A 114029-nucleotide genomic window follows, 5' to 3' on the forward strand; every position below is an offset into this window, starting at 1 on the left:
AGCATGTCGAGTGTTGTGGCTGTGTATGTCACTCCGCTTGAGTAGTTTGATTTTTCTTGACATACAACAGCGAGCTCAGTATGTATTGGCTGTAGATGGTGAGAACACCAAAACTCCTGAACATGGGACGACAATGATCTCTGTTACCTGAAAACGACATCAACCTCAATGCTCTCTTATATTATAGGATATTCTGTACAGCTGGAGCATGACCCCACAGCAGCACCCCATACATCAGGTGACTCTGAAACAGTGCATGGTATGCCATCACCAAGCATCTCCGGTCAACCACATGTCTCAACCTTCTCAGGAGGTAGATCACTCTAGACAGCTTCTCACACACCCGGTTCACACGGTAATTTCAGCTAAGTCTTCCATCTATCCAGAAGCCCAGCAGTTTGACTGGCTCCACTTCAGCTGCTTGCCTCTTCAACCATCAAATCTAAAAGCGAAAACGGAGTAAAATTCAGTACCTATGAGTTCAACTGCTTTGTTGAACTCATACAAGATTTCAAAAAGTGTTGTGTTTGTTCAACACAACAAGGTTTGTTTATTATTTTTCTATCAGTTGACAAGGCAACATACAGCTTTCTCCTCCTAGAAGCCTTCCAAAACGGTTTGGCTGGTAGGTTCCTAGCTGCTACTGGTAGCTTGTTGTAGATAACGACAAAATGGACCAAGCCTGATCAAGTGCTGTTTAGCCGCTGGTAAGACTTGTACAGTCTTAATCTTCCTTCTGGTCTTATATGTGGGTGGATGTTTTTTTTCCTTATAGCCTACCTATGATCAAGACCTCGCTCTCTGGCCTTGCCTGTTACAAGCTCCCCCACATTTGCCTGTTATGCAAAATAATAGAGAGAGAAAACTGTAAGGATTTTTCCAACAATAAAGAGGGCAACAGTGGGCACCACAAAGGGTCCTTGGGAATTAGCAGGACTCGTGTCAAATGCTGTGGTGGCTTAATTCTAGTGCGTGAGACCATAAACAAATTCTACTCTGAAAATCGAATTTGAATAGTTTATAATATATATCTTATCTGTATTTTATTCATCCAAATAAAATGATAGTATCTTATTGCAGAATACTTATTCAATTCTAGAAGCATAAACTAATTCCATTTCATAAACCATTTTGTAAACACGTTCACATCAAAGCAGAATCAGCTGACTTCAAGGTTATTTTACAGCCCTAGGGCCGTAAAACTTTTACCGGCCTGGTCAGAAAACAATCATTTTCGGCCTCCATATGATGCACGAAAACCAGCTCATTACATCCAAGTGGGGCGAAAAATACTTTGTTTTCCCCGTTTCCCTAGCAACGAATTCGAATATGATAAAACCTATTCATGTTGAGGGGGCGTTCGGTGCTATGCGGTTGCTATTTGATACCGAATTCAAACCAAATCATCGTTTCACACTTATCGGAATTTGCCGAAAACGAAACGAACCGAACCGAAAGTGTGTTTTCGCCCCACTTGGATGTAATGAGCTGGTTTACGTGCCTCATATGGAGGCCGAAGTGATTGTTTTCTGACCAGGCCGTAAAATTTTTACGGCCCTAGGGCTGTAAAATAGCCTTGAAGTCAGCTGATCTGATTTGATGTGAACGTGTTTACAAAATAGTTTATGAAACGGAATCAGTTTATGCTTCTAGAATTGAATAAAGTTTTTGCAATAAGATACTATCATTTTATTTGGATGAATGAAATACAAATGAGATATTATAAACTATTCAAATTCATTTTCAGAGTATAATAGAATCTAACCTCAAACCTCCTAGTACAGCGTTTATCACGGAACATGGTGGATAAATGGAATCATTTTATGCTTCTAGAATTCAATAAAGTATTCTGTAATAATATACTATCAATTTATTTGGATGAATAAAATACAGATAAGATATATATTATAAACTATTCAAATAATTCGATTTTCAGAGTAGGATAGAACTTCTAACCTAAACTTCCGTTGACATTCAGATTGGCCAAATTTCAAGTGTGCTAAAACAGCTGATCAAAAACTTTTCATTATTTGTGTTTATCATTCAATAATTAAAACATTGATAATAATATTATCTTATTGTCATTTGGAAGAATAAAAAGTATAAACTCAACCTCTTACATAATTTAACATAATCTTTTAGACAAATCAGAATGAAAAATAAAAATACTTGGACAATTTCTTGATATTCAGATTACCTCAGATTTGCTAGAGCTATGATATTCCACTTTTGCTTTCGGAAGTGCTTATAATAGACAAATATTCTCATATATATATTGTTTATTTTCCTGTGTGGCGAAAAATAACGTTCTCACCATGGGCAAAAATGTTTTTCCGGCTCTCAATCTTTTCTAGTCCTCGGCCTACGGCCTCGGACTTGAAAACCGATTTCTAGCCAGAAAAGTCTCATTTTCGGCCCTAGGTGTGAAATATACTATTTCGCCCCACTTGGATGTAATGAGCTGGTTTACATGCGTCATATGGAGGCCGAAAGTGATTGTTTTCTGGCCAGGCTGGTAAAATTTTTACAGCCCTAGGGCTGTAAAATAACCTTGAAGTCAGCTGATTCTGATTTGATGTGAACGTGTTTACAAAATAGTTTATGAAACGGAATAAGTTTATGCTTCTAGAATTTAATAAAGTATTTTGCAATAAGATACTATCATTTTATTTGGATGAATGAAATACAAATGAGATATTAAAAACTATTCAAATTCAATTTTCAGAGTATAATAGAATCTAACCTCAAACCTCCTAGTACTGCGTTTATCACGGAACATAGTGGATAAACGGAATCATTTTATGCTTCTAGAATTCAATAAAGTATTCTGCAATAATATACTATCATTCTATTTGGATGAATAAAATACAGATAAGATATGGTATATATTATTATAAACTATTCAAATAATTCGATTTTCAGAGTAGGATAGAACTTCTAACCTAAACTTCCATTGACATTCAGATTGGCCAAATTTCAAGTGTGCTAAAACAGCTGATCAAAAACTTTTCATTATTTGTGTTTATCATCCAATAATTAAAACATTAATAATAATATCATCTTATTGTCATTTGGAAGAATAAAAAGTTTAAACTCAACCTCTTACATAATTGAACATAATCTTTTAGGTTATTTAGACAAATCAGAATAAAAAATAAAAATACTTGGACAATTTCCTGATATTCAGATTACCTCAGATTTGCTAGAGCTATGACCTTCCTCAAGTGCTTATAATAGACAATAAATTATTTTCATACCGTATATATATATTGTTTATTTTTCTGTGTGGCGAAAAATAACGTTCTCACCATTGGCAAAAATGTTTTTCCGGCTCTCAATCTTTTCTAGTCCTCGGCCTACGGCCTCGGACTTGAAAACCGGTTTCGAGCCAGAAAAGTCTCATTTTCGGCCCTAGGTGCGAAATATACTATTTTCTCAGGAAATCGATTTTTTGATAGTCATCACTTACATGTTGGAAAATGTTTATAATCCAATGTATAAAGTGTGTATTTTGAATTCCATACAATAATTTTGCATATTTTTAAGTAATTTCTGTGTAATAGGTTAATTTTCTTGCTTTTTTTCCAAAATGTCACTAAGTCCATGGACTTGGTGACATTTTGGAAAGAAACTTGGACTCGGACCTTCTTCATGTCACTAATGTGATAAGTTTCTTCAAGTGCTGTATTGCTGAGTTGAATATATTTTGCCAATTTTTTTGAATAAATTTTCTTGATCACTTGATATTCTTGGTAATCCCCAGTGTATGTATTCTTGACTTTCACTGTTCTCTTCCCTTGAAAACACGCTGATCTCGAAGTAAAAATGGTAGTTAGGCTTCAATCTGTAGCCAGACCGACAGAAAAAGATGCTCTGCGCATGCGCAAAGGACTAAGGTTGGAATGGAAAGGAACAGCAATGGACTTAGATACACTTTGGAAAAAAACGTGATATTGTGATATCTATTTTGTAGTGACTAAGGATAGTTTGGAGGGTATAGCGCCAAACTGGGTCGACGACAAAGTGGGTCGACGACAAAGTGGGTCATTTTTTCGACCGCATTTGTCGCCTCATGACACGACAAATGCGGTCACCTCAGGAATGTGACCCACTCTGTCGCTGACCGCATTTGTCGGGAGGTGCAGAAATAAAAATCGACCGCATTTGTCACCTCTTGACACGACAAATGCGGTCACCTCAGGAATGTGACCCACTCTGTCGCTGACCGCATTTGTCGGGAGTTGCAAAAATGAAAATCGACCGCATTTGTCGCCTCTTGACAAGACAGATGCGGTCACCTCAGGAATGTGACCCACTCTGTCGCTGACCGCATTTGTCGGGAGGTGAGAAAATGAAAATCGACCGCATTTGTCGCCTCATGACACGACAAATGCGGTCACCTCAGAATGTGACAATATATATCGAGATTCTGTTATCGATACATTGTACTTTATCGATATCGTATAGCCTTTGATAATGCAGAAAATTGGTTGTACAAACTGATTAACTGACCTGTGCCTCGTAATTTGAATTTGAATCTTTAATTTGTGTTTATGATGTTGAATTCTATTTTACAATTTGATTTGAATTACAAGAATCAACAAAATGAACTTGAGATTCAGTGTTAATAATGTGGTTTAAAGTAACAGGCTATTATCAACAATAACCTAACTTTTATGGAAATTGTTGAGTTTTAGAATTCTAGTATTGATGTCTAAGTTCTACTCATTGTTTCAGTATATTAATTTAAAATGCCGTTTTCATAGATGACCTAGATAGGCTAGCTAAACTAAGATATCAAATCAAATCAAATCAAATCAAATTCTTTTATTTGCCATAATACAATACAATTTGATCGAGTTTTTAGATAGATTGAGTTGATCGAGTTTGAGTGAACAGAATTAAAACTTGAATCGGTTCCTAATGTAATTCTTCAGGGAATTAGTTATTTTTTGTTTACAATAAACCCAGCAGTTCATTGGTTATTTTAATAACTCATTCGTCGTTTGTGTGTTTAGAGCTGTAGCCTACTCTGATAGGTACAGTACTGTAATAGGAGAGGAAAAGCGATTGAGAAATTTCTCAAAAAATGATAAGATTTATAATTAATTACTTTTACATTTAGTTGCACTGTGCAATAGTAAAAGAGTATAGATGAAAAATAGTAGGTACTTAGTACAAAAAACCAGATTTGATTCCAGCTTTAGATTTACTAATATTAAGCTGCTGGGCGGTTCACACCAAAGTTAAATAGGCCTACTGTACGAAGTTTTAAAAATTTAATCCCTATTTTATTAGATTGAACGGAACTTGACAAACACATATGTTCATCATGTGTATGATAAGTTATTATGTTCAATCTATGAGGATTAAGTTATTAACATTTTGTTAATAACTTTGGTGTAAACGCAGCTTTAATGTAGGATACTATGCAAACGGCCCTTAAAAACGCTCACCTACCAACCTACCTTCAATCTTTAATGCACTGCCAAGCTTACTAAACAATTGCACGCACAACTGTAGTTAACAGTCACATCATATTATGTGCGCTGGATTAATATAAAAGTAAAAGCACTCATTCTCGATAAAACAAGTCTGTGCAATTTAGTAGATACTCATAACAGCAAGTCCACAACTAAAATAAACATAAAAATATGGTAATATATCTACCCTATATACTAGCACTTCTGTTAATATGTTTAGATGCTCATATGTTTGTATTTCACCGGATCTCGAAAACAGCTCTAACGATTCTCACGAAATTCAGAACATAGTAAGGTTTATAATATAAAGATTAGATTGCACTAGGTGTCATCCCTGGGAAAACTCGTTGAAGGAAATAAAAAGGATAATTATTATTCATCCTTGGAAAAACAGCTGATAATAATTATTTCGTCGTCTGTTGGTGATGAAAGTGAGTGAGTGGGACTGTGTCAAAATTATGACTCAGCTGTTGAACTTTTGTAATCATTCAATCAGGTACTTAGTGCTAGCGGTTGCAAAAAAGCCGGGTTATTTTCAATCCTGATTAATTCCAGTGGATCCATCTTTTTGAAATGGTCTTCTCTGATTTGGTTCACGTGAAGTTAATCAGGATTGAAATTTAACCGGCTTTTGTGCAACTGGGCCTTTGTGAGGGAAATTTTTGCATTCCTCTGGGAATAATCGTAATTTACTGTGATTAGATAAAACATTTCTGTATAAATGTTATTATAGCCTAATTTCTTCTTTCGTAATTTTTTTATGCTTTTGTACTCCAGAACGAAGCTCGTTCCCCGATATTATACAGGGTGTTTCAGAAGTAGTGTCGAGAATTTTAGGGTATTGTACCTGGATGCTAGGAGACTACAAATGTCATATTTGAAGTGTCCAAAACTCAGCGGTTATCCTTATAGCTGCCATTTTGTTTTTTTCACTTAAAAATTTTTATCTCAAGAACGAAATGTTGTATTGATCTGAAATTTGGCATGAATATTTATGCTATAAAGACTCAACTAAAAAAATAAAAAAAAATTTTTCGTTGAAATTTTTCAAAATGGCGGCCATTTTAATTTTTGATGGCGAATATCTCGAAAACCGTCCATTTTACAGAAAATTTACAAGAGACAAAAAAGTTAGCAAATTTTTTCACGATTCCAATGATACCTAATTTATTAAGATTGGTCGAAGAATAACAGAGAAATTAATTTTTTTCGTACTGCATGCATGACCACTTTTCACCATTTAAAGATCAATATTAATTTTTTTTATAATTTCATGAAAACCGTTCTTATTACAGAAATATACAAGAATAACTTTCCTCCAAATTTTATTTTACATTGAAAAATATTAATTTCACTCAAATCGGTTCACTGATACTAATGCAGCAATTGCTCAAAATGCCATCCTTCAACTTGATTACACAGTCTGCACCTTTCAATCATGGACCGTCGAACTGCTATAAAAGCATTTTCATCATCTTGAATGGCACCTGCTGCAGCAACCACTCTTGCCACAAGGTCTTCTTCGTTTTCTACTGGCGTGCTGTAAACAAGTCTTTCATATGGCCCCAGAAAAAAAAATCTAAAGGTTGAGGTCAGGTGAACGTGCGGGCCACGGTACTGGTCCACCCCGCCCAATCCACCGCTGACGATAGGTCATGTTCAGAAAGTCCGTAACAACATTTCCGAAATGAGCAGGGGCACCATCATGTTGAAACCAAATATTATATCTGTTTGCAAGAGGCACATCTTCCAAAAGTTCTGGTAGTATGTCTCTTAAAAAGTAATGTACGTGGGAGAATTCAGACGATTAGGAAGAATGTATGGTCCAATCACGCGATTACCTAAGATACCCGTCCAAACATTCAGCGAAAATCTATGCTGATAACCACGCACTTTGACCTCATGAGGATTGTCTAAGGCCCAGACGTGACTGTTGCGAGAGTTGAAGATTCCTTCTCTTATAAAGCTGGACTCATCGGTAAATAACACATTTTCTAGAAAATTTGGTTGGATAATGTCTTGCTGAAGAAACCAACGGGCACAGTTTACTCTTGGTTCATAGTCGCGTTCAACCAATGAGTGAACTTTTTGAAAGCGGAAGGGGTGAAGTCTTTCCTTGTTTAGTACACGCCACACAGAAGAAGCACTTGAATTGATTTGCTTTGCAACTGCTCTCGTACTCGTTCTAGGATTGAAATCGAATTTCTGCAATACTTCCTCTTCAAAAGCAACATTTCGAACTGCTCGAGGCCTACCAGCAATTACCCTGTTCCCTTCAAATGAACCAACTTCTCTCAGCCGATTGTGAGTTCTTGTGAACACCTTGTCGGAAGGGAGACGGCGGTTTGGAAATGCAGCTGCATACATTCTTCTTGCTTCGGTCGCATTGCCAAGAGCTGCTCCATACATGAAGTGAATATCGGTGTACTCCAGCGAACTAAATTCCATTACAATAATTAAATATTTGTGTAGAAGCAACGTAAGAAATATTGAAACTGGAAATTTAAGATAGAAATAAGACCTAGGAAACGTGAGACTAAGAAATAGGAAGCACTACATCTGGTTCTTTACTTTTAATGAAACAACAATACTTTTACAAGACAAACATTATCATCTGAAAACCATTGTAAAATCATCTGTTTGCCCATATGGAGCCATACCGAGTTTCAAAGCTTCATCTTAAATACATCTGGAATTAAAAAATTAATATTGATCTTTAAATGGTGAAAAGTGGTCATGCATGCAGTACGAAAAAAATTAATTTCTCTGTTATTCTTCGACCAATCTTAATAAATTAGGTATCATTGGAATCGTGAAAAAATTTGCTAACTTTTTTGTCTCTTGTAAATTTTCTGTAAAATGGACGGTTTTCGAGATATTCGCCATCAAAAATTTAAAATGGCCGCCATTTTGAAAAATTTCAACGAAAATTTTTTTTTTTTTTATAGTTGAGTCTTTATAGCATAAATATTCATGCCAAATTTCAGATCAATACAACATTTCGTTCTTGAGATAAAAATTTTTAAGTGAAAAAACAAAATGGCAGCTATAAGGATAACCGCTGAGTTTTGGACACTTCAAATATGACATTTGTAGTCTCCTAGCATCCAGGTACAATACCCTAAAATTCTCGACACTACTTCTGAAACACCCTGTATATAAAAACGAAATGGCACTCACTGACTGGCTGACTGACTCACGCACTCGCAGAACTAAAAATCTACCTTTAATCTAATATAATCTAGCTTTATCGAGAACAAATGAACAGGAAATGTTCAAATTTAGTACAGAAGCTAAGCTAGGGTGTAATAATGTTGTGTTAGAAGGAATTTAAAATAACGCCAAAGATACGCCCAAAATCTGCATTTTCCAGCGGTTTTTTTCGCTTTATCGAGAACAAATGCACAGAAAATGTTCAAATTTACTACAGAAGCTCAGCTGGGGGGAATAATGTTAAGCTCAGCTGGGGGGAATAATGTTGTGTTAGAAGGAATTTGAAATAACGCCAAAGATACGCCCAAAATTAGCGTTTTTTTTCGTTTCTCTGTTCTTTCATCAAGTAATAGACAGAAAATGTTCAAATTTGATACAGAGGTTTAGGTAGGGTCTAAAAATTTTGGGACTTTATTATTTCATCAAAGATACGTCCAAAATCAACGTTTTTCTCAGCTTTTCTGCATTTTCTCAGTACTTTGACTTTCTGATGGAATGCTCAAATGAAAAATGCAGGCAAGAAAATCTCATTTTTTGACGATCCAGTCGGTGGTCCAGGGGGCGGAGCCTCCTTGCTATGTCGAGCGAAGCGAGCCCGACGGCTAGTCATAATATAATATTATGATGTAAATTACGGTACTAGTGAGTTTATTCTATTTGCGGGACCTGATGTTATAACTAGGTATAGCCTACTATATTTATTTGCACAGCCACAAACTTCTTTGAATTAACGCAGTTAGCACCTATTATTGTAGTCCTGCCACTAAATGTTATTATTTTTATTCTGGTAACCTTTGTTATCATCAAAGTAAGGGTGGTATAGGAAGAGGAATAAAACAAGGAAAATCGTTACTCAAAAAATTACCAAAAATCTATGATAAAATCTATGATTAAATCATAATTTAATAACAGCATCATTTTTATAATTTCATGAATCTAGATTAAATATTTACAAATTTTAAACATTAATATATAAGTTGGCAATTACCGTGGGTACCTAGTAAAGTGAAAATACATCTTTTGGAAATGGTTTGTGAAGCTAATGCAATTGAACTTCCAAATTAAAAAAATAATTGTTTTGTCATTGTACAGACCTAATACATATAATAATGATGTTAGCTATTTTAACAAACTTTAATCATATTTTAATGATATATTGTGAGGAATAGATCCGCATCTAGAAAATAATTGATATCAATAATAAATTAAAGTAGGTAATATTTTCCTTCAACATTGTTCTTGACTTTGGAAATGATGAATAAGAAGTACACTTTAGGACTTTGATGATCATGATATATTTTCAAGAACAACAACACTACTCCTAATTTGGCTGTTGTAATCAATACATGTTTTAAACATTTTTTATTATGTTGATGCTCTTCTTGGTTCCTAATGTATTATGATAAACAATTTTATACAAACAATAATCTGATTTGCCCTTGAGGTATTCAAAATTGCTCTCTGGTCGGGAACATAGTAAGGTTTGAAAAAAAATTGAAACAGAGTGGTTCTTTTGATACAGAGTGTGAATTTTTTGAGAGTTTGATCTTTACTGGAATTTGGGCAAAGTTTTCGCCAACACAGACCAACGCAGTTCGGTTTAATTGAAATAAATTGCTATTAAAAAGAACGACTAGCATTCATAAATTTTTACAATAAATGAATTAATCACTCACTGTGACAACGAGATCTTTCGGCAGGTCAGCCATCTCAAGCCAAAAGAATTCGTTGTCACAGTAAGTGAATAATTAATTTATTGTAAAACATTCTGACTGCTAGTCGTTCTTTTTAATAGCAAAAAGTGATTTAATATTAAGCAGTTCGTGATGTAAAATAACATTGAAGAAATAAATTGTGTTGACGGTAATTTTGGTCTTTACAAAGAAAAAGGTCTTGCTCTCAAAAAGGTATTAGTAATGGGGTGCAACCTAGCATGCAAAACCTCAAAGGACACGTCAGAATAAGTAAAACACCATAGTTATTTGTTATGCTTTAAGCGAATAGCTCAAATTTTTATTTCAATTATTTTTAAAAGTATTTAATAGTACCTACATTTATAAAATTATATTATTATAAGAGTTTTCCAATTTTGTAATAATTAGGCTATTGAATCTGATTTTTAAAATATTTCTAACCATTAAAATCAATTCTGGTAAGCATAAGAAATATTAGCTCATTTTTCAAGGACCCTTTATATAATTTGGTGAAGGCTATTCAAAACTTATCACCTACCGTACATAATTTGGTTGAGGAGCTTTAGCTATTCCATTTTTATATTACAATATGATGTGCTATATAAAAATGTAATTATAATTTAATATGCACTGATGTCAATGTTATGTTAATGATACATTCAAAATAGATCTTTGCAATTCAAAGGTTTTGGTATCCATATCTCTACAAATGAAATCACTAAACCAGTTACATCGATAATGATAATGCAGTGATATATTGTAACTGATATTTATAAGAGCAGATGTGTGACCCAAGTTATCGATACACATAATGTCAAATCATCATTAGCATAGATAAACAATAGCGTTAGTAGATATCCCATGGTATAGGGCGTTCATGTCGCAACTTTATCTCGAACCGATTATTATCAATTACTGTTGGTTTTTACTGTCTTGTTGGGGTGAGAGTGTATAAACGGCACAGTATGAGAGACTACCAGCGTCACACAGCTTCACGGGAAAGAACTACGTGGACTGTCGGCTTGAGATAACAGTAAAAGTTGCGACATAAACGACCTATACCATGGGATATCTACTCATGCTATTGTTTCTCTAAGTCATTAGCCAAATCTTTAATAGCCTACATGTGGAAAAGGACTCTCGAAGTGTTTCTCTATTGTAAACAAAAAGCTATAGTTATGTTAGTTAATGAACAGAACACTTATTTGTTTGTTCGCTTAATTTGTAACATAAATTCGAGTGAGTGTATTTGCTTGATGATGCTAATGATAAGTTTAAGAAGTTATTTGATTGGTATATGTTGGCTGTTGATGCTGCATATCCTCTTAAACGTATCAAAGTTAGTAGCTTAATCCAAAGCTAGATGATGGATGGTATACTGCTGATTAAATAAAACTCGAAAATAGTTTTAATAGCTATTATGGCTTACTAAAAAAATTCAGTAAGACTAAACAATTTATGGCTTACTTAACATTTTAGTAAGACTATCCAATTTAAACATAAATATATAATAAGCTGTAAGGAAGAGTATAGAATTGCTATTAAGAAAGCAAATATAAATTATTTCAACAACAAAATAGAACATTTATAAAATAAAAATTGAGCTGCATGGAACGTCGTTAAATTTTTTACTAATGTTAACAATAGAGGTGTTGATTCACATGATGTTGACAATGCTAATTCATTTAATAACTTCTTTAAGGAACATCGAGGAAATTGATGAAATGTGAAGAACAGTGATTACCTCAGCTCTTACTACATCAATAAGTTCACTAGACCTCATGTAAAATTTTGTTTTTTGTTAGTGCAGATTATCTGTAAGTTACCAGAAAATACTTTTTGTGTAGTTGAGAAGTTGATATTGTGGTAATTATTCATATTGAATGAAAAAGACTAAGAAATTGTCAAAAACCACAGATTTATTGATACTTAGAAAGACTGGATTAAAAGATTCCTTTGGACCTTTCTAAGATGTAAGTACTAAAGACTTGTTTAACAATGAACAGTAAAATAATTTTATTATGGACATTTTTGAAAATTTAGATGAATTCGATGAAGTTGAGACATTATGTTTGAATAACTCTAATGATTATTACAATATTATTTCTAATCAACCCAGTGTAAATTTTGATATAATTCATAGTAATATCAGATTCATTGGGAAGAATTTAGACGAGTTCTGTTTAGAATTTGCTAATGTATTGCCATTTATAGACATGATTGTATTATCTGAGACGGGTCACCAAGGTGTTAGGCCCATAGGGTGTGATATACCTGGTTTTAATCAGTACTATTCAATGAATCACACAAATAGAAATGGGGGTTTAGTAGTTTACTTGAAAAAAGATTATAATCATGTTCATGTGCGGGAATGCACAATAGTTGGGGCTAGTTGTCTCGTGATAGAGCTGAAAATTTTGAGGAGGAGTGGGTTATTGTTTGTGCTTACAGATCGCCTAATGATAATTGCCAGGACTTTGTTAACTCTTTAGCTGAGCTGCTTTCGAATTTAAATTTAGGAAAAAATATTATATTTGTAGGAGATATAAATATTGATATCTTGAATTCTGAGTAAATTTTTGCCCACACCCTTCTCTATCAGAGTTCCCAGTGTCGCTCTGGGCCGGCTAAACTCAGTCGGCGACTGGGGTGGGCCGCAGCAGGGGACGGGAGTCTTGGTGGGGCGTCCGTCAACCACCCTCGTTCGAGTCGGGGTTGAAACAGGGTCTTGAGTGTTTTGGAGAAATGTTTCCCTCTTTTAGGAAAGAGGGGCCGTGCTTTCGCACTGCCAAACAGGGTTGGTCGCGGAATGAAGGGAATAGGAACTTTGTGGTGTCAGTCGTGAAAAAGGGCTTCGTGTCGGGACTAAGTCTTAGTCCTTGGGCACCGGGTGTCTTCCCGGGGTCCGGGTTGGTCGCGGAGCTCTGGTAAAGGCCTTCCCTAGCCTTCCCAGAGGTCCTCTTTCGGTTCCGCACTGGATTAGTGCGCTGCGGCGGCTCGCGCTCTGGACTTTCCTAAGTCCTACTTGCCGGGCACCAGCTGTCCTCCTGGGGTCCGGATCGGTCGCGGAGTCGCGGGAAAGGTTTTTCCACACCTTCCTTGAGGTCCTTTCTCGATCCGCATGGATTAGTGCGCTGCGGCGGCTCGCGCTCTGACTTCCTAAGTCCTACTTGCCGGACACCAGCTGTCCTCCTGGGGTCCGGATCGGTCGCGGAGTCGCGGGAAGGTTTTTCCACACCTTCCTTGAGGTCCTTTCTCGATCCCGCACTGGATTAGTGGCTGCGGCGGCTCGCGCTCTGGACTTTCCTAAGTCTACTTGCCGGGCACAAGCTGTCATCTGGGGTCCGGATCGGTCGCGGAGTCGCGGGAAAGGTTTTTCCACACCTTCCTTGAGGTCCTTTCTCGATCCCGCACTGGATTAGTGCGCTGCGGCGGCTCGCGCTCTGGACTTTCCTAAGTCCTACTTGCCGGACACCAGCTGTCCTCCTGGGGTCCGGATCGGTCGCGGAGTCGCGGGAAAGGTTTTTCCACACCTTCCTTGAGGTCCTCTTGCGCCTCGATGTTCCACTGGTGGTCTACCAATGGGGAGTCAGGTTTCGACCAAACCTGACGTGTCGCCGTTGGTCGAAACTGGTAGCCCGTCGTCTAAACGGGTTAAATGTCGTTCAGCACTCGCCCAAACGGGTGTTGAGCAATGGAGTTCACCGTGTTTGAGGCTGATCGTCTTTAGCCTCAACAAAAATCCCGGTCGCTGAAGAATCGGAGTTCACTTTAGTACAAGACGTACTGTGACGTTGCTAGCTGCTCGCTGCTTCCTTCTCACCTCTCTCGACCTCGCCCTGGCCTCGAAATGTAGGCCTCCTGATAGCCTTTCTCGAGCCTCCCTCAGTGAACCGAGAGGGCGGGGAGAGGGATGGGCAGCATCCGCGGAGCGGGGTGGTATTGTAGGCCAGTGGCTATGGCTTGAACGTGCCCCTAGATTCTACAAGTAGTCAAGCGACTCTTTAAATGAGCCCTCGAATTCAATTCATTTATATAGTTACGATATACATCGTGACAGAATAATAGAAATAACATCCACACTGAATCTTATTTGAATTATTGAACGAAAATGGGCTTATATCTTATGTGAATTGTTTTACAAGGGTTCCATTTCAGGGAACACCTTCGTGTTTAGATCATTATTTCGGTAATGTTCACACTAATAAGCACATTGAACCCATGGTATTGAAGACTTGTATTACTGATCACTATGTTACTTCTCTTAGGGTTCGTTGTGAAATAGACTTGACTAACAATGCTGCTCAGTTGCCACTTGTTGCCACCAGGCTCGATTATGATAGGCTTTTGTCTCTTATCCAGTCTGAGGGCTGGCAGTCTGTATTTTCTAGTAGGGATGTTAATGTTTCAACAGATAACTTTGTAGCAACTCTACAAAGCTATATTGAAAAATCCACTACAAATGTAGCCAAATCTAGTTCGAGGTTTAAAAAAATCAAGCCATGGATTACTCAAGGTTTAGTATTTTCTATTAGAAGAAAGCAAGCTCTATTTAACAAATGTAAAAAGGAACCATTCAATTTAAATCTGAGAAATTATTTTAGAAGTTATCGAAATAGATTGACAGTCCTTATTAGAGAAGCTAAACGATTGTATTATAGCAGAAAAATTGAGGAGGCTGGAAATGATGTAAAACGGACTTGGAATGTAGTTAGGGAGGTAGCTGGTTGTAAAATAAGGAAGGAGTGTTTGGAAGAAATTGAAATTGATGGTAATGTCTATAGTGCTAGGGATAATCCCAATATATGTGCTAATGCTTTTAACGATTTTTTCATCTCTATAGGAGAGAAAATGGTACAAAATATTCCTAGTGAGCCTGGTGATGATTTGCAACCAGACAATCCCCACAATCCGCAAGATTATTTTACTTTTCAATATGTATCAGAGACTGAGGTTGTGGAGGCGATCGAGAGTCTTAGAGGTGCATCTGGGCCTGGTCATGATGGCATTACTGTATCTGTTTTAAAATCTGTTAAAAGTATTGTTGCCTCTCCACTCAAACACATTATTAATGTAAGTTTTGAACAAGGTATTTTTCCAGATTCTTTTAAAACAACTGTAGTAAAACCAATATTCAAATCACAAGACAAAAGGAAAATTACCAACTATAGACCTATAAGTTTACTTTCGAATTTGGCTAAAATAATTGAAAAATGTGTAAAGAGACAGCTACATAAATTTTTGGAAGTGAATAATATTCTGTCAAAAAATCAATTTGGTTTTAGAGAGGGGATGGGAACACAGGAAGCAATTGCTGCTTTTGTTCAAGAAACAATCTTAAACTTGGATGTAGGTAGGAGACAAATAGCTATTTTTCTTGATCTTGCAAAAGCCTTTGATACAGTTTGCCATGATCGTCTACTTGATTGTCTCCGTAGCCTTGGTCTTGAGGATGTGGCACTGGGATGGTTTTGCAGTTATTTAAAGAATAGGCAACAATGTGTTAGAGTCAATAACACTGTTAGTGAATATAAATCTGTTAAAATGGGAATCCCGCAGGGAACAGTGATTGGACCTTGCCTCTTCCTGATCTATATTAATGACTTTTGTAACCTTAATTTAATCAATGGGAAAATATTGTCATTTGCAGACGATGCAGTTTTAATTTTTCATGAAGAAAACTGGGCTAGCACATATGACTCAGCTGCTAGGGGACTGGGAGAAGTAAAAAAATGGCTTGATAGAAGAAAACTGACTCTGAATTTGTCCAAAACAAAATACATCTCTTTTTCCTTGAATATACAGAATCAGCCAGTTAATATGTCACTTGTTTTGCATTCTCCAAATTGTCTTAGTCATGTAGATTTAGGGTGTTCAGTTAATTGTAATAAAATAAAGAAGGTTAGCAGTATCAGATATCTTGGAGTAATGGTTGATCAGCATTTAAAGTGGGATGTACATTTGTCGCAGCTTACTACACGATCTAGAAAACTTATTTATTTATTTGTGAAATTACGTTCTGTTTTGCCTATGAAAGTCATGAAGATAGTGTATTATGCACTGGCACAGTCATTGCTCCAATATGGTATTGTGGGTTGGGGTGGTGCATATACAAATGTTCTAAAACCAGTAAAAACAATACAAAATTTAATATTAAAAATTATTCTGAAAAAGAATAGAATGTATTCAACAAGATTGGCTTTTTTGGAATTTTCAGTTCTACCGATTAGACAGATATACCTGAAACACATCATATTATATTATAAGAAGCTATCACTTTTTCATTTCATTAATAGAACGGATTGTGCTATTACAAGACGGGAGGAGTCAGGTCTGGTTACTGTTCCTAGATTATTGACTACTGCTGGTCAGCGTAGCTTCATATATTTATCTCCATTATTTTTTAATATTCTTCCAAGTAATTTGAGAGGTTTACTCGCCCAAAAAAACTTTGGACTACATTTGAAAAAGTATCTGGTTAGCTCTCATGGCTGGGATAGTGCCGAGAATTTCTGGATTACATTAGTATAGTAATTATTCCAATTGAATAGATTTCATTTTGTACCACATCTTATATCATGTTATACACTGGGCTAGGCAATATCAGGTCATTATTATAATTTACAAATTTTGTTGCATCTAACACATATTGTATGTAAATATATTGATCTATTATAGCATCACTGATTTATCTTGTTTATTGAAAGGATTTGATTTTAGTTGTTAATGTATATACTGTAATGTTAATTAATAATAAGTAAGTAGTCAAAGTACGGCTGCTCCTTCCCCAAGCTCGAGCTTGCTCTTTTGGGGAAGTAGTTCCTTATGTTTATTTGTATTTCCTATTGATTCATTTTGTTGTTATATTTCTAAATTGTGAATTATTGTAATGCTTTTTCAAGGAATAAATAAATAAATAATAAAATAATAATAAATAATCCTTCAACCCTGAAACTTTTTTTAGTAGATGCATTCAACTGCTGGGGAACTCTTAGCCTTTGTATGTTTAGTATTTTGTTAATGAATTGATGAGACATAGTATCAGCAATGACCATTTTCAGTGTTCATAGTGTATGAATAACAGTCCTTTTTTGCTTAGTAGAATTGCAAGTAATTCTCAAGTGAAAACTTCATATACAGTTGTGTATGTTGGGCTGCATGTTTACTCTAAAAACTCCAAAATAGTAACTTGCTGCTATTAGTGTAGAATGGTACATAGTATATTAACAAATATTGTAGCAATCGTAGTATATCATTCTAGATATACAGAGTGATTCATAATTATGGTAAAATATATTTTAATACGTGATAGTAGAGGTAAAAATAAGAAAAAAAGTTCATATAAACATATATCCATAAACGCTTCATTAGCGAGCTATACAGAGTAAAGGATTTTGCCCGGAATTCAGTTCCTCTGGTGAAATACACAGATGCTGAATTGTTTAGGGACTGGTTTTTGAAAAACTTATGCTGGATTCATATGGGAAAATATCTGAAAAATTGAAAAAAACTAGTCTGAAAGCTGTAGTGTGAGTAGTTTTTGAGAAAAAAGTTAAAATATGCAAAAAATCCAAGTAGAGAAACACAGACTTCTACGTTTGATGCCCAATAACTTTCTTTAATGACTTGTAAACAAATAATTTTTCGCACTAAAAATTGTAGAGAATTTAATTCTGAAAAGAATTATGTAAGCTGTGTTAACTAAATTCAAATAAAAGTTTAATGAAATGTATTCTTATGTAGTACATTACACCACAAAAATTTGCTGTTTTACGAGGAGAGAACTAATAACTCAGAGGTTGTAGCTGATTGCAAATAAAACATGGATTTTGATAACAGCTGTTCAAAAACAGCTGATTCTTTATGTTTTAAATAAGAAAATATTTGAAAGAAATTATCAGCTGAAAATTATTTTCAGAGATATTTTAGCTCACTGTTGAACAGAAAAAGACAAACTGTAAGTTAGGCCTACTGTAACTGCGCTGTGTTTTTTTTTTTAATTTATCAACCAGTTATTAGTAACCATTCCTCTTTGCTTTTTTGTTGAGTGTTAACTTTTGAAAAAAGGCAGGTAATCTTAGACATTATTCATACTCCGAATTAGCTGACATGCATTAAATGTATGGAATGGGACACAACTGTAATAGTACTGAAGCAAGACGTTTGTATCAAGAGAACTTTCCTAACCGAGTATGTCCAAGTTCAAGGTTTTTTGCCACTATTCATCAAACAGATCCTTTGATATCCAAAGAGCACATTTATGCAGGCAGACCTCGATCTACTATAACTGTTGAGTTAGAAGAACAAGTTCTTAATGAAATTTATGAACAACCAGAGAAAAGCACAAGAGAATTGTCAGTGCAGTTTAATGTGAATCAATCCATTATTTGAAGGATACTAAAATAGCAGCAATATCATCCATACCACCTCCAGAAAGTTCATACTCTATTGCCACGAGACTGTGCTGGTATTTGCCGATGGTTTTTAGTAAAACTTGTTTACCCAAACTTTTTAACAACCGTTTTATTTACCGACGAGGCACTCTCTACAAGAACAGCTATCGTTAACGTCCACAACCAACATATTTGGGCAGCTGAGAATCCTCATGCCATCAATCCTAATCTTCCACAACATCAGTTTTCAGTAAACATTTGGGCAGGAATCATAGGAGATCATCTACTTCTGTTTGAGCTTCCTTCCAGGCTTAATGGCATAATCAACTAGTCTTTTGGTATGAGTTTAATGTCATTTAGATATGCTACTTTCATATAAAAAAACTTTACATAAAAAACCGAATATTTTATTTTCAATCAGCTACAACTTATGAGTTATCAGTTCTCTCCTCATAAAACAGCAAATTTTTGTGGTGTAATGTACTACATAAGAATAAATTTTATTCAACTTTTATTTGAATTTAGTTTACACAGCTTACATTATTCTTTTTCAGAATTAAATTCTCTACAATTTTTAGTGCGAAAAATTATTTGTTTACTGGTCATTAAAGAAAGTTATTGGGCATCAAACATAGAAGTCTATGTTTTTCTACTTAGATTTTTTGCATATTTCAACTTTTTTCTCAAAAACTACTCATACTACAGCTTCCAGACTAGTTTTATTCAATTTTTCAGATATTTTTCCATATGAATCCAGCATAAGTTTTTCAAAAACCAGTCCCTAAACAATTCAGCATCTGTGTATTTCACCAGAGGAACTGAATTCCGGGCAAAATCTTCCACCCTGTATAGCTCGCTAATGAAGCGTTTATGGATATATGTTTATATGAACTTTTTTTCTTATTTTTACCTCTACTATCACGTATTAAAATATTTTACCATAATTATGAATCACCTGTATTATAATTTCCTCTTTTGTTATAAATTGTCTATGCTATTGTACTTCAGAGCGAAGCTCGATACCCCGAAATTTTTTTATGGTGCTCAATAATATTAAGATATGATTATCGACTTATTTCAACATGTTCTATATTCTTCACTCTTCAAAACATGCGTCTTATTTGTTAACTATCAGCTGTTATTGTAGCTCCCCAAGACAACTCATTGACAGGTTCAAAACAAGCAACCCTAACACTTTCACTGACTCCTATTCTATCGCACACTACTGACTCAATGACTCTGGAATGTTGTCTTGCTATCTCACATGAATGGTAGGCTATGGATTGTAGGCACCTATTGAGAATACCCATAATGGCCGGGACACTCATATCCGCACCGAGCCCGCGCCGCGATACGGCCGAGTGTCGGATGTACTACGGAAAGTGAGAAAACAAATGCTTTCAAACGTGTAGGAACACATACTACTGCACCACGTCAGCACCGTCACCGTGTTTGAGCCGTGCCCGCGCCGTCACCAACTAGTTCAGTTTACTTTTTGACGGTGACGGTGCGGGCTCGTTTAACATAGAGTGAAAAACTATTTCAGAGTATTTCTGGGTATTCAGTTATTGGAGAGATTTTTCTCTATTGGAATTTTCCAGTTTTGTACGATTAAAGAGATGATAAATATGATTGAAAAATAAGTTAAACCAAAATTAAAAGTATAACCAAATAATAAGTTAAGCCAAAGGTATAATAAACATAATATAGACTAGTAAATAATAAAATGGACAACAAAAAGTATAAATGAAGGAACACGTGACTGTGTCTTAAATTTCAAATTTGAAACTAATAACGTTTAGATAAGGCAGAAGATAACAATTTTATTGCTGATATATATTTATGATACATTACTGATTGTGGTATTCTTATGCACCGAAATATATACCAGCACTATGATTCTCATCTTCTGTGTCTACAGGTAATTAGTTTAAAATTGAAAATCTAATTTATTGTATTATTGTGATGGTGAATTAAGATAAGAGTTCAATGAATATAATCTAGAGCTAGAGATTTTCAAAAAAAATTTTTCAAGATGAAAAAATATCCAAATATCTAACTTACACTTGTATAATTCTACCCTCATTATACAACTTGGAGTATTGATGAGAACTCACTTATTCACAATAATTAATTCTGAACATGATTTCTCAGTAATTGTTAAATTTATTAAAGGGAGGAGGGGGAATACTAGCAAAAATAGAAAACCATGTCCTTCAGCCAAAATACATATTTGTCATTGTAAAAGTGTACAGTAATTCTTTAGCGATGACTCGAGCCGCCACGGCTAGATCACATAAATTTTCAATATAGGAGGTTCTTGATATAAAAATCTATTGCACAGGGTCTCATTCCTGGGAAAACTAGCTGAAGGACATGAAAAAGAGAAATCTATCCTTCTAGGAACAGCTGATATGAGACTGTTTCATAATCAGTTGTACCACTATAAAAGTGAGGTGTTATTATTCCAGCTGTATGACCCAGTAAATACAATCTATTTCAATCTGCAGATTTCGTGTAAGGCCAGTTACAGAGCTCGACCGGCCGTCAGTGCACCATCCTGACCGTAAGCATCGATGAATCAGTTTTACACATTCAGAGCTCGACCGACCGTCAGTGCGTACCTATGCACCATCCTGACCATACGCATCCATACATCATCAGTTTTTCTGACTCACAAAATGGACGCCTTTACAGATTGTTCAATTGCAGCTTATTATCTTCGTAAACGAAAGATTAAAAGACGTAGATATCAAGTTCACCCGATGGTTGCCCAAAGAGCATTTCAAAGGGAATTCAGTACCATTATTTACATTATTGCTTGGGGTGAAGATAAATTTTTCAACTACCTCAGAATGTTCATCAGAAATTTTGATGAGTTATTTCGAGCTTGTATCACCATTGGGAATACTTGCAGTCACTTTAAGCTACGGATCAAATAAATATTAATATAATATTAATAATATATGATTTTTTCAATAAAAAATTTAGAAATGATTGAAGAAATGTATAGAAAAACTCTGAATTCAAATAATGACACTATTAATTGAATTCATTCATTATGCTATTCAATTCAATATCAGCTGATTGTCGGGCAGAGGTGTCAGCACATTGGTTATGTTGCGATCGGGCTACTGATCAGTACAGCTCTGAAAGCTTCTATTCGTTTCAATAGCACGTCAGTCGACCGATGGAACGGATGCGCACGAGCAGCTCTACCGATGGTTTTCGTATGCAGTATAAAACGCACGGTCCTGACCGTGCGCATGCGTGCCGTCAGTCCTGCTCTGTACGGATACATTGAGATTGAATATCTATGGAAAAGACAAGCGCGACTGACTTACGCACTGACGGTCGGTCGAGCTCTGTAACCGGCCTAAGGCCGCACGAGCGCACATAGTACGCCCCTTGCAACTGACTTTTTGCGGCCGTCGCCAGTGACACCACACGAGCGTTGAGTGTGGTGCGTCAACGTAAGTTGGCTTTACGCAATTGAACCAGATGAAGCAATAACTTTTGCATGTCTCGACGAGCATTGTAGCATTTCTGCGCAGTTCAAAAATCACTGTCCGTTACGACTTCCGTTACTTGGTACGCACGTACCTCGTGTGTTGTCACCAATTCACTTCTATTTATTTCTACAATGGACGTAAAACAGTAAGTTGCAACGGACGCACTTTGTGCGCTCGTATGACCCTAGCCTAAAGGTGTATTTTCGTTTGTGCGTAAACTTCCGCAGTCGACGACGACAAGCATTGTTCACATCCATATTGTCCAAATTTCAAGTGTGCTAAAACAGCTGACCAAATAACTTTTCATCATTTATGTTTATTATTCAAGAATAAAAACATTTCTAATAGTATCAACATAATATTGCCATTTGAAAGTATAAACTCAACCACACCTATTAAAACATAATTCAACAAAATCTTTTAGGTTATTTAGACAAATTGAAATCTACCCAATCTGAGATTCTCACCCTGTTAGGCTAGCTTCACATGCTTTCGGTTTCAATCGGTTCAGTTCGGCTCATTACCGAAAACGAATGAGGCTTTCAAACATGTCAGGTTTTAATTCCTACGGTTCTAATTAGGTATTTTCTTCTCAAGCACTGCTGTGTTTAGATTTTCACAGTTCATGCTGGTATATTTAAATATAACAGTTGGTGTTAAATTGTAAGATGTTATTTCTTGAACAACAAAATTTTAAAGTTAATTAAAAATTCTGAATTATTTGAATAGTTTCTTTTTGATTATGTTAATTTTGGAAGTTCAGAGAGATTATTTTTTTAATTGAAAATTTGTTCCTTGTTTTGACACATGGTATAAAAAACTTCATCTCTTCTCTCCATTGATGCAATCATGTAATATTCATGGAAAAATAAAAATTCTCCTTAAGTTTTAATTTATATCTTTCATATTTTTCTATCATTGAGAAAAAATGTTTCTGTGAATTAACAGAAATGAATTGACCATATGATTTTGACTTGGAAAATTTTGAAACAGATAATCACGATATCAGTTTAAAATAAAAACAAAAAAGGCAAGCTTGTTTAAAAGACTTTGTTTTTTCCTGTTTCCCTAGCAACAAATTCGAATTTAATGAAACCTATAATTTGTGTCGAGGGGGCGTTCGGTGCTATGCGGTAGCTATTCGGTACCGAATTCAAACCGAATCATCGTTTACACTTATTGGAATTTGCTGAAAACAAAACGAACCGAACCGAAAGTGTGTGAAAGTAGCCTCTCGCTAGCAACGAATTGAAACCTGATGGAATTTATTAGAGTCAAGTGGGCGTTCAGTTCTATGCGGTTTCTATTCGGTACCGAATTCAAACCGAATTACCGTTTCACACTTATCGGAATTTGCCGAAAACGAAACAAACCGAATGAGTGTGAAACTAGCCTTATGGTCGACGGTCCGACGACGGCATTTACACACAAACGAAAACCAAGCTTCAAACGTAACAATATTCTCAGCTTGAAAGGAGAAGAAGAAGAAGAGAAAGATGGAGAAGAAACCTCATTTCAATCATCTTCATCATCTATTCCTCTATCCATTCGCAATCGCAAAAATGAATGTAATGAGGGAATAGGACAAAACTGAACATAAGAACTCCTATTCCCCAATTACATTAATTTTTATTGTTTATTCCTTAATTCTCTATCCATTCGCAATGGCAAAAATGAATGTAATGAGGGAATAGGACATTCTAAACATAATAATTCCTATTCCCCAATTACATTCATTTGTATTTTTTATTCCTCAATTTGTACAAAGGTTTGTACAAAAATGTGAGCAAATATGAAGGTTATAGATTCATCGATATCAATTGAGTACAAATACCATAATATTTATTGTTAATTAATATAAATTTGGTGTTTTGTATTGAACGACCTAATCAAAGCACTTAACACTGTCTCACAAAATTGACAGTCTCTTTAGGGAAATTAGCCATAAATTGAATCAAATACTAAATTGCTGCCCATTTTAAACTAACTCTGCTCATACACATGACAAAACAAGATTCTCCAAAAGATTAGCTTCAAGATTTACCTTTAAGGGAACACTAGTTCAAAGTTTGAATAAATCTCTCTATAGATAGCCTAGCTATCTAAAACATATAATATCATATTGAAGATTACAATTTAATTAACAACTCTGATTGATAACATGAAACAAACACAAGATGATTTGATAGCCACAGTAAAATAATATTTAAGCTTTACTTTCTTGTAGGAACCCTGTAGAGAAGCTTTTTTTACTTAAATTATGCAGTTCTAAATTTGTTAATCATGATACGAATTATATACTCCATGCATGTTTCTATTTAAATATTTGACAATCCACATATCCTACAAAATTACAAAAATCCTACAATTTACAATTAGTTATTGGATCACAATTTGATTTGTCATTCATTAACCTAATTCATTTGAATTAGGTTATGACGCCTTCAATGTTTACGTTTTTCCTCACCCGTATGGCAAAATCTCGTCCACACGTACATTCAATGGTCGCCCGAGGCGCCTTTGAGCACGCCAAAATACCGACAGGGTTCCGGTTCGCCCACATGCCTCAGCGAACAGTGTCCAGACGTGCGAATGCAAGCCCATACACGTAGAGTGGAGTTATCACTCTAGAGATTTCACTCAACGGATCAGATCGATGGTCAGTCATCGATAAAGCTTAAATCGACTCTGAGTTCGATATCCTTATCAAAATTTGAACAAGAGGGTCGTCAAGTGGCGTTTATTTTTGAATGCACCTTTAAACCTAACCTTTTTATTAGGCATTAAAATAATGTATTCAGTTTTCTTTTTTAGATATCGACTTCTAGTTTTACCCTTTATAAATAAACTTTACTGTAATTATTGGTAACATTTCAGCGCTTTAATCGAGATCAACATTTTCACGCTAGGTATTTGACGGTACAGTAACTAATTTCAGATTTTAGGTGGTTGTGGACTTTCTAAATGGATTTAAAAAGATTGACATTTTCAAATAGAGAACGGGAATTTTTGAAGAAACTTTTTGCAAAATAAATATGCTGACGTGATCGAATCACTAAAAACTGATGGTCAAACCTTACTTGATAATTGAGGTCGTTGCCCAGGACTGGGGTTTCCAGATCGGCAGTCTCATTTTTCAGAAGTAGTAATAACCACATAATGGTCATTCGTGTAGTGGAGGAGCAGCCACCCCAAAAAGAGGCATCCCATCCCACTCCTGTAGGGAATACAGAGGCCTATCTAGCAGCCCATTTCTTACTGCAGCACAGAACTCCATATATCGCATGTCTTGCACCTCCCTCAGCAGTGTGTTGAAAAGTCAAATGGCCTAAGCAGGAAAACTGCTGTAGGTCTCCGCCAGTCTGCATTGAGGTAATTCCAGTTTGGCAGCATGTCGAGTGTTGTGGCTGTGTATGTCACTCCGCTTGAGTAGTTTATCTTGATTTTTCTTGACATACAACAGCGAGCTCAGTATGTATTGGCTGTAGATGGTGAGAACACCAAAACTCCTGAACATGGAACGACAATGATCTCTGTTACCTGAAAACGACATTAACTTCAATGCTCTCTTTTGCAGAAGTAGGATATTCTGTACAGCTGGAGCATGACCCCACAGCAGCACCCCATACATCAGGTGACTCTGAAACAGTGCATGGTATGCCATCACCAAGCATCTCCGGTCAACCACATGTCTCAACCTTCTCAGGAGGTAGATCACTCTAGACAGCTTCTCACACACCGGTTCACATCGTAATTCCAGCTAAGTCTTCCATCTATCCAGAAGCCCAGCAGTTTGGCTGGCTCCACTTCAGCTGCTTGCCTTTTCAACCATCAAATCTAAAAGCGAAAACGGAGTAAAATTCAGTACCTATGAGTTCAACTGCTTTGTTGAACTCATACAAGATTTCAAAAAGTGTTGTGTTTGTTCAACACAACAAGGTTTGTTATATTTTTTCTATCAGTTGACAAGGCAACATACAGCTTTCTCCTCCTAGAAGCCTTCCAAAACGGTTTGGCTGGTAGGTTCCTAGCTGCTAGTGGTAGCTTGTTATAGATAACGACAAAATGGACCAAGCCTGATCAAGTCCTGTATAGCCGCTGGTAAGACTTGTACAGTCTTAGGCCCAATTTCACCAAAGTTTCTGAAACCGCCGGTTTTGAAACTGTGGTTCCTGGCTGAACAGAAGTTTTGAATGCTGACGGATTTCACCAGCACAAACTGACCAAAGATTCCGAAACCGTCGTTTTGGGGTATTGTGAAGGCAGTGAACCCACTTGACGTCATTTTTATAACCTAAAAACTTTGTTGTGCTCTCGTAGATTGTTGTTCTAACATTCAATACGAATAAGAATCTTCATTATTAAAGACATGTTAACAATGCATTTACAAACGTCAATAATAGGTACTAGATAATACATAATAGTACTAGTCTGCAAATATTTGGTCTAGTCAATCACATAAAATTCTTGTATGCTATATAAAATTTAGGCTTTCAGTAGTTTTCAATTTTCTTCTGAAGAATGCAAGAGACAATGATTTGATTCCTAGTAGTAAAGAATTGTCAAGTATACACAAGTGATGTATACTTAAGACAGATGTATACACAAGATTTTTTGCAAAGTAGTGATCCTGAGCTTTTGAGCTCTGATATTATTCCTATTTCTGAATAGGTGATTGAATATCTATTGTAAGTGGACATAATATTAGAGTTTTTTCTAGGTTCAATGAGAGATTTCATTATTCACATGAATCATTAAGGAGTACAGAGCTATCATCTAGAAAATTTTGTACTCCTGTTTTGGATTTACAACTAACTTTGAGATTAAAATCATCAGCAAAAAGTAATCCTGCTTTATGAGTACCTTCTATGTTACAAATTATGTCATTAAAATATAGGCTATTAATGAGTATTGTTCCAAGTATGGAGCGTTGAGTGACCCTATACCGATCCTTCCTGCCCTTAGAGAACTGACAATCTCTGTAAACAATCTGGTTGCGGTCTTTTAAATATGACATAACGAGATCGATTCATTCAGAATTGCAGCCATAATAAGAAAGTTTGCTACCAAGTATGTTATGCCAGTACCGTATCGTAAGACATACCAGCATATGACCTAAAGCTAACAGAAAGATCCTTATCCAAATAATCAACAACACTATTTACTAGTCTTGTAACTTCATTACATGGCCTGAAGCCAAATTGTTTTTCAGTAAACATACCAAAGCTTTCAAAATGACTTGATATCTGGTCTTGCATTATGGCCTTGAATACTTTGGATATCACAGGTACAATAATTGATGGTCAGAAGTTTTTTTATCGCCTTTTTTATGTACAAGTAATACCTTAATGTTTTTCAATACACTTGGAAAAATGCCCTTGCAAACCAAACAGTCATACATATACATATAAGTTGCCTTTTCTTGTTTCTATAGTTTTTCCGGTGTTGTAAATTAGCTATAGGTATTATTTGTAATCGAAAATTTATTCGTTTTTATCTGTTAATTAGTTTTAATTGGATCATTTATATATATTAGGTAGTTTAATAAGAAACTCATGGAGAAAACGTTGAGTGGGAAAACGATTGGGAGCCTCTGCATATATATATGAACAGTTCTGATTGATCTAATAGAAAAACATTTTAATATTATTGAATGTAAGAAGACTTATTACTTTAAATAAATTATTGAAACTGTTGGATTGGTTAAAAATAGGAAGCGAATTCAACAATTTTAATAAACTACTGCCTAATGAATTAACTAACAAACTTATAACTAAATCCAACAATATCAAAATAATCAACTGACTATTGAACAACATTTGAAATGTCAATACATGAGTGTGTGTGACCTAACATTCAGCTCTTTACGATTACAGTAGGCTACACGAAAACGCGAAAGTAGTGCGATATAAAACTGTTTATAGGTTATAATCGCCCGTTTTCGAAGGCTAACCGACCAAACTTGGCCGGTAAGTTTGAACTGGAGTTTTCGGAGTCACGTGACCCTAAACGAGTGTGGTGAAATTCGATTCTGTCGTTTACGGCCAAACAGCAGATTTCATTTTGTTAAACTGTTGGTTTGGTGTTTGGTGAAATCGGGCCTAAGTCTTCCTTCTGGTCTTATATGTGGGTCTTTTTACCTTATAGCCTACCTATGATCAAGACCTCGCTCTCTGGTCTTGCCTGTTACAAGCTCCCCCACATTTGCCTGTTATGCAAAATAATAGAGAGAGAAAACTGTAAGGATTTTTCCAACAATAAACAGGGCAACAGTTGGCACCACAAAGGGTCCTTGGGAATTAGCAGGACTTGTGTCAAATCCTGTGGTGGCTTAATTCTAGTGCGTGAGACCATAAACAAATTCTACTCTGAAAAAAACAGATATATAGCAAGGTCCACGTTATAATGGCAGTGGATAAAGATAGTAAGAATAGCGATGCCGATTCTCTTCATTAATTAATTATATTTCTACACTATCAAAAACATAATTGGCATCGTTTTGGACCTAGAAAAGGATAGTACTACCGGCTTTGTCGAATGATAGACAAGGATAGCAAAACCAAAGTTGATCAAATACTGTCATTATAACGTGGACCTCACTATAGCAGACCTTGACTCCTTGAGATTGAATGCAGGAACATTTCAAGTTTCTGAGCTGGAAAACCACCGTGCTCAGCCGGCAGCAGACAGCCTCAATGTGGTCAGCCCACGGCAGCTTCCTGACCAGGACAACCCCAACAGTATCACCAGCACAAAATCATAGGTACTCATTCCCATATCTGAGGCTGAATATGATAGCAGAGAGAAGTTAGTACTTCGCCTTTATCTCTGATAATAGATAAAGGTTTTCTTTTATTGAGGAAAAAGAGATTTGCAAAAATCCTGGAAATGATTAGCTCTTGAGATAATTATATGGAAGAATCTTGACCAAGGTGTGTCAAGCGGCAAGAGTCAAGATGTTGAATAAATTTTCAAGAAATGGTGTTTCTACCATCAAGAGAATGTTATAGGTATCAGTTTATTTAGTGTAGAAACTGTGGATCATAAGGGGTTTGGGCTAAAGCCCCACTTTGTATTATTATACGCGTTATTTCAAACTAAAACATTTTACAGCTAAATGGGTTTTAGGATATAGTAACAGTTTAATAATTCTTAATTATACGTACAGTACTATGATGTTTAATTTTCATCTTATTTATCGTATCCAAATTTAATTTCTCCTTATGATGAATCTTTATCAGTTAATTGTTTCAGGTGACTGCAAAGCAGCTTAGAAAATTACGGGACAACATAAAATGTAAGAGGAAAAGCAGCAAGCGGCAGCAAGAGGTCGAATATTCCTTGGAGATGGAGAGCTTCAAGAGATCAGCTGACTGAAGAGGATTCCAGATATTCCATTCTAACTGTAGCCCAGTCAATAAAGGTTTTTTCGATCCGAAAATTAAATAAAAGCTGAATCTTTTACCATCGATAGAATAACCCTCTCAGAGGGTCATTCTCCCAAAAGTCCCAAGAAATCCCCTTGGAGCTTTCCCCCCTAGCCCCCCTCAAAGTTGAAAAATGCAGGTAAACACGGAAAATCAATTATCTCTGTACCCATTGATTGGAAACAGTTCTATTATATGCCATTCGATTCGTTACATTATGGACTACAATATTTGTGATATTCATTTTTTCAATAAAATCAACAGTTTTCTTGATAAAATAATATATATGTAAAAATTTAGGGGGTTTGCGATTTGATTTTTCGATTAACTTCAAAGCAAGTAGTTTTAAAGAAAAATGAGCCGAATAATTATTGTAGCCACTCTCATTGCAAATACATTGTTGTATATTGTTATGTATTTGCGATTCAATTTGACGCCGTGGAAGGGGAAACAGTCGACGCGGAACGGCGCGGCTGACTCTCTTAGCCATAGTAAACAGCAAACTGGAAATCAATTATCTCTGTAACCATTTATAGGAAAAAAAATCTATCATATGTCATTCGATTCGTTAAATTAAGGACTACAATATTAGTCGGATTCATGTCCTCAATAAATCGAACAGTTTCCTTGATAAAATAATAAAATGTAAAAATTTAGGGGTTTTTCGATTTGATTTTTTTGTTTTCTCCGATTAACTTCGAAGCAAGTAATTTTAAAGAACAATGTGACGAATAATTAATCAACTATAATTACAAATGATAGTATCAAGCCGTGATGAATTGAGCAACTGAATTTCAAAGTTACTATCCACTGTTCAAATTGCACTGTGATTTCCTTTTACTTCCAAATGGACTGAATTGCCTCACTCTTCAATGTAACAATTATTGTAAAAAAAAAACCAGTGGAATGTGAACGTCATCCAAATAGCATTTGAATTTCAATTTCTAGATCATGAAATTCATAAAAAAACTAATTCTTGAGAGAATAGTGATGAATTGCAAACAGTGCAAGTGACATTGTTACAAAGCGATACAATGAAAATCAACATCGATTAATTTAATACTGGACTTATCAAATTTATATTACCGTTAATTTATATTATTTATAAAGCTTATAAAATGTAAAACCAACATTTTAAATTTTCTCTACTGGAGCAGAACATCGATAGAAAATAAAGAAGAGCCCATTATGAGCACAATATACTTGTGTACTAGAATTCACTTGAACTAACTCATCACTTCAACCCTTCAATGATCACAATGAACTAGAATGGTATAAAAACGAAAAAGGTAAAAAAAATTGCATGAAATTGATAACCGGTACATTTTTCAAATAGCTTCGCCCAACTAAATCTGTGAATGCTAAGTCATAAGAAATCATGTTCAATAGATTTAATTTGAATGCTTCAAATAGAAAATGATCTATTCTTTTGGTGCCCTAATCAAAATCAATTTCAATCAACATTAATCGACATAAAGAAAAGCTTCTGCCAACCTTGTGTAATGAATGACAAGATGCGAGTGGAGGTGAAAAATCGATGTTAACAAAAATAATAGAAGATGATGAATCATCTTTTAATTAATCTTATACGGTAGGGTACTTTGTGGTTAAATGTGAAACACTTTCATGATTTTCCTACCTTTTATGCATGCTTACTCTTCCTTAATTTGTATGTTTGCATGGCTTTCATCTTTAGAATCTACTGAATTTTCATATTGGACTGTCTAAATAATGTAGATTCAACTAGTAAGAACGGAAGATAAGCTACTTTACAGAGAGAATCATAGAAAGTTTCAACTCAACAAGCCCAATGTATAATTTTTTTATGCCTCAGCCGTCATATATATTTGGCTCAACTGAAGGTATATTATCAACCGGGCTTGGAGAATATTAACTTTAGAAAACAGCAAACACTGCATGCTATGATTTTTCAGGAAATTGCCACTGTTAACACTATTGTAATCTATGATTTATCTCAGTTTTTGACATTCATAACTTATGATAAATTTTAGCATAGAATTATGATCATACACACATATTTTAAATATGTATTATATTATGTAATAGTATGAATATTTTATGGTTGCAAACAATGTCTTTGTCTGTCATAGAATGCATGATTTAGCACATATATAACAACAAAATGATTTTAGAGAATTTAGAGAATTAATATATGAAAAATTAGTTTCATCGCATGTCAAAACAATAGACAAAATTGATTGTTTCGAGCGCCATAGTGTGAATAAGATACAACTTAGAAAGCAGTAGGCCTACTACTGTATTTTACTGTTTACTATGGTGAAGAGAGTCAGCCACGCCGTACCGCGTCGACTGTTTCCCCTTCCACAGCGTCAAATCGAATCGCAAATTAATAACAATATACATCAATGGATTCGCAATGAATGTGGCTACATTAATTATTTGTCTAATTTTCTTTAGATTATTTGCTTCGAAGTTAATCGGAAAAAACAAAAATCAAATCGAAAAACCCCTAAATTTTTACATATATATATTATTTTATCAAGAAAACTGTTAATTTTATTGGAAAAATAAATAGAATTGATATTGTAGTCCATAATGTAACGAATCGAATGGCATATAATAGGTTTCTTTCCGATCAATGGTTACAGAGATAATTGATTTCCCGTGTTTACCTGCATTTTTCATGTTTTAGGGGGCTGGGGCGGAAAGCTCCAAGGGGATTTCTTGGGACTTTTGGGAGAATGTCCCTCTGAGAGGGTTCTATCGATGGTGGGAAATTCAGCTTTTATTTAATTTTCGGATTGAAACTGCTGTTTTGGACCTTCATTGACTGGGCTACTGGTGCTAACGGCGACTTTGAAGATACCAGCATTGACAGTCACACTGAAGCATTAGACAGGGTGAGCTATTCACTGAAGAAATTAAAAATATTTTTACAAAAAGTTTATTTTCTATGACAAAAATGGGTTTTCAGAGATCTAGGTAATTTTTATTACTCAAATACAATATTTGTCTTTAATTTATACATTCCATCAACCACATCCCCATACAATCCCTCGTATTTTAGACTAGAAAAAATAAGCCATTGACACAGTTTGATTTTACACAACGATTAATTTGTTCAATAAGATAGATTGTCCTTGACAGCTTTCAATTATTATGTTTTCCTCTTGTCAACTTACTGTTGACATGAACCTCCATACCAGGAACGTTACATTACCAACTATACTTAAAGTACCTTCCTCAAAATATTCATCAAAGATCAACCAAAGTCCTACGAATAAATTCAACAAATTCAATCTGAAACGGCTCTTTTCATTTTTTCCTGGTAAGACATTCTCTATACGATTCTGGAGCAAATATTCAATCACCTGAGGAAACCATCGAAGTGCCGGTAGATTTAATTTTAGATGAAGATGGGTCCTGTTATGGCATGGCTACCTCCTTCGAAAAAGGTATGTTGATATTATTATAAAATCCAACCAACTATTATAATAGTCCTAGTAAGTAAATTTAAATTGGTCCAGTCAAAGAAAGGTTATAGAGGGAAACGTTTGGAACCCAAGATATGAGCGTGGGAGCTAAACGCTGAAAAATGCAACTTTTAAACCACCCTCATCCCCTTAGCACATGAGTTAGGAATGGGGACTTTTGATATGTTCTCCTCCTAATTAGTCTCAACAAAGCTGCTAAGTCAAAAATTGTGTTTAAACATTCCCTCCAAATTCCTTTGTCAATTGGTCCATTGTTGCAAAACTGGAGATTTCACACTCAACATTAAAGCTGCTGCAACAGGTGCAAGGAAATTCGTAAACGTGTGAAATTATACATGAAATTGAAGAGAATTTAATGCTCTATGAGCTCATAATCAGCATGGATTTTTCCAATCAATTTTTAAAAAGTTATAAGAGCAAAAATTGAAAAAAAATTGGAGGTAAACGTGTTTTTTCAAAAATGTCACACCTTCAAGAGCGGATATATTGAAAACTAGAGAAGATATAGGAAAAATTGTGGGATGAATATTATAGGAAATTATATAAGCTTTAATTTTGTATATAAAAGCTATGTCTGTAATATACATAGTTTTCGAGTTATATGCGAGAAACCAAAAAATGATACCTTTGAACCACCCCCACCCCCTTAGCACAGGGGGTAGGGGTGGGGACTTTTGATATGATTACCTCCTTACTACCCTAAACAGAACTGCGGGGTCATAAATTGTCTTCCAAACATTTCCCTCTATACCCTTTTTGAGCATTCATTGCCTGGACTATATACAGAGTGTTTCAGAAGTAGTGTCGAGAATTTTAGGGTATTGTACCTGGATGCTAGGAGACTACAAATGTCATATTTGAAGTGTCCAAAACTCAGCGGTTATCCTTATAGCTGCCATTTTGTTTTTTTCACTTAAAAATTTTTATCTCAAGAACGAAATGTTGTATTGATCTGAAATTTGGCATGAATATTCATGCTATAAAGACTCAACTATAAAAAATAAAAAAAAATTTTTTTCGTTGAAATTTTTCAAAATGGCGGCCATTTTAAATTTTTGATGGCGAATATCTCGAAAACCGTCCATTTTACAGAAAATTTACAAGAGACAAAAAAGTTAGCAAATTTTTCACGATTCCAATGATACCTAATTTATTAAGATTGGTCGAAGAATAACAGAGAATTAATTTTTTTCGTACTGCATGCATGACCACTTTTCACCATTTAAAGATCAATATTATTTTTTAATTCCAGATGTATTTAAGATGAAGCTTTGAAACTCGGTATGGCTCCATATGGGCAAACAGATGATTTTACAATGGTTTTCAGATGATAATGTTTGTCTTGTAAAAGTATTGTTGTTTCATTAAAAGTAAAGAACCAGATGTAGTGCTTCCTATTTCTTAGTCTCACGTTTCCTAGGTCTTATTTCTATCTTAAATTTCCAGTTTCAATATTTTCTTACGTTGCTTCTACACAAATATTAATTATTGTAATGGAATTTAGTTCGCTGGAGTACACCGATATTCACTTCATGTATGGAGCAGCTCTTGGCAATGCGACCGAAGCAAGAAGAATGTATGCAGCTGCATTTCCAAACCGCCGTCTCCCTTCCGACAAGGTGTTCACAAGAACTCACAATCGGCTGAGAGAAGTTGGTTCATTAGAACGGAACAGGGTAATTGCTGGTAGGCCTCGAGCAGTTCGAAATGTTGCTTTTGAAGAGGAAGTATTGCAGAAATTCGATTTCAATCCTAGAACGAGTACGAGAGCAGTTGCAAAGCAAATCAATTCAAGTGCTTCTTCTGTGTGGCGTGTACTAAACAAGGAAATACTTCACCCCTTCCCCTTTCAAAAAGTTCACTCATTGGTTGAACGCGACTATGAGCCAAGAGTAAACTGTGCCCGTTGGTTTCTTCAGCAAGACATTATCCAACCAAATTTTCTAGAAAATGTGTTATTTACCGATGAGTCCAGCTTTACAAGAGAAGGAATCTTCAACTCTCGCAACAGTCACGTCTGGGCCTTAGACAATCCTCATGAGGTCAAAGTGCGTGGTTATCAGCATAGATTTTCGCTGAATGTTTGGGCGGGTATCTTAGGTAATCGCGTGATTGGACCATTCATTCTTCCTAATCGTCTGAATTCTCCCACGTACATTACTTTTTTAAGAGACATACTACCAGAACTTTTGGAAGATGTGCCTCTTGCAAACAGATATAATATTTGGTTTCAACATGATGGTGCCCCTGCTCATTTCGGAAATGTTGTTACGGACTTTCTGAACATGACCTATCGTCAGCGGTGGATTGGGCGGGGTGGACCAGTACCGTGGCCCGCACGTTCACCTGACCTCAACCCTTTAGATTTTTTTTTCTGGGGCCATATGAAAGACCTTGTTTACAGCACGCCAGTAGAAAACGAAGAAGACCTTGTGGCAAGAGTGGTTGCTGCAGCAGGAGCCATTCAAGATGATGAAAATGCTTTTATAGCAGTTCGACGGTCCATGATTGAAAGGTGCAGACTGTGTAATCAAGTTGAAGGACGGCATTTTGAGCAATTGCTGCATTAGTATCAGTGAACCGATTTGAGTGAATTAATATTTTTCAATGTAAAATAAAATTTGGAGGAAAGTTATTCTTGTATATTTCTGTAATAAGAACGGTTTTCATGAAATTATAAAAAAAATTAATATTGATCTTTAAATGGTGAAAAGTGGTCATGCATGCAGTACGAAAAAAATTAATTTCTCTGTTATTCTTCGACCAATCTTAATAAATTAGGTATCATTGGAATCGTGAAAAAATTTGCTAACTTTTTGTCTCTTGTAAATTTTCTGTAAAATGGACGGTTTTCCAGATATTCGCCATCAAAAATTTAAAATGGCCGCCATTTTGAAAAATTTCAACGAAAATTTTTTTTTTATTTTTATAGTTGAGTCTTTATAGCATAAATATTCATGCCAAATTTCAGATCAATACAACATTTCGTTCTTGAGATAAAATTTTTAAGTGAAAAAAACAAAATGGCAGCTATAAGGATAACCGCTGAGTTTTGGACACATCAAATATGACATTTGTAGTCTCCTAGCATCCAGGTACAATACCCTAAAATTCTCGACACTACTTCTGAAACACCCTGTAGATATTACTTTGAACAAGAAGAGGGGAACCGATTTCTCCTTCCACAATTTTTAGCATGGACAGAGTAATGGAGAGGAGTAAGCTTGCTGCGGTAGGGGGAGTAGTGGGAGTAGGGGGTAGTGGGAGTGATTAGTGAAGGAAGAGCATTGGGCCTTTCTGTGAGAGAGCCGTGTAAAACCTAATATCTCGGACTATAGTAGGGTAAAGGAAATTCCGAAAAAAGTTCATGGAGAGTGAATAATAGTCAAGTGGTTTTGGTTGCAGGTAATAGAAAGTTATAGGAATTTTGTAAAAATGTAGCTGCAATTTGCGTTACGAATTGAATTTTCTCTAGTTGAATAAATTAAAATTTTGAATATTTAAAATTTTTCATTTCAGAGAAAATTAATTTGATTTCTTATTTTTCAAATTTCGGTCAGAAAATACTCTTCGAAAACGTAGGGGCAAGCCACATGAGGCGTTTTTTCAGTCGGCGCGACAGGATAGAAAGCTCTCCGATGGCTGATGGGGTTGAGCTTCATGAACAGCCAATCGGAGAGCTTCCTGTCCTGTCGTACCGGCTGAAAAAACGTCTTGTTTTTCTGTCTCGTCGTAGCTTGGCCCTTAATAAAAGAGAAGAAAATTCTTTAATAATTTTTTTAGATTCGTTATGAAAAGTTGTAATTAATATTAAATTGTGTAAAACTTTAAAGAGAAAAAACACACTCACATTCTTTGATGTGGCGACGTCCGTTTCGTGCTGGTATTGCACATTTTCAAGCCAAACAGAAACTGAAATGTTTAAGGTTATGAGGGTGAAATTTTCACCCTTTAATTAATACCGATAAATTCAATGAAAATTTCGCTCAGTCGCGTAGCAGTCATCTTACCACTGAGTCGTTCACGCCTACCACTGCCTGTATACAGTAGTGGGATTCACGTTAGTAAGTCAGGGGAAATGATAGGACTACTGTGTTGCCGATTCTCTATTCTGCCTTCTGTAGTAGATAGCTGATACCGGTATATCGGATGTGATATTAATAGCTGATTCTTGTTAATAATGATTAAATCTATCCCAAATGGACCTTATTCGTCAAGAAAATTATTTTCTCATTTCATAATATTAAGGTATAATATTTTGCTTTAGTGAGGTCAACGTTATGACAGTATTTCGTTTACATTGGTGTTGCTATCCTTGTCTATCATTCAACAAAGCAGATAGCGCTATCCTTTTCTAGCTCCACAACGTCCTAGATCAGTTTTCAACAATGTAGACATATATGCGACAAAATATTTAATCTCAATCATGAAAATTTATCATCAAATAGTTAAAAATTAGTATTTACTTGATGAATAGAATATAATGTATTAGGTATTTAAACAACATCAAATATGCCGTTATCAGCTATCTTCTATAAAATGCGATGGTAAGACAGAGAATCCTATCTTTCTCCACTGCCATTATAACGTGGACCTCACTATTGTTCATTATATTTCTTCAGTCAAAAAAACAATTTGGCAATAGTGCGGAGATAGAAAAGGATGGAGCTATTCTTAATCATAGGATTTGTCATAGACCGACAAGGATAGCAACACCTATGTTAACGTGTTGACTTTGTAACGTGAGTCTCACTACATACTCGTAACTTAGTCGCAAATATTGAATATCACTCATTGCTCTTATACCTGTGAGGTCATACACTTGAACATTATTACAGTACTCTTTATCATAACAATATTTGCTATTAAGTGAAATATCTGAATTGATATTTTTATAATGTATTATTTTCCATCAAATGCAAATCCTCAGTCCATTTCACATGCCAAACATGGAAGGCAGGCGGATTATATTTTAGAGGATAGTGTGGAGAGATTACATAAAGCACGATGCATGAATGAGCGGCAGAAAGTCATATATAATCTGATGGTGGAAGAGCTTCGGAATAAAATGAAATGATCGAAATTGCTATTAGAGACCAGAGAACAGGAAATACGACAATCAGCTCAAGCTTTTCGAGCTGAAATGGCGTACAAAGAGAAAAAATGGAAACTAGAATTGAACATTTTAGAAAAACAATTGAATTCGTGATTTTTAATGTACCTTTATATTTATGAATCGTTGAAACTTGTTACAAAAGTGTATATTTTTACTATAAAAATTGTTATCCTATTTTACTGTTGGTCTTCTCTTTATTTTCCTTCCCCAGGAAAAGAAGTATCGTAGGCCTATTCCTATTTTATAAAAATTAGTTTCCCTTATTTAGTTATTTCTATACGTTTGGAGGCTCTCTGCAGTACTTGGTTGCAGTAGTACGTGCCTCAACACAAAAATATTTTGAAATACTTGTTTGAGAATAGATTATTTTTGGGAGATTCAAGGAATTGGGGTATTTATTAGAATCGCTGCAGGTCAAGAGCTATTACAGATGAATTTAGTCTCATATTGAGGAAAACTGATTTCCACTGATTGACCAGAGGTCATTTTATATTTGAATGTAATTGCAATATTAGACAGATACAAACTTTTAAAAATAAACAATCATTCTCTTGACATTTACACAAAAAAATTTCAATCGAAAATTGTTGAAATTCTTAAGAAGCGGTTGTTCAATCGAATCACAATCGGTTTAAATAGGATAAATGTGATGGTATCTCAATTTTGTCTTTTCAGTTTTGACGTGACAACGTCTTATAAATTGGTTTGCCGGGAGACACTTCAAGAAACTGCGTTACGTCACAGAGAAGAGATTCTTCTCTGTGGTTACGTTCCCACGTTATGCGCTCACAATGAGAGCGAGTGAGAGCGTTCGTTTCGGTTCACGGTCGTCTGGAAAGAGCACGAATAGGAGCAGTGGCGAGCAACGCAGCAGCAAGCCCAGCAACCCGAAGGCATTCACCTGGAGAGAGAGTGAAACGGAGCAGTCAACCTGCGCAGGCGCCGCAAGCAATCTCCTGCGACTGCGCCACTACTTCAAAATGTCAAGTCAATGGTTGTCTCTCTCGCTCTTAGGTGGGCGCGGGCTAACCATGCCCGAGTGTAAGGGACGCGTGCCTCTCACTCACTCTCATTGTGAGTTATTATTTCATCCTTCTTCCTACTATACGAATGAATATTCACATTGAAATTATTTTACCACTCAAAGTCGTTGTCACGTAAAACTCTTTCGCCCGTATACCGACTTTACAGGCAACCATGCAATTTTAATGCAGAAGGTTAAACTTGAGTCATTGTCAATTTTTGTTGAAAGAGAATAAGAAACCAATTAATTTAGAACATTCTTGTGAAACCCTGATCTAATACCAAATGCACATTTGAACCTTCGAATCCTGGTATTCATCTTGGATTTTCATGACTACGAATTCGGGTATCCACAAAGAACTTCATAATCAACGGAATATCAAAATAATTAGCATCTTTTCCTCAACCAAGCATGTGTATAAATCATTACCTTAGAACCATGCCTGGATCACCGCAAACTCGCGAGTGTTCACTGTTATTGCTCCAACATCATATTGCCTCAAAGGAATGCCTTATCCCCGCACTGCGCACTATCATCTACAATGATATTTCCTAGATATTGAGACAAGAAATTCACAAAAGATGAGCACTACTTGAGAAATTATTTTGAACATAATTTGATATCTGTGTGGCAGAGAGGACCTAGAGTCCTAACTCCGCCCTAATAAAGGCAAATAATCAGTCAATCTCACGGGAGCAACTAACGGTTACAATGGATTGTGAATTAATAGATAAGTGATTAAGGATTGTAAATTAAGTGATAAATTAATTTAACAGCAGCTTAAAATCAAGTAAGTTTAATAGATCATTTAAAATACAACACACAGAGAAATTAACTTGCACAAGAATATTCGAAATGAATTTGGATGATTTTCCCATGAATTTGAATGTTGCGCATAGAGTTGAGTAGTGATAAAGTCCCAATATTAAGGTGAAATAAAAGAGATGTTGTCAGTTGCACATAATCTATTTGTGCCAAACTAAAGTTTCAATTTACTTGAGGCAACATTATCAGTGGTCTTTTTTGGTTAGACTGAGTCTAACGTTAGCATGGCTGAAACAAAGTATGTGGAACTTACAACAACTCCTGGAGAAATTCCACAGCTCTGTTCATAGTGTAAAATGTTCCAATGATTAGATTATTCTATTGGTTTATCACTACGTACACACATGACACAAATTGAGAAAGATACTGAAAAAATGTTCCACTTATCTATTATGCACACAAATATACTATTAAATCACGTCTTTGTATAAATATGTTTTAAATGAAGTCGGCTGAGAAGATATTGTTAGGAATGTTAAAGATGTGCGATGCGATCCTGCTTTCAGAGAGAAGTGGCCTCTACAAAATCAGCTACTTTTCTTTCCTGTCCTGTAATAAACTGGAATGAAGCCTGGAGACTTCCGGTTCCAGCAGGTCAACTATCAGTGTCCCATTCTCATCAATGAAATTTGCAACTGACTTGACCAGGGATGCTTCTCGTTTATTTCCGGTTTTTCCATCATGACATGTCAGCACCAGGTGGTATTTATCATCGTACCTGAAATTACAAACAATCCATAGTTGCTAAATATTTCACACTACATAAAAGAGTATGGCATTTAGCATATAAAATACCGTACATTGCAATAGTTGAATTTCAGCAGATGGAAAAATGGATCGAGTAAGAATCATAATATAACGTGGATTGTTGAATTATTATATGCAGCGTCAGAATTATTCTTTCTGTTATTTATTGAAATGATTAGACTATTGAAAAATAGAACTTGAAATTTTCACAACCACTGATTTATGTTCACTGATCACAAACTAGACAATCAGTAATTGAGACACTTTCAACTAGTTTTTATTCAATACGATTATTCAACACATCACATTCACAAGATAAAAAATATTCCTGGTTACATCAATATGGATGTTTAATGTAAAGTAAGTTTTAAAAAAAATGGAATAAAACTTGAAAAAGGGCATTAAATACAAATTTAGATGATCTCATAGACTAATCCAACCAGAATTAGTTCTCAACAATAACATTTTCCGTTTTGAATTTCTCTTATTAGAAAAATGATGCTGTGAAACTCTCAATCTCATGTATTATTGTTATCATACAAAAATAAATTCTCTTCAGATTCAATAAAAACGACTTGAAATTGTCATAATCATTGATTAATTGTCGAGTGTTACTTAATCAACAGTTTACTACAGATTGATAATGGCGTAAGAATAGAAACGATCATCTCAAAATTGTTTTAATAAATAATAATTCGTTTTGAAAATTTCAGGTCGTTATCTTTCAATATGGATAACTACCACACCATTACCTTCACAACAACACATAAACTTTTCTTCAGATATTTTTGGCCTTGAAAATCATGAACAGTGATAAAGAGTATTGGAAAAAATAGTATTGAAACCCCGGGCGGTTACAGTGTTTCGGAACCCACCTAAAACTGTAGGTCCACTCATCTAGTGGGAAATAACAAAAAAAAATAGTCTTATTATTTATCGATTTGACAAAGGCGTTCGATTCTGTGGATGGAGATCTACTTATCGGTAAACTTTTCCATATTGGAATTAGAGGTGTATCGCTGGATTGGTTTTCTAGCTATCTATCAAATCTTCGTCAAGTGGTGTCAATACTCAATGAAAATAGTGAGAGTAGATCACTCGACTACGGCGTTCTGCAGGGCAGCACTCTTGGCCCTATTTTAATTTTAATCTTCATGAACAATTTGGGGAAATTAAATCTTCGAAATTGTAAATGTTTTCTGTATGCAGATGATACAGCGCTCCTTTTTAGTGGCTCTGGCTGTAATGAAGTTCACAGGACGGCGGAACATGGTTTGTACTTGTACAAAGTTGGAAAATGGTTTACCAGAACCACCTCACCGTGAACGCTCTTAAAACAAAGTACATGCCAATCTCCCTCAGAGCAGATACTGATCCTGTGGGCATCGGTTTAAGGTTGCAGGCATGTGGATCAATCAATAATTGTTTGGTATGTGATCGAGAGATCGGTATGTGACAGATACACACTCTCTGGATATAGATATCTGGGAGTTATATTTGACAAGCGATTGAAACGGAGTGCTCATATCACTATACTAGGAGCAAATTAAGAAAACTTCTATATGTATTCAATTTCTAAAGTAAATTTATGAGTAAAGATATGTTGAAGAGCGTATATTACGCATACACCCAACATTCTACAATATGGCATATTAGCGTGGGGTGGAGCTTTTAAAACTATTAATAAACCATAGGAATTCATGCAAAAATCATAAAAACGGCATTGCAGAAATCCGTAGATACCAAACTGAAACGCTTTTCAATGACAATGTATTCAATATCTCTCAGCTATAGAGCGTTGATCATGTATATCTAAAAGAACAATCAGGATTTTTTATTCGAATTAATCAGAATTACTCCACTAGAAACTCTGCCCATGTTGGTTTAGTCATCCCTAGAATATCAAAATCGATTAATCTAACATACTCTTTGTACAAAGCAAACATACTATAGCCTACTTCAGATTGCCTTTTTATTTAACAAATTTGGAAACACATTCTTATGATGTATTCAAACGTCATGTTAATAAATGGTAAATCGTGGGGAGGAGGGTAGGTATTAATGATCTTTTGAAATCGAACTATATCTTCTGAAATTCTAGGTTTGAGTCCTAACCATTCCCACCAAATAAATTACATATGAAATTTCATGTAAATGGAATTTATTATTATTATTGTACGTTATTAAATGTATATATATATTGCACCATTTTTCTGAAAACAGCAATTAATTGCTAGAGCTAACCTAATGAAATAGTATAAAGTACTATATTATTCTTATGCTTGCATTTTCTCAATTTTTCTTGAATCGTGTGCAACATTCTCTTGTTTAAATAATTTTTTTCGTGCTTCGCTTCTCCTTGGGTTGTAAACATTAAATATTTTTCGTTCTTGGTTTGACAGCCTTTCTCAGCTTTCCTCAATTCCTCCCATCCCCTCTTCTTCAATCCCTCTTCTATATTTTTCATCCTCACCATAATTAACACTTTACACTTCCTTCAATCATCTTTCTACTTTTTCATTCAATTCAGTTTCCTCATTATCTTTCTTGATTCGCTTTTAATTATGAATTGAATCACATGGATTGTTTTTGACGTGACAACGTCTTATAAATTGGTTTGCCGGGAGACACTTCAAGAAACTGCGTTACGTTCCCACGTTATGCGCTCACAATGAGAGCGAGTGAGAGCGTTCGTTTCGGTTTACGGTCGTCTGGAAAGAGCACGAATAGGAGCAGTGGCGAGCAACGCAGCAGCAAGCCCAGCAACCCGAAGGCATTCACCTGGAGAGAGAGTGAAACGGAGCAGTCAACCTGCGCAGGCGCCGCAAGCAATCTCCTGCGACTGCGCCACTACTTCAAAATGTCAAGTCAATGGTTGTCTCTCTCGCTCTTAGGTGGGCGCGGGCTAACCATGCCCGAGTGGAAGGGACGCGTGCCTCTCACTCACTCTCATTGTGAGTTATTATTTCATCCTTCTTCCTACTATACGAATGAATAATTCACATTAAAATTATTTTACCACTCAAAGTCGTTGTCACGTAAAACTTTCGCCCGTATACCGACTTTACAGGCAACCATGCAATTTTTTATTTTGAGTTTTAGTTATGAATCATAAATCTTTGAATAGCTACTTACGTATCAAATATTATGTACTATATGCTTTACTTTTGTTGACTACAGTCAAGTGATGATGCAACTCATTCCTGCACACAGGCTTCGGCCCATGCATCAAATTATTATGTATTTTGTTTTGTTTATAAATTTACTGATCTGTTAAATCAATCAATCAATCAATCAATCAATCAATCAATCAATCAATCAATCAATCAATCAATCAATCAATCAATCAATCAATCAATCAATCAATCAATCAATCAATCAATCAATCAATCAATCAATCAATCAATCAATCAATCAATCAATCAATCAATCAATCAATCAATCAATCAATCAATCAATCAATCAATCAATCAATCAATCAATCAATCAATCAATCAATCAATCAATCAATCAATCAATCAATCAATCAATCAATCAATCAATCAATCAATCAATCAATCAATCAATCAATCAATCAATCAATCAATCAATCAATCAATCTCTTTATTCAAAACATACATCAAAATGTACATGAATGCGTCTTTCTTTATTATTTTTAAAATAATAAAATAAATACAAGTAAAAAACAAAATACATCAACAATAGGTAGTCTAGATACATAATGAGTTGGCACTATAAAATTCTTCATAACTGTATAATTCTAATTCCACGATATACTTTTTCAGTTTGTTTTTAAACCTTGTAATATCTTTTTCATGATTAATCTTAGTAGGAAGGTAAGTGATGAATTTGATGCCCATATAGGTCGGGCTTTGTTTGTACTTCTCTTTACTATGTTCTTTGATAATAAAGTTGTTCCTATTTCTTGTATTATAGTCATGCACACTGGTTCGCCTGGGGAATTTGTCTTCATTATTTTTTACGTGTAATATTGTTTTATAAATATAAAGTCCATACACAGTCATTAATTCTAACTTTTTAAAAAATGTCCTGCACGACTCTTGTCTATTTAAATTAAATATTTTTCTTACTGCTTCTTTTTGGAGTTTTAATATCCTATTCAAGTTAAAAGCACTAGTCCCACCATAAATCTCAATGCCATATGAAATATGAGAGTGGACAGTGGCATAATACACGGATCTCAAAGTTATTAAATTACAAATGGGTGCCAGCCTTCTTAGTGCAAATATTCCTGTACTTACTTTTTTACATACTCTTGATACATGCTCTTCCCAATTGAGTTTGTTATCTAGATCTACGCCTAAAAATGTTATGTTATTTAGGTTATTCAGCATCAGTGTACTTTTTCTTTTGGGATTTCTACAGGTGAAATGTACAAATTTCGTTTTATCATTATTTAATAAAAGGTTCATTTTACTTAAAACGTTTTTTAAAAGCAATATTGTGTCATTACATTTTTCTTCGATTATATCCAAATCTTTGTCGAATATGCTTAAACTAATGTCATCAGCGTACATACAAAATTTAGTACTTTCAATTACATCTTTCGCATATTTTGGTAATCCCCCCAAATAGCAAAGGAACAAAAATGGCCCCAAAACAGATCCCTGCGGAACAGAGTAGTTCATGTACCTTAAACTAGATTTAATATCACTTACTTTATTTTTATCATAATACTTTATATTTACATATTGACTTCGACCCACCAAATATGATTCCATCCAGTTGAGCTCTTTTCCACAAATTCCATAAGTTTCTAGTTTTTTTAATAATATTCTGTGATCTACAGAGTCAAATGCTTTTGTTAAATCTAGGAAGGTGCCAACAATGCTGTACCCTTTGTCCAATTTCTCTAAAATATTTTCAATAAACTCTATCAAGGCAGTCGTTGTAGACCTGTTTTTTCTGTAACCATGTTGTTCCGTGTCTAGTAATTTGTTTGTTTCAAAATAATTAATAAGCTGTATAAGCATACTTTTTTCAAATATTTTTGCTATTGAAGGTTGAATTGCTAAAGGTCTATAATTTAAAGGATCGTAAGGATCTCCTTTTTTGAACACTGGTATCACTTTTGATACTTTTAGTTCATCTGGATACTTACCAAGTATGAGTGACGCGTTAATTACATGTAGCAGAGGCTTAATTAGGAATGATTTAGCTTCTTTTATAATTCTCATGGGAATTTCATCATACCCTGCTGACCACTTTGGTTTAATTGAATCGATGATATTGGACAATGTCTCTTCATCAATTGTTTTGGAGATAAACTTGAAATCTGTGATATGTAGCTCTTTATCATTTATTGGTGTGCCAGATTTGCTTAGATTCGGTACAACATGAGTATCGACCATTTCTACAAAATTAGTGTTAAGCATATTTGCGACATCATAGGGATTATCTATAACTAAATTGTTATTCCTGAGTAAAATATTCTTGCAAACCTTATCATTTTTGTTTTGTGTCTCGGTATTCACTATATGCCAAATTGTTTTATTTACATTTGTTGAATTTTTTAGTTTAGCTTCAATGTGTTTAGTTTTCTTTAATTTAATAGTTTTTCTAAAGCGTTTCTTATGAGCTTTTAAATTTTCCTTCAAATTGATATCACTTTTATTTGTCCTAAATAATCTATTAGCTTGTATGAGATTTTCGTGCTCATTGACAACTTCAACATCAATCCACTTATTTTTAAGTCTCTTCTTCACAATTCTACTTAGAGGAAAATGCCAATTAAAATAATACTTTAGTGAATTGTAAAAATAAGTGAATTTACTCTCAACAGGACTCAAATAAAGCTCAGTCCAGTCTATTGTGGCTAGGTCATTCTTAAAACAAGTAATTTGATCATTTTCATACCTCCTAACCATTTTAATAACTCCTTTACTTTTAAGCTTATTATTTACATCTAATATATTGAAAATTTGCCCATCGTGATCCGAGAGTGCCGTAATTAAACACTCCACAAGAATATCCCCTTTGTTAAGACTGGTGATGAAATTATCAATTGCCGATTCACATGAGTCAGTTATTCTAGTGGGTATATCTACGGTATATTTTAATCCATGCATATTTATTACATTGATAAAATCAGTTTTCTTTCTACCCTCCCTCAAAACATCGACATTGAAGTCTCCCCCTATTACTACATTTTTATTAATCTTACAGATCTCTATTAAAAATCGATTAAATTTTTCCAGGAACATCTCAATATTTTCTGATGGAGTTCTATAAAATCCAGCTACAATATATTTCTTGTATATATTTCTATTTCGATTGTACATGTCTCAAAAATCTTATCTTCATTTATAACATTTATTGTCTTAGTCATGATGTTTCTGCATTCGATTAGTCTATCAGATACTAATATCAATACTCCACCCCCCCTAAAAGACTTCCTTACATACCAACACTTACAATAGTATCCTGGTATTTTAATTTTTTGAATTTCATTTTCATTTAATTTATGTTCAGTCACAATAACTATGTCTGGTTTGATTTCCTGTAATGTAATAATTAGTGCATCAATTCGAGACTCCAAATGCTGTATGTTCTGATGGAAGATTACTAACCCATTCTTTAGTTTACAATTCACATTTTTTACTCTATAACTCTCAATTCTAGTTTTCTTGTCTTTATTCAATTTAAAATCTTTTAGGTTGGCAACTCTCCTTTTTGAACTAAATAGTTTAAACTAGATGTACTCATATTCATCATAGCACCAAATTGAGGTGTTTGTCCTAACAATAGCGAGACATTTTCATTCAGCTCAGCAGATACATTTTCATTACCTTTATCACCTGTAGTTTGCCCATTTGACTCCACTTCTTCTCTCATGTGTCCTATCGAGTCTAATCTACTCCTATCAATACCCTCGGCCATTCCACAATTTATTATTGGAATATTGGATACAGGCCTACCTGCATAATCAGTGTTATTTTTCATTTCCAAGATATGATTTTTCAACAATTTTACTAATTTTGGTTTACCTTTTTGTTTGTTTAAATGCAAGCCATGCTGCGTATAATCAGTGATGTCAAAATTGTTCAGATCAATGATCTTCGTGTTAGGTATATTTGTAATTTCATCAGCCATCCATGCGTTGAGCTTATTAACATTGATATTCATTAATGGTTTATCATACCTAAATGGGATGGATAATATGACTACTTTAGAGCGTTTAGAAATTTTCCTTATTCTACTTAGGTCTAAGTTTGTAGGCTGCACTGTTTTATTAACCACGTCGTTAGTACCTGCTAAAATTACCACTCTGTCATTTACATTGTAGTCTTTTGTGAGCATGTCAATATCCCGCGTCACTTCGTTAAAAGTACCTCCTGGTTTCGATATAACCGTTGCCTCAAACCCACTTTCTTTCACCTGCTCATTCAACATGTATTTTCTGAATTCCTCCCATCCCCTCTTCTTCAATCCCTCTTCTATATTTTTTCATCCTCACCATAATAAACACTTTACACTTCCTTCAATCATCTTTCTACTTTTTCATTCAATTCAGTTTCCTCATTATCATTCTTGATTCGCTTTTAATTATGTATTGAATCACATGGATTATTTTTATTTTGAGTTTTAGTTATGAATCATACATCTTTGAATAGCAACTTACATAATATCAAATATTATGTACTATATGCTTTACTTTTGTTGGCTACAATCAAGTGATGATGCAACTCATTCCTGCACACAGGCTTCGGCCCATGCATCAAATTATTATGTATTTTGTTTTGTTTATAAATTTACTGATCTGTTAAATAAATAAAAAAATCTCTCATCATCATCATCCGCCTCATTACCCACGCACAAGTCTAAGGCTCATGTGGGCATCACGCTCATAAAAAAATACTAAACCCTGAAAGAAAGTAGTGAAAGCAACACTTGATAGACTTTACTTACTTCTTTAGGTAAGAGCTTGCTTCCCATACATTGTCTGGTTCAGAACTAACTGGATCCTTCTGAACTGAGACGACGAAAATTCCTTTCTCTTTGTATGAGGTGTACACAGTAAGGACGCACATCAAGAAAAAGTACAGACTCACACAGATGATCAAAACGGGTCTGAAATAATAAAAATTATTGAAAACATAACTAAAATCAATATGAAATCTCAACTTATTCTATTCAGATATAATTTTCCGTAAACTGAATGAAGAATAAATTGATTATATTAATGCCTACCTAGATTGTGGAAAAGGGTGCAGCCAATCCCAGAGCAATGTGAACATTGCTACTCCTACAGCGAGTGCACAGATCAACAGCCTTACATCCAAAAGTGCAAAATTCTCGTCATAGTTGAATTTCTTCGTAAATATCTGAAAAGTAAACAATGGTAAGTAAATTTTGTTTTTCACAACCCGTCAACGATATTGACATTATGAAATAATTTTTAGTAATAAGTTTATTATATATGTATTATTGATTTAAAAATAACTTAATAAATCAATTATTTAGAACTTATGTATAATTAGAACTATCACAATAGAAATTTACTGAGAGTTGCACTAATTAATAGATATTAACAATAAGCAGTAAGAAATAAATGTGTTTGTTAGTCTGAGAATGGACCTACTCCCTCCCCTCTCATTCATTCATTTTCGTACCCGTGCAAGCAGATACTATGGTGACTATGGACAATTTTTGCCTATAAAATCTATAGAATTTGTCCAATTATCTTGAAATTTTAAATACTCCTGAAAAAATTGCGGATTTGATGTTGATTTTAAAAAAAATAGCCTGAAGATTTGAGAAGAAAAAATCTTGAATACTGTCCCAATTTACCCCGTGTAGTGGGGTGATCTGAGACAGTGCTTATATTTTACATTCCACTTAGATTCCATCTCTGATTGTATAACGTGTTTTGGGATCCTATTTGGCATTTTTAAAATGAAAACGTGCTAAAGAAATACATGAATGTATTAATTATTATTCATCAAAAAATCTATTCAATAAGCGCTGGGAATGTGAAGGAACCTCTTCTTTGCGGCACTGGCTTCACTTTTATGACAATCTTCTCCTTGTCGACAGCAGATTCATCAGAAATGTCAGGAAAGAAGTAAAAAGTTTCTTTCACACCTTTCCTGGCTTGGAGAAAGCGGATTTCAAATATTCGGCGTGGAAAAACTTGATAATATTTCCAAGGCAAAGTATCATATTAGATAATATCTCCAGCACCTGCTTCAGAGGTAGGGCTGGCGACCACAACGTCATCTACCTTTAGCAAAGGATGGGCTTGGGAAGAGCATGGACCTGTATTTGAAGAATTGTTGAGATCTGTGTTACTCGATTCACTGTCACAATTCTTGTCAAAGCAGATTTCACTGGGATTGTTCTTATCATCTCCCAAAACATACTCTTACTGCAGGCACTAGTATCTACTTTCTTCGAGCTTTCTCAATGGTTGATTTGCCTGGTTTGATTCCGAATGAAGGCAAGTTGCTGCTCAAACACACATGTCTCGTTCATGGGATCAGAAGGTCCAGCTGCTCTGAAGCCGGCCACCACATTCTCAGATTACAGACCTCCAGCTCTTTCTATGGTGCATTTTAGAGCTGCAGGGAAGGACACCTCTGTTTGTCATCTTCCATTCAGATAAATAACTGCGCCAGGCTTTCTTAAGTGGACCAAAAACAGCTATGTCCAATGGTTTTATGGACCAGTGGAGTTGAGTGGCAGTAAGACTAAATCAATGTTGTTTTCAATGCATAACTTGATCACTCCAAGATCCAGATGACTTTGCAGGTTTTCACAAATCATAACCTTTCCTTCAAGTTTCGCATAAATGAAAGACAGAAGACTCGGAACCAGTCAGCAAATGTTACATGGTTAAACCACCCCGGAGCATTTCGATTATAAGCTGAACCTGAGACTACTCCTTCAATCCAATTCGGATACAAGTGAGTGGCTCTGAAAGCCACATACAGAGTGGAAGAACCATTCCATCAGCAGCTGCAGCCTTCATGACACTTGTGCTTGATTTTTATGAATTCATGATCCTTTCAGGATGCCTTGTACCTCGTCGAACTACAACTTTGTAGACTCCTGGGTCGTCTGTGAAAATTCACAATAATTGACACTGGCACACCACGCCGGGTTCCACGTAGATTTTAAAAATATTCACTGAGCACTTCATGTGTAAGTGTAGCTCTGTAACGTTTAATTTTTTACAGAGCCGATTTGCGAAATTTCCCTGACGTCAAATAACACTCAAGCCCAGTCATGTCCTGGCTTATTTCCTACAAAACGTTTTTCCACCGTGCCTCTATTATTAAGATATTCTCTCACAAGCTGTATTTTTGAGAGAACCCCCACTCAGCGCACACTTGATGAGACCTTGTGCTATAAACTTTTTTCGGCATCATTTAAAGCAGTTTATCCTAATACCTCCTCCTACTTTCAATGAGGTCAAATTATGCACCTTGCGTAATATGGTGCTTTTTGGGACTCTAAACGTCTCAGATGCAATGCATAGGGATAATCCTTTAACTCCGTCCACCACCTTCTCAACATTGAACTGGTTGTAGTTTTGATATTTTGCACCCATTTTCTTTTCATAACTTCGTCGTGGCATGGCTATTCAATGTTTAACCTATGAAAAAAACTATTATTTTATGTGTATTGTTTTATACAAGTCATTAATTATTTTTGGTGAAATTATATTTATTTTATAATTGACATGAGAAACATTTATGCATGTGACTGCATGTTGGTGTTTAAAACAACAAGTGTGTTATACATCGCAGTTCGGAATGGAACAAGAAGCCAACACGTCTCTAATTCGTATTGGTTTTAATGAATTCAAGAGTCGGGAATTCAAACTCAATAAATATGAGAACAGCCTCACTATTATAAGCTCTATGAGTAGGTTTATGGCAGAATGTGAGCCATTCAAGCTGTTTGAATTTTAGATTGATAATATGAAATCAGCTTTTGTTCAAGTTTTCCGGAAATTGTTAAGGGTTGGAAAGTTGAGGAACATTTTAGGTGAGTCTGGTTAATGACAACGATTAGTTTTTAAAACCACATCATCTATGTAACAAACCAGCGCTTTGGAGAGGGGGCCGCTAACAGCGTTTTCAACATTCTACCAGCTGAGATCCAGATCATCAATGACATAAGACAGTTAAGGCGGAGACCGAGTATTGACTCCAGCTGCACCCTACACAATGAAGGAGTGTTTCTGGTTATTCCATGAGTAACTTGGCGTTCAGTCCATTAACTTGATCTTAATTATATTATAGACTCTTCTTTGCAACTTGTTATGACATATCATAAATAATACTGAGCCATGCTTGGTTATGTAGTGTTTTTGTGACGATCTACTGATTGTCTTTTGTGTCTACGATCTATCTTCGTGTGACGAAGCACGATCTATTTCTTCAAGAGAAAAACCTTCTCAAGGATCAGAGACCACTGTGTTCCTCTTTTCAGGAATATAAGTATTTCACTAATAAATTATGCAAATAAAGGTCAATCAGGAGGACTGGGCAGTAAGAGGCGGCGAAAACTTCCTCCCACAACATGCAATAATAGTTCCTTGCATGGTGACACATTCAATCCCTGTATTCGACAACTATATAAAGTTTTCTGGCTATTTCAGCTTATTTTTTCAATACACACACACACTTATACAACAAACACATACAGTCACGGACTGGAGAGAGGATCCCTGGGTCGGATCCACCCCTTCCACAGCTTCAAGACGCTGCTATGTGTATCAATAACATTTGATCATCCAGCTTGATTCGTATCAAGGTATTTGAGTCAACCAACCTGCATACCGTAATTTTAGAATTAAGAATAAGCAGTCAGGCATGCGTAGTTGGCTTCCTTAATATAACCGTCCACCCCCGCACCCTACAAGAGATCATCAGCCTACTACAGTAGATAGGTGTGAATTACACTGTTATTGCAGTGAGTTATAATACTTACATCTCTGATTGCATCATCAAGAGCATTTTTCACAGCTGATCCATCCCATTTATTACTGACTTTGATGGGCTTATTTTCCTAGAAAAAGTAATTCCATATTAATAAATAGAAATATTACTAGATGAAAAGATTTTTGAAGAGAAATTTTATAAATTACATTTACGTAAATTAATATAATTTATCTTCAACTTCAATGCTACTGTGTAGGCTATGTCAGCTTCAAGTTATTTAGTGCGATTCGTTTATTGAAGTTTTTAAAAAGTTATCTTCAATTGGATTGGACTAGAATCTAAATACAGCAGGCATGTTAAAGCATTTATTTTCTTTTGTCATGCAAGAGATTTTAGAGCTGCGTTTACACCAAAGTTAATAACAAAACGTTAATAACTTAATCCTTATAGATTCTATTAGATTGAACATAATATGTTATAAGATATTATCTTATCATACACATGATGAACATAAATGTGTTTGTCAAGTACCGTTCAATCTATTAGGATTAATAGATTCTATTCTATTAATCTATTTCAAGTTATCAAAGCTGCGTTTACAACAAAGTTATTAACAAAATGTTAATAAGCACTTATAGATTCTATTAGAATGAACATAACTTATCATACACCTGATGAACATACTGTGTCAAGTTCCGTTCAATGTAATAGAATCTATAAGGATTAAGTTATTAACATTTTGTTACTAACTTTGGTGTAAACCCAGCTTAACATAACATTTTGCTAATAACTTTGGTGCGAACCCAGCTTAAATCTCTTGATTTTTTTTATTTCCAGTTATTTTTCAAGCATGTTCTGGGTTAGTACCAAGAAGATCCCGGTGAACAAAATATTATGACTATAAATCTAACATAGTTCTCTGTAATAAATCTACATAAAAATTCAACAGAAATATATTAAATAGATGGTTGAATGAACTTACATTATCTTTGGTTTTAGAAGACATTATAAAATAATACTTCACAGATCACATCAAAATCACAATCTCACAAGTGACAACAGAAAACAAACAGAAAGCAGAAGCAGAATCAAAACAACCACGCAATCACAGTTATGCCAGCGTCATACTTTCATCAAGTGGCTTGCTCAGTCATCTACACGGGTGAAGTGAAAGCGAGCTATATAGCCATTCTCTATCTTCTATAGTGCGGTCCACGTTATAATGGCAGTGGATTAAGATAAAAGAATAACGATGCCGATTTCTTGGCATCATTGTGAACCTGGAAAAGGATAGTACCACCGGCTTTGTCGAATGATAGACAAGGATAGCAAAACCAAAGTTGATCAAATACTGTCATTATAACGTGGACCTTACTATATCAAAACGCTGTCTATAGCACCAATAAGTGCCAATAGTATCCGTCCACACTCTCACGCTCGTTGGCATTTGTACACACTTGATAAGTATGTGGAAGTGGCAGTAGAGAGTATTGCGAGAAAAATTTGACGTGACAGACGGCATTTGTGTCGGCATAATAAATATAGTTGTTTGTTGTTAAAATGAATAAAATAATATGAAAACAGACAAAGTCAAAGTTGGTGGTTTTTCTTACTTTAATTAAGTTGATGGTATTTAATGTTGGATTCTGAAGACCACTGTCCTGTCTGAGTGCAACTGGAATTATTGAAAGTTATTGATTGCTTGGTTTGAGAGGAAACAAAAGTTTATTGCTCGAAGCGCGTTTTTTCTATAATTATTATTCAAAATTATTAATGCTTATTATAAATTATTATGCCTTCAGGATCGTGTCAAACGAACTTCAAAACAAAATACCGTGCTTCTATTAGTTGAACACTCTTGATGCATGAAAACTGACCTGTGATCTGAAATCTTACATTTCATACCAAACATCACTCGTGAAGTGATTACTTCAGGAAACTCATATTTTTCTACTATCTATTCAAGTAATTTGAACATTTCAGAAAATGTTGTGTCCAAACCAAATAATGTGCTCAAAAGTCTGGATCGATCAATATCCGAAAAATATGGCGCGAAAATACAAATTAAACCAGTGAAAATACTAATTATTATTATTGTTTTGAGGAATGAACGAATACGGTACAGTAAATTTTGAAAAGGATGTCGCTACTCGCTACCTCTATATTAATAAATTTAAGGGTAACGTTTACCGGTATATTTTTTCAAAATATTAAAGTTATCGATATTTGAGATGAAGATCAAAATACTTTTATTTCAACATCAAACATTGATGGTATATTTATAGTGAGGTCCACGTTATAATGGTTGTGGATAAAGATAGAAGAATAGTGATGCCAATTCTCTACATTAATTAGTTATATTTCTACACTGTGAAAAAACATGATTGGCATCGTTGTTGACCTAGAAAAGGATAGTACCACCGGCTTTGTCGAATGATAGACAATGATAGCAAAACCAAAGTAGATCAAATACTGTCATTATAATGTGGGCCTCAATATAGTGATAGTTATAATGACAGTATTTTTTGATCTACTTTGGTTTTGTAATCATTGTCTATCATTCGACAAAGCCGGTGGTACTATCCTTTTCTAGGTCCACAACGATGCCAATTATGTTTTTGACAGTGTAGAAATATAATTGATTAATGCAGAGATTCGGCATCGCTATTCTCCTATCTTTATCTACTGCCATTATAACGTGGACCTCACTATATACATACCTATAGTGAGGTCCACGTTATAATGACAGTATTTGATCAACTTTGGTTTTGCTATCCTTGTCTATCATTCGACAAAGCCGGTTGTACTATCCTTTTCTAGGTCCACAACGATGTCAATTATGTTTTTGACAGTGTTGAAATATAATTATTAATTAATGCAGAGAATCGGCATCGCTATTCTTCTATCTTTATCCACTGCCATTATAACGTGGACCACACTATAGTAAATTTGATTTTAATTTTCTTTAATTGAACATTTTCAATGCTATATAATGAATAGGCCTATTCATAGATATAACATATATTATGTTACATAATATATGTAAGAATATTTTCAGTCAGCATAATAGCAAAATGTAGAAGTCCAGCTACTTTTGTAAATGTAAATGAAGGAATCACTTTGTGAAGTCGTATAAATAGGTTTCATAATATTATCACCTTACTTGATACTAGCACCAGTACGGTATATGCTTTTTATAACAGAATTATGCTGCATTATAAAACACTTTTTTATTGAAAACATTATAAGCATATTTCTCTCAAATTTATGTTTAGCCCTATACATTTTTCAACGGATTTTTATTATTCAATATATGAACAGAGTGTGATTTAATTGAGTCATAATAATTATTAAACCGTATATCATAATGAAGTAGCTCAGTGTTCATACTCATGATAAATATAATATATAAACTTGACTTATTTTAGTTTAACTTAAGCTTATTGGACCTAAAAATTGAGATAATCAATTAGTTGGTTTGACAATATCAAGTCTATTTCATCCAGTATGGATTTATATCTCACTTTTTTATGTAGAGATTTATATCTACCAAAACATCATCTTCGTCAAAACACAGAAAATATTATTATTCTTATTACTTGGGGGAGGAAGTTAAAATACCGATCAATCAATTGGTTGGTAGGCCTACCTTACCTTCTATATTTCGAAGAGCATAATGCACTATAATTATAGCCAACGGAAATATATGAATAAGGAATTTAAATTTATGGTAATGGAGTGTGTTTAAAAAATAACTAATAAAATCATAAACCTTTTACATATCTTGATTGAAAAATAATAATTTATTCATTTTATGCTCTACTGTATTTTATATATGTTCTGGCTGGAATAAAATAATTTCATAATATATATTATTAACCAGTATGTAGAAAATGATTCAATGATTTTATTTCAGCCATGAAAATACATAAAATACAGTGGTGCATAAAATATTATCTCTATTTGAATCACGAATTTATTTTTGGATTTTTTTTAATTTATGCCACATATTTTTAGCTTTGCTTAAAATAAGTATAATAATATTTTCTGCAATGTGATGTTTTGATAGATATATTTATATATCTATACTGAGGTAGAAAAATTATATTGTTACTTATAAAAAATGTCTTTAAATGTATACCACATACCATATACCGGTACAGTATTATGCTAATTAGAATAATAACACCTAAAGGCTGATAATAATATTATCTTCAGTATACTACTAATTTGCTTTTTTGTTGCCTTATATCATCCTTATAAAACACATCCCAATTTCAAGATTTTATAAACATTCTTTGGAAACAATCTATAACTTTCACTACCTAATACTGTTTCATGCTGAATTGAAATTGAGCATGGTTTTAGAAGGCACTGTTGTAAGTGAATCTTTCTGCAATAATCCTTCACTCAAATAAAAAAACGACAGTACCCATATACATTTAAAAAAGTGAACAAAGTATTATTCAAACCTACCTACTGTACCATATAATATTTATTCTGTCATACCAAAATTTAATTTGAAAAATTTGTATTCGGGGCTACTTATTTTTATCTATAAAATAAAATCGTAGTAGCCTACACTTATTTTGTGTTTTTAATCTGTTATATTATATTAAAAACTTTAAAAAAGGGTACTACTAGTAGTTCTGTGAACAGTAGACCTCGGGCAGTATTAAACCACAGTCTCCTCTAATACTGTCCATCAGAGTAAATTCTGTCCTGTCCTGTCGTGTTGGAGAGATATCGGTGTATAAACGACTAATGGGTGTTTGGGTTGTTGTATCGACAATGCTATAGTGTGGTCCACGTTATAATGGCACTGGATAAAAATAGAAGAATAGCGATGCCAATTCTCTGCATTAATTAATTATATTTCTACACCGTCAAAAACATAATTGTCATCGTTGTGGACCTAGAAAAGGATAGTACCACCGGCTTTGTCGAATGATAGACAAGGATAGCAAAACCGAAGTTGATCAAATACTGTCATTATAACGTGGACCGCACTATAATAATTTGATGTAAACAGCTATCATCAAAAGCTTACCGAGTTGAAAGGAGAGAAAAGTCGGGAGAAAATACTATGCTACCTCAAGTTATCAATTGCATGCCTCACTGCATGCGATTAATAGTCCACACAGCAGCTGTTTTTTTTTCACTAAGTTACATTGAGATACTGAATTTCATGCATTTTATAATCCATTCGACAGCTCATTTATGATTATTAATTCTATAGTGTGATTTTTATTTACTCTAATATTAGCATATGAAGGAGGCTACTTTTCCTTTTATATTATCCCTGAAATGCAAAATTTTTAAAAACCTTGTATATACGTCGACGCGCAATTTAAAAGAAACATTGCGGTACCTGTCAAATTTCATGAAAATCTATTACCGCGTTTCGCCGTAAATGCGGAACATAAATATAAACATAAAAAAAGAGAAATTCAAAACCGTCTACTTGAATCTTAGACCTCACTTCGCACGGTCAATTATGTTATTTTATAAATTAATGATAAATTTTAATATTTCAAGCATTCAAGCTAAATCCGACATTATTCACTATAACAGCCTACGTTTTTTTATCACTGATCAAATTATAACTCAAATCTTTGATATTGACCAACAATCAATCATTCGACGATAAAACTGTACGACGTACCGTACCAAGAAAATAAAAATATAGTGACCTTGAGCATCATCTGTCGGAATAATATTGTAAGAAAGGATTTGAATTATTATTGCAATGATTAAAAACATCTTGACAAGTCCGAAAAAAGAATATGACAAATTGGATAGCTATACGATAGCCACAGAAAATGAAAACCGATTAATATTGTCTTGGGCTAATCACTCCTTGAGGAAACTCAATCGATACAGTACGCGGAATCTGACTGCTGTGGAGTGTGAATCTGAATATTGTCAGGACTGACACCGGGAAGCGAATATTGTAATAAAATAACCAATTTTTAGCAATTCTAGAAGAAAGTAGAATATTTTCAAGGAAGGTCATAGTTATATGATTCAATTTTATAAGATTTGGATGTGTATTGAAACTGATCCTTTATTGAAATCAGTTTTCAAATTTCCTGCCAATTTTCGAATCGAAGTGCTTTGTTTTCTGAAACCAACACACACATTCTACTTGTGAATTCTGGATTACAGAGCACAGCACAGTGCAGAGAGCAATTCCCACTGCCCTACCGCTGGAGCTATTATACATCGGCAATGTTCGGCTCTGGTTGTGACGTCATGTCTCTGCTTCGGGGCCACAAGACACCAATCGGCTTGCTTCTTTTGATCACATGACCATTTTCAGCCAATCACAGCGCTGAACAGTCGTTTGTAGTCGGACATTTTATGACAAGCGTAGAAAAACTTTTCAACAGCCGCCATTTTGACTATCTGTGACTTGGGTGAAAATTTGGATATTATTCTTGAAATTATTGTTCATTTTGACGAATGTGTAGTAACATACTAGGTAATTTTAGTGACATTGAGTATGTAGTGTTGTTCTAAAGAGTCAGTGTTTGTGAATTTGTAAAATAATGTGCTAAACAGTGGATGATTTACATCGTGATCATTGTGTGAGTCAATGGGAAGATGGAGAGAGGAACAGTGTAAGCTCATCAGCCAGCTTGGGGCTTCATTATGCCCAATGGTTGATTTTGAATCATTAATATGTGCCTTGTTAGGTGTTTTAAACATCGGACTTGTGGCACAATACAGTTCAACAGTTATATTTGCCGTTGGATCTCGTTAAAACCATGTGTGTAGATTTTCTATATCGTAATAAATACGATACTCCAGTGTAGTCAAGAAGGCAGGCTTTTGTAAACAGCGAGATATGGCTGATCATCTTGTAGACGGACCGCCAAACAAGCGGCAAAAATTGACGGATCCTTTTCAAGGAGCCTCAGATTCTTCAGGTATGTTTTTTATTGTGAATTGTTGTGATTCAAAAAATTTGTGTTGCATGCCGAACCGATTTATGTAAATTATTTTTTGTTCCGACATGTATTTTTCATGCCCCAGCCTACCGAATCTAGATTACGCTAGGTTGGGTGATTCTCATAATATTTATTGCTACCCATTTTAAAATTCTTTCAATTATGCTATTTTTATTGGGACTTGTAAAATTTGACATGATGTTTTAGATTAACTTTGTATATAAACATTTATGTTACTATGGTTACCGACTGATTGTTTTGATTTATTATCTTGTTCCTACAAAACATAATATTTTGTTTGGATTTAGTTAGGTTATCAAGGGGTTTGAAGATATTTTCTATACATTTTTACAAACTCTGCTTTTGAATATTTCATCTTGCCTTGGAACAGTAAATATATTTCAATAATATGTATTTGTTTTGATAGGCAACTTGAACTTTGGGTTTCAATTAGCCTAAGCAATTAGGAGACTTCAGCTTACCCGTACCTAGTTTTGTTTATAAAATTTCTACTCTTTTTTGATTCTAATAGAAAATTATTTGCCTTCAAATTGATTTATTGATAAGTTGGATTTAAATTTGATATCTTATCTACCTATAACCAATTCGATAATTTTGATGATGCAAATTTGAATAAATTGAGTAAAACTAATTATTCAACTTACTAGAGGTAGTAAACTACAACTATTACTATAATAAGTTAATATTGCATTTATGCTATTCATCATAGATCTGTTGTAAAGTTTTAGGTGTAGACTAGGTTAGGTCAGGCTAGGTAATGGTGCAAACACAATTTTTTCTCAATTTAAACTTGAATTTGATATTTTAAGTCAACTTTATAAATTATCTGAGTTCTTCATAAATTTTATCTTTTATAAATTGAAATATAATTTTATGAACTTAGCTAGATTTCCCATAAACTCACCTTGTGCATTTGATTGAGTTTCTACTGCGCAAATAAAACACACATTTTGAAAGAGGAAGATTTCATGTTAGCAGTTTTCTTTTAGAGTTACTGATAACTAAAGTTTTATTAATAAAATCTGTTTGAGTCATAGCTTTTTCATGTCTGGGATTTCCCAGAATTTTGGGTGCAAAGTCTCTTATATCATTCGTTATAAATTGATTGCTAGCATTGTTTTTGATTCAGTTTCCTTTCGAATTCTGGTGAGTGTAAATTGTTTTATTAGGTAGGTTAGTATTTAAATCTGTTATAGGGCCTATCTGCCATTAATTCTATTGGTTTTGACACAATTTTGTCTTGAACCAAATCAAAACAATTTGTTTGGGAATACAGACTGTCGGCTTTGTTAAAGATGGTATGTTTGTAATGTAAAACATGGGGATATTATCTTATGTCGAGGTTTATCATGTAACGTGTAGTAATATGAGAGATTTATAAATTTTCATTTTCACTATCTAAATTTACTGATTGATTTTCAAGTGCTTGCTGAGTTCCAACCTAGATGTGGCCCGCAGTCTGTTTTTCAAAGTTGTTTCCTATCTTCTCAGATTTTCTTCTCTAGCTGTGTAAAGTGATAATGTTGGAAAGCATGCTTATTGTTATAATATTGAGCTGGCATGAAAAGCATGCAATTTTATATTATTGTGATTTGTATTTAACTCCTCTAGAGTTAGATTGAAAATGTGTATATATCCCAATCATTGTTGAAATAGTTTTGGGGATACTTACTTGAGTTATCAGCCTTAATTTTGTTTTTCATACTGCATTTTTATTATAATTAAACTTATTATATTTTCATAGCCGATTTCCATGTGTACATTACGACCCATATTATTCCATCTTGTTGCTTCTAGATTATTTGAGCAAAACGAATGATTGAGTTATGGACCATATCAATACCTTACATCTGACTTGTCTGTTGAATTAAAGACCGAAATTAGTGGAATGAGGTAACTCGTGGTGACTACTGTTGGAAACACTATTATACCCTTAATAGCCTACCTGTTTTTGGAACAACCAATTTATTTTACAACGTACTTATAGATTACCTAATATGATTCCTCAAATAATTTTTTGGTGTCAAGCTCTTGAAACCAAAATAGTCCTAATAGAGTGCACATTAAGCCTGAATGTTATCTTAGCTCCGATCGAGTATTCACTATTCTAGAGTCTTGTGAAAGGGCAGTGTTCAAATTGTTAAAGGTTCTCTATTTTCCCTAAACATTGTCTCGTATCTCTTGAAAACAGCTAGTTAATCAATTATGCTTCAGTTTCTGATTGCAGGACGTCTGTTACCTCTCTTCACTCTCCTGATTATTCATTCTGCATTTTGTACCTGAAATAGGTCTCTGATGTTCTAAATGACTTCCGTGCAGTTGAGAGGTCACATCCGCTACTGATTCCAATTTTTCTTGTAGCTATCATCTTCTATAAATGTAATTTAGTAAGGCTACTACAAAACTGGTTGATCGGCTTCCTCTAATATCTGAGGTGATGGGTATTGTAAGTGCTTTTGGCGTGGGCAGTGGTGGGTTGAAATGGATTGGATTGATGTATGTGACGCGTGTGTTGTGTAGCGCTGCTCTCTCCCAACCTGATGCGCCATTCCTTCGACTACTCGTCCATCGCGGCGCAGGGCGGCGGCGGTGTTGGTGTGGACTCAGCCTCATTGCAGCAGCAGCTTCATCAACAACAGCAACACCAACATCAGCAGCAGCAGCAGCAGCAACAGCAATGGAACCAACAAAAGAGAAGTAAACACAAACCGCCTTTTGTTTTTTTTCTGTCTTATGCGTTGACTCCAAAGACCAAAGTCTGCATACAGTCTTCCTTGAATGTTCCTATCTAATGCAATCCTAAACAGTAACCAAGGGAAGGGAAAGTGTGATGATAAGTAACGTGCTATTGTTACTCTCGTTGGAAAGGTGGCCAGCTCCAATAACTTGGGGTTTCTTCACACATATCTACGTTACGGTTACCCTATCTTAGAATGTTAGATCCGAGCTACAATTGTGAACTGGACAAATTGGCAGCTTGAATTTAACATTGGGAGATAGGACGTATTTCTGTGTAGCTTAGCTAAGTGTGACGGTTATGACCGTCAAAATCACCTCTCAGTGGTTTAGAACCCACCTAAAACTAGTCATTCATCTATCATCCCTAATGTGACCCACGTATTCTAGGGCTCATCTGGCCATCATCCTCAGAATTTAGTGGTTCGGAACTTACCTTAAGCATGCGTCTCATTACCCACGCACAAGCCTAGAGCTCATGTGGACATCATCCTCAACAAGAAAAGCAAAGCAATTCAACACTCTTTCAACAGCATCTTATAGGTACTATGTGACCTATGTTGAATGACAATTTTAACAATTTTATTTTTGAATTTATTAATAATAGAATAATATATTCTCCCAACCATTTTGGCTTCACTTCTATTAGCCATTATAGAATTCTGCTCTAAACAATCAGTACTGTATTGTGTTGAATGAGGTTATTTTTGTTCTTTAGAATTTTTTCCATTAGAATTACTCCTGAATTTTCGCAAGTGATATTGTTGAAATGTATTTCAATGTAGACTGTATGCATATTTTGTGAACTTTCTGTAAATATGATATGAAGCTATGTACAGCTGTAAGTAACTTGACAATCTTTGATAAACAAAATCTAACTCAATAATTACTATTTTGTAGTTCTATGAAACTATTTAATCATTTTTTTTTCTTCCAAGGGGTCAGCGCATCAGACTTGATTATGTATTATAAGTATTTTTTATCCAACTTTAACCATTTAACAAGCTAATTTAATACTATAAAATTTCTCTACTTGCAAATTTTTATAGAATTTCTAATGAAGATGTTGATGATTTCGATCAATTATTGGCTAGTAATAATATGCTGCTATGAAACATAATAAATTTCCATTGATCGTGGCCTAATTCCCCAAATCATGATGGAATGGTACCATTGGTAGATGTGTATTTACTGATCTCTCGTCTATCGTGCTCATGACGCCACTACAAGTTGCTTAGGGTATCGGTTGTCATCAAATTTGTCCAATCAGTTTGAATTGTGTATCTTCTGTTATACAATCTGAGAAACGTTTTTTGTTATCGAGAATAACAAAATGAGTATGAAGAATCTCTTGGGTATCACTATATTATCTCAACTTTGTTCACTGAAGGTAAGCATAGAATGGTATAAGCAACATTTTTTACAAAATTTGGAGGATTTCAGATAGGTTCATCAAAACGTAGTATTATTCAAACGACTGAAAAAGAGAAAATATGGAGATGAGATTCTTCATCTATCGCTTTAAATTGGTTTTTATTACCGGGAATTTCTTATCACTTTTCAATTGAATTTGAAGAATCAAAATACCATTCTATACATATCATAATGCACTAATGTTACAAGAAATCATTTTTGTAATTCGCTATTCAAAACTGCCATAATTTTTTTCCAAAATCTCTCGATATACCTTTTCTTTCTGTTTTAGAAGATTCCCTTAGTTTGTGTGTGTGAATATGTCTGTAATTGATTATGATGTGTGATTGTAACTGATGAGCACAGCTCTATTATGTGTGATTTCAGCACATAAAGTTCTTGTTGAAGATCCTCAGTATGGTTGGTAACAGTTGAAGTTTTATCTATCATGGCTGTTCTTTCTGCTTGTATGTATTATATATACATTTGTATAGTTTTCTATCTCGGTGTTTTTTAATTTTTGTCAGCTATATTTTACTCGTTTCAATCTCGATGTTGTTTATCATATTTTAGGAGGTTATCTAAGTGTGTAGTTAGTTTTTTCTATTGCTTGTTGGAACTCATTTCTAGTTTCGTTCTAGTATTTTTGTTCACGGTAAATTGTTTTAATTTGGATTTTAAAAGATGTAGGATATGCTGAATAGTTCTAAACTTTCTTATTTCAACAGCAGATTCAAGAAATATATAAATTGATGTATGTTTCTCAATTTTTTGTATTTGAGTAGATTCAATCATAGAGAATAGATAACGTAAAATATATCCCATGGTAGCCTTTGGGGCGTTTATGTTTCAAATTTCACTGTTAACTCAAGCCGGTAGCCCTAGTAGGTAGCTGTTTTTCGTGAAGCTCTGTGATGCTGATAGTCTCATACTGTGCCGTTCTTACACTCTCACCTGGCCAAAACAGTAGACAGTAGTCGTCAGTAATCGGCTTGAGTTAACAAACATCCGATTGAAATTTGAAACATAATCGACATATACCATGGTATATCTTCTCATACTATCTTTCTATGATTCAATGTTGAATATTCAAAAATGAATTTGGAGCAAAAAGGAATCATGATTCAGAATCAGAAGCATAGAAATAAAATCTTTAAGTAAACTCAGGCATTCGTCGAGATTCATTGTGAGGAAATGATTGATTGAAATGAGTTGGTTAAATGTAAGTGTAAAATACTACTTCCGATTTGTCAAGTATTCCACTAGCCTATGTTGAGGTGCACGAATTATCAAGTTTTTTTGAGCTTTACTATCAAAATAGAAAGTTGATGTTAGAGAGTTGAACTGTATTCAAAACGGAAAAAACAGTTGTTTGATTTGAAAGCAATTAACCATCCACTCTGATCATTATAGGTATACTTATTTTCATCAAACTTGATAACCTTATCCTGATTCTAAAGTTATCTAAATTTTACTAAAGGTGGTTGTCATTAGATAATTTTCTGGTGGTGACAAATTTCGTTGTGATCCAATTATGTCAATTAGGGTTTTCAAATACGAAGATTGAAATCAATACATGAATTGTCATTATTTCTTAGCACTGTGAAATTGATTAAGACCAGTGGAAAGCTTGAGGGAGTCGCAGATTCCCAGCACATTTAAAAAGAGATACATCTCCCAAACTAGTAGGTAGTCCAGTGTGTTGAACACTGATTAACTTGTGAAAAATTTTACTTGAAGAGCAATCCAGAGCTATCTTCACCTCTAATAGGATGTCTCGGTCTAGGGAGAACGGCAACGATGTATGTATAGGCTTGGTCAACTTGTTAGTTGAAAACAGTGAAGAGCGAGTTCAAAGTTCAATATAAATTGAAATGCATTGCATGCTTCACAGCTAACAGCTGATATGTACCTATGCTTTAGCCAACTCGTTGGTCATGGCATTTATAATGCCTAGTCCACACTCTAGCCAAGTCACTGGCCAAGCTGGTAAGCTCGGCCACGTTGGTCTTACCGCCCACACTGCAATGTAACCATTTGTGTATGCTCGGCTGGCCATTTGCCTTCGCTTGGCTGGCCTTCGCTCGCCTCTTCTCGACAGAAATCTGAGCGAAGGCAAATGGAGGCGAGCGCTGGCAAAACAGCCATCCACACTCTTGCACTCGTTGTCATTTGTACGCACTTGGCGAGCTTATGGATGCGGCATTAGAGATGTACGTAGAGCTGATGCTTCTACATACCTTAACAATGTTGTCAACTCGTTGATCATGGTATATATTAGAGGTGGCTGTGGTTATTCACTCGACTATGACAAGAAACAACCTGTATTATTCCTGTCACTATAGTCTACCTCACGAATTGAAATTTGTATATAGTCCGATTGAAATTGGAACAGATAAGTCCTCCTTCACAACTCACCTCCCCCACACCCATAATAGACGTTGCCAATTCGTCAAGTGTATTATAACAAAATAATCTATTCTCATGTATAATAAGCTGTGGATAACGTTGATTAACTCTTATTTGGTAACTCTGCACTCTACCTACCTTATCTATATATCTACTTTGGTTGTACTAATCTGTTCCAATCTCTGTAGGACTACTTTCGTGCAAACGCACTTTAGTTAAGAAGTTAAGATTGAAAGAGATTTGAGTTGTTATGAGAATGTTTTGCGTTTGCAGATTTGTTCACGAATACAGATATGTTTGACTTGGAAAACGATCTTCCGGACGAGCTGATGACAAGCTGGGGCTCTTCGGCCGCCGACCAAGCGGCGCCGTCGTCGAAGCCCCCAGCCACCGGCCCCGGTCCTGGCCCCGGGCAGATGCAGAACGGCGCCCTCCCCCCCGACGCCCAGCAAGACGTCGTTCAGCAGGCGCAGCGCTCGCTTGTCACCCAACAACAGATTCAGCATCATCTTATGCAGCAGGTATGTTGATGGCCTTCATGCAAATTAGCTTATTGTTTGGTTTCTTCATAACCTATAGTGAGATTCATGTTTTCAAGTTAGTAGAAATTGTAGGACTATTATAGAGATTGTCGTATTTAAATACATACTTCATATAATACAATATAACAATATCATACTAAATGTAATAATTGAAATAGTAATGTAGGCCCTTCCAGAAAAGCAAGCTGCTAAGAGCTATCTGCTTTGTCTAATGACAGACAAGGATAGCATACCCTACCAATGTTAATCAGGTGCTGTCTTGATACCATGAACCTCTCTACAGGTTTATAATCTGTTCAGTTAAACTCAAAAGCCCATGTATTGCAAACATGATGCAGACGTGGATTGCAGACTAAAATGCAGACGTGAATTTTTAGTATGAAACAAATAGGTGATTTTCCACCTTCAATGATCTCTTTAACAATTCATTGACAGAAGTTCAGCCGCTGATCACCTCATGTTTTCACCAATATTTTCTCTTTTCATAGTCTATTTTTACATGAAAAGTGATTTTTAATGAAATGATTCATGAAACATCAGCACTATTTTACTTTCAGACAAATTATTTTGTGCATTTTAAATATAGATCAAATTTAAGAGGACATAAGCCTAAATAGTAAAATTCAATGTGAAAATGCACAATTCCCTTAATTACCCAAATTTAAGGTATAAAGTTCAAGGAACAATCTAGTATCTCATGGAAACATCAATACAAGCACTAAATTGGAATTAATTTTGCAAGATAACCGTAACAGGCCTAACAGCACACTGCTGTATCCTATTATATTAAGCGAGCAATTTCTGTTTAACTGTTTATATTTTTATATCTGGTTATTTATGTTCAACGGATCTCGAAAACTGCTCTACGATTTTCACGAAATTTGGAGCATAGTAGGTTTATGATATAAAAATTCGATTGCACTATGTCTCATCCTTGGGAAAATCGCTGAACGACATTAAAAGGATAATTCATCCTTGGCTGAAACAGCTGTGACTTTTGTCGTCTGTGGATAGTAAAAAGTGAGCGAGTGATTCTGTGGAAAATCAAAATATCGCATCCCCAAAATTCATAATCTGACGTATAGCCAGCTGTAAAATATAAACACGATAATTTTAGAGAATTGTGTTCTGTTTAATAAATGAAAATAACGAGCGAAGCTCGGTGCCTTGATATTTGTGTTTTATATGATGTCACTGACTGTTTTTGTGTGCTATATGATGTCACTTGCGCAACTAACTTTCTGGTAACTTGCTTCCCAGGATATACACACCCTAACTGACAGCTATATAATGTATTAGGGCAATAGTCCTTAGCTTTCACTAACTAGAACAAAAGAATGTTGCTCTCTAAAGTAGTATAGACACCAAACTCGGTAGCTCTGCAAAGTCTGTGGATGGATGGAAAAAGATCTGTCGCCGGCTTAAGCAATGCAGTTATACACACCGCACTCTGCGTATCAACCGATATCGGCCAGCCGACGTTTCCGAGAAAACTCTGCTGGCATGCACATGTTTTCGAATCGCTCTGGGAGCGATTTTCTCCAGGCATCCGAGCGGACGTTTTCGATAAAGTTCTCTCTAAATCGTGTAAAAATGGAGATAGAAAAATTCTAATTTCAGATTCGGATTCAGCGCCTTGAAATTAATAATTTGGCTCGTGTTTGCTTAAAAAAATGAAAAATGAGGAATCGGCAGAGATCTTGAAGAAACGCCTTCTAAACATTACCTAAAACAACTAACAGAGAAATTTGCTCAGAACAAAGGTATTTTTATTATTCTGGAGTTGGTAGGCATGCTATTGAAGTGGAAATGGTTTTCATTAATGAAATATGATCCTAGTATTGAATGATTTATTTTGACTGAATAGAATGATGAATGTACAGTAACTATTAAGTTGTATTATGCCAAATAACTCACCTTAAGCAGACAGCTATAGAGAGGTCCACGTTATAATGGCAGTGGATAAAGATAGAAGAATAGCGATGCCAATTCTCTGCATTAATTAATTATATTTCTACACTGTAAAAACATAATTGGTATCGTTTAGGATAGTAGCACCGGCTTTGTCGAATGATAGACAAGGATAGCAAAACCAAAGTTGATAAAATACTGTCATTATAACATGGACCTCACTATAGTCGTTCTCTGCTACTTATACATTCTCTGTAGTTGGTATCTTTTTTTTAATTTTATCATCAATAAATGATAAAACTTCACTAAATTGGTCCTTACTAAGTCTGAAGTACCTCCTAAATTTGTCTTCATCAACTTGTAGATCTCGCATCAAGTGATGAAACTCGCCATAAATTTTTCTTTTTTTATTTATTGGGTGCACCCAATGAGATCTACCACTACTACTCCACTACTACTAGAGTATAACAAAAGCAGATCATCGTCACTGCTATAATCGTTGTCCCTATTGATCCAAGGAACACTTTTATAAAATGAACTTGTTCACCACGGCACATACTGGTTTGACATCATCTTCCTTCGGCCAGAGTCAGAGCGCAACTGTGAACAGAGCAAAAAGCTCTGTCGGCCCACAGATGTTTTTTGGTGTGAATACAAACTCTGCGGACGCTCAGATATCTGTGCTCTGTTGCTCTGCCACTCTGCAGATCAAAATAGTTTGGTGTGTATAAAGCTTAAAAATGTTAGCCAGAACAAAAAGCGGCGATGCTCACCCAATGGGTCGTCCAACACCGGTTTATTTATGTTCAATTCAACACCTGAAGATCATCTAATTCAATTAAAAACCTATTTAGATATTGGGGAAATTTGTAGAAGTCATGTTGATGTTGTGTAACGTCAACATTATTGAGATAGAGAGATAGAGGGATTATTTTTGAAATTATAAAGTAATTTGGGTTGAGTTACAAGTTAATGGTCATATGTTGAATCTGAAACAGCTAAAGATTTGTTAGATTCAACAAAAAACCGTGGTCATGTACCTTGAATTGTGGAATTGACAATAATAATAAAATGGTTCATTCATCTCAATTATTGAGACTCCATGAGATGACGTTAAGGCCCTCAGTTATATGTTGAACTAAACTATTGTTCAACTAAATTATAGTTGAATTAATTATGGAGACTTTCCATGAGATGAGTTACCTGGCCCAGTTATATGTTGAATCTAACACAGCTGAAGCTGAAGATATGTTGGTTTTAACATGAATTGTTAGATGCTTATTAATTTTGTGAGGAAACTTGAAGAACAATAATGTTGCATAACTATAGGTTTCTTCTCTTTGTAACTTTGAGAAATTCCTTTTAACTTTCTATATATCGGTATCTAATGCTCTAATGAGGTTGGTAACGTGTCATATTAAGCTCGCTGTACAAACTTTGGTATAAATATAAATAGTTTATTTACGATAATGGGATTATATTGAAATGAGGTGAAATCGAAAGCATTGACAACAACCTGACGGGAATGCTCCACTAGGTAAGCTTTGCTGACTAATTTCGAAGCTCATTCTCATGACTGAACTATTTGCAACACCTGTGCGTGTCGGCTGATAGGTAGCGTTGTCGTTGATGTAATTTATTTGCATTTTAGACGGCGAAGAACCAGCTGATGAGCAACTCGCTGGGCCTCGGCAAGGGCACGATGCAGTCGCCACCAAACGTGTCAGTGAGCAAGCCGGGTGTCGACCCCATGGTGGTCAGCCTCGCGCCGCCCAACTCGCAGACGCTCGTCCCGTCCGTGCCCATCAACAACAATGCCGCTGGCGGTCAGTACACTATTATTACATAAAGCAAATCTCAAGTCACAGTTTTGTTTTTGAATCATAGAAAGGAAACAAATCCATTGGGTTATAATCGTTGTATAGCAGCTGTGAAGTACCTTCAACTGCAGAAAGGGATCTCATCCAGCAGTTTTCCTATGTGGGGTAAACAGTGGGTGCAAAAATTTGAATGTAAGTGGATGTGTGTTCCCTTTCTGCAGTAAGTGATTTATAGTCAATTTATTGTTAGTCAATTCACCGATCGGTAATTACAATTTATTGGTAACTAATTTTTCCTATGTTAGAATAGCAAAACTGGCTTCGACATTGTGTTGGAATAACTGATTTCTACGTTTTTTATTTTACATAGTCTATAGCAATGAACTCATCTCAAATAACTAATGCACTCATTACTCTGTAACTCATGATATAAATAATTTTAAAATGTAATAAATTTGAATTTATAATATTTATGAAATCTACTAAACTATACAGTACTAATAAACAAAATTGTAATCTCTGATCAAAATCACCTACAACTCCCCTTATCAACCTGTTTGACCAGTTCTCCCCTTTCTGAGACGGGGTGTTTTTCGACCATCCATTATAATCTGAAGCATCTATGTTTAATACATGCCGGATTATTTTTTTTTTATTTAAAAAAATACTTGTGAACTATTAAACCAACTTTCATATTCAGGAACTTTTAAATATCTAATAATGATAACTAACATAATCATAGAATGATTGGAAATGAAAAGACATGTTAGAAAAGACAATTTTTATCAAAAATGAATCCAAGTAAGGTTATGTTTCTTCAGTACTTTGAAACACAGATATTTTTGGTCCCAAAATAATTACATGTGTGACACAATAATTATTATAGTGCATGTGCTATTCAGTTCATAAAAATATGTTTGTAATTATTCTTGGAAACTATTCAAAGAGATTGTTGTCTTGACATCTACTTTTGAAGAGCAGAACAGTATTATCAAGTAGTTAGTAACGTTCACAAAATTCAGTCCATATATAAATGTACTATGGTATTTATTCTTGGCAATTATTCACAGTAATTCTTATCTTGACATCTACATTTTTGGTACTTTCAAATATTCAGTAGGCTAACGTTCACTTATTTCATGGATTTGTTTATTGTAAACGTACTTACAATATGAGGGTTGAGTATAAGAGAGGGCCGGCTGCGTCCCAACTACACCCTCCTAGGTCAAAATAAATGCAACGATTAATAATAACATATTAATTTCCACAAAAATAACAATACAGACAACTTGTGCAAGTAAAATAAATAATAGAATAGTAATCATACGATTTTTTATTTTATTCTATTGTGTTCTATTCAATCCTATTCTAATCAATTCTATTATCTTTTACTCTATATTTGAAGAATGGTGATTGGAATGTGTGTGTTGCACCCTCCTAGGTCAAAATAGAGGTAGCCATTCTATTCTATTCTGTTGCATTCTATATTTGAGGAATGGTGTTGAGTGATGTGTGTTTGCGTTGCAGGCATGATAATGACGAGTAGCAGTGGCGTGAACTCGCTGGGAGGCGGTGGCATGGGAGGGGGTGCCCTGGTGGTGACGAGTGTGAACAGCATGAACAAGCAGCCGTTGACAGCAGCCGCCGTCAGCGCCATGATGGCCAGTGGACCCCCCAACGCCACGCCTGGGCCCCAAGGCAGTGAGTTCTCTTTGAGCATATATGAATCGCACCTAAGAGAAACTTGAAACTTACATCTGAATCGTATCCTAAAAAACTATCCGTTTACGAGAATCAGGCATCATGTGCATGATCGATCTGTACATGAAATATTGTTCTTCATTCTCAAGTTGACAACCATATTAACTAATATTTACAAGCATTGGGCTCAATTTTAAATTTTGTAATGGTCATGCTCAACGCCTGCGGCTCTTTTATTCTAGAGTATTCATCTTGAATGAATTCGATGAAACAATTATATTTTCGGGCTGTAAAATTGACATCATGTCTAATCAAAAGTATTTGAAGAAATAGTTCACTTGAATTACTGTATAAATTTTAATGCCAATTTGATACATAGATATTGCAATAAAAATAGTATCACAGATACGAGCAATCTCACATAAGTAAATTTTATCCTAATTGTTGTAACCCTTGAGAAACTGTAGATTCTGTAGATTCAATGTAGATCCTGTACTATACCTTCATGCCTCGTAAGCTGTCTTGAATAAGGAGAAATTCACTCCTTGTTGATGAGGGTGACATTCATTTTGTCTGATATTTCAAATTGTCCAGTATTTCAACTTTTCCTTATATGTATTTATTATCTGAAATTGAAAAAAAATCTAATAATATCAACATATTGCAATTTAAAAACAAACCCTAACCTCCCTAACCTTTCCTTCTACTGTACCTTTAAAAACATAATTAAACATGACTTTTTAGGTTATGTTCATCTAATTTTATACACAAGTAAATTTGAAATCTGGCCGATCTGAGGAACTCCCGTTGATACTGTACTAGAAACACACTTATTACTATTACTTGGATTACTGTATCGTGAAAAATAATTCACATCATAAATTACTATGCCTTGAAAATGTTGATGCTATTATGAACTTGGGTTTCAACTTATTTCTCGAAGCATTTGACTTTGTCTAAATTGAGTGTTTGCGTGTGCAGGACTGATGCATCATGCGCAGAGCATGCAGAATGGGCCTTCGCTGATGACAGCCAGGGCGGCCATAGCAATGCAGCAGCAGCAGCAGGGTCACATGGTCAGGGGCAATCAGTCTCCGCACCAGGTGCATGCTATTCCCGGACCTAGAATTCAGGTAAATATTCGTCAATTAGTCAATAAAAATAGGAAATACCAGTTTCGGTGCCTCGTTATTTTAACAATTTTTTTGACAATGTCAAGTCTTTTTTTTCAATTTGAATCATTACCTCAATATCACATTTACCACTAAACAAAAAAGGTGAAAAACACAACCCCAAGTATTCAAACTATACAATCCCTTCAATTGGATGTTAAATCTGTTGGGCTTGTAGTTGCGGTGACATCTTATTTTTTTTTTTTTTTTTAGTATTCTCTGTATTTTGTATTTTTCCCTGTAATTAACTTCTATTCTATCCGTTGGAATGCAAATACTGTCAACCTGATTATTATTTGTTTGTGTAGAAATATTTCGACCAATCATTATATAATGCAATTCCTAATGGTTTGTGATTTGTGCGTTAGGGACCGAACATGAGCGGGATACAGCAGATCGGCGGCGGGCTGGGCGCAGCGAACGCGTATCCGTTCAACACGGCGGGCGCAGGCGGCCAGTGCGCCGTGGTGGCGCCGCAGCAGAGGGCCACCATGCCAGGCGCCGCCACCATGCAGGCCAGGTTCGGCGGTGCTACCGGCGGGGCTATTGGTAAGCACAACCACAAAACTCTTCCAAATTGGAGGATTAACATTAGGGGAAACAGTTTTGGAACAGAATTTCAATTTTAATTTGCACAATGTTGAATCAAACAATTGCTCTTATCAAATACATTATAATTCATTATTTGTTATAGTACCAAACAAATTTTTCAAAACAAAATATATACAGCAATCAAAACATACCAATATATAATAAATCAATGTTGCTATTGGGTATACTCGACTTAAAACATCTTATATTCTCACTAAACATATACTTTTACTTGAAACATCATTTCATTTATATTTCAACTTGAAATATCTGTTGACAAGATTTGCTTTTGACAGTAGCTTCTAGATTGAATTTCTTTATGACCATATCAACATTCATTAGCCTTGTAAAGCCTTGATAACTCAATCAACCTTATACTTACTCCAAATTTTGATTTTTCGTATATGAATAATCAATGGCGTTGCTAGCAAAATGATTTTTTGCGTGCTAGTAACGATTTACAAATTACAAAAAGTTTTAATTCATCAATAATGCCAATTCTGGGCAGTACAATACATTTTAAATTCAATACATTGAAAACACTTGAGTTGATCCAAATAAATAGGATGATATCCTTGTTAATGATAAAGATGTTGTAGTACCCCCAGGTCCAGTGGAGAAAGCCATCCTCAATTCAAGTACCGCTAGCACTTGCTATTTCCTTCTACAATTTCGTACTATCAAAATATTCTAATGAAAACTGGGAGAGCTGTTCTTCAGCTCAGTACCTTGTTTCATTAAATTTATATGAAATGTCGAAGTTGTGAAGTAACTTTAGAAAGTGTCTGTATTGGTGATTGGTGTTAACTGTGTGTTAATAGGTGCGGCAGCTGGAACCGAGGGTGGCATAGCCCCGCAGGCGCAGCCACCGGCCGCGTCACCCGCCCAGCCGCTGTCGGGCGCACCGTCAGGCGCACAGCCGGGGCCCACACAGGCGGCCACCTCGCAGCAGGCGCAACAGGGCGCCACCTCCAGTGCCGACCCGGAGAAGCGCAAACTCATCCAACAGCAGCTGGTACTGCTGCTGCATGCGCACAAGTGTCAGCGCAGGGAGAGCGCTGCCAACGGAGAGTCACAGGTTAGTTAGACAAAACACACAAGCTATGATTCAACATTAACATATCATAATGTACATTCAATTCAAATTTATTTTTGCTCACATTCTGACATCTTGATCCAGAGTGATAATCGTAGGCCATGTTCTGGTTTTATAAATTATCTGTTTAGGGAGTCCAGTCTCACAATACATTGCATCTCACAATTTTGTATTTCAAACTAATAATTACTAACTACTATTAACATGAAAAAACTTGATTTAATTTAACAACAACAATCAAACTTTGTTTCATTTATGAAACTTCATAAACCTCGTTTCGGCTCATTGATAGGTAAATTAGTATTTGACAATCTAGAACAAGGTATACGTAAATAGTAGGTATACTACACACACAATTCATTTGTATAGTTTATAGTATATAATATGTATAGTTATAATAGTATTTTTTATCCAATTTTTATTCTAAAGACTAGTAACATTCTTTCAATACCCGACTAGTTTCGACTAATTAAGCTATTTTCAAGTGTCAACTTGCCTAGAATTTTGTACTTTAAAATTATACATAATTGGCAGAAAGTAGCTGTGTTTTTGAAAAAAGAAAAAGTACAAGTCCACCTTTCCATCAAATTGGACATTTATCAAGTATCCCTATAAAAGTACTTCAAAAGTAATATAGTTGTACATTATTATATAAATTGAACTTGATGAATATTGAGGTTGGGCGAAGACATAATTATTTTGAATCGTTGCTGCAGTGAACAGGAGTAGCGGTGGTTATTAGAATCAGTCACTGCACTTGTGCAGAAGTTTTAATTTTTATTGCAGTTTCACCTTTCCTGTCAGCTAGTAACTTTGATAGAGCCGGACTGAGTGGTAGTTGAGCTTAATGAAGAGGGTTAGAAAGTTGGAACGCAGTATTGAAGTTACTAGAGTGTTTGGAAAAGTTTCACGTTTTTATTTCCTATATTCAATCCCAATAATTACATTTCTATCTACATTAACCTTCCAGCTAGGGTTATTCGTAAAGTACTTTGACACAACACTTTATATTTTCTCTGGCATTAGTCAAGTTTGAACCTCTCGTAAAAACGTTTTTAATGTTTGTAAAAATATAGTATAAAATTTGTAATATAATTTTATAGTAGAATTGCCAAAATTATAGTCAATTTCAAATAGTATTAAACAGAGATGTTCTATTGTTCTTCTTTTTTTTTTGGTTCAATACTACAGCTATATAATTATAGTCTGAAGACTAATGAACTAATATTTCTATCCTAACAAACTACTTGAAAAATGAAACAGCGAAACTGTCATTAATTTTTTTTCTTGACAATAAAATTTGATAAGGTATAAACATTTTAAACCTTATCAAATTTAATGATGTTTTTTGTTTTGTCAATAAAAGTTTTTGTGTATGAAATGGAATGACGGTGGTTTGTTATTGTTGCAGTGCACATTGCCCCATTGCATGACTATGAAGAACGTGCTGAACCACATGACCACCTGCCAAGCGGGCAAGTCATGCTCTGTGCCGCACTGCTCCTCATCCAGACAGATCATCTCTCACTGGAAACACTGTACACGCTCCGACTGTCCTGTCTGCTTACCACTCAAGCAAGCTGACAAAAATCGCAACAATCCCAATGGTAAGCGGTTTATTCGGTTTTTTTACCTTCCTCAAAAAAAGCATCAATACCTTACTCCATCAGTTATTGAGATAGTTGAATATGATCAAAAACGAAGAAAATAACGTAGCTTATGAACTCTGATAGATCGTATTTTTACAAAGTAAACATTACAGTGTAAATTCATAGAAATTCAACGATGAATCATCTTGCACAGTCATTCTTTCTCATTAAATTCGGTCAGAACTCTAACCAGTGGTGTAAAAAAGATTTAAATAAGTTTCATTGCTGTAGAAAACAAAGGAGACAAATCTACATTTGAGTGATTAGAAAGACGAGTTTCTTACAATTGTATTATATACTTGAGTTACTTCTGACCTTGCTAGTAACCTAGGTCCTTGTAATCAATATTGTGTTGGATTCAATGATAATATTTATTCTAGCATGTTCATTAAATTGAATGTTTTGAATTTGTAAATTACAATTCAAAGATTTTAAAATATATAATTTTATTCCATCAAATGTATTTGAATACTGAAAGCAAAAATAAAGATATCTCAATTCAAATTTTCAATTGAATCACCTCGAAGTTCTCTCACTCTGTATATGAAAAAACACCATCAATCACCGTTATCTCTTGAATGTTTTGTTTTTTGAGTGGTTGATAATGTCCACTGGTAGTGCATTCAAGATGTTCGATGAGGTTGGACAACTTGAAGTGACTCGTTGCATGTGTCGGTGTGTTGCAGTTGTGACGCATCAAGCACCGAACAGCACGCTGAACCCGTCTCCGTCGGATATGCGACGCGCGTACGACGCACTGGGCATCCAGTGTCCGACAGGCACCGGCCAACTGCTGGGTCCGACGGCGGGCATCAGGCCACCGCCCCCGCCGCCCCCGCAGCAACGTCCCACCCACCCCCAGCAGCCGCCCAACGTGCGCGTGCTTGCTCCCAACCAGTCACCGGGGGCGGCAGGCCAGCCGGGAGTGGCACCTAACGTCAGCCTGCCATTGGTGGATGGCGTGGGGGTGGGAGTGGGAGGCGGTGGAGGGGCTGCGACGGCGGCACAGACGGCCGCCTCCATACAGCAGACGGTCGCCAACATGCAGAACACACTGTTTGGCCTCTCACCCAGCTCAGATTCGCCTAACACCAGTGTAAGTGCATAACAAATGCAGTATTTTTTAGAATAATTATTACGTCTTGGAGATTTATGGAATATAAGACAAGTCAGATTGAAAGGTAAAAACTCTATACAATAGATAGATTGTACAATAAATTCTATACTAAGGCAACACTAAGACAATACTAAGGCAACACTAATTCGAGTCTGACAGGAACTCTTGTACACTATACAGGGCTTTATCAACTAAATTATTTTTCAAATAGTTTTTGAAATATGTCATATCGTCAATACTTGTTAAAGAACCAGGTAGATTTTTATAAAATTTCCTTCCAATGTAATCAGGTTTTTTTTAAATAGCCAACTATATGACTTATTATGTGATAATCTGCTCGGTTACGGGTATTATACCCATGTACATCGGAATTTTGGTTCACACCACTCGCTTTCACAAATATTACAGCCTCTTAGATATAATGACGGTACAGTCAAAGGACTAAGAACCCAACCTATTTGCCTTTTCAATACGTCTGAGTGCCCGCTTTTAATTTTTTAAGACTATCAAAATTTTGTTTGAATGAATTGCCCCACACTACAATTGCATACCTTATATGGGATAGTATGAGGCCATGGTAAGGCAGTTCATGATTTTTTTTATCATTTAACCTCGCAAGCTGCCCTAGTACAAATACCCCTGATGAGATTTTATTACATATCCTATCAACAGAAACGTGCCATTTTCATTTTCTACCCAGTAAAACTCCCAAGAATGTCTCTGTATCCTTCTGATCAAGTTGATTTTCTCCTATATAAACCTTAATAGCTCTATCCTCAAATGAATTATATTTTTTACTTTTGTACTGTACCTATTTGCATTTCTTACTATTTATTGTTAACTGCTTCTGGTTTAGGAATCGGACTACCAACTGAACTCCAATAAAAGTGTTTATTTCTAAACTATTCAAAGAGCAATTGCTAGTAATTCAAATGAATGGTTTTCCTATGTTTTGAAGGTGATGTAGTGGAATATGGAAACTAGTTCAATCAATCAGTGTTCATGTTCAAAATCAATAAAGTTATTTTTTGCTTTGTTGCGAATGTGATGTTGTGGTAGATATTTTTTTCCACAAATCCACAATGAATGAAAACGTCTTGATATTGATATTGTCACAACCACTCATTTATTTAAACTGAAGTTTAGAGTGCATGAAAACATTTAAAACAGAGTTCGCATCAAATCAATCTCAATATTTATGTCCAAAATCAATAAATTGATTTTGTATTTTATTGTTACTATGATGTTGTGGTAGATATCCTTTCCACAAATCCATAATGAATGAAAACGACTTGATATTGTAAAAATCTGGTCGTTTTCATTTAACTCAAAATAAATTGATGGTTGAACATTGTTTCAAATCAAATTCTGTCAATAATACTTTCACAAAAATACAGTGCACAGTCAAATTCTTCATTTTTATTTCTCCAGTTGATACTATCAGAAAACACATTAATACGTTACACATTGTTGGCTGTAGTCCAACAAACAAATGAAAAAATATGTACAATTTGTATTTTAATGAAATTGTAGTTCAGAAATTTAAGTAATATTTATTGTCAGATTCTTGAGAGAAGTTTCTTAATTGAACTGAAAATATGCAATCTTAATTGAATTGAAAATATGCAATCGATACAATAATTTGTTTTGCAATATTGTAGATTGGTGGTGGAGATAATAGGTTGGCAGCCCTGACGTTGCCCGCTGGCTTACAGCCGAACCAAGTGACAGCGACGCCGGTCCAAGGCACTAAAGAGTGGCATCAGTCAGTCACACCTGATCTCAGAAGCTACCTCGTCCAGAAATTGTACGTATCTCTTTTTTTAATAATTATTTATCTAACATCTTTACTGTCTCTAATTTTTGAACAGCTCAATCCATTTTTAATATCTAACAATCAATAAAAATAGTCTTGTCTAATTTTCACCGTAATTAGTATGAGGGAGGTCTTTTAATTCAGTAGACTATAGTATGTACGAGGTGTGACTATTAAATAACGGGACTGACGCTGCAGTGAAACGAGTGCGCATTCGCCAACCAACATAGACCAACAATATTGTTTAGTTTGAGACTTCCTCTTCAGAATGCAATTAGTCTCGTTTCTGTAAACAACATCGTTGAGTCATAACCTTCATTTACGTTAGTGTTGTTTTGCTGGAAAAATGATTAATGTAAAAATAGAGCAAGGAATTGTTATTAAATTTCACTTTAAACTTTGAAACCCCGCTACCAAAACCTATAATTTACTAAAATAAGCGTATGGCAGTGAATGTTTATCGCGGACTCGTGTTTTTGAATGTTTTAAGCGTTTCCAAGATGGTCGAAAAGACTTAGAAGATGATTCGCGCCCAAGTCGTCCTTCAACATCAAAAACGGATGACAATGTCGAGAAAGTTGCTAATTTGATTCGATCTGACCGTTGATTAAGTTACCGTGCAGTTGCTGAATCTGTAGGCGAACTCTACTTGAAAGAGTAAGAAAAAAACCGACCAGAAATGTGAAAGGACAAATCATGGATTTTGTACAAAGACAATGCGCCAGCTCATTCCGCGTTATCTGTTTTTAAGCGATTCCTGACCAAGTACAGCATCCCAGTGAAGGAACATCCATAGACCATAGACCATAGCATCATGTGACTTTTATCTTTCCCCTAAGGTAAAAACTGGCATTGAAAGGTACGAGATTTGAATCTGTAGAAGCTGTTCAAGAGAAAGCGGCAAGAGTCCTGAAAGAGTTCACAGAAGATGACTTCCTGCACTGTTTCCAATAAAGGAAAATTCGCATAGAGCGTTGTAGGGATTTAGAAGGGGGGATGTATTTTGAAGGTGATCATAAGTAATTATGTATAAAATAAAATGTTTTAAATTATCAGTCCCGTTATTTTATAGCCACACCTCGTATATTTTTAGAATAAATATTATATAATCTTTTTCTTGCCTTAAAAGAGTTGTATGTTAACGTTGTAGGCATGTAGAATAACTGGTTGCACTTCAATATATTTTTCTTGAAATGGAATTTCTAGCAATCATTTCCAATTTTTGGAAGTAAAGACTGATGAAGAATCGTTTAATTGGAATTTCATGTTGTAATAATGATCTCTAGGATTTTTCAGTATTTCGATTGTTGACCGAAGCGAAGCTGAGGTCTTAGTTTCGACTCGATCGGCTTTTGTCTGTTTGTTTGTTTGTACCGCAGTTATTGTCCGATTTGGATGAAATTCGGTATGCAAGTTCTTTGAAACAGGCGCAGAAACTTATGTGTAACGATTTTTGATAAGACCTCTGTTTTTTTTGTAATTTAAAAAAACCCGTAAATCAACCTCTATCCAGAAAAGATGTGTCTTTGAAGATACAGCAATTCATGTTCATACTTTTTCGCATCTATGGTGACCACGTTGGGCACATCTATGATGACCACGTTACGAGCACATGGTGACCAAGTTGGTTAGACCGTGGCTTCTCACACTGTGGGACCCAGGTTCAAATCTCGTTCCTACCAATTTTTTTTTTGTAGATACTAATTGTTTTATCTTATAATAATATATCATTATAAAATAAATTATTATGATTAGATAGAATAAATAATTAAATTGAATCATCTTATTAAATTGATTTGTCAAATTAATTGGATGAATTATTTAAAAAAAATCTTTATTGTATTGGAGTCCAATACTGCAGTCGTAGAAAAAAATGTGTATGTAAAGGTTAATTTTGTTTTTCTTTTTGTGTAGTTGAGAAGTTGATATTGTGGTAATTATTCATATTGAATTAAAAAGACTAAAAAATTGTCAAAAAACCACATATTTATTGATACTTAGAAAAACCGGTTTCGGTGATTACACCATTGTCAATCTCTGATTATCTTTGATAAAGACCGAAACCGGTCTTTCTAAGTATCAATGAATCTGTGGTTTTTTGAAAATTTCTTAGTCTTTTTCATTTAAAAGGTAAAATTAGTATGTATTTGATATAAAGGTACCTCCTTGATAAGTCCAGTGTCCCTTCAAACAGTGTCTCTAGCACTTTCAATGGAGAAAATAATAGATGACATGGCTAAATCTTCACAATATTCTGTACTTATTGTACTGGCCCTTCTCATTAGATTGAAAGTTGTATTCATGAGCGAGGTCTACTGTTCGCAGAACTACTAGTATTATACTGTAAATTGATTGTGTTTGAATTCAACAAGTTGTAATGTGAGAGTGTGTTTTGCTTAAGTCACTGTTATTTGTTTTTCAGGGTGCAAGCAATATTTCCTACCCCAGATCCTCAAGCGATGTTGGATAAACGAATGCACAATCTTGTAGCTTATGCGCGAAAAGTTGAAGGAGACATGTACGAAATGGCTAACTCAAGGGTAACTATCTTCAAGTTTGAGTTATTGTAGTTTATCGATATAGTCTTGAAAGGAATTGATTTGTATTATGCATTAAGTAGAGGATTTAACTTGATAATAATTGTACATTATTAATACAATTATGTGATTGTAGTTGCGATTTGACATAGAATCTGTAAATCAATAAGCAAGAAACTTGTATCATATTACTCTTGAATAGTCTCTTCTTATGGGATGTAAAGGAGTGCTATAATATTTAATAAATCAATTGTAAATCTTAATTGTAAACACTCGATTGACGTAATTTCGGCAATTGAAAAGATTAGAGTGGACTTAGATACGTTGTCGAATTAATTTGACGTACAATATTTCATCTTTAGAACTTGTATAGAATTTCATAGATTCAAGCATTGAACATTCAAATCTCTAATCTCTGTACTGAATATGATAAATGCTTCATATGCAAATTTATTTCCGTTTACTATAAAATGAAATAATGAATATCGGGAAAATTGGTTCAAGTATACTAAAATAATGTTTTATTGATATCATTATATTATTGCGATTGACATTTTTTTATCTTGCTTTCAGTCCGAGTACTATCATCTGCTGGCAGAGAAAATTTACAAGATCCAAAAAGAACTGGGTAAGTAACTTGACTTTGTTTCACTTTTATTCTCGGTTATTTTTCTGAATTCAGTCTCCTGTGAGTCATGATTTTGTTGCTATTATTCATCTTGCTTAATTCCTTAATCTTAATCTCATTCATCTTGTATTTTAAATGATCTTATCTTCTATCATGTACTACTCCTCCATCCACTTACTTCTGAATCCGTACGATATTCATGACTCTTTCAAACATGTTTATTCTCTAATTGATAATTCAACTACCAGCTGACCACAAATATTATTAGTTTGTATTTTCTCATGCAATAGACCCCTGGTTTTTGTACCCACGACTAGAGAAATTTCTATTAAAACAGAAATTGTTGGTGAACCAATAGAAACATTACAAATAACAAACTTTAGTTGATACATAGAGAAGATATAGCATAAGAAGATATCCTATGGTATAGTTCGTTCATTTTCTAACTGAACGAAAATTTCTAACTGATTTTTGGTCAACTCAAGCCGATTACTGTCAACTACTGTCTATTATTACTGTTTTGGCCGAGTGAGAGTGTAAGAACCGCACCTTATGAGAGACTACCAGCGTCCCATAACTTCACGAAAAAAATACGTGGACTATCGGCTCGAGTTAACAGTGAAAATTTGAACATAAACGCCCTATACCATGGTCATGGGATATCTGTTCATGCATTTTTCTAAGGTTGAGATCACTTTGACAAGGAATAATTGTGAATGTTTGTGTTGCAGAGGAAAAACGACAGAAGCGGAAAGAACAGCAGATGTTGCAGCAACAACAACAGCAGCAGCAGATGGAACAGCAGAGACAGAACATGCAGCGGCAATGCGTTCAGCCGCCTCCACCGCCCCCGCAGCAGCAGAGGCCGCCGATGCACTCTCCGGCCGGGGGTGGTGGCGGAGGCCCACCTGGGTCAGTGGCAGGCCCACCTCCGAACCGTGGCCTGCCGTTCGCGCAGGCGCAAGGCGGCCCGGGTAGCGTGGGCCCCAGCCTCTCGCCGTTCACCTCCAATCCGCCTTCAGTGCCGCCCCCACCGTCCACCACTAGTCAATTCCCCCCCAACGCAGGCGGTCACCAGCTGCAGCAGGGGCGCATCACCACCGCCCCCGCGCCCCAGCTGTCGCCGGCCTTCGCCCCCCAGTTCCCCTCGCCCAGCGGTTCGCAGCCGCCTCCGCCCCCGCAGTCTACCATCACAACGCCGGTCGTCTCCTCTGTTTCCACTGGTCAGTCTCAATTTGAATTTTGAATATGATTTGGAATTTAAATTTATAATTTATCATAGTCTCAATTTTTTGACAGTTGTTTGGCCCTAATTCTACTCAAAAAATGTCAATTAGTAGAGATTTGTGTGAAATATATATATTTTTTTTATCTTTTTCAAACACCAAAATTCAAAATTTATAGTTTTGTCGTTATTTTGGAATGATAAATTTGAATTAAAGTGGGAATTAAAAATATAACTTCGGATATGAAATAGATTCTGAGTTTCTAAGCAAAGAACATACTTTTTTGTAAATGTTTAATTCAATTGCATACTTACTTGAGTATTTGTTAGTGTTTATTTGTGTACGATTTGCTAACAATGTGCATGTTTTAGTTACAGGATTACCTCAGCAAACACAATCGCAACTGGGGCAGCTGTCACAGCAGCAGCAGCAGCCGCAACAAGCACTTCAACCGCAAGCGCCGACGCAGCCGCAACCGCAGCCGCAGCAGCAACCGCAGGCACCGCAGTTGTCGTCGGTGGGCGCGACAGGACCCAGCTCCGTTTCGGCTAGTCCTGTTGCGCCGTCGCCAGCCGCAGTCGCCGCCCCCACCCCCTCTCCAGCCGCAGCCGTGCTAGCAGCCGCAGCCGCCGCCGCCACCAGCAAGGCCTACACCATTCCGTCGCGATCGGCGTCGTCGTTCTCCAGTCAGCTGGCTGCGATCAGTGCCGCCCGCGACGACGATTCGCCGCCCCCGGCCTCGGCCGCCGGTGCCGCCTCCAAGGGCAAGTGCGAGCCCAACATCAAGGAGGACCCGGATGACGCCAGCCAGGGGGGCGGCGATGGCATGGGTGGCAAGGGCGGCAAAGGTGGTAAAGGCGGCAAGGGCATGGCCAACGGCGAAGGCAAGATCAAGACTGAACCCATGGATGAAGACGACGCTTCTGATTCCAAAACAATCAAAGGTAGCCTACATACATACATTCTATAAAAATTCCAGTTATCTAGATAGATTTCATCTTTCAATACGCTATCATTCCATGTTATTTCTTATCTGATACTGATTTACTTTATAGTCAGTTTATTCTTTCCGTTAAACATGATTTACTGTATTATTATTTTATTACTTAGTTAATTAACTTCAACTTCAATTATTCATTGATATAAGCTTGATTTAAATGATTGATAACACTGAAGTATATTTTTGTCTTTGCCTGTAGTCTTCGTAAACTTGTTGAATAAATAAATATCTCTTGATCCATGGGCATATCACGTCAAAAAAGCATTTTAAAATAGTATTAAAAATACTAATTTCAATACAAAAGTAGTAATGCGTGAACTTACTTATATTTTTCTTCGTTTCAAGGCTGTGCATAATCATTTACCCCCTTTCAAAAAGTTATTGATTTTGTGAAGGAACTCTTCTGGTTTCTACAACCACAGTAAAATATTTCATTCACAAAATGATTATTTGTATTTTGTGTACTGTAATCAATTATAAGGTAACATAATGTCTGAATTATACTTCCTGTAAATCTAAGAATTATTTCAACTACAGTAGTTTCACAAAATTCATCTCAGTAGTAATTTTTATAACATAAGCATCTGTAAAATGCAACCTGTAATAAATTATTATTCTATATCTAAAATAATTTGAACTTATTGTGTTTTTACAGAAGAGCATCAAATTAAAGAAGAGCCAAAATCGCCAATGTCTGCTAATCGTGCAATTGACGTCAAACCTGCTGTAGTTCCTGAACCTATCCAAGGGGGTGAAAAGAAGAGCAAGTGCTGTGAGTATCCATGTACTGTATATTTTACAGAATTGAAAGTACCTATAAAAACAAAAGCAATATATTAAAAAAAACTCATTCAAAAAATGTGCAGATCACTAAATTTATACCATATACTAGGAGTATATTGCTGTTTTATTATTCCAGTTTAAATTGAGCTTCATATGCAATTTTTTAATTTTCGAACAATTTTTTCACTGAAAGACTGCCAAATCATAAAGAAATTTCAGCTAGCTGATTGTTATTTTTTATATTTAGCATAATTATGGCAAGCTAACTGACGATTTTCTATTTTTCTAAAAGTTCGTAATTATGGAATACTACAAGTATGATTTTTACTAGGTTATATGATTTTCAATAGAATTATCCATTTTGAAGCGCAATCTGCCTTGGCCTGATCCATATCTTCAATAGTGCGTGAAAATTTAATCCAATCTTCAGTCTTCGACACTATTTTATTCAATACACTTCAAAATGTTCTCTTTCAACCCCCATGTCGTTGGCAACACCACTTTGGAATCTTGGATCACTAAGGTTTCTTAGAAAATTTGCCATCTTTTTCCTTGCAGTTAATCCTCCACCGCTTGCATCAGTGTTTTCATCAAGAAAGTGCGAAGTGAGAAAATTACGTTTTCGCTCTCAAACCGTAATAGTCCGGGACTTTATAACGCCGGTTTCTATAACGTTTCACACCATTCAGGTTCATAAATGCAGCCATACAGAAGTATTTACTTACGTTTATTCACACCAAAATTGGCATTTTTCGGGGGTTTACTAGCCTCTCAAGTATTCACTCGCGAATAAGAGTAAATACTTGTTTTATTCACTTCAATTTTGGCGTTTACTTGTCATTCAAGTATTTACTTGTCCTACTCGTTTTTATTCACATCTCTCGGCTCCCAGAACCTAGTATAGAATTCAAGTCTAGTAACTGTAAATGATGAATGTGACTAATGAATGGATGAACGTTTTTCAGTATTCAAACCGGACGAGTTGCGGCAGGCGCTAATGCCAACTCTGGAGAAGTTGTTCCGCCAAGACCCGGAGTCGTTTCCGTTCCGGCAGCCGGTGGACCCGCAGCTGCTGGCCATTCCCAAGTACTTTGAGGTGATCGAGCGACCAATGGACCTGTCCACCATCAAGCGCAAGCTTGACACCGGCCAGTACTCGGACCCTTGGGAGTATGTCGACGATGTCTGGCTCATGTTCGACAACGCCTGGCTATTCAATCGAAAGACCTCGCGTGTTTATAAATATTGTACAAAGGTCAGTCTCTACGCTCTTCTCGTTTAACCTACGATTCAATTTATTAAAGTGATTGATTGATTTTATTAGAAGATTTGGACACTTTATAATGGGACGAATACCAAAAACTGGTTGTCATCAAATAAATTAAAAGAGTACTAAAGTCTGTGAGATATTACTTTTAACATGATGAGGAGAAACCCATTTCTCCTTCCACAGTTTGTAGCGTAGACACAGACAGACATCCTGGACACAATTGGATATGCCGTGTCATTTTACTTCATGTTCTTGTGATGAAAGCATCTCTGTAACTTACACAAATCAATATACCTGCTGACCAGTAAACGACTTGAAACATTGCCAGCAATAGCTGGGGGGAGTGTTGTCTCTCACACAGACACAATTCTCACTCACACGCGATTCTATATGATTAAACTATCAAGAAGTTCTATAGAGATAGATGCTATATTTATCTTGAATGAGATCCTTGTCAGCATCAATGATTCCCACTCTCGACAAATGCAGACAGCTCAAAGTAAATTCACCATAGTTATTTTTTGAGATCTCTGATACTTTTCAAGAACTCATTTATCTCCACTCTGTATCAATTTATACGATCGAAATGTATATACTTTAACAAGCTTTTTAGAATCCATAATTTTATCAATAATAATTAGTTTTGATGTGAGGCTGTTATATTAGAGTGATTAATATGAATGGAAACGTGGTGGAGCGGAGAAGGTAGCTTCAAGATTGAGAGTGTTGAATGTATTGAATGTCACCTTCGAATTACACGCATTAAATGCAGCACTCTCAAGCTTGAAGCTACCTTCGTCGCTCTATCATGTTTTCTCCCTTACAAGTTTCCGTACTTGGACGTTTTTCTAAATAGTGATCCAAACCTAGCGCCGCAGTGCCGGATGGTTTCTCACAGCTTGGCGTTGTTGTCATTTGAGATGGGTGTCTGGCTTGGAAGTGTTTCGGCCGCATTGCAGGATGACTGTTAACAGTTTCCGGAAGATCAACAGCTGGGTTTTTTTCGTTATTTTTCGTGATAGAGAAATTCTGATTGCAGATTCGTTCTCAGCGACCCCAACTTTAGCCTGAAGGCTCGGAATGTCAACAATATTTTCAAATGATTAAAAATCATCATGAAAAGTCATTAATATGGTAGTACACCACGTTTCTGGAAACTTTTTACTGGTGACTGGAGTTATTATTGACACACAAAAATAAAAATAGTCATGAGAAAGAAAACTGCTGATGAACGCGAATAGGACCGTCACTCCATTGTTCTATTGTCTCGGCTGCTTGGCTGAGCCTGGCTGGAGGGATCAAATAACCGACTGGTTTGGTCTTTCGTCTGTCCGCTAGGCGGAACTATGCCGACCATTGCTGGGTGGAAGATGTTACTGCGGCCGCTCGCTCGCATTCCCACCAACGCTGCTATTACTTGCTGTCTCAGCGCCTAGTCCGAGTCAGACAAGCATCCAGCCTGCACTGCGGAGCTAGGTTAAAAGACTGTTGAAATTTGATATTCATCTGTCATTTAGCGTTCCTTGAAATCATGTTTCATTCTCAAACAAGCTTAATTCAAATGTATTTATTCATTCAGACAATGAATTCAATCTATTTTCCGAAAAACTTGACTATTATATTATATGATAGGTTCTGAATTTAGCTTCTATAGTGTATTTGTAATTGTTATTTTTCAGTTGTCAGAAGTTTTCGAACAAGAAATAGACCCAGTGATGCAGTCGCTTGGATACTGCTGTGGCAGACAGTACACGTTCAACCCTCCCGTGCTATGCTGTTACGGCAAGCAGCTCTGCACTATTCCAAGAGATGCCCTCTATTATAGCTACCAGAACAGGTTTGTGCCAATTATATTCAACACTCACGTCGATTATTTCTTTTTTTTATATTTTTAATTTTACAACTTGAAAAGTAAATCTTCAATTATATGAATTATTATTTTATCAGAGAATGAAAAGTTCATATTTACTGTTTGTATTATGTACTGTATAGATTTTTCAGTCTATGCTGTATTGATGAGCATCGAAATTGAATCTTCAACCTACTGACATAAATCGAATATACGCTTAGTTATCACTTTTACAGTTTTTGTTATGTTCACACAACATTAGTTGACCTATTTAACCATAAAATAATATTCTATAATTATATTAAATATGAGATATACATGTTTTAGTGAAAGTAATTTTGTCATCTTGAATGGTGTCATAAATTCTTGAATGGAAATGTTTCCATCTCTTTAAATGAAATGGATAAAAATTTAGGAAACTTATCTTGAAAAATTAGGTTATCTGATTAATTAGACTGACCTTTTTTATTTGTGTGTATCGTAATACTTGAACAAACTATATACTTCTAATAAGAATGCAATTTTATCATGTAGCATGTTGCAATAGTTGAAGGGCTTGAAAATTCCTCAAATTTCATTATCATTGCACCTAATGAATGTACACTAACATTCTATTATGTTCAATGAACAGTAGATTTGTAAATTAACATAGTATATATTAAGTATAATATAAATTTCTCTAATATAGTGTAATATATTACAACACAACACCCTCGAAGAATGTGCATGCAAATATTTTCTTATAATTCACACATGCTTTTTTTCTCCTTATGACAAAATATAGAAATTGCCCATGCACTTCCTTGCTTGACTTTCCTCGATTTCTGTTCTTTCACTAACATGACAAAATTATCAAGATTTTCAGTTTTAGTTTGTTTATTAACCTCTGATAGATTCTATTTTTGTAAAAATTATAATTTATAAGTTCCAATAGCCTAATAATGGAAAATGTTTTCAACTTGAGTTTGCTAGAAACGTAATAACACCTAACCAGTGCTAACCAGCTAACTCGTTTTTAATAATTCATTGGATAATTGTGAAAATCAAAGATAAAACAGTGTATTATGTTGTTTGTAGCTGGCATTGACACACACAATTATTTCTTGATCTTTTTTTAATCACTCACTACATCTTCACCATTATTAAAATACAAATTGAAATTATAAAGGAATTAAATTTAAATATATTGTCTGATCTATAACACTTTACGCGAACAAAGTCCAGTAACTCACTGTACTTTTTGTGAGTCGTATATTTTCTTGTTCACTTGTAAACTTGTCGTTCTATATTTTGTATGAAATATGAGAGAATAGATTTGATATTATTATAACCTACACTTTGTTTTCAAACAAAAACTATGTCAACTAATGAAATTAACAAACTAACGTCAACTAACAAAGTCAAATCTAGTTTGTAGAACGCTGTTTTCAACGTCACCCAAATCTCATTTCAATCAACGTCTACTAACAACAAACTAAAGTAAACTCTAGTTTGTAGAGCTTTGAAGAACGTTGTTTTCAACGTCACCCAAATCTCATTTCAGTCAAAATCGGATCTGGCTGGTTAGTACAAATGCATGAAATTTTACTCAGATTTCTATAATAATTGACTGCGATTAACGATAAGCTCACCCTCACCCATTGCGTTTGTTACCGCCTCTGCACTGCACTGCACTCTGCTTGCTTGTTGCCTGCTGTTTGTGCTTTGTGCCTGTGTCTGCTGACTGCTGCCTGCTCCTGCTCCTTGTCGATGTGACCGGCAGTATACGAAGTTATGGTGTTCTGTCCGACAGATACACGTTCTGTCAGAAGTGCTTCAACGACATCCCGGGCGATACCGTCACGCTGGGCGATGATCCGACGCAGCCGCAAACGTGAGTTTCACATTTATTTATTCAATCAATCATTCATTTATCAATACAATTATTTCAATATTAATAGATATCTAAATCTGACAGAGGAAAACTAAGCTTAGCTTGTACTATTCCTCTTTCAAATTTTAATTTTATTCATGTAAAATACAAACAATTCAGGTAAAAACAAGAGTCAAATTCTCCCAAAACTACTTTAATCCCTAATTTAGAATATTCAGTCAAGATGTTATGTAGAAATGATGACTTTATTCACACAAACTTTCTAGTCCAAAAAAATGAATCAACTAAACCAGTTGAATTTTAACCGTGATTAATTCCACGAGAACCAATCAGAGAAGGTGTTTTTGGAAAGAAGTTAAAATTTAACCGGTTTTTGTCCAACCGGCCACTTAGTCTATGAAATAAGTTGAAAATTATCCGTGTTGCCAATATTTGTACGAGATTTCAATCTTTTCATGCAATCCCATATGACTGTATGTATTCAAATTGACAACTCTGCATCGGCTGTGTTGACGAATTGAATACATCCTGTCAGATGGTCTTGCATGAAAAGATTGAAATCTCGTACAAATTGGCAACACGGATATTTCTTCCAAATCTCGACCTATACAGATTATAAAGTTTCTCCAATTCAATTAGAAATAAGAGAAGAAATGTGATGGTCAGATCAATTGTTGAGGTGCAAAATATCAACCAAATAAAATACTGTACAATCATAAATGAAGTAAAATATTATTTTATAATATTAGTATTAAAAAATATTTTAAGGTGCGAATTTCTTGACCTTCAAGAACTCATGAAGTTATCACACTAACTTGATATATAGTAATGCAGCCACTTATTATAATTGTTGTACTTTTTCTCTTACTGAGTCACCCAAGTCACCCATTTTTTCAACAATGAAATCAACTCCAGTCAGTAACAAACTGACTGATTCACTTTCGTTCGTAAACATTATGTGATGGGATGGATTGATTTAGAATGTATTCTTTTAACCTTATTTAATTTTTTTTATTTTCATTGTAATATAATGCTATTTTCATTTTTCTTTTGTTATTTTTAGTTTAGTCTAGGTTTAATTTATCTAATTGTTGGGATAGTATGAATAATGACTAGGTGATTCAATCCTTGATTGAATCAATCAAGGATTGATCAGTCTAGGTTTAATTTATCTAATTGTTGGGATAGTATGAATAACTAGGTGATTCACTTATTTATTTACAAAAACACATAATGAAGTCAATGATTGGGAGAGAATCAAAAGGATTTCTCCAAAACTGTTTCTCTCAAATTGTGATACTTGATAGTGCAAATAAGGTTATATTTTTAGTTCTTATAACTCGAAAATTCACATTGAATATCCAACTATTGTGTGCTTTCAACTAATAAATTGATTATTTATTTCAGTTTAATTAGAAAAGAACAATTTAAGGAGATGAAAAACGATCATCTAGAATTAGAGCCTTTCGTTGAATGCATGGAGTGTGGGAGGAAGCTACATCAGATATGCGTTCTACACATGGAAAACATTTGGCCTCAGGGGTGAGTACTTTCATTCACTCATTATTAGTTATTTTAGTTGAATGTACAACAATGGTCAATGGTCAGTGAGTCATGAAAAGTTATTTTGCGTTTAATTATTCACACATAGATATTGAATAAAATATAAATATGAACATTATTAGTCAATTCATATTTCGAGGAGTTGAGAGCAAACTTCCTCCTATTTCATCATCATTGGTGGGCGGCTGATTAGTAATAGTGAGTAAAGTGGCAATATCACTTGCAATGTCTCAGTACAGCATTTGGTTTGTCAGTGAATCATGATAAATATCAGTAAGTTATGAATTGGTTAGTATATGTTGAATACTCAATGAAAAGGTTATTTTGCGTTGATTTATTCACACTTTCAATCCAATACAATATGAATTCGAACAACTGGTCAACCAGTGTTTTATGGCCTATTCTCACTCCTATTATTAGAAAATAATAAAGTTATGCTATGCTGAGTTATTTTAGTGACATCACTATTCCTCATTTAAATGATTTTGAGTGCTATGAATGATTCTTTTTTGGAAAGTCAAACCCAAACCAGTTGTTAACCTTCCGGTAGTCGCGCCTTACTCGATCACACGAGCAGTCGCGTGTTGTAATTTTTACAACATCCAATTTTCCAAGTGTTATGTACTCTGTTTACTGTCAAAACATATTAATTAATTGTATAATTACTTTTTCCATCTTCTCTATTTAACGCCTATGAACATTTGTATAATTACCATTTCATAGCCCAATAAGGTACACCAAGTAAAGCTATCAATTCTGTGTTATTGGTTCGTTTACAGTTTCCGTATACAGTCTTTCCCTATCTTATGCACTGTCGCGACTAAATTACACCTAAAGACTGAACCATTGCTCGGTTGATACTGCAACTCAGTGGAGTGATGGGGAGAAAGTTTTGGAATGCATAGGTGACTCATTCACTGACCCACCCCATTCAATAGTTTTGTGCAGCAAAAAAACTGACACTGTTGTACCTTTTACAACAGCGCGACTGCCGAAATCTGTCTGTTTCGAACCAATAATTTGTCTACGAAATCGTGTAATAGAGAGTAATAATACAAGGATGGTTATTAATTGTTTAATAAATTGTCACATTACATTACATTTGACTTGACAATCTATGGTATATCGTTTGCTATACCGTTTATCTTATGTTATACCTGGTATCTTGTTATTATATGGCATATTATGTTATATATGATGATATGGTGTGTTGCAGCTACACCTGTGATAATTGCATAAAGAAGAAGGGTGCGAAACGGAAAGAGAACAAATTCAATGCGAAGCGACTGCCGACAACGAAGCTGGGAACTTACATCGAGACGCGCGTCAACAACTTCCTGAAGAAGAAGGAGGCGGGTGCCGGCGAGGTGGCCATTCGCATTGTCGCCAGCTCCGACAAAATTGTCGAAGTTAAGCCTGGCATGAGGAACAAGTGAGTTTTTCGCTTTATCCAATACAATCTATCCTAGACATACGTACAAAAGATATTCATCTTGAAATGAAAAACACTATTTTGAAATAATAATAATCAGGCATAGTTACATAAAATAATAATGTAATAAATAATGTGTATTCTTATAGTGTTGTAGATATAATAATTCAATGAGTGAACTCATGCTCTGAATGAATACGCTCCTTTTCAAATTTTCCCAAATTGTCGACTGAGATGACTGTCAGAGTGGATCACAAACTCCACATAAAATTATTTTGATGACATTTTGAAACAACTGCGGGTCACAATAACGTACTTTGAATTTGCATCAAGTAGTAAACAGTTTGGTATTAGCAATTGGCATAATTGCCGAAATATGTCGTGTTTTGAAAAACTAAGGTTATAGTGAGCTGAGATTCAGTTCAACTTTATTCAGTTATAATGAGTAAGGTTATATAGTGAGATGAACGCATGCACGTTATAAATTCAGTACCTTATCAACATTGATGAAGCAGATAGCTCCATTCTTTAATAGCTTCTCACTGTTGCCAAATTTTTTGTATGCTGTGCAGAAATATAATGAACTACCAAAATATTCAATCTCAATCAAATATGAACATTTATTATCAAATCATGAAAAGTTTTCCAATCATCTACGTATTTATTCTCTGTTCTGAAAAAGCTAATTTGTTCTTATAAAAATGTAGTGTTTGTATGCAGTGGGCCTTGCAAGACCTGGCAATACTTGTAATAAAGAATCAATCAATAACGTGAATCTCACTATAGTTTATTTATTTGAAAATTACCTTAAGTAATATGTTACGTGTTTCTGTGTGAAAATTTGTGAGATATTCTTTGTATTCTACTTGAGTTGGCGTTATTGGTTGATTTATTTGTGTCAGATTCGTGGAGAACGGAGACTTGCCGGAGCAGTTTCCGTACCGGGCGAAAGCGCTGTTTGCGTTCGAGGACATAGATGGCATCGACGTGTGCTTCTTCGGCATGCACGTGCAGGAATACGGCAGCGAGTGTCCCACGCCCAACACGCGGCGAGTCTACATCGCCTATCTCGACTCGGTCCACTTCTTCCGGCCGCGCCAATTCCGGACGGCCGTCTACCACGAGATTCTGCTCGGCTACCTCGACTATGTCAAACAACTAGGGTGAGTCAAGTGTCTAATGAAAAATAAAAATGTCTGTGCATATTAAAATAGCCAACTCCTTCCCCAAGCTCAAGCTTGCTCTTTCCTGATGTTATTAAGTAACTTAGTCCAAGTTGCACAAACGCTTGTCGAATTTTAAACATTAAATGCCACTAGAGCCAATCAGAGAATACATTTTCGCAGAGAAGGCTTCTCGGATTGGTTCTCGTGGCATTTTATCACGATTAAAATTCAACAGGCTTTTGTGCAACTGGGCCCAATCCTCAATTCGAACTCATAATCTAAGTTTTGAACAGGAATATTTAAGGGTTCACATGTTTTTGCTCTTCCAATATTATTTTAATGATGAGTACCATTTTGTACTAATGAATAAATGAATGAAATGAAAAAAAATAGTCTCATTACAGTGAATGTTGAAGTTTATCGGTTTTTTGTAACGTCAAAAGAAATAAAAACCTTATTGGCGTGGATCTCATTTATCAGGATGGTATGGTCGAGGCCTCTATATCTGGAATGCTTCACATAAAACTTTGGCACATGAGCGTGTGGCATGACTATAGTGTTCTTCACAAAAAAATATTAAACTATCAACTTTTTCCATTAAAGACGTCTTACGCTTCTCTAATTGGTTATCGTGTCATTTAACCGTCATTCAATCAAAAATAAAAATTTGACACATTTTATGCAAGCCTGCTTAAGACTAATTGATGCTGATTTGGTAATCAAGTTCAAATAATATAAACAGTAGGTAACTGTAAATAGCTTATATTGAAAACTGTCCCTCCTTCGTGTTCTAGTTCTCTTGAGTAGTTTCTTTTTATTGTGATTGTTCTTCCAATCTCTTATATTGTTAGCTTGTTCTTGTCAAGCTCTTCTACGTGGCTTATACGAATCGTATTATATGTATATAGTCAACATTCTGCCAATTTCAGGTTCCTTATCACTCGACATGATTTTTTTATTTTTGTAATGTATCTATTAATTGATTTATAAATATTGGTAAATTTGGTTTTCGTAGGTATACAATGGCTCATATATGGGCATGTCCTCCATCGGAAGGTGATGATTATATATTCCACTGCCATCCATTAGAACAAAAAATCCCTAAACCAAAAAGGTTACAGGACTGGTACAAGAAAATGCTGGACAAAGGAATTGTTGAGAGGATAGTCATGGATTACAAGGTAACAAAATACAATGCAATTAGAAAAAGTTTATTATTTACAAAATGCTTGATCAATGATCGATTATAATTTTTTGCAATATAATCTGTTTCTTGAAAATACGATATTATAGATTTCTATCACTTTACATTGATCCGACTTCTGTATAAATTCCATAGTAAAATTTTTAAAACAGAGTACAGCAATAGTTTATAAACCATTTAGAATGTGTTGATGTGTTTAATACTTATGTTACTTCAGTACAATACTTAATGTTATGTTAGCTTAAAATTGTATGAATAAGTAAATACTGTATGTTTTGAATACAGTGCATTCTTCATTCTACCGTAGGGAAATAATACATAAATAGATTTCTGATGAGATAGGGGAGGCTGTGCTGATTTTATTTGTACGTTGAAACCGGTATTCCACGTGATTCTGTGTCATTAAGCAAGAGACGACATTTAAACACATACATTTTTCAAATCTCTTTTGAACTAGTACCACTGGGTGCGAACAGTTAGCGCTACTTACGCTTCAAAATTCTCGGTTCGTGCATGAGTTACATCTTAACTAAAATGTTATTTCATGTTTGTTTTATATTTCTGATATAATTCTCATCAAGTGCATCGCTAATAATTTAAATCACATTTCCTACACAATAGTAATAATTGTTACTAACTGATGGGTGTGATATCGATTGCAGGACATCTTGAAGCAAGCCGTAGAGGACAAGCTGAGCTCGGCGGCCGAGCTGCCCTACTTCGAGGGCGACTTCTGGCCCAACGTGCTCGAGGAGTCGATCAAGGAGCTGGACCAGGAGGAGGAGGAGAAGCGGAAGCAGGCGGAGGCGGCTGAAGCGGCGGCTTCCATCTACTCGATGCAGGAGGAGAGCGAAGTGGGGCCTGACGGCAAGAAGAAAGGCCAGAAGAAGGCGAAAAAGTCCAACAAGTCGAAAGCCAACCAGCGAAAGTCCAACAACAAGAAGTCCAACACGCCGCAAACGGGCAACGATCTGTCGGCAAAGATATTCGCCACCATGGAGAAGCACAAGGAGGTGTTCTTTGTCATCAGGCTGCATTCTGTGCAGTCGGCTGCTAGTCTCGCTGTGAGTTGCACCAATTGCCTTGTTCAATTCAAATTTATTTATTTGTATGTCTTTGTCTTTTGTGTAGCCTATGGCTCTACGTCTATTTGTGGGCCATTTAGATTTTTTTTTAGAAATTCCAGATCCCCCTGATCAGGTAGGTAACGGATGCTCCTTAATCAATATATATTTCCATTAAAAAGAAAAAACAATACGTAAGACAAAACATAAAGATACAGATATATAGCATGTTAAAAATATTCAGTGTGTAACGTCGTTGCTTTGCAATAGTAGAATAAACGAGTTTGTGATTCAGTTTAGATTGATTCATCATTGCTCGAATTAACAATAATTCGTATTCTTATTAGGTACTTGATGATTAACCTATCTATATAATAAGAGAGAATAGGGTTGTGTTTGTTCGCATCAAAACATGTCAACTTGTGGATTGCATACCGGAAAAACAGGAATGATTTAGATCTCCAAATTTTGCACATAGATTCTAAAAATATCAATCTCGTGCACCTCGGACCCCAAATTTCAATTTTCCTTCTAGATTTTTCAGTATTAATGTTCAAATTTTATTCATGGGACATGAATACATACCATATATGTTAATATAGATCTATAATCTAGAGAGACTACCTCTTCGAAACAGATGGTTAAAATTGGCAACTAAATTAATAACCAGTCCAATTTTGTCAGATTGGCATTAAGTTGATGAAGGTTTCTGAACAAGATCTGAGTTCTGTCACTTTATTAGGTTAGCACCAAGTTAAAGAACTTATCTATAATATAATAGAGAAAAGAGCTGGCTCATACACGAACGGGATAGAAAAATTATGTTTGACGCATCAAATTCAAATCAATTTTATTCTCCACATTATTTGTAACATGAAAATTATCATGTCTAAACTACTGGACTGATTAACTTGAAATTTTGCATATAGATTCTTTATCAACCGAGGATGGTTCTAGGCTTATTTATAACTCTACAAGTTTTCAGTTTGTCAAGTTTGAAAATAGAACCTTGCGGAGCACGGGTTACCTGCTAGTAATATAATAAATAAAAGAATTGGCTTGTACATGTACGGGATAAAAAAATACACGAATGACGTGTCATCATTACGTCTGAACTAACTGATAAACTTGAAAGATTCATAATTTATATCGAGAATGGTTAAAGGCCTATTTGCAGCTCTTCAACATTTCAATACGTCAAGTTTTCAGTTTGTCTAAATTCAATCTATTTGTGCTTTAAACAGACCCTTGCGGAGCACTGGTTATCTGCTAGTAGAAAATATTAGCGTTTAGAACGCAAAATTGGTGACACCACATAAAAATGATCTTGCGTCTTCTTTTAATGTTATTAAATGTTGATAGATTAAAAAAAATAAATATAAACTAGAAGTACAATAATAATAGAAATTCATTATTATATTTTTAAATATTTATTATAAATCGTATAAAAAAATAGTTTGACTTAGTAAATGATAATTTATTGCTATAGGATAACTTCCTGAAAAGCAATTATGTTTGAAAACGATTGTTCTGGTTTGCAGCCAATCCAAGACCCGGACCCATTCATCAACTGTGACCTGATGGATGGACGTGACGCGTTCCTGACAATGGCGCGCGAGAGGCACTACGAGTTCTCGTCGCTGCGGCGAGCCAAGTTCTCGTCAATGGCCATGCTCTACGAGCTGCACAACCAGGGTCAGGACAGGTTCGTCTACACCTGTAATCACTGCAAGGGACATGTCGAGACGCGCTACCATTGCACCGTCTGTGATGTAAGTGAATTTTTTATTCATCTATTTCTTCACATGAAGTTACTTTTGCTGCTACCCTCGTTAACTTTCCAACCTTCATCAAGTGTATAACATTTCATCAATATTTAAGAATTCAACAAATGTTTATGTATTTATTTTCTTCATGAAGTTTTGTTACCCTCACTACATTTCATCAAGTGCATAGAATTTAATCAATATTAATAGTATTCAAGAAGAATACTATTCTTATTGACACATATTATTATAGTGGGGTATCATAATTAGAACTAAGTTTAGTATTAGCAATTTTGTATGTATAATATAACAACTATGTATATATTTTGTCAATGAACTCCTCTGGTTGCAATTCATTGGCAGTCAGAGAAATTATTATTATTAAATTATTATTAGATGCACGAGGCTCGCTGTTGCTCTATCAGTAATATGACTGTAGCATTCCAGCCTTCCATACTCAATTTTACAAAATCAATAGTATAGTAAATTTAGAGTTGAAGCTAGAGTAGTAGTTGAGATAGTTGGTTTTACATAGAGAAACAATAGCGTAAGTAGATATCCCATGGTATAGGGCGTTTATGTCGCAACTTTTACTGTCATCTCAAGCCGATTACTGTCGATTATTGTCGATTTGTACTGTTTTGGCCGGATAAGAGTGTATGAACGGCACAATATAAGAGACTACCAGCGTTATAAAGCTTCACGGGAAAGAACTACGTGGACTATCGGCTTGAGATAACAGTAAAAGTTGCGACATAAACGCCCTATACCATGGGATATCTATTTATGCTATTGTTTCTCTATTATGGTTTTACCTATTGTGAGGTCCACGTTATAATGGCAGTATTCGATTTACATTGCTGTTGCTATCCTTGTTCGGCAAAGCAGATAGTGCTAACCTTTTCTAGCTTTTCTCGTTGCTAGATCGTTTTTAAACAATGTGGAAATACTGTATTAACAAAATATTTAATCTCAATTATTAAAACATTATCTTATCATTGGAAAATAGATTTTTCTTAGTAGAATATAAGTTAATTGACTACTTTGGACAATAGTGAACAGTTGATATTACATCTGATATACCGGTATCAGCTGTCCTCTATAGATGGCAGTGGCAAGGCAGAGAGAAAATCGGCAACGCTGTTCTTTTTTATAGAACAATAGAACGCTGTTTTGAACAATAGAACTTTAATCAATAGAACGCTGTTCTTTTGCTATTACAATGTGGACCTCACTATAGTGTGTGTTATCATGTCTATTTTCCTCGGTGTAGTTGAGGAAAAGTAGTGGGGTCGATAAATGTGGACAACTCGAGTATTTTGTTGTCGCTGGTCGCACCTTCGCAATATTTTATGAAACTAAATCTTGAATTCAGATTTAGATTTTTAAAATGGAATTTGGAAGACAATTGAATAATAAATTTCTAAATTTTTTACAGGATTACGATTTGTGTGTACAATGCTACGAGAAAGAAGGCCATCCTCATAAAATGGAAAAACTTGGTTTGGACTTGGACGATGGCTCTTCTCCAGCCGATCAAAAGCAGTCCAATCCACAGGTAAGGGCTTCCTATTCTCTCAATTACGTGGCACTATTTATTATTGTTGAAAATTCATTTTCAAATATGGAATATAACATTTTTTAATTGTGAGAATACTCAACATACACTGTAATAACAGTTAACAGTATGTGCTTAAAATAATGCTTGGTAGTAATGCCAAAGGTCTTTAGTTAACGTCTTCACATTGGTGATTGAACTGTTGATAAAAAATGATGATCAATATCTTCAGTTGTTGATAATACAATTTTTGTTGATATTTTGTCAATGCTGTAAATTTTGCGCAAACTAAAGGCTCAGAATATCTGTGCGTAAATGTATTCTGAAGTGCTCTATGGAAACCAGTTTTAGAGTTGTATGTATTAATGTGTATTGTGATGTTGCAGGAGGCAAGAAAACATTCGATCCAACGATGCATCCAGTCACTGGTGCACGCTTGCCAATGCAGGGATGCCAACTGCCGTCTGCCAAGCTGTCATAAGATGAAGAGGGTTGTTCAGCATACGAAGATCTGCAAACGCAAAGCCAATGGCAACTGCCCCATTTGCAAGCAACTCATCGCTCTTTGTTGTTATCATGCTAAATACTGTCAGGTGAGATTTCAATTTTTCCTTTTTGAAGATACATTACATGTATGAATCGTAGCAATCAAAATGAGAATTTTTTTGTGGTGTGACTAAATTGCGTTAGTTATATTTTACATCCTTTAATAATCAATTCAATTCTGTCTCATTCATAAATCTATTTCATTTCATTGCATCAAATCTTCTTGTTGAAGCCCCGTGCCATAGCCCCCTCTAATAAAGAGGTATTTAGCCACCTGTATTAGAGGTGGCTATGCCAGTGCTCTAAAGCTGATAAGTTCTTATCTCTGTGATCGCTTTTAGGTGATTGACTGGAATGTTAAAGTGTCTGATCCTTTGTCTGTGAGGCATTGAATTCCTCAAGGCTCTGTTTTGGGACCCCTTCTATTCATTATAGCTATAAATGATTTGTACTATTCTTTGAATGGAGGAGTTGCATGTTTGTAGTTGACACCTCACTTTTTGCAAGTGGTTAAAGTCGCTGAGTCCAGTGTGAGGGAGATTTATGATACGGCGTCACTGTGGTTTACTGCAGACTGATTCTTAAAGACAATACAGGGCTTGAGTTTCTGTGACTCCAGCCTCATCTGCTAAAGGTTCTGGCTCAGTGAGGCTCTTGGAATTTGCATTGGATAGGGGACTCATTCACTACAAAGTAGATTAAACACCTGTGATGCTAATAAAGCGCATTAATAGATATTACATTTATGAACTGTAGAATCTTTTAACGACATGGACCTATGCTATGAGAGAATTATTTAATGGTGTTAGAACTGTAATGTATTCACATGAAACAATACAGTCTGAACATGTAAGTGTCCATTCTTGACACCTTTCTCATTGAGAACACTCAATCTTGAAATAGCTCTCACTGTGACTTTCATTAGTTTTGCAAAAGTGGTTTAAACTTGTGAGTATCTTGGGTGAATTTCATGGCACAACCTTCAGGAGCCCTATTACTCCAGCGTGACGGGCTTGGTACACAAAACGAACAAAACAAAACACGAAATGTGACAGTTGGATATTTTTTATTTTTAAAATCGTGAATTAATTTTGTGTAAGTGATATAAATCATTATTTGTAAGTTCGGGAACAAATTTAACAATGCTATTTGATTGTTCAGGAGACGAAGTGCCCGGTGCCATTCTGCTCGAACATCAAGCACAAGATGAAGCAGCAACAGCTGCAGCAGCGGCTGCAACAGGCACAGCTGCTGCGTCGCCGGATGGCCGTCATGAACACGACACGGACGTCGGGTGTGCCTGGGGTGGGTGTGCCGGGCGTGGGGGTGCCGGGGGTGGCAGTGTTGGGGGTGCAGCAAAGTGCCGTTCCCGCTCTGCCACCGCCTGCGGCGCCGCTGCCGGCTCTGCCCTCTGCCGCCCCCCACCATCCGGCCGCCCCTGTCCCTGCCCTCGCTGCCTCCGCCGCGCCACCCGTCCCCGCCATCGGGCACACGCAGACGCCGCCCGCCAATGTGCTCCAGGTTGTCAAAGAGGTAAGTTCGCTGCTGGCTGTTGCGAGAAAAATCGGTTGAAATTCTGAAAAAATGGGCTAGCGCCTGTTTTTTCACTCCGATATTTTGTTTTATTGTGTAAATAAATGAATGAAACTGTCCATTAGATTTAATAAGTGTCTTAGTAACCGGGCCTTGAACTAATAGAATATTTCTTTCAAGATTTTTATTCAATGAGCCGTATTTAAAAATAGGCAATAATTGAACCTCATTTAACGATTTTATAAATATATAATAGATTTTTTTTTGTTTTTGAAGGGACGGATTCAAGGATCCAAAGGTTCAAAGAACCCCACACGTCAACCGAAGCTTATTGTGTTCCCAATTAGTATGTTAGTTAGGCCAACCAATATCTATGTCCTTTACAAGAACCAGGAGTTTTTCCCTATACTAACATTCCATTCATCACAACCAATTGCAACCAATCCTTGTCGCAATCCAGTGTGATATGCTTGGCAGTCTCTTCAGACTGATTAGTCCTCGTGACCTACGTGAGTTCCACTCCTGGCCTTCTTTGTAGATCCTTCCGCTTAGGAAGTGGCGGCCAAGTTGCCTCTCTTAGGGCGCACACACATTTGTGCCTGGTTTTTCACTCATCACTGGTCTCTTGGGTTTTTCTTTTTGCCCCTCCGAAACTGCCCTGATGGGGCAGATCCCGTGGGTTTGAAGGCAAGGCAACTTTTGGAGTTGCCTTGAGGTCCATTTTATTCGCCTCCTACGACAAGCATGGATACTGAGGGTGAATTCTGGTTTTCAACACATTCTCGAGTATGATGATCGACTCAAAGCTCCCCCAACCTACAGGGGGCTAATAGATAGATAGTATACTCTGACTGAAAAATAATAATTCATTTTGACACTTGAAAATGCTCTAAAGTTGTGTTTTTATAAAAACGTATAAAGAGAGTACTAGTGATTTCTATAATAATTAATTATTTATAAATTAAATGATATATTCAGGTGAGATGGAACTTCCGTCTGGAACTCTCCACCAATAAAAGTCATACGAATATTATTATTATTATCACTATAATAATTTAAGAGTTCAAGTAGCGTAGATCTATCAAAATACTTCATCAGATAGATAGTAATTTTCATTTGCCTTGAGACTCTCCTGTTATAGTAACATAAAACTCTTAACATAACCCAAATAAAAAAGTATGATTGAAAAAGAATTACCTAAATGCCCCCTGATAGTGGCTACCATTGCTTCATGCTCCCATTATTCACAGATTGATATGTAGCCAAGTATTGCAATCAGTTACTGAAATACTGTCTCATTTGTGTTTTATTATTATTAATGTTTATTGCTGTTATTTGTATTGGTGATTTGTGCTGATGTTTGTTTGATTGATTGACAGGTGCAGGAAGAGGCGGCTCGCCAGCAGGCGCCGCATGCGGCCTATGTGAGCAAGGTGGCTCCCTCAGTGCCACAGGTGATGCCCCCGCCACAGATGCACATGCGGCCCGGACCACCGCTCATGTCCATGGACCAGTGGCAACCAAGGCAAGTGCAAATCATAGCAACCATTCACGATCTTACAGTTAGCCACATATCTGTATCTCTGTGTTTGGTTTAAAGTAGTATATTTATCACCGCAGTCGATTGCTTGGGGAATAGTCAGACTAGTGTTTCACCATGGTGTCCTGGGGTGAGCAAAGTCTGATCAACTGATCGTAGTGCTTCAACTTCAATAAACCTATCTTGGGTCGAGGTAGCAGAACATAAAAAATGCAGCTGAGATAGCAATTAACGCAGGTTTGAGTGCGTCAACTAGTGTTAACTCATAGTTTAACTTGTTGTTAACTCCGATTCTCGTCGAAACGTCGGTCATACTGCTTTCTAACCTCTACATCTAGTTTTTAGTTCCAAAAGTGAGGTTAAAATTATAAGTTACATGAGTTCCCGTTTGGAACCCTATTGTAGTTCACAGGTTTCATTTGAGATGAAATAGTTTGATTGACTGTTCATCATATTTCTACATAGTCTACACTACAAACTATTTGACTATGGTGCTGAGTTGAAAAAGTTTAGCGCTGTCTGCTTTGAGGACAGGCAATGATAGCAATGACAGCCAATGTTATCAGGTGCGTCTCAATAACGGGAATCTCACTATAGACAAAAGTCTTACCTGCTAATCTTTTCCAAGTTAAAATAGTTATTTGTGCAACTAGTGCGCAAAGTGACAGTTTGCTGCACCGAAAGAAACGTTTACGCCCGAGCTGTAGGCGAGGGCGGAATGGTTTCTTGAGTGCAGCAGAGGAACTTTGCACACGTATTTCACATTAAGTTTTTCCTACAGTTACCATTGAATATGAAAAGTGGGTAATTATGGGTAAAATTGCCTGAAATCCATCAAATGTAAATCTGTGTAATTTTATTATTAATAAATAAAATAGAATGTAAATATAAAGAAAATAAAAATCTCAGTACCCTTTTTTTGAAATATTTTATCACAACATGTTTCGGACATTTATGCCATTTTCAAGTGATATGAAGTAAATAAATAAATACCGTACTACTGGAAGATTCTTGATAAAATATTTCAAAAAAGGGTACTGATATTTTTATTTTCTTTATATTTATATTACAAGTAGCCCTATACAGAGAAGAGATAAAAATAGAATGTAGTATGTGTGTTTGAATGGCGGGGGGGGGGCTGTGTGCTGTCAACTGCTGTCATCCACTATTGTCCACCCCATCAAGATTCTTATAACGTGCACCAGTCACAGTTACCAACTTAATTTTGATTTTGCTGCACTGGTGCTCCATATAACCTACTAACTATTTTGCGTTGCCATGTTGCAAATCTGGAGTGCAGGAAAAATTTTTCCCGCACTAGAGCGGAAAAGTGATTCTTTGCGTTCTGTAATCAGTGCAGCAATGGCCACTTTTCAACGTAACTGTAGGAAAAAGTTTTTTCTTTATTATTATTCAACTTGAGGACAGGTATGGTTAGTTGGACTGGCCAAACACCTATTTTCTGAATGTTCAAGTATTCAGGTATAGATTCGCTATTCAAATTCATGCTTCCTCAATTGAAATTTATAATTTTTTACAAAACGAACAAAATATTTAAAAACAGTATGCATATATATAATTTCACAAAGTGTATAAGCAATACACCAAATAAAACATCATAATTTACAATTAAGAATACAAAAAGTAAATTTATGTTTTTGAAATTTCTCCATAGAAGTGAACTGAACTCCACAATCACATCACGATACTTCAAACAAAAGATCCTTCTGCACCGACGACAAAATAAAAATGAATCAGACTATAGCTTATTTTGTAATGTCTTACTCAATAATATTTGTGAACACAACCCTTGTATGTTGTACTTGAAGGAAAGTAAAATGTGGTTATTGTTGTGTTTGTAGGTATCCAGGGAACGCAAACATGCAGCCGAACGCCGGCCTGAGGCAGCAGACTCCTCAGCTGTTGGCCGGTGGCGTAGGAGGAACAGCAGGAGGGCAGCAGGTGGGAATGCCGGTGGGTCTGCGGCAGCCGCAACCGCAGCAGCAGCCACAGCCGCAACCGCAACAGAACTCGGCGCTGCACAAGCAAGCGCTGCAACAGCTGCTGCAAACGCTGCGATCGCCCACCAGTCCAGAGCAGCAGCAGCAGATACTGCACATACTCAAGAGCAATCCCCAGCTCATGGCTGCGTTCATCAAACAGCGCTCTGTTTTCCAACAACAACAACAGCAGCAACAGCAACAGCAGCAGCAACAACAACAGCCTGGCGCTGTGCTGGGTGTTCCGGGCCAAGCGCCACCCCAGCAGGTTAGGTTGCAGCATATGAATATTGGTGGCGCTGTTCCACAACAACAACAGCAGCAGCAACAGCAGCCCCAGCAGCAGCAGCAACAACAACAGCAGCAGCAACAGCAGCAATGGATGATGAAGCACCAATTCATAGCAATGCAGCAACAACAACAGCAGCAACGCCAACAACAACAGCAGCAGCAACAACAACAACAGCAGCAGCAACAACAACAACAGCAGCAGCAACAACAGGGCTTTCCAGCTGGGTATGGCACCCCCCAGCAGAGGCTGCCAGCCATGCGTGGTGGCTACCCGGGCCAGAGTGCGGGTGGCTACGCGGTGGCGGGGGGCGATGTCAACCAGCAGTATCCGGTAAAGCCGACGCCACCTCCAGTGCCATCACCCGTGATGGGTCCCCCGGGTGCCGGGGGCGGCTTGGCCCAGCAGCAGCAGCAGATGATGCGGTCGCCGCCCCCGATCCGCAGCCCGCAGCCTAACCCGTCGCCCCGCCCCGTGCCCTCGCCTCGCAATCAACCGGTGCCGTCCCCCCACCACGACCCCATGGGCCTGGGCCTGGCGCCTCCCGCACCCCCTGCTCCCCCTGACCCCAACGACCTCACGCCTCAGGACCAGTTATCCAAGTTTGTTGAACAGTTGTAGTATCGTGCAGCCTTCTAGCGTACTTAACTGCTGCTGCTTGCTGCACAGTGTGTGATAGGGCTTGGCCGCCCGCCCCGCTCCTACCAAATAATTAGGCCAATCGTGCTTCTGTACATACAAACTGATGTTAGCACTACTTGTTGATTCTCTCCTCATTATTACTGTAAAAGGTGCCGTGTAAATACAGTAGCTAGGACTTGTACATATCTGATACGAATACGAGTTATCATAAGTTAGACGTAGCTGAACATTATTTTTGAAAGTCATCGTCACTGCTCCATGTTTGTGTTGTAGAAAGCTGGCTGAAAAAGTGCGTCGTGTAATGTCAATGTATTTTTTAACGAATAAGCATATTAAAGCATAATGTTTTTTTATATTTTGATAAGACAAAATGCAAAGACTTGTTGACTAGTAAGTTGAATTTGATTTTACGTATGTATATTTTCAAAATATTGTTCTATTTAAGATCTCTAGACTTTGTTAAAGTAATGATAATTATTTTAAAAAAGAACTACTATAAAAACGACTTGTTCATGTACCTTAGTGTCATAGTATCGCATTGTTCAGCTAAATGAGCAATAATATTCATATTATTTAATTCTGATCTTTTTGTATTCGTGAGCGGAAAAGCTAGTAGTACTTCTGCTAAGTTTTGATTGTGAAATGCGATTTTTGCATAGATATTTTCTGGACTTCATTATTAGTTTTCTCTTTTCCATTTCTGTACTTCGTAATCATAATGTATAGTTATCATTTTCTTATTTCATAAGCATAATATACATGGAATTTGGTCCTAAAACTTGAAATGTAGAGATCATGCATTTCTAGATTTCATGACAGTTGGAATTGGTTGAAAAGAATCAGATTTGAACTTATTTTATTATTTTGAAAGCTTTAAAATGTATTTGTTACATTTAAATTTGACATTATTTTGCTACTGTACGGATTTTCTCATACAGTTATAAAATTGCGTTGAAGAAGATATTCTATTCGAATAGAATGAACGAGTAGATCTTGCATTTTTATTTGAATATTTTTCAAATAATTGTTTATTCTGAATGCATGACCATGTTCCTTTAGCAGATTAGTCGTCGAAGCAATATTCTCAATTAACTTGATGATAGAAGTTGTTGTATCATTAGGGTAATGGCAATCAAGTTTGATATTGATTAAATTATTATTTTTAACTATTTATTACATTATTGATATTTTCCATGATGTGTTAGCAAGTTTTTTTTTGTCGAATCAAATTTAATATTTTTGTAACGAAAATTGTCAAAATGTTCCTTGTAATCTTGCTAATATCAGGATAAAGTTGAAATAATGTACATCACATTTTAATTATAAACGAAATGAACATTAATCTTTGGTTTCTTTATTGTTTAAGAATTTTATAACAGGTGTTTCTATATTTACTCGTCACATTTAGACATTTATGGAGTTTGGTGATTTATTGAACGAAGACCAAATTCCATGACTCAAAGTTGGAGTTCTGATCTGGTGCCTGTGTGAGAGTGTGTGTGTGTGTGAGTGAGTATGCAAGTCTGTTTGATAGGTTGCCATCATGTAGTAGTGAAAATGGACACTTGCTGTGGACATGTAGCTCTCAAGTGCCTCTCAAATGACAGACGTGCATTCAGGCTGTGAATCTCTTTTTGTTGTTTACAACAGTACCCGTTTTTGCAAGCGGCGGTTACCTGTTCAAATTTCATGAATTCTTTTTAAGCCTGAGAATTTTCAAAAGTTCTAAAAAATTATTTATTCTGTAGATAATCGTCAAAATAACTCAGTAATTATAATGTTTAATATTATGAGCTTAACTTCAGTTCAAATTATAAATGTTTAAATAATTAACGTTTTTCCAAATTTCTTTTCTTGATTGACTCCTCAATGTTATTGACGTCTCAATTATTGAATAAATTGTGAAAACATCTGGTAGACCTTGGCTCTCTTTGGGCCATAAATGCCAATTACATTCAATACTCATTATTGCAACCCACTTGAGTTTCTTTATCCATGCTGATTGGAAGGTTCTCACGGCCGAAATCTTAATTCAGTTGTTCCTCTCGTAGAGTTGATTTGTTTCATTAATCAAAAGCAACCTCTTTGGAAGGATGGCTCACCGGAATAAGAATCCAACTGAGCTATTGCATTTTAGTGACAATCCTTTGGAGCCTTAACAGTAACAAATTTCCAGTGTATTTTATGTTGTGAAATTGAGTCCAGATTGATTCCTCTTGATGCTACATGACTTATATAGTTTCATTTGCTATCTTTATTATTTGTTATTAATTTATTATAGCAGTATTATTAATTTAAATCAAATTACTCTATCACAGTGTGTCGAGATACTTTGCCAGTTTAGTTGAATATTTGATATTATTTTTGTCGTCTGTGAATGAGGTGAGAAGGTTTTGTACAGATAAGCGCTCAATGTACAGATGTAAAGAAATTCCAAAGTGTACATAATTGAAATAGATTAACTTGTACGGAAATAAGGCGAATTTATTCTAAGAAACTTTGTGATTGTTGAAATTTGAATTTGTTCTCTTTCATACGAACAAATTATTATTTATTGATTTCTCCATTAAGTGTGATTGAATCATGGACCGTTCAATAAGGATAATGATTATATAAATTATATAAATATGAATATAATAATTAGGAAAACTGTTGTGTGTACAAAATTTGAGAAATGAATATGTTGCAAATAACCTATGTATCTATACTATACTATATTTGTCTTCTTGTAGTAATAGAAATTGTGATCCTTGTCGGATCATTTTGATGATTTTATATAATAAATATTTAAAGAATTACAAGTTAATATAAAATATTGATTATTTTGTCAATTCCCTCCAGACTTGATTGAATTCTTAATCAATAGCTCTATATTGTGGCTCAGAAATTAGGAATATAGACATTTTGAATATCTTTAGGATCAATATTGATCTTGTGTAAAGGTGTGTGTGTGTGTGTGTGTGTGTGTGTGTGTGTGTGTGTGTGTGTGTGTGTGTGTGTGTGTGTGTGTGTGTGTGTGTGTGTGTGTGTGTGTGTGTGTGTGTGTGTGTGTGTGTGTGTGTGTGTGTGTGTGTGTGTGTGTGTGTGTGTGTGTGTGTGTGTGTGTGTGTGTGTGTGTGTGTGTGTGTGTGTGTGTGTGTGTGTGTGTGTGTGTGTGTGTGTGTGTGTGTGTGTGTGTGTGTGTGTGTGTGTGTGTGTGTGTGTGTGTGTGTGTGTGTGTGTGTGTGTGTGTGTGAGTGAGTATGCAAGTCTGTTTGATAGGTTGCCATCATGTAGTAGTGAAAATGGACACTTGCTGTGGACATGTAGCTCTCAAGTGCCTCTCAAATGACAGACGTGCATTCAGGCTGTGAATCTCTTTTTGTTGTTTACAACAGTACCCGTTTTTGCAAGCGGCGGTTACCTGTTCAAATTTCATGAATTCTTTTTAAGCCTGAGAATTTTCAAAAGTTCTAAAAAATTATTTATTCTGTAGATAATCGTCAAAATAACTCAGTAATTATAATGTTTAATATTATGAGCTTAACTTCAGTTCAAATTATAAATGTTTAAATAATTAACGTTTTTCCAAATTTCTTTTCTTGATTGACTCCTCAATGTTATTGACGTCTCAATTATTGAATAAATTGTGAAAACATCTGGTAGACCTTGGCTCTCTTTGGGCCATAAATGCCAATTACATTCAATACTCATTATTGCAACCCACTTGAGTTTCTTTATCCATGCTGATTGGAAGGTTCTCACGGCCGAAATCTTAATTCAGTTGTTCCTCTCGTAGAGTTGATTTGTTTCATTAATCAAAAGCAACCTCTTTGGAAGGATGGCTCACCGGAATAAGAATCCAACTGAGCTATTGCATTTTAGTGACAATCCTTTGGAGCCTTAACAGTAACAAATTTCCAGTGTATTTTATGTTGTGAAATTGAGTCCAGATTGATTCCTCTTGATGCTACATGACTTATATAGTTTCATTTGCTATCTTTATTATTTGTTATTAATTTATTATAGCAGTATTATTAATTTAAATCAAATTACTCTATCACAGTGTGTCGAGATACTTTGCCAGTTTAGTTGAATATTTGATATTATTTTTGTCGTCTGTGAATGAGGTGAGAAGGTTTTGTACAGATAAGCGCTCAATGTACAGATGTAAAGAAATTCCAAAGTGTACATAATTGAAATAGATTAACTTGTACGGAAATAAGGCGAATTTATTCTAAGAAACTTTGTGATTGTTGAAATTTGAATTTGTTCTCTTTCATACGAACAAATTATTATTTATTGATTTCTCCATTAGAAGTGTGATTGAATCATGGACCGTTCAATAAGGATAATGATTATATAAATTATATAAATATGAATATAATAATTAGGAAAACTGTTGTGTGTACAAAATTTGAGAAATGAATATGTTGCAAATAACCTATGTATCTATACTATACTATATTTGTCTTCTTGTAGTAATAGAAATTGTGATCCTTGTCGGATCATTTTGATGATTTTATATAATAAATATTTAAAGAATTACAAGTTAATATAAAATATTGATTATTTTGTCAACTCCCTCCAGGCTTAATTGAATTCTTCATCAATAGCTCTATATTGTGGCTCAGAAATTAGGAATATAGACATTTTGAATATCTTTAGGATCAATATTGATCTTGTGTAAAGGTGGGTTTTGGTTTGTGCGCAATCTGCCGACGTCAACGACAGACATTGTTGTGAGGTGATATTCATATTTCCAAATTTTAAATTTGCTTATCAGAACACTCATAACACAGTCTTTACCACATTCTACTCCACTTGAAGCACTCGTTCTAGCGGGTTAAAGAACCCATGTTCTAAATAACTTTTTGTTATTTGTGTTTATCAACTAAATTATCAAAACATTTCAAGTATTTAAATCAAGCCATTTAAAATTAAATCCATGAACAAAACCTTCTAGACAAATTGAATTGTTATTTAGACAAATTGAAATCTAGCTGATCTGAGAAACTCCCCATGTCGTGGTCGACAACGGCATCTACGCACAAACTGAAACCTATCTTCAATGAAGATGGGTTTTGGTTTGTGTGTAGAATATTAAGTAAATAATTGTTGAATGAATTGACTTGGGTTTAATGATAGATTAGTAGTGGAGTAATTTTTGATCAAAAATTGCTATAACCTCAAGATTTGGCACATCGATTAGTGTTCCAGCCATACCGGTAATCTTGGAAAATAGCGGTCATAATTAAGTTTTTCTCTTTTTCACGAAAACTATCAACCGCGAAGAAAAACTTTTTCTAAGAATCAATATCTACAACTTTCGATATATTTATCACTCACGCCATAAAATTGAAATTTTGAATACAATTTTTCGGAAATTTTTCCGTCAAGTGGTAGTATTGAACTTTATATACCGTATACAAGTTCAGCGTAGACTGGCCACTAACGGTAGAACATGACATGCGTGTTTATCATGCACAGACACATGTTCATCATGCATGTTTTGTCATCAGCGAGAAGCTTCTATCATAGAGAAACAATAGCGTAAGTAGATATACCATGGTATAGGGAACTTGTGTCGCAACTTTTACTGTTATCTCAAGCCGATAACTGTCGATTATTGTAAATTTCTACTGTTTTGTTGGGGTGAGAGTGTATGAACGGCACAATTTCAGTAAAAGTTGCGACATAAACGCCCTATACCATGGGATATCTACTTATGCTATCGTTTCTCTATGCTTCTATTTACAACCAATGACAATAAATAAACAACTGGAAAATTTTAATAATAGTATAGTTATTTGTACAACTAGAGCGCGAAGTAACAGTTTGCTGCACCGAAAGAAACGTTTACGCACGAGCCGTAGGCGAGGGCGGAATGGTTTCTTGAGTGCAGCAGAGGAACTTTGCGCACGTATTTCACATTACATTTTTCGTACAGTTACCATTGAATATGAGAAGTGGTTGATTATGGGTAAAATGATTTCTGAAATCCATCAAATGTTTGTCTGTATAATTTTGTTATTAATAACAACTTTAATTTATTTTAAACCTCATAATCCAATTGAAAATTAATAATCGATAATTTATTCAAATTAAAAATTAAATTAATCCAATTAATTTGAATAATTTTGAGTAAATCTTAATTTCTAAATAATTTTTCAACCAATCAATTTATGAATGAAAAAAATATTATTTGAAATAATTAATAATATTGAAAATGTATAATTTAATGAGTTCTCATTCTTATTTATTTGAAAATCAGAAAAAATATAGATAGAACAAATTTGCATTCAAAATACACGCCAACAATGTCAACAGCTGATTGGGATGGCTGCAAGATAATATGCAAAGTATTAAGAGTACGCAAAGTAATACTTTGCGCACTAGAGCGGAAAAGTGATTCTTTGCGTTCTGTAATCAGTGCATGAATGGTCACTTTTCAAGGTAACTGTAGGAAAAAATAATTTGACCTCAAATGAAGCAGCATAGAAAAAATAGCAAAAATTCGGAGATAAAAAACCTAACATCAAACCTATTTTCGCAACTCCTATTAGTCTAGTGATTGAATCCAGCCTGATAGTCTTATTCCTCAATGAGTCAGCCGAGTGTCCATGGGGGCAGAGCTTTTGGCTAGGCGGATAATGCGAGCGTAGCGAGATTGCCGGCTATTTACAATAAATATTGCCAATTATTAGATTTTGTCATCGCTGTAGCAAATTTCGAATGATTTTAATAGTTTTCAACATTCAGCAAGCAATTCTACATTTTTTTTGTTGTAGATAACACTTTTTTGAGTTCAT

The 114029-nt window shown here is 35.5% G+C and overlaps 2 protein-coding genes across 4 annotated transcripts; one reads left to right on the plus strand and one right to left on the minus strand.

Moving 5' to 3' along the window:
* Positions 1-40118: 40118 nt before the first annotated feature.
* LOC111053029 (probable signal peptidase complex subunit 2) lies at positions 40119-60799 on the minus strand. Of its 2 annotated transcripts, none has more exons than XM_039423301.1 (5): positions 60701-60799; positions 52872-52949; positions 49122-49255; positions 48840-49001; positions 40119-40881 (listed from the first exon to the last, which is right to left on the minus strand). In XM_039423301.1, the coding sequence occupies exons 1-5, from the start codon at positions 60707-60709 to the stop codon at positions 40695-40697; spliced, it is 570 nt and encodes a 189-aa protein (XP_039279235.1). In that variant the 5' UTR covers positions 60710-60799; the 3' UTR covers positions 40119-40694. The 2 variants fall into 2 exon arrangements, with proteins under 2 accessions (XP_039279235.1, XP_022195548.1); XM_022339856.2 differs by lacking the exon at positions 60701-60799 and adding an exon at positions 53805-54097.
* On the plus strand, positions 59190-110032 carry LOC111053021 (CREB-binding protein). Of its 2 annotated transcripts, none has more exons than XM_039423299.1 (30): positions 59190-59754; positions 62317-62493; positions 66628-66875; positions 70459-70633; positions 72155-72328; positions 73310-73461; positions 73869-74049; positions 74913-75169; positions 76599-76794; positions 77523-77932; positions 79615-79760; positions 82192-82309; positions 82880-82934; positions 83666-84157; positions 84532-85104; positions 85816-85932; positions 86909-87198; positions 88893-89050; positions 90825-90935; positions 92343-92477; positions 93715-93930; positions 94833-95093; positions 96112-96277; positions 96963-97364; positions 98906-99136; positions 100569-100688; positions 101075-101281; positions 102396-102767; positions 104147-104292; positions 106170-110032. In XM_039423299.1, the coding sequence occupies exons 1-30, from the start codon at positions 59673-59675 to the stop codon at positions 107215-107217; spliced, it is 7416 nt and encodes a 2471-aa protein (XP_039279233.1). In that variant the 5' UTR covers positions 59190-59672; the 3' UTR covers positions 107218-110032. The 2 variants fall into 2 exon arrangements, with proteins under 2 accessions (XP_039279233.1, XP_039279234.1); XM_039423300.1 differs by having other exon boundaries at positions 90855-90935.
* Positions 110033-114029: the final 3997 nt, after the last annotated feature.

This window comes from Nilaparvata lugens, chromosome 3 (genome assembly GCF_014356525.2).
Source record: "Nilaparvata lugens isolate BPH chromosome 3, ASM1435652v1, whole genome shotgun sequence".
NCBI classification, from domain to species: domain Eukaryota; kingdom Metazoa; phylum Arthropoda; class Insecta; order Hemiptera; family Delphacidae; genus Nilaparvata; species Nilaparvata lugens.

Excerpts from the sequence above, each read along its gene's own strand:
- LOC111053029 (XM_022339856.2), bottom strand. The coding sequence starts at position 53,828 with ATGTCTTCTAAAACCAAAGATAAT. Across the intron at positions 49,002-49,121 it reads CACCCTTTTCCACAATCTAG|ACCCGTTTTGATCATCTGTG; the intron begins GTAGGCATTAAT and ends TTATTATTTCAG. Across the intron at positions 40,882-48,839 it reads GCAAGCTCTTACCTAAAGAA|GTACGATGATAAATACCACC; the intron begins GTAAGTAAAGTC and ends TTGTAATTTCAG.
- LOC111053021 (XM_039423299.1), top strand. The coding sequence starts at position 59,673 with ATGGCTGATCATCTTGTAGACGGACCGCCAAACAAGCGGCAAAAATTG. Across the intron at positions 76,795-77,522 it reads AAATCGCAACAATCCCAATG|TTGTGACGCATCAAGCACCG; the intron begins GTAAGCGGTTTA and ends GGTGTGTTGCAG. Across the intron at positions 89,051-90,824 it reads TATTATAGCTACCAGAACAG|TATACGAAGTTATGGTGTTC; the intron begins GTTTGTGCCAAT and ends TGTGACCGGCAG.